The following is a 144,179-nucleotide window of genomic DNA, read 5'->3' as shown; positions in this document are numbered from 1 at the left end:
CCTGTCATAGTAACATTTTTTTTGTTTGTTTTTTTGTTTTGTTTTGTTTTGTTTTGAGGATGATCTAGTGTCTCAGAAATAAATGCAATAAATAATATTATTATAATTTAAGACCATTATCTGCACTGATATAATGATAATATAAAAGCATAATAAGGCAAATACACTTTTTTTTAAAGAGCAATGAACTTTTAGTTCATTTTTAGTTTAGTTTTAGTTATTAGAATTAAAAAAAATTCAACATCCCTTAGAAATAAAAAAAAAATATCTAAAGTAACTGATGTTCCAAACAATGTTGACATACAGAACCATTTATCTTAACGGGACCTTCTTACAATTGACAAAAATTGTAGTCATGTCCATATATTGTGCAATATATGGTAGTTATGTTAACATGGGGCTAACCTGGTTGTGATATGGGCCTTTACATTTTGTTTGAGCAGGGACTGAAAACCTCGCTAGTGAGTGCCTCTCAACCGGCCAGCACCACTCATTATGGCGAGTTGCGTCTTGTGCAGACGTGAGCGGCAAGAGCTTTACCTCTGTGTGTGTGTCTAGTTTCCTTTGTGCTACTAAACTGTCTGCTACTGTAGTCTTCTAGAATACATGCTATGGGTGCTACCAGGTGGCTTGAACTGAAAGTGAACATAGTCACAGTGGCTAAAGGAGGGGGGACATGTCCTCATTTTGCAAACTGTTAACCCTTTATGAAGCATGTTAATAATGTCAAAGGTTATTACTTTGACCTATCTTATTGTGTATATTAAAGGCTACACTGTCTGGATGGACCCAGTGTTGTGTAGTCGAGCTAATATTAGCATGGTGGCAGTTTTAATAGCTGTTGTTTCCAGACCACCTAGTGTTATGTATGGACTGGGATTATGTAAAGCTTGTCTGTTTAAAACATCTGAAAATCTACATGCAACTCATGTGCATCTAATCTCGGCCTGCCACGCCCAGCCATCATTGCTTTTGGCCATGAAATACATAGGTTTTATTGCCTTTGCCTGTGAATATAAATACACACATTGAGCATTATGAACGTTTCATCAGGCATTACTAATGTAGTCTAAGCAGATGGCAGAACACCTACACAACATCAGTCAACTGCTCTTTTGTTCACTCAAATATTTATAGCACAGGTTTCTGAGAGACAGAAAGAGAGAGATTTATTTTTTCGTACCACTGCTAGTCTTATTATGCTAGTACAACTTTTTTTCTAATTAATTTTCAAGTATTAATATATATATATATATATATATATATATATATATATATATATATATATATATATATATATAAGACTTGCTGCAGGCCTGAACAATATGGTAAATGTAAGATAAATGTTTGTACTTCGACTGAAGTAGAAATACAGTACAGAACCATTTTCTTTACTAGACCCAGTGGGGAACCCACAGGACTTTCTAGGCCTTCAGAGAAGTCAGAGAAGTTTTTATGTCTTTTTATGTTTTAAAGTATGTCCAGTATTACAGTACTTTACAGTTTTCTTCTACTGCAAGTAATACAGCTAAGTTCTGGTTGGTAACAAAAGGGGTTGAAACAGAAACCTGTTCAATAAGTTTTTTTTTTCCACAGTTGTATGTAGGTAGATACAGCTAAACAAAATATGATGAAATCCTATTGAGTAGCCACCAACATTTAAGGCATCCACCAATCACGTGATTTCCATTGGGTAGCACCTGAGCAGTTCAATCTGAAAAAAGCCAATCTGGGGACCTGTTAACACCTAACATGAATTTTATATCTGGAAAGTATCTGGATCTACAGCTCCGGAAAAGAATAAAGAGACTACCCTACATTTCATCAGTTTCTCTGGTTTTACTAATTATCGGCAATGTGTTTAGGGAAATTAAAATTTGCGTTGTATTTCATAAACCATGGACAACATTTCCCTTAAATTCCAAATAAAAATGTTGCTATTTAGGGCATTTATTTTCAAAAAACAACTGCTCAAAAACAACTGCTCAAATAATTCAAAGACATTATTATAATAATTATAATTATTCAGTAGTTATTATTCAGATTTACACAACACAGTGCTAATATCTGTCCTTTAAGTGCATTCAAAAATCACTATGGTGAAATAACCTTGGCTGTCAATCACAGCTTTCGTGTCTTGGCAGGATCTCCACTAGTCTTTCACATTGCTGTTGGGTGACTTTATACCATTCATAGTCTACAAATCCAGGTACCTCAGCTTTGTTTGATGAAATGCCTGGAATAAAATGGTTGTCATACAAGTAGAGATGCATTAAAAAAGAGAATTTAGTAGTAAGTTTCTTAATTTTTTCTTTGATCAGATTTTGTCACCACAATGCGTCCCCAATGTGACCAGATGAGACCCGATTTTACTTTCCAGCATTCTCATTAAAACTGTCCTTCTCTGGGAGACTGTGAACAGTTTAGAGTAACAGTGGATGTCCTACAACGCATAGGAACATGGAATCTGATCACAAAAATGCATTCTGTTTACACGTGTATTAAATGTAGTCAAAGATGTCTCTCCAACCACCTCCAAATGTGGTTTGGGTAATCCGAGCTCAATGAGTCTTGGGGGGTGTTTACACCTGGCTTTTCATGCGGACAGGTAAAAGCCAAAGTAATCCAATCACCAAAAACACTTTTAATGCCAGGTGTAAACAGGCTCTAGGACTTCTAGACATTTGACAAATAGCCCTGGCTGTGAATATGAGTACTCACCTGGTGGAAATGGAAAACACTAGTATCCTCTCTGTGACAGGGTTACACTGTGACAGACATGGTAAAATACATGGTAATGTCTAACCCAAGCTTCAGATTAAGCTTTGAATGTTTTATGTTTAATCTCGAACTGCCAAAAAGAGTGCAATGCCTCAAGCTTTATGCTAACATAATACTATACTCCCCTAGACGAGCTTATTAAAATTAGCTTTATCATAACTGCATAGGTTTTTATATCTGTGCCCTGAATTAAAGTTGTAATAGTCACGGTACGTCAATGACCAGACCAGGTTTGTGTGCTTTTATAACCGTGTTATAAATGTAACACATGTCGTTTTGTCAATGCAAGAAAAACTATGGACAAAAGTATAGGGACACCTGCTCATTCAAAATACTTTATCCTGCTTTTGTACAGGGAGGCTTTCTACTAAATTTTGGAGCATTGATCTGAGGATCAGTGAAGTCAGGATGTTGGATGACCACCCCACCTCATCCGCAACACCACAACTCATCCCAAAAGTATTGGATGGAGCACCATCCATCATTCCAGAGAACACAGCTCCACTGCTTCACAGCTCAATGATGGAGGACTTTATACCCATCTAGCCCACGCCTGGCATTAGGCATAGTGCCAACAGGTCCATGTTTTTCTGCTCCAGAGAGTCCTATTCTATTGGTTGTACTTCACTACAGGGACTAGATGACCTGTGTGTGCGTGTGAATTGTGCACAATCATGTCGGCAATGGATGCAGCTTAAAGTAGCTGGATGCATTCATAAGTGTCCACAAATATTTGGACATATAGTGTATTTCGTAACTTTCTGTGATCACTGGAATAGACTCTTAAATATTCAAATATCCAATTGTTTAGAGCTTATGCATGTATAAAGGTGGAGTTCATATGAAGTGTTACCATGTGAAAACAGCCTCAGAAACAAAGTCGTATTGAGTAGTGAGACTTTTTCCAGGAGGTAATGAGTAGAGTAATCTCATTACAGTTTCAGAGAAGCCACTTATAAGTAGCTTGTAATGGATTACATGTTTCATGTAGCTCCCCAAATACTAAAAATAGTCCTTATCGGTCATTCTATGTGCACAGTAAGGAAGTAACTGAACATGAATGCATTATTTGTTATGACCAAAAAATGCATTCTAAGCAGATACAAATACACAGCTTAAAAAGGAGGTACAGTCTACCTCACTACAAACACAGCATATACTCCTCTCACTCCTGAAACCCCATTTCCTTGATTCTGCCTGATCTGTATCCAACAACCTCAGAAAATATTCTAGCAGAGCTGACTAGCACATGGATCCACATGGCTACCAGATCAGAGTCGGCCAACAGCGGTTCACTCCAGTAGTCTGATCTAAACACTGTCTCTCTCAGCTCCAATATCAAACTAGACTTCTATACAAACTCAAAGGGCAAAGGTTAGAAAAGTGGGCCAGATGCTGATTTGACCCCAAGGACCGGCATCCACGACTAAGGAAGTTTTGAACAAGTTGCCTAACCACAGTTGCTCCCTGGGTGCTGAAGTGGCTGAAGTTACTTTCACAGCCCCAATCGCTAGTTTGAGCTTGTGTGTTCCCTGCCTCAGATGGGTTAAGTGACTTTTGCAGCTGTATGCCACAGTGGAGGTGTTATATAAGTAAGGACACTGGTCACTGGTTTAAATATGAATGGGACACCTCAAAACACTTTCAAAATCTTCAGTCTTGAGAAATATGGTGTCTCCCTATTCATAGAGACAGGAGCCTGGTCTTGTGTGACTGGAAATAACTGCCCGGCGGCATTGAAAAGGTGGCCGCCTAGTGAACAGACAAAAGGAATTTTGGCTACAGTTAGACTAGCTGTTGTGCTCAACCTCTGAGGTCGTTAGGCGAACTATCAGGATTTTAAAAAGAAATTCTACCACATTTAATTTGAACTGGGGCTTTGTATAAAGTTGCCTAAAGATGAGCTGTTATTTTGGCAGTACATGCCTAGATTTCTCTTTTTTTTCTCTCTTCCTCTTCAGTCTTTCATTCCCCACAGACCTTTAAAATAACAAAAGAAGAACAGAGCCAGCAGTCACACAGAAGCGCATTATGGCAGTATAGGCTGCCAGTGTTAGATGGAGAGAGAGAGAGTATGTGTGTGTGTGAGTGTTCTGCATAGAATCTGAGTGCTGTGAGCACAATTTATGGAGAGGACAGAACGAGGCTGTGCAAGTTTGAAAGCATGAAATATTGAATTTTAAAGGAAAAAGCAGTTTTTTTTTCTGTGCTGCTTCAGTCGGCCATCAGTGACCCAGGATACTGTAGAGCTGGGGCTCGAGTCCAATAAGATATTTTCTCTTCCCCTCACTATGTGTGTGTGTCTCTGTGTGTGTTTGGCTTTGGTAACAGTGAGCTAATTAATGAGCATATCAGGTCCAGTGCAGCTGCTGTTGCTGTAACTCAGTCATAAATATTTGCTTGTGTTCTGATATACTGTCTCTTAGCGGAAGAACAAAGTGTGTGTAGGTGTGTTTGTGCCTTGTTTGCATGTCTCTGTGTGATAAGAAAACATGAAAATGCTTTGTATGTGTGTGTGTGTGTGTGTGTGTGTATGTGTGTGCATACCTTGTTGTAATTTTTTCCACTATATGGAGACAAAATGCTCCTTCAATGATTGAAAAACATAAATACTCTGTGTTAAATGGTATGTGTGTGTGTGTACGCTTTTGCTTTTCATCTGGATTCTCTTTCTTATGCCCTGCCTCTGGTTGTCATTACTGTCTTTTGAAGGCCCCCCAGGCGAGCGCTTTGTTTGATATTATTTTGCTGTGAGTTGTATATATTCTTTAATTAGCTGTGGAGCCATAGAGGCTCATAGATACTGAGATGTTCTATAGGAGACATCATAGATATTTATAGGCCTGTAAAGTATCTGGGTGTAGATTTTGTTGTAGTGAGGTAAACTGTATCATGTTGTTTGTGGATAATGTGATTATAGTGTGCAGTATATTTGCTTTGCGAAAAATGAAATCTCTAGCACTATCGTCACTGCTGAACCCATGGGAAATTCCCTGGAAAAATTAAGGAATGCTCTGGTATTTTTTTTAACCTAGCAAGATAATTACAGGGCAGTGGTTGCCTGTGTATGTTGTTTATACTGTTGAAACTGTTTAAAATATACTAACATGATGCCACTGACTTCTCACTTTCCGTTATAAAAGTTATGTGGCATATACCCCCTCTGAGGAGAGCGAATGAATGGAGAACCACCTACAAATAGCGAGATACATTTGCCACTGTGTGAGTGATTTCTTTGACCCACAACAAAGACTTCCCAATCCAACCACAAGACAAATAACCACGTCCACTATGATGGAAACCATGTTTTGCAATTTTCTCCATGTTTTCTTCTTTCAGTAATCACTGTCACACACCACAACATGACCTTTCTCCTTCTTATCTACCTGATTTTCTTCCCTATAAACCTTCTCACTCTCTCAGGTCTTCTTCAGCTGGACTATTCACCAGCCTTCCTTCCAACCATATTAGCTTTGCTGATCCTTGTAAATCTAACAGTCTAATTCTCTCTCTATATTCAAATCTGATCTTAACACATATCTGTTTTCTTTGAACCTACAACCTTCCTCAAACCTTTCCCATGTCCCCTGTTACTGCCCATGGTTGTGATATTCCTTCCGGGTGCCTGCTTGTGCTGGTCTGTTTCTGTAGGTGCAGGACCACGATTGGCCACGAGGAGAGCTCTCGATGAAAGAGCCAGAAAAATTCAGGACCTGCATCCTTCGAAGGCCGCGATTGATCAAGACATAGATTTGGTAGGCCAAACCGAAAATGAAACAGTCTATGGCAGATTTCCTGTTTGAGTCACAACACTGCTGTTTCTGCCCCTACTGCTGATCACGAAACAATATTATAATGTTATATATATTCACAAAATAATTATCAAAAAGTACCACAACAACAACACAGTGGCACACAATGAATCTCGGGATATGTTGGCTGTTGAAGGATCCACCCATCGAATCCTTCATCAAGAAAGATGCATACGAAAGAGCCTTTGAAATGGGACAGACTAGTCGCGCTACTGTGACGCAGTCTGCCTTTAAATACAGTCACCAACGGCTGCTGCCCCTGAAGTTGGAAATGCTACCAGAGACATGTTTAGTACTCCTCCCCTTTGGTGACCAACCCAGCACTTCCACTATCGTACCCTGTTAGCTTGCTAGCGCAGTGTTTTCTGTAGTTGCTCCATTGATTTACAATAAATTCATACTGGTTCCTACATCTATACAGTGTCTGATGTTTGGTCTAGCAAAGGGGGTCTGAGCTGGTCTCGTATTTTCTATTATGGCCAGCAGCGCTGCTGTGTTTGATCAGTGAATACTAGCGCAACACACACTAACACACTCGCCACCACCATGTCAGTGTCATTGCAGTGCTGAGAATGATCCCCAACCCAAATAATACCTTCTTTGTGGTGGTGCTGTGGTTTCCTGATCATTGCAGAACAGGGAGAAAGGAGGTTAACAAAGTGTGCAGAGAAACAGATGGAAGACTGTCTGTTATTATTGAACTACAAAGTGCTACCACATATATATTTATGTGTGTGTGTGTGTGTGTGTGTGTGTGTATACTATGAAGATAATTTTGGATCCTTCCCTTGGCACAAAAGGCATGAATACTCCTGGTTGCACACATCCAGTCAGTCACACATAGGGGTTACTTTAGTTTTACTCTGTATGGTCAAGGACCCAGCAATATGATACATATCCCATTAAAGGGGTTACGAATTGGGACATACTGTGATAGTGTATGCAAGATGATTTACAGAGATTTGTGAAGTACATTTTTAAGAAAATTGGCAGTAAAAGGAAACATGGTCAAATGCATAAAATCTGAGTAAATGAAAAGTCTACTTCTTATGCAGTCAGAACATTGGGCTCTGAAGACAGACTACAACACTGCTGTCTAGTGGTTGAAGTTTAAATACGACAAAAACTGAGACACTGTCTGCCAGCAATCTTTACATGCAAAGAATTATTTCAAAATAATACCTAAAACCCTGTCATTAATTGCCTGGGGCTCTAACCGATGAGCCACCACTGCTCCACATCATTAAATCGTTTTTTTTTTTTTTTACTTCTCAACAGTTTAGCATGACCAATTCACAATTACATTCACATTTACATGGCTAGCTTTAAATTTGTCTATTGCTATATGTAACACTACCATTCTCACATACGAATTTCAGCTCAAACTCTAACCTACGGTAACACTGCTTAATATTACAAGATAGCATCTACAGATATACTATAGTGGGCAATCCAAATAAAGCAAGCATTTAGCGTCATTAATCAGCTGCATTTGTTTTATAATGAGCTTTGCCAATGTCTGGTGCTGAATGTGTTGAAAGGCAGAGGCACACATAAACGGTCTCTTACATAAGGTAGACATAAAAAACAACATGAAGGAGAGCTTTAACTTTGAAGTAACCAAATCACAATTACAATGGCAGCCAGACAAGTGTGTCATGTTAAGTTGAACAGTAATTAGCAGTACGTGTCAGCTATTAAAGAGATCTAACAATTAACACTTTGATATGTGAGTTTTCAAAGCAGCATGAGGCAACTAACAGAGTTCCAAAGAGGCTTTTAACAGTAACAGGGCCATACTTTGCTTCCAGTTTTGCTTGCATTCAGTCCTTTTTGGAATAATGCCATTCATTCATGTCCTGAATAATTTGCAGTGGGATTTGCAGAAAAATGTAGAACTGTGCATTCCACCACTTTGATGGTGATGGTGATGGTGGTGTAGGCCCTGAAAAGCATCCTGGGGTTTATGAAACCATGCCACGTTCCTTGGAATAGGATCATTATCATAGAAACAGTGGACCTTATTCACCAAGTGTTTTTAGAAAAAAAATCTATGGGGGGTTTCAAGTGGCTCAGTGGGCTTATGCTTTGCCATCAGTGGCCAGAGTCCCAAAGAGCACAATTGGCCGGGCTCTCTCTTGGTGGGTGATATTGGCTGGCACAGGCATCTGTTAGCTGGTGCGGTGGAGCTGGTGCGGCTGAGCTAGGGATCCAGCGCTTTCTTCCGAGCACATCGACTGCCCGGCCAACGCCTGTATTTCACAAAGGGCTGAAGGCTGACTTTGCATTTATTGGAGGAGACATAAGTCCTTACCCTCCTAGTGTTGGGAGCATAGGGGGAGCTACTAATGGGTGGGTTAAGTGGAAGTACCAAACTGTGAGAAAAACGTAACATTTTGACACACAGCATAGCTGTGAAACATTCTGTGGTTTAAAAACTCATCATGAAGCCGTTGTAGACTTTATGTTAGGACTTTGGTTGGTGAATGAGGCCCAATGTTCTCAGCTGGTCCTTATTAGAAACTTCTAATTGTTGAGCTCTGCTACATTTAAGTGCACCACTTGCTGGACACTTAGTGTTCAGTTGTGCACAAACAGCATGTTATGGGTATAATGATTCCAAATCTATTCAAATTCAAGGCTACATTGAAAAGTATAACATATTTTTGTCTATATACCTATGGTCTCTTCCAAAGGCCTCTTGTTTATCATGCATCACTGTAAAGAAGGCACCTGGGTGCAACTTGTCAGAGTAATGTAGGTAGGCAGAAGTTATGCTCAAATATGCACACACACCCACACACAAACACACTAACTGTGGGACTGGGCCTTTTATATATTAATTGCAAGTTTAAGTGTAGAGCTTGTGAGTTTGGGAATTTGTCTGGGTAGATGGCATCCTCAGCAAGTATTAAAAACCTTTTGCTGGAGCTAAGCAGAAACATTAACATAAGATATTATGTTATACATGTTATATGTTATACATAATATTTGAGTGGTTGATGTGGCGCAACAGATAACACCACTACCTGCCACTGAGCTACCACACCATGTGGGAGACTGGGGTTCGATTCCCGGTCTGGGTGACTATGCTGCGCTGCACCAATAAGAGTCCTTGGGCAAGACTCCTAACACTACATTGGCCCACCTCTGTAATACAAGTAACCTTGTAAGTTGCTCTGGATAAGAGCGTCAGCTAAATGCCATAAATGTAAATATTAATTAACATCTTAACACATCTTAGCACACACTTATGTTTGCAGTATAGAGAATCTTCATAGAAATGCAGTGTCAGTAGGATGAGATGCTCTGAAGCCTAATGTCACCATGAACCAAGCCCCCTGCATCGGGCTGTGGAGGAGTGAAACTGTGTGGAGTTGATGAAGCTCCATCCACTAACTTTGTGATCCAGAACTAATAATCCAACATCAGTATGATCTTACTAATGCTTCTTTTACTGAATGCAGTCAAATCCTCTCAGCAATTTTCTAAACATCTAGTGTGAAGTCTTTCCAGAAGAGTAGAGCTTACTGTTACGGTAGCAAAGAGAGGACAAACTCTCTATTAAAGCCTTTTATTTCAGAGGATATGTTGGTTGGTGTCTAGCAAGTATCTACAAACTTTTAGTCACATGGTGTATTATAAGGTGTTTACATTTTCATGTCTGTGTATGTTCTAGCCTGCAGTAAATGTCAATAGCCTGGCCTTGTTTTAAAATCTCTCCCTCAGTGTATAATAATATCATCATTTAAGAAAGGTAGCTCTGATGCGTCACGTTTTCAGAATTTCTAATATTAAAGACTGCATTGTTTGGTTTGGTGGAGTTAAAGGGAATGATGTTGGACATGTTCTCTTCAGTTCAGTTCTCTAAAGTCTTTTAGTCTGTATCTCTGGCATAATCAGCTGAGTTGCTTGATTATTGGTTGCCCTTATAAATGTGCTTTGGAGCTGAAGTAAATTAAATGGCTTCCCAATCAATTATCTTTTCAGTAGTGTGCCCGAAAGGAATCGCCTAGCGGAGCTTAATGCTTTTCTGTGGCCTGATGAGATCCTGTCAGTGAACCAATCAAAATCAATACAGACAGGCAAAGCCACATTTAACCCTTTATTTACAGCCTTTATTCACTGAATGAATATAGAGTTAGAGGACCTCATTTGAAAACAGTGAAGCATTAGAAGTTCGGCATATTAAGTCAATGCAGCAACTACAGCCAAATGCTGATTTATTGAACTACTCTGAACACTTACATGAATTGACTATATACTAAACGCATGCATAATGGAGAGTGGAGAGTAGGGTAAGATATATGGCCCAAAATCAAAAGCTTGGACACCATGCATAGTCAGTACTTAGCAGCACTCCCATTGGTGAGTAAATGCTTTTGGTAGCCAGCTAAGAGTCTTTGCATTTTTGATTGGGGGATGTTCACCCATTTGTCCTTGCAAAAGACTACTGCTAATTTGAGATTTTTGGGCAATCTTATAAGTATGTCATGTTAAGCTGAACAGTAATTAGCATTATGTGTCATAATTATGTGTGTCCTTTCACAGAAACAGAGTCATACTTTGCTTTCAGTTTTGCTTGCATTCAGTCATTTTTGGAATAATGCCATTCATTTGCAGTGGGATGTTGGAGGAGTCTTTAAGTAACATGCAGAATTGTGCATTCCGCAACCTTGACATTGATGGAGGTGTAGGCCCTGAAAAGCATCCTGGGGCATCCTGGGGTCGTGTAATTGTTTAGAAAAATCATCCTGGAATAGGAACATTATGTTAATTTACTTCCACAGGAACAGTGGACCTCATTCACCAGGTGTTCTTAAGAAGAAATTTCCATTTGGGCCAATAGGCCATCTTGCATGAACTGCTCTTTTAAGGTCTACCCACATATTTTTAAACAATGTTTAGGTCAAGGGATTATGAGGGCCATGGCAAAACCTGCTTGCGCCTCATTAGTCTGTTGTGGATTTTGTTAAGGGTGTGTTAAGGGTAGGTATAGGTTTTTTTTTCTTACAGATGGTGTAATGTTTGATTTCAGAATTTGCTGATGTTTTATTGAATGCATTCTTCCCCCTTCCAATGAAATGTTCCCAATGCCACTGGCTGCAACACAAGCCCAAAGCATTACCAAACCAAGCTCTGTGCGTTTGAAAAGGGTTTCTTTTCATGAAATTGTGCACCAAGCCACAGGAGGTGTTTGCATCAGACTCGTTTAGATGTTACCTTTGAAAACGTCTAAAGCTGAAGTTTGTGGTGAGACTGCAGTAAAGTTTTTCTGCTGATGATTCTTCCATGAAGGTCATGCTTTTGCAGGTTCACTGCACAGTAGATCTCCTTCATCATTTGCATCAATTATTTTACTTTTTTTCTGAATGTTAGACAGCATTGGGGTGTCTATTTATACAGCTTTTAAATTTGCATCACCTGGCCTTTGCTAATGATGACTGTGAACAAGCCATAGCTAACAAGCTAATTAGGGGCTGAGACCTTGGTAAAAGTTATCTGAGAGCTCATCTGTTTGCATTTAGTGCTCCTTTCCATTTTCACTTTAAAATTATACAAAATAAAATACACTAATCTTGCTTAAATTGCTGAAACTCCTATTTTATCTTTAAATGTATGGCTTTTGAAGATCAGTTTATGTTGTACTTAATGAACTATTCAGAGTAACAGAATTTTTGACCAGAGTTCACTATATATATTTAACATATATTCTGAAGACCTAATCTTTGATGTAATGTAAGCCCAATGTATTTAGCACAATGTATTCAATATTCATGTATCACAGTTTTATTAAGTACCCTTCTTAACTCTGCCAACAGGCTAAATATCCCCTTTCATACACATTTCAACACTGTGGGCAAGAGTGCTGTCCTAAAAATAGTTTAACAGTGATGATGAACAATTTACTTTCACTTAAACATGTCCTATGAGGACACAAGGTGCTCAGTCCTGCTCAGTCCTGAGTGGTCCTCAACATTGGTCCTGGAGATCTAGCTTCCTGTGGAGTCAGGTTTCAACACCAGCTCCAGCTAATTAAGTTCTTCAGAAGCCTTTGATCATCTGGATAAGTATGGGGGGCTGGGGAACAGGGTACCATGTTAGTTGTAGGTTAGAAGTAAACTTTGCAGGAAAGCAGATCTCCAGGAGGAAAGCTGGTGATCAGTGGTGTAGAGAGTAAATGCTAACATGTTGTGTTTACATCTGCTCTTTCTTAAGTTCTGGGTTCCTCAGTGTGATTCTAATTGACATCATGTTTCACTCTTGTCTGTTGAGAGTTTGTCTGAAAGCATTTAAAGTCCTCTGGAGCAAAACCTGTTCTCAGACAGGCCCATCTGCAGCTTGTAAGGAAGCAAACAGCCCTGTATGCCACTAATCTGTCAGTGTCACTGGCAGCCACTCTGCTAATTAGCCAAAAAAAAGCCTCTGCTTCAGTTCTAGTTAACCGTATGAGCAAAGAGCTTAGTTGTGGCCCATCCTGCAAATGAAAGCTCATTAGGAGTGATGCTTTTCATTTTTATTAAGATGACACGCATAGCACTGTGGCTAAAAGCAAAGGGCCGCAATCAGATGCATGTTCATTTAGGGTTTAACATAATATTTCTTAGATTGTCTTAATGAGAGCACTACCCCCACCGGTGTCTGTATTGTTTTAGCCCTTGTTTTTAACGTGCTCTTTGTGTTATGCCATTCAAATAATCGAGTCTGAAGGGCATAGCAATGTTTGAGCTTTGTTTAATTCAAGAAGTAAAGGGACTATGAAAACGGACGCCTCAGGAATGGCTTGTGTAGGCTGGGGGTGTACAAATTCCCAGACATCACGGTTTGGTCCACACCACAGTTTGGACCTCACGGTTTGGTGTGAGTTTGGCACAATGGGAAAAGGCAGCAAAAAGAAAACCCAAATGCACAAGACTAAGCTTATTTTCACTGATTGTGAATGAGTGCATGTTACAGTTTATTCCACCTAGAGTTGTCTATGCCCCCCCCCCTGAGGTAGCTACTACAGCTTGTGTTGTGTTAAGCAGTACAATGTAAGCATTAGCATGTTTGGCATGTTTCAGCCTGGTCTTAAGAGGAATTTGTACATATGTGACTGAAAGATAACCTAACCCTAAACTTAACCTTAGTAGAACATGAAATTACGCTTCTGCTGATGTTCCTTTCCATTATTTCCTATTTTAAAAGCAGGCTAGGTTGTGTGTATTTTGCAAAACAGCGCCACCAGTGGACGGGAGCTTCTTGTGAACAAAACATCTTTGTGCAAATGTTAGGAGTTTCTTGGAATGCAGTTTCTGCTGTTTCTGCACACATACTTTGTCCAACAACGCCTACACACCATGCTCATCCAATCCACCATGACTCAGGGTTAGTCAATAGAATCTAAGAGGGCCAAAATGTCAGTGAAATACTTTGTTTTCAGTCAATGAACTCCTTAACACTCAAAGGCTTATTACTCAGTAACTACAAGGACTTCTGTACAAACTGGTAGAGCTATTCAGAAGTTTGTAATAACACTTTCAGCCTGCCAGCGGTCCATAGGCTTTTTAACTAAGGGGTTAACTACAAACAGAACAGTAAGAAATAAAGAATAAATAACCAGCAAGATGGAGACCGTGATTGAAGGGGACATGAGAGATGACTGCAGTGACCATAGTCATGCTCCTAATTCCACTACAACCTCCACAATTTTCCAGATGGAACTTGCGCTACTGAAATTCTGCCTTATGTTTATCAATCTTTGTCCATAGCTTACCACGCCCTGTGCATTCTCTGTATGACTGCGCGCAACAATCCACAACGTCTATACTGTGGTGGTTTGGTATGAATGTACGGACTGCTACACCTTAGTTTGTGGATCTAACCATCAGCGGTAGTAATCAGGCTTTTTTTTCAGAGCATGGAATAAGGCTGGTCATAGACCATGTTTTCTTTTCAACGGAAAGTCTCCGTTCAAAATGGTGTGTAGTCCAGGACTACATCCTTAAAAGCAAAGGTGCTCCAACTGGTTTTGGCTTTGAGTGACGCCATAAAGGAATCACTTTTGGTTTCATACAGAGGCATGTTGCAAAAGAACCAATAGAAGCACAGGTGCTTTTAAGAATGTAGGCTTAATCCCTGTAAAAGGAACCAGCTCACAGTGTCCAGTTGTACATTCCATTATATTTCCAAATGTTTATGGACACTCCTTCTAATAAAAGCTTTAGGTACTTTAAGTTGCACCCATCGCCGACACAGATGTGCAAATGCATGCACACCCCCCCCACACACACACAGCTTGTCTAGTCATTGTAGGGAAGTGTTGCTAATCGAATAGAACTCTCTGGAGCAGATAAACATGAACTTATGGGCACCATGCCAAATGCCTGGAGAGGGCTAGAGGGACATGAAGCCTTTGAGCTGTGGATGACTGGAAAGAATTGTGTTCTCTGGAATGATGGCTTGTGCACCATCCAGAATTTTTGAGTTGGAAGTTGGGGATGAGGTGGGGTGGTGATCATCCAACATCCTGACCTCACTAACGCTCTTGTCACTGAATGCAATCATATCCTCACAGCAATGCCCTTGGTTTCGGAAGAAACAATGAATGAGTGGGTGTCCCAATACTTTTGCCCATATAGTGTATGCCGAATTCCACTACATTTAATATACAACTTGCAGTGATTTGGAACTTGAAACCCTCTCTTTTTGGTCTGTTCCCTTTTTCTACATTCAGACATTCTGCAGGCACGCATCTGGCTTCTGATAATGTTCTTTGAAAGTTATGCAGCAAATTACGGATGACTCATCCAAACATCCCCTCTTCTGTTTGTCGAATCAAATTTGAACAGAGTCATTAGTGTCTCAGTCTCACTGTTTCTGCGCTTGAGGAGGTTTGAAGAAGCCTTGTTTCTCATTTGTGGGCCGAAGTTCCTTTGCACTCTTTGCACTGATGCATAATTTGATCGTTTGTACAACTAGTACAAGTTTCTTCACTCTTTTACAAGCATACATTTCCTGGATGAGGATTTCAGGCTGGCTGTCCAGGGTTATTTTCCAGTGTTATGTGATGCCATGGTATTTTCAACCAGAGAAAATGAAGGAGCGTACTATAGACTTCAACTGAAAGTCATGCTTCTGTTGAATACAGCTTTTAACGGAATACCTGAAGCAGTAGTGAATATGTAATTGCACATAAAAATGAGGTATTTGGAAAGGGGCTTACAGACAACAATGATTGGTGGTAGCATTTCTGCTTTAGATGTGAAAGCAACCAGTTCTTACACAAAAGTATAGACCACTTTTAAAAAGAATCATTATTCAAAAGTTTGGATCAGTGTATTTTAATATAAAATATTGTATATATAATATGAAACCTGCTTTCTTGGGAATGTGTTAAAATAATTCTTAAAAACTTGGTACAGTGCCTTGGTACAGTTAACAGGGTCAATAGTCCTATAAAGTCTCATTAGGCAGTGACATGGTCATGGTTAACAAGAATCCCTAAATGAATAAAAGACACATGTTTTACTACTTACTGTTCAGTAATCCAATGATAGGTGTTGATTTCAAGCAAGAACTATAAACTTTTCTATATTTTAAAATGTACAATTATTATTTTTTGTTAGTTGTAACAAAACCACACTGCAGGGCCAGGAGTTGCAATTATATCTTACACTGAACATTTGTCAGTCAAAGCTAACAGGAATAAGTGTAATCAATAAAGACAGGTGTTGGTTTCCAGTAAGCACTATATAGTATAAACATGGATTTTCTTCTTGATTAGCTAACATTGGATTGCTATAGCTCGCTAAAATATTTTTTTACAGGAGGGTCACTAATTTACATTATATGATGTTTGATGGTGTTCATAACTGAATATTTGTCAATTATTAAATCAATTAAGTGAGTAAATGATTGTTGACTGTGTAGCCATTTTATTTACAATACTAACTGAACTGAGCTAATCTAGCTACATAACCAAATTTACTTGGTTACCTTAGCTGACTTTATATTTGGTAGACTTTAAATCTTCTCTTGATGTATTTTAGGCTACAATGTATTGGATATGGCATTATTGCTCATATGTTTTGTGTTTTGTGTTTTGTGATTTTACACTTACATTTTGTGACTTACATTTGTCAGCTTTTCTTGACAGCGTGAAACAAACATGTCAGAATATCTGCGGTCAGCTATGAAGAACCTTAACCTAAGAGTGAACCTAAGACTCATTATTTAGAAGATGTTTTTAGCAAAACAGGCCAACAACTGATTATACTGTTTTTATTGGGCTAATAAGTGGTTGATTTCGCTATGGTGTGTAAAAATAGTCAAAGAAAATCTTGACCATAAACTTGTGAAATTCTTACCATTTCTACAAGAGTTTCCATCCATAACAAAGCTCCATAACCAAGAAAAGCAGCATGAAAGCTGCATTACAAAGCTTAGTTAGGAGAGATTCTTGGTGGGACTGTCCTATGAAAACTCCTTCTTAGCAGCCTATTGGTCACACAGACAGTCTAACCAATCTGCAGGGTAACATCACTAAAAAGGTCCTGCCTCTTACAATTGTTGTGCGAAACTTTGGTGCTTTTTCATTTTTGCAATAAAATTCATTCTAATTATATATTTTTTTATGCCATTTTCTGCTGCTGTTTATTTATTTTGCCTTGTATTAGAACTGTGGGTAACCAGGTCAGTTGTGTCCTCCAAATCCCCCTGAACATAGACTGCATTTCTGAACTGTATGTGAATTGTTCTTCACTTCGGAAAAGCCTTTTATGACGTAGCGGCTGAGAAATGGCCATGTAATGCAGCGGCACTGTTTTCTCAATTCTTCTTCCGCTACAGTGTAGGTAGTACAATATACTACTCACAAAATATGTACGAAATATCTTTATTCAAATGTTACAGATTTCTGTACATATATGACTTTTTGTCATATATGTACAGATTTTATGAGATTTTAAAAGCTGACACTACAATTATCTTCCATTCCAGAACCATGTAAACTCAAATAGGCATATTTTGTATATAATCTTTTAAAATTAGTTCTATATAGCACTATTATTATGAGTCTTGTTAGGAGCCCTTTTTAGTACTATGCAGAACCCTTTTGGCTTGCATTGTAGTTAATGTTAACTATTCAAATAATGTCACATTTTGTTTATTTTCCAAATTTGTTGATTTAAAAAATAGGTTCTATAAAAAAATATATATCCAAGTTCAAAGCACAAATCGTATTTATTTATTAAATTTGATATGTTGAAAAAGTAAATATGTGTATTTGTTTTCCCGATATGATATATTCAGTAAACAAACATTTATTGTGCATTAATGGTGGATGTGTTTTCTAAGTTGAGGATGTGTAATATATTGTTACTTAGGAAATCAAAAATACTTGTCTTTGGACCAGGGGTGCCCAGACTTCTGCATATAACTGTATAAAACAACACAGGCCTTAGTCCTAAACCAACATCCGAGAGGTTTGATACATAAGGGCTCAGATTTCCTGACTTAGAACAAATCCACAACAAAGCCTTTAAAGATCCTTTTTCACACCTCCAATATAGAAACCCCTTGAACGTTCTACTTAGTCAGGATCTTTTTCTGCACAGTCAAGCTAAACTGGGGTTTAGACCTCTGCTCTGCTGTGTCTTTGTCACAGTCTTCATTGTACGATGCTGACCTGGAGCTTTTGTAAAGAAAGCCTGCCCACACCTCTGGTTAATGCCTCATTAGAGTCCATAGCAGATGGGTGGGAGGAGGGGGTTGCATTCGTCTTAACACTTTTTTTAACTCATACCTCCTACGCCAAACCCTCAGCACTGAAGTGTTGTTAACCGACATCAACGAGAACGGCTTTGTCCGCCATTTTCCCACACCCTGGTCTTCACGGGAGGGGTCAAAGTGCACTGCTAGCTCATTGGCTCATTGTAGAGTGATTATTTTGTCCATGTCTGAATAAGTAAATGCCATTTAGCTATGTATAGAGTGCTTCTTGCCTCCTGCGCACACCCTGTCATTATCTCTACTGAAGACTCTATTTGAAACATGCTCTGTTCTTTACATGAGCAAAATGTACTAACGTGAGAACTGCAGGGAAGTCTAGTCACATTTTACAGGTTAACCATAAGTTTCTTGATATCCAAGTAAATAAATTAACAACAAGGTTAACAATTACAAACTAGGTAATGTCAATTTCATTGTCCCGAAAAAGTAATGGTTTTCTGTATTCTGTATGCTTTACAACATTGCTTCAGTTGGGATGAGGTCTGGACTGTGACAGGGTCACTGCAACACCTTCATTCTTTTCTTTTTCAGCCATTCTGTTGTAGAGTTGCTGGTGTAACTAGGATCATTGTCATGTTGCATGACCCAATTTCAGCCAAGCTTTGGCTGTTGGAAAGATGGCCTCACATTCGACTCTAGAATACTTTGATATAAAGAGGAGTTCATTGTAGACTCAAAACAAGCCTACAAAACAAGCCCAAATCATCATCCCTCCACCACTGTGCTTGACAGTTGGTGTAAGGTGTTTCTGCTGATAAACTGGGTTTAGTTTTAGCCAAATGCGGCACTGTGCATCATGGTCAAACATCTTCCAAACATCTATGTTCCAGAAGTCTTGTGGTCTGTTCAGATGCAGCTTTGCAACTTAAGCCATGCTGCTATGTTTTAGAAAGAAGAGACTCCTGGCAGCCCTTCCAAACAAGCCATATTTGTTAAGCTTTTTTCTAATTGTACTGTCATGAACTTAAACACTGAATTGTTCATCTTCTTTTAAACAATATATATGGAAAAAAGGTGATGTTATTGCATCACCTTTGCAATAACAGTGAAAGTGTTTCCTATAACCATCTATCAGCTTCTCCCAATCTGTCATGCAGAATGAATTACTTTTAAATCACTTCCCACACTCATCTGCATTTAAAGCCATCTTTCTGAAGGCCTAAGAGAGCTCTGTGGATCTGGCCTCAGTAATACCATTTGACTTCAACAATCATGAGCAATTTCCATTTACCTCGGAAGTTGGATGTCGAGCTGGAAATGACTGTGTTCCAGTTAAACAAATAAAGCCAGTTCACAACAAAGCATTATGCTGCATCCAAACATCCATCATGGAAACACGTCCACAGATAGCAGTTAGACAGTGATTTAAACAGAAGCGCTAATACACAATTTTATTATTGTTGATGTACGGTGTGGTGCAATGTACTCTGGGTTGGTTAGGCTCTCCTGTCTTTCAGAGTAGGATATCTGATCTGTGTGTGTGTGTGTGTGTGTGTGTGTGGGGGGGGGGCGGGGTCCAGTTGAAATGTCCTACTTGAAACTCGGCGAACATGCCAGTTCTAATGTCTGTGGTTTAAATAAGACAGGCTCCTCCTAAATTCTCTCTAACAACGGTGTAAGCATCTAATTTTTGCCATTTTAAGCAGTATTAAATATGGGTATGTGCTAACTTTTTGGTCAGAAGACATTTTTTTCAGTTTCATTTGTCTATTTTAAAAAAAAGAAACAAATTCAATTAAACAATTAAAATATGGTGAAAAACAAAGATCAAATGTTTAAATATGTTAATATTTAATATAATGTAAATACAGTGGGGGAAAAAGTATTTCAGGCAGTCAAAAACACAGTCAAAATCACATTGTCTGATTTTTAATTATTTGCAAATAATGGTGGAAAATAAGTATTTGGCCACCTACAAACAAGCAAGATTTCTGGCTGTCACAGACCTGTAACTTCTACTTTAAGAGACGTCTCTGTCCTCCACTCATTACCTGAATTAATTGCACCTGTTTTAACTCGTTAACAGTATAAAAGACACCTGCCCACAACCTCAAACAGTCACACTCCAAACTCCACTATGGTGAAGACCAAAGAGCTGTCGAAGGACACTAGAAACAAAATTGTAGACCTGCACCAGGCTGGGAAGACTGAATCTGCAATAGGCAAGCAGCTTGGTGTGAAGAAATCTACTGTGGGATAATAATCAGAAAATGGGAGACCTACAAGACCACTGCTAATCTCCCCCGATCATGGGCTCCACGCAAGATCTCAGCCCATGGGGTCAAAATGATCACAAGAACGGTGAGCAAAAATCCCAGAACCACACAAGGGGACCTAGTGATGACCTGCAGAAAGCTGGGACCAATGGTACAAAGGCTACCGTCAGTAACACACTACGCCGCCAGGGACTCAGATCTTGCAGTGCCAGACGTGTTCCCCTGCTTAAGCCAGTACATATCTGAGCGCGTCTGAAGTTTGCTGGAGAGCATTTGGATGTTCCGGAAGAGGATTGGGAGAATGTCTTATGGTCAGATGAAACCAAAGTAGAACTGTTTGGTACAAACACAACTCGTTGTGTTTGGAGGAGAGTGAATGCCGAGTTGCATCCAAAGAACACCGTACCAACTGTGAAGCATGGGGGTGGCAACATCATGCTTTGGGGCTGTTTCTCTGGAAAGGGACTAGGACGACTGGTCCGTGTACATGAAAGAATGAATGGGGCCATGTATTGTGAGATTTTGAGTGCAAACCTCCTTCCATCAGCAAGGGCATTGAAGATGAAACGTGGCTGGGTCTTTCAGCATGACAATGATCCCAAGCACACTGCCAGGGCAACAAAGGAGTGGCTTCGTAAGAAGCATTTCAAGGTCCTGAAGTGGCCTAGCCAGTCTCCAGATCTCAACCCCATAGAAAACCTTTGGAGGGAGTTGAAAGTCCGTGTTGCACGCCGACAGCCCCAAAACGTCACTGCTCTAGAGGAGATCTGCATGGAGGAATGGGCCAACATACCAGCAATGGTGTCTGCCAACCTTGTGAAGACTTACAGAAAATGTTTGACCTCTGTCATTGCCAACAAAGGATATATAACAAAGTATTGAGATGAACTTTTGTTATTGACTAAATACTTATTTTCCACCATTATTTGTAAATAATGGGTTAGTAGTTGAGGTCTACCTATGATGTCAATTACAGGCCTCTCTCCTCTTTTTAAGTGGGAGAACTTGCACAATTGGTGACTGACTAAATACTTTTTTTCCCCACTGTAAGTGATTAGCTTATGAGAGGCGTATGAAGTGAATTGAGGTTTTACTGACCAAACAACAAGACTTTAACTAAGCTTAAAATAAAGTGTTACCAAATCCCATCACATTGATGTACATCACACGTGAGACCTGTGGAGGTTTTCTGCCCCGTTCAATAAAGTGCCTGTTTTAGCGATACAAGGTTTTGTTAGGGTGCTATGCAAAAAAAACTTCACTAAATAACCCAAATTTAACACGATCAGCACATAAAAAATTCTATTCCCAGTGCCTAATGCACAACCTTGAGCTCTGTTTTATTTATGATACATATTGCCCACTACATCCATAATACATGCTACATAACATGCTTGCAAAAAGCAATGGAGAAGAAGGCTACAAGAAACCATAATGAAGTTCTTTTTTTTTATATTGAGTTCGAGGGAGGCGCCCTTTGTGTTGTCTTGTTAAACAACAAATGGCATGCTGGGAATCTATTCCTACAGGTTTGGGTTTTTTCACAACAGATGTGCTACATATAAAAGAGAATTCCTGATTGGATTTTACTCCCCTTTTTATGCCTCCAATGGAGCTTTACAGAAGCCATGTAGCATTTTACTGCGCCTATCAGTTAAATGATATTTCCACGGCACACGGCTTGTAGGTGATTATGCGAGTGTGGTGCCCTGGTTTAGTCTTAATATAGTAAAATAAAGGTGTCATTTATTCTGCGCAGCAGAGGCCCTGTTGAGTTTACCACTCCGATGCCTCTGCTGTTGGAGTTACTGCTGTGAAACAGAAGCTGTTCTTTCATTCTCTTGTGCTTTGTCTCTTTATCTCATGCTCTCAGTCTCTTCCTCTGTTATTCTTGTGCTCCTTTCATTTTTGCTTCTCTGTTTCTTTGTGTTTCTTTCCCCCGACTTTCATTTTCACCCCCCCCCCCCACCTGTTTTTATTCCATCAGGGCTTTAATTCAAAAGATGATGTCAGTTATGTAGAGCTATTCTTTGCGACCGTACAGACATGAAAGAAATGTTGAAGGTTGCATGTGTTGTTCTGTACTAACATCCATACAAGCGTGGGTAATTATTCATTCTGTGCCCTTCACTATACATTATGGGTTTCTTAAACTACAGATTTACCAAACAGATTTTCCTGTTTTAAACCCAGGGCTTGATTTGAGGGAGAATCCTAAAATTGACATTAACATTAACCCACCTCCCTGCCCTTAGGAATCATGTCATTATGTGATAACAAGTAAGATATCTACTATTAATGTTGCTATTTAAAGTGTCAATCCTTAATTTTTTGGTCAGAATTAAAAGCAGTAGTATTTCTGAGTGAAGAGGGGACAAACTATTCTAATGAATGGTATAAGTGGGCTGGCACAGCCTATCCTGCTATGTCTAATATATTCATTCTAAAAACAGAGTGGTCTGGTAGGTAGAAAAGTTTCTCTGGGCACGTCACACGTCTTTACGTATAAAGATACGGCACTGTGCGCTGGTTACCTGAACATCCGTCATGCGGCTAATGGCGCTGATCCAAACAGAACGGCTACTGCAAGAGCGACTGGAGATATGAAAATGGCAAATTCTTCATTTGCTCATTCACCCACTGTCAAACTAAAGCAACAGAGTGTTAAAAACAGGATAAACACAGTGACCCAAAAGCATTCGGAAATGATGCTGAGTTGGCTTTTTTCTTGCAGAGCAGGTTGGATAAAATTGGCAGCCAGGCTAGCATTGCTGTGGATTTTGTGTGTACCTGCATTAAAGTGTAGTACAGTACTGTTGAATTACCTGTATAGCAACTTAGCTGCTTAGCTTGCTAACGCTGTTGTTTGAAAAAACAGCTAGTCACTATTTTCAGACCATTTCAAGTACTATCCTGTTTTGAAAAATAAGCCCACGGACACCCTTGAATATTTTAAAACTCCACCACCTTTGAAACCAGCCGTAAAACATTAAATGTGAGCTGATGTCGACACCAATCCAATGTTTTTATGGGTTTTTTTGTTTGTTTTTTTAATCACCAAACTTTCAAATGAGCAATTTATTTAAACCCTACTGTTATGTTCAACTGTACGGAGCAGTTATAATGTCCCCAATACAAACTGACCAGTGTTTAACCATGTCTAACAATTCAAAAGTTAAGCATTAGCTTTAGCTCAATTAATATAAAGAAAATATTTTTTTCGTGTAATTTGTGTAATGTGTAATGTAAGCTTAGTAATTAATAAATTAGAAATTGTCCATTTGCATGGTCATTACACTAACTAAAGCCCAGCAGAAAATATATTTGTATATATATTTGTCAAATTTGCTTTGGGTCGGTTTGACCTGCAACATCTAAAATAAACTCCTTAAAGTAGACAACTTAACTACACAGCTAACAACATGAATTATCCAGGTTTTCCCCCAAAATAAACATAAACATTACCTGCAGTGTAAATGTGTGCAAAAATTGATAAATAAAAATTGAATAAAAGTGATTCTTCCACATTTCTACCACATACTACACATGACTCCTCATTGCAATTTGTTGAATGCAGGCTATAAGTGGCTAATGTTGTTGAGATATGATGTACTTTATTTTGTGCTGTGTTCTGGTACAAGCAACAACCTTTAAAATCTGAAGTACTTTTGTTTTACTCCATATTCTAGCAACTATTTGCTGCCATTTGCTATCACTATTTGCTATCAGTGCTGTGTGTCTCCACCAAATACACCAACTGTTAATTTGATTGTGTGGCATCAACAATGCCAGAACACAACACAAAAGAATTGCTTTCAGTGCACAACATTGTAAACAGTGTGTCCACTCAGCATTTTACCCCGCCTCCATCTAATGACCATCACTCCAAGCCTGTGTTCTATGTTAATTAAACTAAGCACCGGCTAAGGCTAAATCACATGGAGGCAATAGGAATTGACTAAAACTAGATTTATTCACTGTGTGATTTATGAGTTGTGAGAGGTTTTAACTATTAATACCCCTGAAACTAAAAATTGTGTGTGGGTGTCTGTGTGTATGTGTGTGTGCCTTCTAAGTATCAGAACAGGTTCTGTGGACTGATACAGTTAATGCAGAATGTTCTGGCCACAATGAGCAAATGTATGTTTTGGGGGAAAAAAGGGTACAGAACTGCATAAAAAGAACACCTTTCCAACTGTTAAGCAACTGTTAAGGAGGTAGTGTTGCAACAAGTGGTACAGGCAACATTTCAATGGAAGAGGTAAGAATGTGTTCAGTTAATAACCAACAAGGAAGCAAACATCACACTAACTGTAAAAAAAGAAGGCTTAAGATAATGAACCTCAACATACGTCAAAATCAACAAGGGACGCAAGCTGAAGGTTTTGCCATGGCCTTCACCTAAAAAGGCAGAGCATGTAAGGCAGCTGAAGAATCTCATAGAACTAGAAAAAGACTTGCTACCAAGAGCCTTTACTCTTTAAAGGAGTGTTACTAAGTTCCATGCAGGGTGCCCAAACTTTTGCTTCAGGCTCTTTGCCTTTTTGGCATCTTGAATTTGTTAAAGATGTAACAAAAAAATGTCATCTTGCTTAAAATATTATCTCTAATTTAACTCCAGACCTTTTGGATGTCAGGTAATCTTTTTACAAACTTAGCTATTCACAGCAACCGAACTGACGAGGGTTGAGCTGGCCGACAGTGGTTTGCTCTAGTAGCCTGACCTAAATGCGGTCTTTTTAAGCTCCAAAAGCAAACCATATTTCTCAGCAATCAGACTGAAATACATACAGAAGCATCATGGTTTGGGGCTGCTTGTCCTGAACCCCTTCTGAACACTGAGGAAACAATGAGTTCAATGGTGCAGCTAAACATTTTACAGGAAAATGTAAGTGCAAGTCCATGATCTTAAGGTGAAAAGACATTGGTTGATGCAACAAGACAGTGGCTCAAAGCACAAGAGTAGATCAACTAAAGAATGGTTGAAACAGATGATGATTTGTGTTTTGGAATGGCCAGACAGAGTCCTGTCATTAACCCTATTGAGATGCTGTGGCATGACCTGGGCTGTGCACACAAGGCATCCCAGAAATACTGATAAACTGAAAGACATTTGCTGGGAGGAATGGTCCAAAATTCCCTGTCAACATTTAGTGGAGGTGATTGCTGCTGAAGAAGAATCTATAGGCTATTAAAAGCTCACTTACCTTTTCTAGCCTGCACTCTGAATGTTTAGTAAATGTGCTAAATAATAGATAAGACCAGCGCAGCTGTTTGTGTTTTATTTTTTTATTTTTTTTATTTATTATATTATTTTTATTTATTTTTAGTTTACATTTTATTAGTACTCCAAAGGGATCACTTTAGCTGTGAATGTACTGTAAATGTTAAAATAATAATAATAATAAAAAAATAATAATAAATAAATGTGTTGTGTTTTTTTAATTATTAATTATAAGGCAAATAAACAAATAAAACTTGCTAATATTGGTGATTGCTTAGCATCTTCTGCTGAAACACCAGCAATCATAACATTTCTCTATTTGTTTCTTCAGGTTTTGCCTTGAATTTGTTACCCATCTGTTTATTGCTCACATACAAACACAGCCAAAAGATGAGAAAGCAAGTCCTCCAGCCTGTGTTTCAGTCTGCAGAATGGGTCATTTGTCTTCGTACACGGCCTCAGTCTTAGATGAATGAGGTTTGTCTACTGAGTGGATATAAGAGCTGTGTTTTGTCTAATGGGAAAAAAAAGTCATTTGAGTGCTGGTTTCAATGCAGAAAATGATGCTGGATAACATTAGCATTGTTAACATTATGTTGGGTGCTTTGTTCATTTGATATTTTCCTCCAGTAGGTCTGCTACTAGCTATTTGCCTAGTTAACTACGCAAAGCAGAAATGTCTGCTCAGATAGAAAATGATGCACAGTTGACCTCACTCAATACATTAACATAAAGTCTACAAGCAAGAGACACTTCATGACAGTAAATACAGAGAGTTTACCTGGAGATGTAAACCACTGAGAACACTCAAAACAGAAAGACCAGATTGGACTAGAAAAACATCACATAATAATTCAGCCTAAAAATCTAAGTATGAGTTAGTTAGTTTGTTTGGAGATTTTTGAGTGAAGGAGTGAGTCTTGAATAACTAGATGCCAAAGACCATGGTCCCTATTTTAGCGATCTTTTGGCGAGCCATCAAACGCACACTCGCAGCTTGATTTAGGCCATGTCAGTGTGTCTTTGCCACCTTGCACGGCTCGAAACATGCAAATGTCATGTACTAAGTCTCTTAATTATTCATGGGTGGGTGCAATGAACCAGTCATCGTGGAAAACATTAGCACTGTTAACATTGTTTTGTTTGTTTCATATCTTTTTCTTCAGTAGGTCTGTTAGCATGGAATATTGAATATGAATATAAAACAGCCTCACTTTACCATATTAACATAAGGCATGCAATCAAGAGACACTTCATGACACAGAGAGTTTACCTGAAGATGCAAACCATATATACCTTATAATGCTCAAGAACTGAAAGACCAGATTAGACTTTTAGACAAAAAGTTAGTTTAATATGAGATAGTTTTGGCTAGTTTAGTGTGGGAGATGCTGAACTTAGAGTGTCACCAATCTCTTCATAAATAGATGCTAAAGACCATATTTCAACCCACTCAAACATTAAAAATCACATCTGCAGTGAAGTGGTTATGAGAGCTCTGTTGTGTCTAATAAAAAACCTAATTTAAGTGTCGGTTTGGAAGCAAAAAAATGATGCTGTTGGAAAGCATTTGCACTGTTAACACTATTTTGGGTGTTTTGTTTGTTTCATAATCATATCATTATCATTGTCTCCAGCAGGTCTGCTAATTACCTACTGCTGCTACAGTCTGCTTAGATAGAAAACATGAGTTAACCTCACTTAATATATTAACACAAAGTCTAGACTTAATAGACACTTATGACAGTGATAACACTCAAGAGCAGAAAGACCAGATTAGAGTTTTAGAAAAAAAAATTAATAAAAAAATATAATAATAATAATAATAATAATAATAGTAATAATAATAAAAGTTTAGCATAAATTGAGAGTTTGGGTTAGTTTAGTTTGGAAGACGCTAGGCTAACATAGCTAACTGATGCTGATCTCCTCTTCATAAAAAGAAGTTTAAGATCATATTTCAGCCCACTCAAAACACGCCCACATCTGCACTGAAGTTGATATGAGAGTAGTCTACTTAATCAAAATTAAGCATCTGATAATAATAATTATTATTATAAAATGTATTAGAACAAAAATGTTGTGTTACTGTTGTTATGATGTCGTTTTGTTGTTATTGTTGTTGGTGTTGTGTTATTATACTGTTATAGTATGTATTATATTATATTTGTATATTTCTATGTTTCTATATTTGTTTTATAATATATAAAATGCTTCTGAACATTTCTAAATCCATATTTTATTGATTGGCTTGGCTACATTGTAAATGCGGGTCACCCTCAATGTACTCCGAGTTTAAATAAAGGTTGAGTAAAAGAAATAAGTAAAAAGTAGCTTCGCAAAAAAAGGAAGGGTCGGGACCCTGCTGTCACTCACTCCAGATGTGTTTGATCAGTTTAGTATGGGAGATGGTAAATTAATGTAGCTTAGATCTGCACTGAAGTGCATATAAGAGCTGTCTAATGAAATAAGAGTTGTGTCTAATGAAAAAGAAAACTCATTTGAGGGCTGGTTTCAATGCAGAAATGATGCTGATGGATCACATTAGCACCGTTCACATTATTTTGGGTGTTTCGTTCTCCAGTAGGTCGGCCAGCATTGAATATGGATTGTGTTATTGTCTAGTTTAGCTATGAAAAGCAGAAAAGGTCTGCTTAGATAGAAAACATGCGGTGCACAGTTGACCTCACTCTACTGCATTAACATAAAGCAGAAATCTTCCTGAAAAAGAAGAAAGATCTCTACGGACCATGAGAGGAGAGAGGGAGAGAGCGCGCATGAGAGAGCGAGAGAGAGAGAGAGAGAGAGAGAGAGAGAGAGAGAGAGAGAGAGAGAGAAATGTGTGTGTGTGTGTGTGTGTGTGTGTGTGTGTGTGTGTGTGTGTGAGAAAGAGAAGGGGGGTTGGGGGGGAGGGGTGAGTGCAGACAGCTCTCATCGCCTCTGATTTGCTTTGACATGTGAATGACATGGTGAATGGTTGCCATGGTAACAAATGTGTTGAATTTATGCATGTGATTTTTTTTCTTTCTTTTTTCACTCTCAGCCAAAAAAAGGCGAGATGTGACTAATGGTGTGGTGTGTCTAAATATTGTGAAGAGCAGAATGTGTGTGTGTGTGTGTGTGTGTGTGTGTGTGTGTGTGTGTGCGTCTAAGGGTGTGTTGATGTTAAATCTCTCTGCCTTCTTCCTCAGATCAAATGGCCGCTTCGTTTCAGACTGTAACACACTGAAGCGCACTAATGGAGCAGTGTTAGCAGCAGTATTATGAGCATGTTTTGCAGCATTTGCAGATTGTGTTTGGCTTTCTGGAATATTAGGGCTTCAGTGAGGCAGAAGCTCTGCAAAGCTCTGTGGCTGCTTTTTTTATTTTTTCCTTTTCTATTTGTTTTGAAATATTTGAATACAGAAGGGCACGATGAGACATAAACAGCGCCTCCATGGCGCTGAAATATAGCTATATAAATACAATTTGTGCTGATGTGAGTGTGTGTGTGTGTGTATGTGCACATATACACAAGCATACACACAAGCTATACCACACTAAGTCATGGGACATGTGTATGTCTCTACTTCCCATAACACTCACACACACAAAATGTAATTGGCGTGTGTGTGTGTGTGTGTGTGTGTGTGCTATCTTATATTTATAGAGTCTAATATAGGGAATGTAAAAAATGCAGTGTGTGTAGTGTAATCGTGTGCGTTGTACTTTGGAACACAAAATAAATGTGTGTGTTATAGTCTTGTGTCTTGTAAAACACACTCATAAAACAGTGCGTGTGTGTGTGTGTGTGTGTAAAAGTGGGGCTGGGAGGGTAACATTAAAAACCTATTCCTGTAGAGATTACCTAGAAACTGTTCATATTCATGTTCATCTGAATCTGAACCTTTCTCCAGTAAATTTGTGAGTGATCATTTGTTGACGCTCCCTTTCAGGAACCAAGTGCTGCAATTTCTAGACGCTCTCTTTCTCTTTCTTTTCCCTGGTCGCAGTGGGTCCTGAGCCTAACCAGAATCATTGGACACAAGCCAGGAGCCCTCCCAGGACAGGGCAACAGCACATACACCCATTCCCTTGCACACTGACACCAAGGGGACAGTTTAGCATAACCAATTCACTTAGCATGTGTGTTTTTGGCAGAAGAAGAAAAGACCCACACAGATGCACGAAGCACCAACCAAACTCTTTACAGACAGAGTGCAAAGCAAGGTTTGAACTTTCAACCCCAGGCCCCTGGAGCTGTGTGGCACTACCTGCTCTCTGAAAGAAAACTATGTAGTGGTGTAATGTGTAGAGGTTACTTTTCTGAAACTAAAAAATGTCATTTCTAGACACTCTCACTTCTGAAAACGAGTAATGTTATTTGTAGACGCTCCCTTTCAGAAATAAAAACATGTTATTTGTTGATGCTCCCTTTCAGACACTGAGTGGTGTAATGAGTAGACTAGGGTTCCAACGTTGTGATAACTGCCCTAGCAAATCTACTAGAAGAAGTAAAATAATCAGTAGATGCTCCCTTTCTAAAATCAAGTAATAATATATGGCTGTTTCCTTACAGAAAGCGAGTGTAGACGTCACAATTGTAAATAATACAGTTTGTATATATATATATATATATATATATATATATATATATATATATAAAGAAATAATATATATATATATATATATTATTTATTTCTATATATTATTTCTATTATATTATTTGATTGACAGATTTACAAAACATATTGTTCAGTACCAGTATAAAGCACATATACACTGTATGATAACCACCAATTTACACACCAGGGTATACCTCAAACTGGTTGCACCCTAGTATTTCCTTACCTTTCTAAAATCAAGTACAGAAAGACATTGCCTTTCTGAAATCATGTAATCCGTAGACCTGTCCAGGCAAGGCTTTCTACTAAATTTTGGAGCATTGCTGTGAGGATTTGATTAGCATTAGTAAGGTCCGATGTTGGGTAATCACTACCCCACCTCATCCCCATCTCCCCAACTTAGCCTAAAACTCTTGGATGGAGCACCAACCATCATTCCCAAGAACACAGTTCCACTCCTCCACAGCTCAATGCTGGGGGCTTTTTTTACCCCTCTAGCCCACGCCTGGCATTAGGCACCTATGGCACCAATAGGTTCTTGTTTATCTGCTCCAGAGATCTGTGTGAGCAATGGGTGCAACTTCAAGTAGCTGAATGCATTTATTAGAAGGGGTGTCCATAAACATTTGGATATACAGTGTAGGTAGTTATAAAATGCAGTGTGTGTTTTTGTGTGAGTATGTATTTTCAAACCATCCATTAATTCTCTCTCTAATATTCTTTTCATCCGTTATTCTTTGCACTGAACTCTAATCTTCCCGTAACAATGCTGCCATTAAAGATTCCCCCTTATGAGAGAGCTCTACAGTAAAGAGCCAGCTCCCTCATCAAACAGGCCAACGGGATAAAGAAAGCACAACTCTTTTGTCTGCAAAGCCAAAGAACATCACAATCGTCCAAGCCTGTGTGTAACTGCTAGGCAAACTCCCCGTTGCAGCCCGGAACGACGTCGGAATACAGAATAATGACATTCTCTCTCCCTGCAGGGGTCGGCTGCATTAATATCTCATTCATAACGGTCTGTTCACATCTGCTCGGCTCCGATCGCAGAATTTATTGCCAATTTAACCTTTCAGAAAAGCAGATTAAATGGTGGCTCAATGGAGCATCGCCGTAAGACCGCTTTGGGCTCCTCGGTCTCTCTCAAATCCTCCACGTGGAAGCAATTAAGCGATTAAGCTGTGTTTACCGTGCTTTAACCAGCTCTAAAATCATCCGCTACATCTATCCGTCAGTACGCGCTCTCCTGGTAGACTGTAGTTGGGAGCACGTTTTCCATTTGTACTATGGACAGCCTGGCTGTCGACTATTTATGAACAGCATAAATCTGGCTGTGTAATTACAGCGTGTTACCGTATATTTAAGCTTGCACCAGTGTTTAGATTATACAAGGCATGGAGGAGAAAAAAAAGGTGTGTGTGTGTACCATAGAGAGAGAAAGAGAAAGAGAGAGAGAGAGAGAGAGAGAGAGAGAGAGAGAACACCACTGAATGTCCCAAGCCATTAGAACAAGGGATATTTCTGGTTGACTGAGCAATTCATTCTCAACATGTCACATTGAATTTCTTCCATTATAAAGCACTGCAGCCTTCCCCCTCTACAGGCAGATTGCCTGCTCTCTTCTCACACCCTGAAATATTGCCTCTCCCGCCAAACAATCTTTTTTCTTATCTAAAGACTTTCATTCACTCTTCCCAGAGCTCTCTCGCTCTCTCTCTTTCTCTCTTTCTCCCCACCTTCCTCGCCTCTCTCTCTCGGTATTTCTCCGTATGCCCATATGTATATATCTACCTACCTACTCTATATGTCCACTAACATTTATGGACACCCCTTCTAATCAATGCATTCAGCTACTTTCAGTTGCACCCATTGCTGACACACAGCTTATCTAGTCCCAGTAGAGAGGCACTGCCAATAGAGTAGGACTGGATCTGGAGCAGATAAACATGAGCCTTTTGGCACCGTGCCTAATGCCAGATGTGGGCTATAGGGGTATAAAGGCCTCCCAGCATTGAGCCATCATCCAATACTTTTGGGGAGTTGGGGATGAGGTAAGGGTGGTGATCATCCGTAAACCTGACCTCAATGACGTTCTTGTCGCTGAATGCAGTCAAATCCTCACAGCAATGCTCCAAAATCTAGTAGAAAGCCTTCTTCCCTGGGCAGTAGAGATGGTTACTCCAACAAGCTCAGGATAAAGTAGTTTTTAATACACTTGGTTTCGGAAAAAGCGACGAATGTGCAGGTGTCCCATTACTTTTGTCAATATAGTGTATCTGTATAGTTCGGTCAGAAACAGGAGCGTACTGTGACTTATGATGAATAACACAAAATGCCAAAATAGCTAGACATAATCTTAATAGAAATATGAGACGTGATGTCATATCATAATTTTTTTGTTTTGTTTTTTTACACCCCTGTAAACACCAGCTGCCCTTTACGCTATATGAAAATATATATATCAGTAGTTACAGGGTGAAACCCCATTTGATGATACGGTCTGGATTTAGACTGCATCTTGATTGAGACTCTCCTTCTGCATCCTGGAATATTTTTAGAAAGGTTATGGAGTTTGTTCCTATACATGCACCCAGCCACAGCTTCTTTCAGGCACATCTCACAGCGGTGAACCATATATATTTTTCTAGCTCTGTGTTATGTACTGTCCCCCCCCCCTTCCCTCTCTCTCTTTCTTTCTCTCTCCGTGTAATCAGACTGTTGTGACAGCTCAGACTTTAGTAGATTGATGTTGCTCAGATACCAAACGGGAGACAGAGTGGCAATTATGTCAAACGACAGAGAAACACGTGTCCATGTGCTCTCCTCACTGCATCCTTATCACTCTCCATAACCCCAAACACAACCTGCAGCGAGAGAGGGGAGACACAGAGAGGGTAAAGACGAAGAGAGGGAGTCCGATGGACAGAGAGGGAGGTAATACAGTACACTGTATTACAAGAAAAATACAAAAAATGTATTGTAATATACAGTTGGGACCAAAAGTATTTGGACAGTGACCACAAAAAAAATGCCTCGATAGACCACCTTAGTGAATTTGAAATGAAGCAACCAAGATGTGATCGAAGTGCAGACGTCCAGCTTTAGTTCAAGAGGTTTAACAAATGTATTGTGGTAAATATTACAGCCATTTTATACACAGTCCCTCCATTTTCACAGGATCAGAAGTAACTGGACATATATACAATTATTCTTCATTCTTGATTTCAAATCCTTTGCAGTCAGTGACTGCCTCGGGCAGTGGTGGCTCAGCGGTTAGAGCGCCGGGATATCGATAACAGGGTTGTGGGTTCGATTCCCGGTCTCGGCAAGCTGCCGCTGTTGGGTCCTTGAGCAAGGCCCTTTACCCTCTCTGCTCCCCGGGCGCTGGAGTTGGCTGCCCACCGCTCTGGGTGTGTGTGTGTATTCACTGCCCCTAACACATGTGTGTGTGTGAGTGTGTGTTCACTACCAGATGGGTTAAATGCGGAGGACACATTTCGCTGTACAGTCCACACTGTACAGTGACAAATACATGCACCTAAAGTCTGGAAGCAAATGACATTGCCAAATGTGCCAAAAGTCTCTTCCCTTACGTTGCTGCTAGTTTGTGTTTTCTGTGTCTTTCTGCCTTCGGTTTTGTCTTCAGTAAGAGGACATGTCATTTTGTTGCCTTTAGATGCCTTGAGTTGGTAAGTTTTAAGCCTTCTTTGGGTCCATCTATACTGTGTTGGGTCCATCTATACGGTGTGTCAAGCCCTCAAGCATCCCTAAATTAAGTCCTAGCACCCCATGAAAAACATAAAAAAGTATCTAATAACTCAACAACGAAATTTCAGCAGACCTCCCATGCCTCACAAATGATACGTTCCACTTCCTCTCTCCTACCTGCCCCTCGATCCCTGAAGCCATGCAGTCATGCTAGTGCCAGTTACAGTCTGACTGTCTGTGGTGGCTCCAGTAAGTAGTGCAGACGAGGATTTCTTTACTTTATCACTCAGCACCAATCCGTTACAGTCATTAGCAGCAGTCCTCATTTCTGCTGCACTGAATCACAGCGCACTCTTTATGTTGTTATCCTCGTGCTACTTTAGGTAGGAGTAGCTACCTGAACTAGCTGTTGTGCCATTTTTAGGGCTAGGGTTAAGGTTAGGGTTAGGGTTAGGGTTAGGGTTAGGGGCTGGGGCTGGGGCTGGGGTTAGGGTTAGGGTTAGGTTAGGGTTAGGGGCTGGGGCTGGGGCTGGGGTTAGGGTTAGGGTTAGGTTAGGGTTAGGGTTAGGGCTAGGGCTAGGGTTAGGGTTAGGGTTAGGGTTAGGGTTAGGGTTAGGTTAGGGTTAGGGGCTGGGGCTGGGGTTAGGGTTAGGAGCTGGGGTTAGGGTTAGGGTTAGAATTAGGGGCTGGGGTTAGGGTTAGGGGCTGGGGTTAGAGTTAAGGTTAGGTTAGGGTTACAGTTAGGGCTGGGGTTTGGGGTAGGCTTAGGGTTAGAGTTAAGGTTATGTTAGGGTTACAGTTAGGGGCTGGGGTTTGGGGTAGGCTTAGGGTTAGGGTTAGGTTAGGTTAGGGGCTAGGCTTAGGTTTAGAGTTAGGGGCTGGGTTAGGGTTAGGGGTTGGAGTTAGGCTTAGTGTTAGAGTTAGGGGCTGGGGCTAGGGCTAGGGTTAGGGGTTGGGGTTGGGGTTAGGGGCTAGGGGCTAGGGGCTAGTGGCTAGGGTTAGGGGTTAGGGTTAGGGTTAGGGTTAGGGTTAGGGTTAGGGGTTAAGGTCAGGGGTTAGGGGTTAGGGTTAGGGTTAGGGTTAAGGTTAGGGGTTGGGGTTAGGGGCTAGGGTTAGGGGGTGTGTAAGTTGTTGTCCTGAGTTCTGAACTCTGTGTCATTTTTCCTAATACATAACAGATTTAGCTATAGTAAGGAAAAGGATAAAAGATGAGCTAGTCTGTGTGTTGCATTAAATGAATGTGGGTGAAAATTACTGCTAGTTATTTATATCAAACTAGACAACGGAGAATGCAGCTGCTACTGTGTGTACACCCAACAGTTTAATTACCTTCTCATCTGCTGTAAAAGTCTTTAAAATGAAAGTAACACACATGTCCCTTGTACATATAAGTTTGTGCGGCTTGAAATTATTCTTACATTTTATAAATGGTCTTCATAATATCTAATACAGCTTATTAGAATTAGTGTATCTGACTGGAATCTAAATTATTCTAATTCTTCTGGCATGATACACTCGCCCCAACTCTCCTGCCCTGAATTTCACTCATTCTATCCTATCGCTATTGCATTTGGCTGATTCTGAGCTGAAAGTACAGCTCTATACACTTCAGAATTTACCGTGCTACTTCTATCAGCAGTCACATCATCAATAAACACCAGTGACCCAGTTCCATTGGCAACCACACATACACATGCTTCTTCCTGACTTGACTAGATGTTATGAATAGTTGTAATTCTGTGATCATCCACTTTAGTTGTCTTCCAGGCCATTTGAAGTTGCTCAGCTTGCCAGTGCATTAGTGCATTGCTTCTTTTACAAACGTACCAAATTGTTGATTTGGCCACTCCTAAAGTTTCTGCTCTCGCTCTCCTAGACGTTTATCTCCTTAATTTGTAATGAAGTAATGAAGGAACCTGGCAATGAAACTGATTAGCTGTAAATTGACCAATTACATTTGAGGGACTATTCACCAAAATGGCTGTAATGCAACATGTCTGTTAAGCCCTTAAACAGTCTCTGGCTCTCCGATGGGCCAAAAGTGTTATTACAAACTTCCACTACCAAAGAATATCAGTTTGTACAGATGTCCCTGTAGTACAGGGACATTTTAGTATGTAATCAACCTTTCCAAATTAAAGGGTTAAACATCTTAAATGAAAAAAATCTCGTTTGCTTCATCAAATCCACTGAGGTGGCATGCAGAGGCAAATTATACAAATATTTGCTGTCCAAATACTTATGGACTTCACTGAACTGAACTGTATATTCAATATATGATGTTTTAATAGGCCTATCCTAGCAATATCAGTGCAAGCACACGTTTTCACTCATATTGCAAGGACGATTCACATAGAATCCACTAGGCTATCTTCAAACATCCGTGCAGGTCCAGCGTGTACAACTAGACAAGTCTTCACTGCATGTGAAGCACCAGGGCTCTGTAGATGCTAAGAAATAGCTACAGTCAAGCGCTTAGTTACTCTTCGAGCTCAAAACAGGACGGTCAGTTAGACAAGAGAACTCAGAGGGAAAACGAATGGCCGTTTCTGCACAGAGATACAAACGCGGACAGTAGATTTATACCCCTGAGCCGCGAGCTACATTTTCTCCTTTTGTTAAAGTACAAGATCATGCAGTTTGGAGGTAGGCTGCCAGACAGGCTCCATATGTGCGGGCTTGTGGAGAGTCTATTTTCACAGAAAATAATCTACAGGCTGTTATTATTGTAGATGTGGAGCCCCAGCGGCACAGGTTGGCCCCCTGCCAGGGCCTGCAGACTTTGTGATTTGTTCATCTCTGGTAGTTATTATTGGTGGGGACTGCGGCACGAATGTCACTGAGGTTGGAGCGCCCGGACCACTTCTGACGGCCCAACGCTAGCTGCTATGAAATGACTGGTTAGAGAGAAACACTTCGAGGAAAAAAAAGGAAAGAGAGAGAGAGAGAGAGAGAGAGAGAGAGAGAGAGAATGTGATTAACTTGTGTTGGAAATGAGCCAGAGTTCTGGTCTCTCTCTCTTTCTCGCTTTCTCTTTAATGTATGAGAAAAAATGAGGTCTGGAGTGTGGAATTTTTTCTTTCTCTATAAAGAATGTACTCTAAATACAGTAGCAGTCAAGGGTTTTGGACATACTTCACTGGATGCATTTAGGTTTTTTCCATAAACAACATTTCGACATAAAGTAATATTCTTTGACAGACAAATTCACATAAAATACAACCCACCCCACCCCACACACACACTCCAAACATAATCAGCAAGCCAAAACAAGTTCGGCATCTGAAGTTTACCTCCTTAGCTGTGCACTGGAGCTGCAAGGCTAATGAAGCTAACAAGTAACAAAAGCGTATAGACACCAGTTTAGCCATAAACTGGACATAATATACATAATATACTGTAAGTGTACATTAAGTGTATATCTGTAAGTGTACATTAAAATGGACAGTATTCAAAATAACATGAGCTGTGAATGAAACTCTGCCCTATTCACATCTCTATATGTGAAAATTCGCTGGATAGAGCACTGTTATAGACGTAATTCGACAAGGTAGTGGACAATTTCGGACAGGTTTTTATGTGTGTGAGCTCCTTACTGATGTGTGACAGCAGAGAGTGTTGCATTTTAATAATATTACTACTACTGCTACTAATACTACTACTACTACTACTAATGATAATAATAATAATAATAATAATAATAATAATAATACATTTTATTTATAGTCACCTTTCAGAACTCTCAAGGTCACTGTACATAAAAGAATAAAATCGAAGCAAAAAACACAACATAAAATAATAATAATAAAACAGGGGAGCAACTTTAAATTAAAATCAAGGGAGCATAAAGGTTTCAAAATCTACCAACATGAAAAACATCAAAAGCCGCTGATGTTCAGCATCTCAGTAACAGCAAACCAAACCAACATGGCCTACAAATAAATGAAATCTTGAAATCTTAAAAATATAATAAATAAATTAATTAAGCAGGACATTTAAATGATTGTATTTGCATGTGTATATACATTTTATACATTATAATCTATAGCTTTTTGTGGCATAAACACAAACTTTTTTTAATAGGATGTGGACCATTTATTGTAAGATAGGACATTGTGAAAGATGAAAGATAATAAATGAGAATAAACTTGCAAGTAATGTATAGTTATGTATAGTAATGTATAGTAAGTATAGCTAGGCATATATAGACAGGACAAGACACACATATTTACCATTTGTGTTGGACCCAGATGGAATTTGGCCTCTGCCTTTAACCCATCCATGCACACTAGTTAGCACCCATGCCCGGAGTGGTGGGCAGCCATTGCTGCAGTTCCCTGGCAGCAGGGAGGGTGAGAAGCCTTGCTTAAAGGCCCAACAGTTGCAGCTTGTCAAGCCTGGGTATCAAACCCACAACCCTGCCAATCAAATGCCTAGTGCTCTGAGTGCTGAGCCACCCCTGCCCCAACTAGCTTATAAAAACTATGTACTGGTAAACTGCAGAACTGTGGTGGCAAAACATGGAGGAGTCAACCCCCCAAATCCACCTTATTTGGCAATAAACCATCTGGCAACACTGGACACACAAAAAGTCTAAATGTCACAGAAGCTGCACGCAAATGGTCCAACCAAACAACACAATGCATTATGGGTATTGCATGTCTGTTTAGTGTCCATCATTTGTACACCATATATATAAATGGCACCATATATATATCTGTGGACACCCTTTCTAATAAATGCATTCAGTCGCACCCATTGTTGACACAGACGTGCAAATACACACAAACACACACACACACACAGCTTATCTAGTCCCTGTAGAGAAGCACTGCTAATAGAATAGGAGCAGGAGCAGGTAAGCGTGAACCTATTGGCACCATGCCTAATGCCATGCATGTATAAATCTCTCCAGCATTGAGTTGTGGAGCAGTGGCAAGAGCCAAAAATACCAATTCTCACAAAATGCTGCTTCTGATATAATGAGTGGGGCCTAATTTGACCAGGAACATACATGAACTAACTAAATTAGCCTGTTCTGATCGCTGCATAATTCCAGGGGTGTGGCTACATGGGCACCACTTTTTAAATAATCCATGCCACCTCAACTGCCTTAAAACGTTTTTTAAAGAAATAAAGCACAAAAAGGGGTTTCACTATTTTTGTGACTCCAAGAGCTCCTTCTCAGTACTCTGTAAGAGCCTGTTTTTTATGTTCTTCATATAGAACATTAGATATTTGTTAGTTAGACATCAGAAATGCGTTAAACATAATAATAAACCCAACATGGCATGAGAACCATAAAGACTATTTAAAGTGTTTGCTCCCGAAATATTTGTTTCTGCATCATTATTTTAGAATTTGCCCAAATAAGCTCTTTTTAAGCTCATTCATAATTCACAGCGCATCAGCGTAATGATAATGCTAGCTCTGTCCAAGCTCCAAGTAGGCCAGTGTTAGACAAATGTCTTCTAAAAGCATTTGCAGACTATTTTTGGGTTTGGGATTTTCAGCCATGCTACCCAGGAGCATCATTCATTCAGCGGTGGCGTCCCCCATACAAAGCACCGCAGCATATGTGTGTGTGTGTGTGTGTGTGTGTGTGTGTGTGTGTGTGTGTTTTTGTGTGTGTGGCAGCATGGGAGATGTAAAATGATAGCACGTCGCATTAGGGGATGAAATTAACTCCATGCAGCAAATCAAAAACAAACAACATGTCAGTCACGGAAGGGCATGTCTCGGTTTGTTTGTGTGAGAGCATGTGTGTGTGGGGGTGTATGTGTATATAGCTATATGTGTGTGGGTGCCAATGACATGTTTACGTTCAACCAATTATAAACCTGCATATTTCCCATTTTTGTGTTGCCATTGAATACAGATGCAGTTGGGTTTGGGGGTTAGTGCTGTTCTATATCCTGCATTAATAAAAGAGAACAAATAAACAAACAAGCAGTGATTTAATAACTGATAAAGCAAGCAAACAGGCAAGGCCACTTTCGCATGTTTGCATGATTTCATTATTTTAATGCCTTTAAGGCCTTTTTTAAACCATACTATTCACCTGGTAGTCCATACAGTCCATATTTAGCAGCTAAGCTGCCAAAATTGGCTGTTTTCTATTGACTTTTTATGGGATGTCACAAAAACAGCAATTTAGCTCCGCCTATTTCTGTTGAGGTCATTAGGACTGTTTTAGCCTGGTCTGCGTTTTGAATAGGGCAGGATACAAAGCAGCCAATCACAACAGAGGTCATATTGTTTACATTGTTAAGTCTTAGATGAGTTCTGGCTGTCTGTGACAGTCATGAGCGGAGTGAGGAGTTTGACCAGAATTTGGCTGTTTCTCACCAGCTGTACATCACCTATAGAGTGGTGTGGGGAATCAAGGGGCAGTAACTGGGCAAACAATCAGATCAAGATGGTTATTTTTTTATTACTATATCAGCTATTTTGCCAGTTTTAATAAAGTACTGACACCTCATGGCTTTGATTCATGTATTCACTGGATATGACTGATATAAAACAATGCATCTCATTGCATTAAATCTATCTTAGACACCTTAATGTCACATGCTGTATCTTCTGCACCATTTAAATATGAACGGAACATTTCATTATGAAGCTGGAGAGTAACTCCAGCCTTGTGAGTGTTGGTTTACAGTGGCATGACTTTGCATGACACATTCTGAATTAAATGTAAGAAATGTTAGAATAAGGTTACGTGACAAGGCTGGAGTTATTCTCTAGCTTTTTCCTGAAATTTTCTGTTCCACCTTAAATGGTACGAAGGAGAGGGCTTGTGCATGTAACTGTGGTGTCATTTTAAGGAGACTGGACGTCGGTTCCTGTAAAGATAATCCATGCAACAGCAATAAAAAGGCTCCAAGGGACAAATGCAAGAAAATGGGCAATTTGAGGCCTCCAAGGGAGTACGGCAGTGTTATTAACCCAATTCCCATCTAGCATTTTAGGTGTAGATTAAAGTGTTGGCTAAGATCAAGTTTAGGTGTAGATTAAGGTGTAGGTTAAGATTAGGTTTAGGTATAGATTAAGGTGTAGGTTAAGATTAAGTTTAGGTGTAGATTAAGGTGTAGGTTAAGATTAAGAGATACGGCACTGACTGTGAATAGGTGCGGTAGAGTAAGTGGGTTTCAGTGTTGTAAGAAATGGAAAACATTGATGGAAAACTCTTTGCTAAAGAAGTCACTGCACAACTACCGAAACATACAGCAGTGCATGGTCAAATCTATGTTAATATCTATTGCATGTGTTAAATTAAGCATATTAAATGTTTATATACTTCAGATGTTTGTAAGTAAACCTAGAAATCTGGAAAAATTTTTCAAATGCATTGCTTTCAGCTTAGCACTAACATACCACTAGCATCCCACAGAGCCGCTAAGAGAATGAGAATTATTGTAGAGATATTGTATTGGAGAGCTCCAGCACTGACAGTTCGCCACTAATGGTTGTGTAGTCCATGGCAGAAAGCAAATGTGACTTTCTCCTCAGTGTAAGAGCGGCCTAAAGTAAACACACATCTGTTTCAGAGAACTTTATGACACATACGAAGGCAGCAGCCCCACTTCCTCCTTCCTTCTCTTGTGCTGTTCATTCACTCACCCCTTAGTTTACAGTTTCCAGCTCACATGTTCCATTCGCAGTCTTATCTGATGGGATTTCCGCAACTTGGATGGAGCAACAGGATAATAAAGTACACACACACACACACACACACACACACACACACACATACACACACACATACATACAGTCAAGTGTACTTACTCAAACACACTGAATTACAAGTATGCACACATTTCATTAGTGCACAAACATACAACACACATTCAACCACACAGATACACACTTAATTCAAAATACTGGTGGATATAGGTATGGGCATCGCTCCTATTTACAGTCAATGACGTATCTAGAGAAGGCCTAGAACTGGTTTCACCCACTGGGAATTGTATTGATAGTTTCCACCATCACTTTTCCGTTTAGGTTAGTGGTTAATTGGATGCATTAGGCCTTCAGTCCAGTTCTTGAAGGCCTCACCAACTGGAGAGATACACTATATGTCCAAAGGTTTGTGGACACCCCTTATAATGGATGTATTCAGCTACTAAGTGCACCGACTGCTGACACAGATCTTCAAAAACACACACACAAACAGCTTGTATAATCCTTGTACAGAAGTACTGCCAGTGGAATAGGACTCAGCAAATAAACACGAACCTATTGGCACCATGCCTAATGCCAGGTGTGGGCTAGAGGTGTATAAAGCCCCCCCCCAGCATTGAGTTGTGGATCACTAAAATAATGGTGGTGCTCCATCCAATTCTTTTCGGATGAGATGAGGAGTAAGGGATGAGGTGTATATATACATACATATATATATATATATATATATATATATATATATATATATATATATATATATATATATATATCAATAATATAGACCAATACTGTCCACAGTCTGGGCGTTTTTTCTCCTTCCACTTATTTGGTATATACACACACACACACACATATATATATATATATATATATATATATATATATATATATATATATATATATATGTGTGTGTGTGTGTGTGTGTATACTAAATAAGTGGAAGGAGAAAAAACGCCCAGACTGTGAACATTATTGGTTAGCCATTCCACATGTATTAAGATAATGTTGGAGCTTATCTCACTTAGCCTAAGGTGATGGTTTGCATATTTTCAAAGTGGGTTATGTACATTTTTTTTAGTTAATCCTCTAAGTGAAAATTATTTTTTTCCTACTTTCAGAAATAGTAAAAGCTCATTAAGCTCACTAACTCACTAACCTGTCACTGAATGCAATCAAATTCTCACAGCAGTGCTCCAAAATCTAGTAGTAAGCCTTCTCTGGACAGTACAGACAGTTACTCCAACTTTCCCTTCAATAACCTTAATTTCGGAAGACACCACGAATGAGCAGGTGTCGCAGTACTTTTGTCCATATAGTATACTTCACACATGTCAGACATATCAGAAATCCAGAACACACATCAGCACAAACTCAGTTGACACTCATAACAGTCATATATTTATACCCCTATAATACATTCAACATACTGCACGCATGTTGAGGCCTGTTTAACGCACAGCACGAAATCATGTGATCACAGTAATCCTGCAACTGCCATTTACAGTCCCGCTTCAAACCAGCAGACAAAAACAAGGTGAAGACCAGACCAACAAACTGACCAGTAGGAGCGTCTCCACGGGGCCCTGAAAGCAATTAGCAATTCATAAAGCTTGCAGTAGAACTGCAAACAGCCTCATGTGTGTCTCTCTTGCTCTCTCCCCGTGTCTCTTTTCTTATATACACACATTCTCTCTCTTTCCCTCTCTTTCCTACCTACACTACAAGTCCAAATGTTTGTGGACACCCCTTCTAATAAATGCATTCAGCTACTTCAAGCAGCACAAATTGCTGACACAGATGTGCAAATGCATTCTAACACACAGCTCCCTGCAGAGAAGTACTGCCAGTAGAATAGGACCCTCTGGAGCAGATAAACATGAACCCATTGGCATCAGGCCTAATGCCAGGCGTGGGCTAGAAGGGCTTAAAGCTACCCAGCACTGAGCTGTGGAGCAGTGGAACTGGACTGTGTTCTCTGGAATGATGGATGGTGATCCTCCAGCATCCTGACTTCACTAACACTCTTGTCATAGAATGCAATCAAATCCTCACAGCAATGCTTCTCCAAAAATGAATAGAAAGCCTTGCTTGGACAGTAGAGACAGTTACTCCAACAAAAGCATGATCAGCTGCTTTTAATACCCTTGATTTCAGAAGAAACAATGAATGAGCAGGTGTCCCAATACTTTTGTCCATATCGTGGATATTTCCTTTTTAAATGTCTATATTGTCTCTCTCTTCTGTGTTTTTCTGTATTGCACACCTCTCTCTATCTTTCCCTCTTCGTTCTCCCTCTCTGTCTTTCCTATACACAATCTTTTCTCACTCCCTCAATCTCTCTCTCTGCCCCTTCCAGTTGAAAATCAGCGGGCATCCTTTAATGTTTACATCACTTCCACATGACTTTATAGCACATAATCACAGGGATTGCTTAAAGTAAATAAAGCGAAGGACAGTAATTCTGTTGATGTAACAGATCTTTTAACACACTTAAATCAAGTCAGTTCATTGCATCACTGTTCGTTTCTGTTGTGGTGAATCAGTGGAAAACGCATTGGAGCGTTCACTTGGCTCATATTAGGCCTGCAATCGCTTCCTTATTAATGCAGAGAACAGCAGTGGGTTTCTGCGGCGTATGCTAATGGTAGTTTGTGGAGAAAGAAATGCTGTTTACACAGAACAAAAGGCAAGCTCCGAATCTAGGTCATAATCTTGCACTGTATTTGTATACCTCCGAGCGCCATATATTCTAATGCCATTGTCATTCACTGGTCTCTTTTGCATGACCAAACATGTCAAATAGTGGTGAAACAGGTTCCGTATGGAGATAGTCAGTGGATAATTATCGCCTAACAATGTGTAGATCTTGTTCCTAGTCCTTATACACATCCTGCAGATAAGCCACAGCGCGAGAGCTAAGCAGGTTTCCATTGGATTGGCCGTGGCCATTAAAATACACACCCACAGTTTAGTGTGCTGCAGATGTAGAGTGAGCCATGTTTGAAAAGTAGCAGTAGGATATTGGGGGCATCCGAAATAACTTCAAAACATGGTGAGAGCAGAAGATGCATCGCTCTGATCATTCAAAACGAGTGGGTTTGCTTCAACTTTTTGGGCTGTTGGGCTTCAGTTTTTGTTGTTTTTTGGTGGCTGCAAAGGAACAGTTCGTCACCAGCGGATATTGTTTGCTACATCTGAACTGATTCAAGTTTAATGACACGGTCACATGGACAGCCAAATCGCGCTCTTTCTCTTTCTGCCTCTCTCGCTCACTTTCTCAAGCAGGTTCAATGTTTGCAGTCATGTTGTTGATTAGCACAGAGACTGCACTGAGGCATTAAAGTACAAAAGTTGAAACAAAGAATCGATAATAGACAGACAGACAGATAGACAGACAGACAGATAGACAGACAGATAGATAGATAGACTGGTAGAGTGAGAGGGTGAGTGATAAATGGTAGATAGATAGATAGATAGATAGATAGATATACAGACAGACAGACAGACAGATAGATAGATAGATAGATAGATAGATAGATAGATAGATAGATAGATAGATAGAACACCTGTCCTGTGCACAAGCACAAACACCCCTGCTGCTGATTGGCTGGAATAGTGTTGTGTTTCTCTGTCCTTTTTGTGTTTCCCACGATAAAGCCAGGGCTGTGAAGGAACAGCGGATACCGGAGTACGCCAACAGACCAGAGAGCTAGCAAACTGTAATGAAACATACAGTGATTTTACCAAAATGTGTATAGGACTGAAAGTGAGATTTGAAGAGAAGACATGGGGGAAAGGAAAAGAAGAGGAGGAAAACCAAGGAAGGAAGAAAGAAATAAAGGACAATGAGGATGAAAAACAAAAGAAGAAAAAATAGGAATGAAAAGCAAGAAAAAATAAACAAAGGAGGAATTAAAGAAGAAAAGAAAGATGAGGACACAGGAAACAAAAAAAATGAAAGAAAATGAAGAGAAACAAGAAAAAAAGGAAGAAAAATAAATGATAAATGGAAAAAGAATTAATGACAGAAATAACAAGAGAAAGAAAGGAAGGAAGGATGAGAGAGAGGATAAGAGTTAAATTAAGGACCAAACAAAAAAGAAAAAAATGGGAAAGAAAGAAGAATGGAAAGAAGGAAGGAAAAGAAGAGAGCGTGCAATAATGAAATCTGTCAGTGTGTTGAGAATAAGGAACATACTGAGGCATATAATGTAATTACTTACCAAGTTTCACAGGATGTCAATCATGGCGATATCTCTGCATCGTTTAATGGGATACTGAAATATCCTCTTCAGCTCGGAGGCAATGAAGGCTCGCACTAATTAGTATGAATGAGGAGCGTTAAAATGACTAATGCTGTGGAAGACAGGTTTTAATTGAGAATAATATAATGTAGTAGTCTGCAAATTCATCAAAGCTCCACACTAATTACTCTCCAGACTGCTGCTGCCTTTGAGAGCTGTTGCAGAACTAGCTTCTCATAAGTGCGTGTTGTCCCTAGCAGAGGTACGCTAATTACTGATCCGCCGAACAAGGCCCCTAGTCTGCGTTACATATTCGGATATTCAAGATGTAATCTAATAATTACTCTGTTCTTGATTAAAAAATAACATTTAACTGCTTTGTTAGCATGGTTTTGACACACCCTTCACGCAGCTACGGGGCTTTGGTACCACTCTATTCAACAAGCAATGAATTATTCATCGTCTTCCTCATGAAAAACAACTATTCAGAATGCAGAAGTGTGTGGCCACACTTGCAGAAGTGAGCGTGTTTAATAGTAAAGCTGATGCAGTGCAGTTATATGAGTCAGCAGTGGTGCCTCATGTTTTACTAGTGCTACCCAAATACTGAGTGTGTGTTAGGCTCTTTTAGAGGAATGGATGTGTCCAAGTTTATGGTGAAGTTTATACCTGAAGTTGGATGTGTGTGTTTTGATACATAAAACGAAAAGGTAAGTATGCTGCAAATGCAGCTCATAGAAACTAGGCTGAAAACACAGTGTTATTCCTTCAAAGAAACATTTTCACCTGAAAGAAGCATTTCATACACTATTTATATTACTCAGGGTTTATGTAGGCCAGCACTGCATCCCTACGCCTCATCCGTTTGACAGAAGTTGTGATTTTGTATCCATCACTGTTTTCTCGCACTACAATACCCAGAATGCATTATTCAAATGCATCATAAACCATGCATACATTGTCTCCCACAGTGATGACAAGAAATATTAGCTATCTAGCTTCCCTCTGCATTAGCTATCAAGTAGGGAAAACACAACCTCCCCTCCAACCTTCCAAAGCTTCCTCACACCTTCAAGATACATCATCAGAAGGGGGTTTTCCTAGCCATTAAACCCCAAAATATAATGGCTAAAACTATTCTGGCACCACTGTAGGAGCTGACTAGGCATGTTGATTCGACCCTTCCTCTCTAGAGAGGCCGCCCAGATGCTCGTTCAGTCTCTTGTCACTTCGAGACTTGACTACTGCAGCTCTCTTCTGGCTGGTCTCCCTCTGCGCACCATCAGGCCCCTGCAACTCATCCAGAATGCAGCGCCACGGGTCGTCTTCAACGTTCCTAAATTCAGCCATGTCACTCCACTGCTGCGTTCTCTTTACTGGCTTCCTGTAGCTGCTTCCCGCATCAGATTCAGAACCCTGACGCTGGCCTACAAAGCCAAGAACGGACCAGCCCCTCTATACTTGATGGCAATGGTCAAAAGCTGATCCGCACCAAGAGCCCTTCAAGCTTCAAGTACGGCTCGGCTCGACCCACCATCCCTCAAAATCCACGGAAGACAAGCGTCCAGACTTTTTTCTGTCCTGCACCAAAGTGATGGAACGAACTTCCCCTGGGTGTCCGAAAGGCCGAGTCCAATGCTCGCTGTCTTCAAACGCAGACTGAAGACCCACCTCTTCCGAGAATACTTGGGTGAATAGTAGAGTGGGCTCCTTATTGACTTGTGTTTAGTAGAGTCTAAGCTTAAAGGTATCTTTGAATTTTTAGCCTTTTCAAACTAGCTAAGGTTATTCTTGGGTAAATAGCAAAGCACTCTGGATAAGAGCGTCTGCTAAATGCCTTAAATGTAAATGTTGACAGCAGACGTAATGATGGTTGAGTTTTTCATCTTGACCAGAATGCCTCTTTAATGTTTAGCGCGATAGCATTTAGCTACAGCAGAAAACAATGCGAAATGTCCACAAAGATGAACATACAAATTGTGCATGTATGCAGCTTGTGTATAAAAAAGAGGGAGAATAAGAGAGAGAGAGAGAGAGAGAGAGAGAGAGAGAGAGAGAAAGAATGTGTGAGAGAGATTTAATCTTTATTCTCTCACATCATTACTGAATGCTGTAATAAAGGCAATAGCCCCCAAGAGTGCAACATAAAATGCAAAGTGAATGTATCCAAGCTGTGCGTACTGCAGCGGCAGGAGAGAGAGAGAGAGAGAGAGAGAGAGAGAGAGAGCAGAGCAGCAGATTTCCCAGCTGTAATGGTTTTCACTCCACAAAAAAACATCATTATTTGCTTGAAAGATGGTCGACCAGAAGAGAGTAAATTTACTCTTGTTTGATTGGACGGGACCTGGCCGCCCTTTTCTCATTGGCTATTCGCTGCCTAATACGACCTTTCAGACATGTAAACACTGAACCGCTTGCCATCTCTCTCCGAGTCCATAATCACATGAGCTCTCCAAATTTCAGCTCAGCTTCTCCACAGGGGAGCAGAGGATATATCTACAAGCTCTGACTTCATCAAGCACTTGGCAGTATAATCCCTGCGCCATTATGAAATGCCCATTTGCAGTTTATTACACTGTACTGCTTTGGGTTATTAAGGATTATCAGAGTTGTAATTAACATATGTGGGTTTCCAGCACATGTAGTGCAGTGATCAGGCATATTTAGGAACTAGACTTTTCAGTCTTCAGAAAGCCACCGTTCGTTTATTTCATTTCCGTGCATGTAATGCAACATGACACAGAAGCCTCGGCAGCCACAGCTGTGGTTTGAAGTTTACATAGGCCTACACTTATCATGGACATGAATGCCATGGCAATATTGGACTTTTAATGATTTCTTTGAACTGTTCTTTTTATGGGGCAGAATGGGTTTACAGAAACAAGAATTCGCTTGTATTTTTGGGGTTTTCTGAAATTAAAACTCAGAAATTATAAATACAGAGGAAAAATATATGTATGCCCACTTAGATTAGTAATATATACTGCTGAAAGTTCTAAAATGTCTTTTAACTTGCCATGGCCTCTTAACTTCCTGTTAGGGATCATGACTGGCTACAGCTGGTAGCTTCTCTGTTCCCACAAAAAAGGAATCATTTGACAGCACTCATTGGATTGACCAGTGCGTAATACAATGGGAAAGTCAACGGAGCTCAGTGCAGATCGACTTTCATGTCTTTTTATGTTATATATTTTTATTTGACTAATTATGAATTATGTAAAGCTGCTTTGTCACAACAACAGTGGTAAAAAGTGGCATACAAATAAATTTGACTTGACTTGACTTGACATTACCCCACCTTCCCATGTAAAACTAATGCTGTCCAACAAAGGATGATTAAGAAATGTCTTATGGAGTAATTTCGAAACAACTGCAGATTCCAAGATCATCCAAATTTCTACGCTACAAGTGGATCTGGTACATCGCATGAAATGGATGAAAAAATGAAAAAGGAGGCCTACCTTAGAACCTTGAACCATGAGCTAGACAGTTATAACTTCGACACGTTTGGATTATCCAACAGGACAATGACCCCAAAAACATCATAATCATTAAATGTGACTGAGGAATGGATAAAGCAGGCTGTCTGTCATTCTACATTCTGACCTAAACCCTATCAGTTAACCCTAAATATGTATATGTATATACCCTCACTCTACTAATTCTGTCAGGAAGAAAAAAAGCTTGTGGGCGTCTTCCAAAAGTGTCTGGTCAAGGTGCAGCCTGTGAAGAAACAGTTAACCAAATATATTTGTTTCTGTTTTCTAAAAGCCACATTACTCTCAAACAGAAACAAACCCTAGCTAGAGCTGCGCTCGGCCTTGTTTTGGGCCTCTGACAGTGCAGGTGAGCCGAGTTATGAATAATAGGCCTAGGACGGCACCGGTGGCGTTCGCGCATTGGCAGCTGCGGTGTCTCATTTCGAGAGGCCGTGCCGCAATGGAGAGATCACATCCTTAATATGAGGGGCGCATAAATAAAGATTATTAGGTTAATTAATTATTTTGCATTTATTATTCTTTTATACCTCCGCATAATTACTGTGGGCCGCTATAATTGAATTTGAACTCGTGCCAGCCGAGGATAATTTGTTTTCAGGTTACCAAATGGTGACAATGTTGCCCGGCAGAGAGGAAATGACACGTTGTGTGCGTGCGGCATAATTCATCGCTGCTCCAACACTGACACCGAACCCTTGGAGAGGAAATTAATTCAGTTCAACCTCCCTCCCCCCCCCCCCCCCCCCCCCCAAACCCACTACCCCCACCCTTGCTGCACGGCCAAACAACATCACACACAGAAATAAATAACAACAGTGAATCTAAGGCGCTAATTTGTGCTGCGACTGGCAGTGGAGTATTCATAAGCAAACGTATCAAATACAATAACAACATATGGGTTATTTAGTACTGGGGAACAATATCTGCCTCTTATTGTGTTTGTGTTTGCTTGTGTGTGTTAGAGAGAGATTGGGTGTGTATATATGGTTCTGACGTAACTGCACACTTTTAAAAGGTAAGGAAAACACAATAACGATGTTGGTGCAGCATTTAGACCTATGGAATCGTGCCATGCCTTATGATATTGACTCTACGCAGGGGGAGTGCTGGACTGGGACTGCTCACAAAACATGGATTATCACTCATCTCCCAGCATGGCTTCCTACTTTAGGTTGGAATTAATTAGCTCTATATGTCTTTGATCTAGTCCTGTGGGAATAGCCTATAGAACGCTTGAGCGCCGCTACCATACATAGAACAAAGACGAAAGCAAAGCAACACATATCATAACACACTGGATTCCACATGCATTATACATAACCCCCATTCCCTACCATTGCTCTCCAGATCCCTCTTCTTACTGACCAATTAGGAGCCAGAACTTTTGATCTTCTCGCCGAGTGAGGCCTACAAACAGGAAGACTACATAGGGAATATATTAGGCCGAAATTGGGGACGCCGCAAACGGTGTAGATGTAACACGACATGTACAGCCTAAAGGGGTGGATATGTTCACCGGTTATTAGAATGCTATTAGGGATTTGCTCTCATTTGCGAGATTGAATATGATCCAGTGCGATTTAATTAAACCCTGGCACCGGTGCTGCCTGCGCAAAATTAAGGACTAAATCATTAACTCACCCTTGACTGTGCAACCAATGGCAGAGTAGAGTGGTATTGAACACTGAACTGATTGTTTCTACGCCACGTCTTGGAGTCTGTTGTTGTTTGCTGCTGCTGTCTTTTGTTGTTGGCAGCGTTCATTTTCACAATCTTGCTGACTGGCACTGGGAGTCATTCACAGACAAGAGTTCTCAGGAGAGCTCTGCGTTTTGTTGAACTGGACTTTCTTGCAATGCATTTTCATGAAATCGTTTTTTATGGACGGATTGAAAAGTGAAATGCAGACCTGTGATGATGGAGTTCAGAAACTAATGGTGAAGCAAGATCTGTGGACTTTTTTACAGCAAGCGTTAAACACTGAAAGATGTTTGGAGTTAATAAAACAGTACATTTGAGATTACAATCTTGGAAGGTATTCGATATTATTAACTCACACTCCTGAAAAAAAGGTGCTTCAAAGGATTCTTTGAGGGATACCATAGAAGAATATATGTATGAGTGTGCGGAACCTTTTAAATACTTAATAAATCTCCACATCTCTATTAAAATGGTTCTTTGGGGAACCAAAAAGGGTTCTCCCATTTCTCATAGACATAACTAAGATATTACATTAGTAGGCTGGCTTGGGTTCTACACTAAAAAAAAATAAAAAAGTATTGGGACACCTGCTCGTTCATTCTTCCTCAGAAATCAAGGATATTAAAAAAATTCTACTAATTGCATTCAGCAACAAGAGCATTAGTGAGATCAGGATGTTGAATGATCACCACCTCACCCCCAACTCCCTAACTCATCCCAAAATTATTAAATAGGGCAGCAACCATAATTCCTGAGAACACAGCTCCACTGCTCCACAGCTCAATGCTAGGGGTCTTTATACCCCTGTAGCCCAGTCATTAGAAGGGGTGTTCACAAAAATTTTAACAATTCAGTAATGTAGCTTTCCAACATTCAGTAAAAGTAAAAATGTATTAAAAGGCAACACAGCCAACTGCATTTTATTGGAGATAGTTGTGCCCCCCACACCCTCCCCTCCTCTTTGGAATTCAGCTAGACCACTGATAATAGATGAATATACCACCTAATTAAACCCAGAACACTGCGAATTAACTTATCCACGCTCCATGTTATTCCACAGTAACTGCTACAAGCCTGAATGCACTATATATAGAACCATGGCAAAAATCCCTTTCAGCTTCACAAGAAACCGTAGTGCAGTCCGGTTTTGCTAAATTTAGCCTCTTTCAAACGTCACACTGTTAAAAAAGATTGGCGGTAGTCTTTTTGTGTGCAAAATTTTAGGGATTAGCTTTTTTATTTTAGCATGGCTAGCATGCTGAGTGAATCAGAATCAGAATCACACACATAAGGAAGTGGTTTCCGGCTGTTAGTGTCTCTCTAGTGTTAACAACATACAGCTACTCTACATATAATACAGACAATACACAATATACAGAGAACTATATTTTACACAGTAGACATAGACTATATGAGGTCATTTCTATACAGTGTGCTTTACAGTGTTATTCACAGAATAGCAGTATGCAACAATATACAGATTAAATATTGTGGACACGTGTGAAATGAATAATGGTGCAGTAATGCAGTAATTGAAGAACTGATCATATTTTATCAGTAGTATCTATGGCCTGTTGCTGATGAAGGTGATCAGCTGTTGATGGCCTGAGATTAAAAACTGTTCCTATGTCTATGTGTCAGACGGGTTATGACCAGGGTCCGTAATGATTTTCTCTGCCCGTTTTCTGGTTCTTGAGCAGTACAAGTCCTGAATGGAGGGCAGAGAAGCACCGATGATGCCCTCAGTCTCTAATGTCATAGCCTACACCGCTAGCTACAGATGCAGCTACAGTTAAACTGCAGTATATTAGACAATAGTTAATGTAGAGCATGATTCAGTCACAGAGATGCATACTGCAGCTGCACAAAACACAAGCTGTTAAAGTTTGTACACTTTAGAGAAGCTGTATGTAGCACTGAGTTTTCATAAATGCTATGTTTCATCAGCACAGTTGCTTTCTTTAAACGGGCCCTACAATGGAAGAGGGTGTTTATTTTGACATAGTTGAATAATGAGAGTTGAGTACATGAAAGTGACATGCCATGAACCTCAAACACTGTCAACGCCGAAAGAAAATCCAACGTAACCAAAACAAAGCTATAAAACGAGTAAATTCCAAACGTTCCAAATGTTCCCTAAGGGGAACATGAAAGCGAGGCTAAAAAGGCTAGCCGATCAGCTGAAGCACCAGTGGGACAGGACTGACGGAAGAAAGTGTAGCTGTGGGTATCTGTGTGGAGCTTGTAGAGGCCGGAGACATGCAGTGCCATGCGGCATGGAAAATCTGGTGAAGGCGGCTAACTGCATACTGAAACTGACCTGAGCTGTTGTGGCTAGTCAAACTAGGCAGACTGGAAACCACAACAACAATTAAACAATTAAAAAAACACCACATCCGATATATTTAAACAGTATAACTGTTCACACACACATGATAAATGTGTATTTTGTAGTTTGATAGTTGTGGCTACAGTTTCTCAGTAGGCTGAGAGGGATTTTGGCCGGTGTTCTGCAAACGTTGCTATGAAGGAACACATTTTTGGGCCTAGCATTTTGAGGTCAATTGCTTCAGTGCATTACCTTCACGAATCATCATGTTTAACAGTTAGGAATAGCCAGTGTGGACTAAAGGTGTCTGTTGACTTTCTCTAAACATACAATAATCCTTTCCAGATGTCATGACTCATCAACCTAATGCTTTCTTCCACTGCTGCAGCGTCCAAGTTTTCTTCCCATTACACGAATTTATGCAGATTTGCATACAGGCTTTGAAAAAGTGGTTTTCAAATGAGGGTCTTGTCATTAATATTAACTTGATAACAATAAAATGGCACAGTTTTAATTACAACTTTTCACAGGAGATCTGAATTGAGCATTTATTTATTTTTTCTTTAGCAAATACACTGTTTAAGTGCCCGGCTTCTACCCCCGGCTTTAGCATGCAGCCACTGCTCTTCTTTCCTGGGGCGTTTTTTTATGTTTGGCTTATGCTGTCATGATACTTTTTGACACAGCTCCCTTTGACACGTTAATGCATTCTGACGCCTCTGTCGGTGATGCACTATAAAACTGGACAGCATTGGACTGGCAGAATGGAGACGGTTTTTCAAACTGCATCAAACTGTATTAGCATTATGTTGAAATTTCCTGTTTCTATTTAGCATATACAAACATAATAGTTGGCTACAGCAGCAATAAATGGGTGACTTTTAAGCATTTTTTTATAAATCACTGCTCACATTTTAATGAGAAGTGTGAAATTATAACTTGCGTGACATATACAACATGTACATACCTCTATGTTATTGTTTCCTATCACTGTTAGCAGTGTTTATTTGTGTGTTTGTTTGTTTTGCTTTTGTTTATTTTTTCAGCTCCTGACTGCTGCTGCTAGGTAAATAAATATGGATGACAGAATATAAACATAAATATGGATGACAGAAAAATAACACTGCCCGCTGTTGTTACATTTGCCCAGTCACATGTCCTAGTGGATTTATTAAAAGATAATAACCCTTGTGTAGCTTACTACTCATTTCCCTGCCCCTTGTGGTCACATTCTGAAAACATTAGGGGATGATATTAACCTGCTCATATAGGCACAGTTGTTAAATACAGCGGAAGTGGTCACAGCAAAGGTCACTACATTGTTTTATCCAATGCTGATGTTGGTTTTGGTTCAGATCTTAATGTGTCATCACAAAGCAAAGTCCTTATATTCCTACTACAGAGATATGTACATAAACCTACGGGTTTAGGCTTCTTTGGAAAGGCTGAGGAGGAAGTGTCCCATGCAAACAACCTGTCTTGGATTTGCAAAACCAGTTTTGATATTTAAATATATCACATGAGATTAAGATAAAGCATCTCCTGAACAAATCTGCTCCTCGGCAGTAAATACATTCCACGTGGGGAAGAAGTTGCAGTCAGTCGAGGTACATATAAACGAAGTGGCTGTTCCAACTGTGGCATATACAAGTGTCATATTTCCAATCAGTGTAAAAAAAATCAGAAATTGACATGGTTTAAAGTGATTTAAAGTGGTTGCAAATGAAGTGACTATGTTTCATCAGCACAGTTGCTTTCTTTAAACGGGCCCTACAATGGAAGAGGGTGTTTATTTTGACATAGTTGAATAATGAGAGTTAAGTACATGGAAGTGACATGCCGTGAAGCTCAAACACTGTCAACGCCGAAAGAAAATCCAACGTAACCAAAACAAAGCTATAAAACGAGTAAATTCCAAACCCCGCCTGTCGAGGCTAAATGTAACTACTACCTAAGCGGAACATGAAAGCGAGGCTAAAAAGGCTAAAAGCTAATTCTAGCCGATCGGCTGAAGCACCAGTGGGACAGGACTGACGGAAGAAAGTGTAGCTGTGGGTATCTGTGTGGAGCTTGTAGAGGCCGGAGACATGCAGTGCCATGCGGCATGGAAAATCTGGTGAAGGCGGCAGATAGGCTAAATGCTGACCCAGCCAGCTGGCTACAAACTCTTTACCTAGCTAAACGCACACCATGCCGACTAAACAGCAAGAGCACAGAGGACATCGACACCTTACAGTTACAGTGCAAAAAAACAAAGCAATGCTATGCTAAGTTTTGCTATGTTGTGTAGCTACTGTGGGTCGTCACGGTGGCGTAAACCAGCCATTCAGAGCTCATTTCATTTGCATGTTTTATTCTGAGGCAAAATAACAGGGTTGAATTTATGTTGAAAAAGTAAAGAGAACATAAAGTATGATAACAAGGCTTTTGCAGTTTAGTAAGCTTCTTAAAAAAGACCTGATCAGTCTTAAAGCCCCATGAATCCTTCCACTGAATTTTCCTCATGTTTGTGAAATAAGACTGACAGTCTGCATAGTCTGTAGTCCACAGTCACTACTGTCCAATGAAAATCATCTATCCTTATTTTTGTCCATTTCTAGTTTTCTTCGTGGGGTTGAACCCTGTAGCTGCTTCTGGATGAACAGACCAATAGAAATGCTCTAAATTACTTGTAACAAACTCAACTTTACATTAACTTCCAATCAAAGTTAAGCACAGTGTAATGCCACTATTTTGGAGGAAACTGAGCTCCAAAATACCCCTTGTTTTTTGTTGTTGTCTCAAAACAAAAAAACAAAAAAAACAAAACAATGCATTTAGCGACAATTCGGCTGGCAGCGATTCAGCTCCACCTGTTTGTGTTGGTGTTGTTCGGAGCACTGCATATTATAGTAATGTGATATTATTTTTTTTTATTATTTTATAATACATTTGTTTACAGAGCTTGTTTACATAAATCAGTGTAGTAACAAAAACTGTTTAGGCTTAAGGGATCGTCTTGGCAGAAAGTGTAAAAAAAGACCTGTTGTCTTTTTGAAATGAGTGAATTTAAACTGATTAATGAATGCAGCTTGGCCGAAAGTCTCCACTGCGTTATACACCATGAAGGCCTGAGTCTGTTTACAAACGCCCAGCTGCCCGCCATGTTCATCTCTCCACTCCGTTTCTGTTGTCGCCGTGTGGGAGGGGCGTGGCTGGGTGGCACGCCGGGCGTGGCTATCTCGGTCCGGGGGCGTGGTCACTCTCGGCCGCGCGCTTCTCTCGTTCATTCCGCTTTAGGAACAACAGGCTGATGGAGATTGATGTGGCGAGGAGAGTACCGAGAGCCGGCGGTGTGCTAACCTTACGCTAACGTTAAGTTTTCAGCGAGGCGGCTTTTCGCGCTGGAACCGGAGGATAATGGTGACGAATTGTAGCGGGTCGACTCCAAACTCCAACAGCAGGGGTTAACCGTTCATTTGTCCAGAACTAGCTAACCCGGCGGTTGATGAACTACGGGATTCTGTCAGCGCGTGAGTTTGATCTGATGCTCGCCGGGACGCTGCTGAGAACCGGGGGAAACTACCGTTAGTCCCTTTCCCCCCTCAGTTTTGTTTGTTTTTCGGTTACTTTTCCGAGAGTCGGGCGACGACTGAGTGTAGAGGAGCCCACTTCGCCGGTCGCGTGCGTTTTATACCCCTTTGTGTCCGTTTTGGCGGTTGAAGAGACGAAGCGCTCGAGGAGCTACTCGAACATTTAAAAAAAGCCAATCTCCGAACAACGTCTCCGTGTCGACCGGGATTACCGAAACTTTTTCACCCCTTCTTCCTCTCTCTGCTCATTGTATACAGCCCCCCTGTCGCATATTTCTCCCCCTCTCTCTTTCTCTGTATTGCTCTCTCTCTCTCTCTCTCTCTCTCCCTCCCTCTCTCTCTCTCTTGCGCGCGGATTGTAAACCGGGACTCGCGCTTGCTCCCTCGTGCAGCTGCGCGTGGCTGAGGAGCGGGAAACATGGATGTACGCTTTTACCCGTCTGCCGGGGGGAACCACCCGGAGAGCCTGGATTTCTCTCACTGCTTGGGCTACTACGGCTACAACAAGGTGAGCGGCGGTATAATGGCTATATGGCTTTTCAGCCCTTCTACCCCACATCTACACCCTCCACCACCACCACCAACCCCACCATCCCTGGTTGGAACACCCGGCGGGGCAAAGTTTGCTCCGCTGACCGAGCGGTCACACAGAGGCGTTAGCTAGCTAGCGTGCTCCACGAGGGCCGGTCTGAGGGCAGGAGAACATCAATTGTGGGGTAACTAGTCAGTGCATTCACCGCGATGCAGGCTTAGCACCTTAGCATCGTGTCGACCGAGAAGCAGGTGGAGGAGTTGTGGTCACAGATGCACTTGACTCTTTAGCTAGTGCTAGCTTGCTGGAAAGTGTGCACCAGCATCAGTGTGCATGGGGAAAAAGTGATGCATTGAATTTGCACATGAATAAAACACACACCAGCTTCCAGCTTAGCTGATTTTGGTTAAAAAAAAAATGTAGTGCAATAAGTTAATATCTTGTGTGAAAACAAATGTGCACGTTTGAATCATGCCTGTTTAAGTACAAGACCTATAACCATCTGTAATAGCTTTGGCTATTGGCTGTTTCTTCAAATGAGCGTCCCCCTATACTGTCACTGAGGTGGCATGTTTTCAGTACCTCAGTTAAGGGGCAATTGTGCCATATTAGAGTGCAGTTGTGTTTTCCTACACCTGTAATGTAAACAGTTGGACCCTAAGCACCATGCTGTGCTTTTGATGGCACATTCACACTGTTACCTTACTGTACCTTGAGGAACGAAAATGTGTCTTATTCTGACAGTGTTCAAGATACTCTTCAAGTTGTGTCTAAGCACTTCCAGCGCCCACCCCACTTTCTGCAGGACCCCAACCAGGCCTACACTCTCCCAAAGTGGCTTGTAATGTCTAAACTACTGCAACTACTAAAATGTAATCCATCCCATAATGAAAAGTGTCACGTTGCATTAAGGCTATGATGGCTGATTAAGAAGAGATTTACACGCACGTAAACCAGTGGTTATGTGAACCCTCCCCAAACAAAGAGCTGAGAGCTCCTGTTACTGGACAATGAGTGGATTGTGCTGCCCTTGCCACATCGGGGTTGATATGATCGGAATGTTTTTCATTGGAACAGTTGTGTAATTTGGGGGGCCTCAGTGTTGTGAGAGCCCCTCTGGAAATGTTGCCATTGGGCCACTTGAGTAGACTTTTTTTTTCTTTTCAGAAAGATCAGCAAAGCTCCCTAAGCACTTTCACAGGTATCCAGATCTGAGGTTTGTTTTCGGTGTCTAAAAAGTACTTTCTGTCTTTTAAACTCCTTCACAGGCTGTTGTCATCTCGGTCCAGATGAAAGATAAAAGTGTGTGAGGTGATGTGAATGATTTCCTGAATGACTGACACACGAATTGTGCACAGAGACCTAACATTTCCCTTTCTCACTTCATTCAGATAGGCTGGGTGCAGCAACAACAAGCATTTGAGCACTAAATCAAAGGCACTGTGTTGTAACTGCTTGTTCACTGTTAAAAACGGACTCACATTATTGACCGTTTAGGCTGGAGGGATGATGTGCCTACTTGCGAAAAACTGTGTTCATCAACGCAGCTCAATGTTTCTGTGTCCTTCAAGCAGAGCTGCCACATATGTATACTGTAATGATAGCTTAACCTGATACTTTCAGATAATCCTCCTTTTGCAAACTCTACTTCTCTATCTCTGTCTTTGTCCCTACTTCTTTCATAGAGAAGTAGAACACAAAACATGGAAGTGTCCTTTTTTTAGTCATAAAGATTTGTCATGTACCTCAGCCCTACAGAAAATGAATATAACTAACCCTGCTGTGCCATATATCTCTCCCAGTCAGATGCTGTTTATGGTAGGTTTCTGTTAACAGAGTTGCACTAATTTAGAGTTTGTGGCAGGAATTCATGATGAGAACATCTGTTCAGAAGTGTAGATCCTGAAGTTAGTAAATGACGAGTTCTGATGCCTTCATTTAGTACTGGCTGATGCAGTACTTCATCTTTACAGGTATACTGGTATAGATGTCATGCTAGACCACTGATGTTGATGCAATGTTGACAGATACTAAATCTCAGTTTATGACATCAGTAAGTGGCCTTTACTAGGTGCTTTACATTGCTGTTCCAAATACTTATATATATATAATATGACTACATATCACATTACACATTAATGAGAGTAGAGCCACCCCAATAGTCAGTATCATGACATTGTTATAGTACTGCTCAGCCCTACCTGGATTTTTATGTGAAAATCTGGAACAGATCATGTTGATAGGGCAGTGAGCACGCATGCACACATGCCCACAGATCTGCCCTAGAAACATATCTGATCATAAACATGTAACAAAGCATTTCTTTCAGAGGATGCCTCAGTAATGCAATATAGGCCACTTTGTCTTCCTCATTTGTGGGATTAGAAAGTGGGGCATATTGCACTCATTTCTGTTTGTTCCCAAAATAGTGCCTTTTATGATGCCACAGTGATACTCTACTTTTGTCATGCTGTATCACCACCAACAGCCCGAAGTGGTTTGTGACTTAAAACACTTATTGCTCACTCTTATTCAGATGAACGTTTCTTGTACAGAAGTTCTGTCAGAGGAGTTAATCCAGTTTTAATGCCTGCAAAGTCCAAAGCTCTTTGAAACGTCACACACTGCTTTAAATCTACAGCCGTATCAAAACGAGTGGCACGGACCTTAATTAGGCTCCGCAGTCAGGTCTAATGAAGCTGTGGCTGACGGTGGACAGTGGGATAAGAAAAAAGGAAACGATATAAGATGAAAGCAGAAGGAGAAAGGAGGAATACTAAAGGATTGGCTCTCAGGTCTCAGTTAGTAAAATATCCCCAGGCATGGTGAAAAAGGAAATAGGGTTGTCGTAATGTAGTGACACTGGGATTAGAAATCAGAGCTGCAATCACAGTTTACTGGAGGTATAAAAACACCTCTTGTTGGCAATAAGAAACTGTTCTTTCATATTTTTGATATCAGTATGAATTGCCCTGAGGTACAGTATTAGGCCTGTTACTGCTGGTTATGTGGTTTTGGATTTGACAGGCTCTGGCGGGATTTTGGGACACTAGTTAAAGGCCCCGGTCCACAAGGCTGCTGATTGGCCGCTGCTGCGGGCCGGCGCACTGCTCCATGGTCCTGGGGTAATGAGTGCGGTTTGGGCTCAGGCTTTCAGTTTAGACAGAGCACACACATGTGGTAGCAGTCAGGGGAAATTTACAAGAAAAATGGCCCACTTCTGAAAGGCTTAAGCGAACACATGCCTACATTGTTTCGGACGATTCTGTTTTGTTAATGTCATTTTGCTGGAAGTCAAGTGGAATTCTTTAACTCGTACTCTTAAATGCGTGCCATGGGATCTCTGGTTGTTTTCAAGTGCTTCTGAATGTCAGTACACTACACTGGGGCCTTTTGATTTGTTTGGCCTGTGTCTTACAACAATGTCGGATTGACAAAGTCAGAGTTGACATACTAGACCAACAGCACTCGTCCCACAGTCATGTGGATTCCATTAGCAGCACTAGTTATAGTTTTATTGTAGTTTTGACAGGGATGTCAGGTATGCACCCCATTAGAGATCAGTAGATTAAATCATCTGCAGAAATGTTTAATAGAGGGAGTATAACGGCTTAGATAATGTGCTTATTATCATTGTTTTTATTATTGTCTGCATGTTTTAGTTGGTTGTTTGAGGTGGTTTATTAATGGCGCTGCATTATCCTGAGCTTTTAAGTCAGGCTGGCCAAAGTAAACACTTGGTTAAAATGAGATAGCAGCAGTAATAGTTTTGCAAATAATGAGACAGCATTTTTCTTAGCTGAGTTTGGCTGTAGTTTGGTAATTGTCAGCATTTCTCTCTCTTTCTCTCTTCTCTCTCTCTTTCTCTCTTCTCTCTCTCTCTCTCTCTCTCTCTCTCTCTCTCTCTCTCTCTCTCTCATTCGTTCTCCCCCACCTCTATCTTTGATGAAAAGCTTCATTCAGTTATGCAAGAATGGACGTTTCTCTTTGTGCTTCTCTCTCTCCATGGTGACCCCACTGGACTTTGTGTCAGGAAGTGTGTGTGTGTGTGTGTGTGCATGTGTGCGTGTGCGCAAGTGAGGGTTTGTACTAACAGATGGCGAGTGTGTACACACACGGGTGACAAATTGCCCCAGAAACACGGCACGGTGGAACACACACTAATTTCTTCTCCTCTCTGTTCACAAAAAAACATATTGAGCAAATCATAAACACAGCATAAACAAACGGAAGTGACTGAAGTCGGCATTATAGTTAGCGATGAGGATAAGCCTGGGTTTTGTGGCATCTGCTGTATTTAATAATGAAAGGATAATGTGTGGGGATGGTTTTAAAGCTGTTGGTGTGATGATAGTACTGGGCTCTGGGAATAAATTTGAGTACCATATCATTTTTTTTACCAGCCTGAAACCAGATATCTAGAAAGGAAATTTACTGTTTATTTAGTTTTGTAATGACGTACATTACTGTTGACATACATTACTGTTAATTACCGTTAATGGTTAGGTCCTGAATTCTGAGTACAACTTCCATGACTTAACCTAAGCTAAAAACAAGTGTTTTTGGTCAACAGGGATTACTCTTATTCCGTGTATGGAATACTGTACTACTATGGCTGTAATGCTAGTTATCACCCTGCAGTACATGGTGGAGTGGAGTTTATTAAGGTGATATGAAAGAAAGAATTGCTGGAACAAAGGCCTGATTGTGCTGATTGTGCTAGCCTTTGGAAACTGTTATTTTATGCCCCTGTACAAAGAACAAAGGAAAAAAGGAAATGAGGTGACAACCATCAGAGATGGTAAATTACAGAGGTATTTAAACTCATAGACCCTTCTACTCCCCTAAACACACACACACACACCACGCACACACACACACACACACACACACACACACACACACACACACTCACATGCATTGTTACACCAGCACAAAAGCAAACAAAAACACCCATTCAGATGGGATGTGACACACAGACCCACACACACACATATACATTTCCCTGAGGCTACACCACACCATTGTGATGGATCAGGCATGCAGGGGTTAAACTCCTTGCTCTGTTCTGTGTTTGCACTGTTAGAGTGTACACAGCTGCTGTCATTTCGTCATACACTCCACACTGGAAAGTCTATACCTTCTATCTGCCTGAATGTTTTCTCTATACAAGCTTAATGCTAAATGTTACCTCTCCAAATCTAGGCATTATTTTATGACCTTAACCTGAAACAAAAGCTTCTAAAAGACTTCCTTTTGTCATTCTTAAAAAAACATACAGTGGGATCACTTTCTTTTTTAAAACTGGTAACTTGTTTGGGTTGCATTACATTTACAATTAAAATGTGTACATACTGAATGGTTAAGGGCTAAACTTTAGTAGATACTGTGTTGTACTGCAGCCCAAGTGAGGGAATAGCATAGGTTAGCAGTATGCTTAAAATAGTTGGCGTACACGCAACATACACACTGTGCAAACCTCTCCCAATTATAAGTGATGTTTTAATGCATGACTAATATCTCAGAGGCCTTATTCAACACTTAGGAAGAAGCCTGTTAATTAGTTTGGTGGCTTGTAGCAGGCTAGCAAACAAGCTAATGTGGTCAACCACAATTTAGTTCTTCCCGATACATCATTAATTTAACTTGAAAAATGTAAAAGCCCAACAGCTGGTAATTTTTGTTTCACCCCTTAAACTGCAAGGGCACATGTTGGCCCGCACTTCAGTTCCTTACTGTCAAAACTACAAACTTTACATATTAATTTCATGGGCGCCAAATAATTTGTAGCAGTTATAGCGAATAGCAACCTTTAAGACTAATAAACCTGCAATCTCAGGGGTTAAACCAAGTAACATGAAGCTTGTAGCATGTAACAAGTACCTCAAGAGCTGAAGCACTAATAGAATTCATTTTTCACTGCAAATGTGGTAAAGGCAAGATGTAATGGGGCTAGTCGTTTGTTGTGGGCATACTGTGCATGGGTGCAGTGGAGATTTGTAGGAGATTCAGTCAAAATGCTAATGTTTAAGGGCAGCAACAAAAGCATAGAAGCACATGCTCCACACCTGTCCAAACAGTACTTTACATGAACACACCCTGGGCACAGCTCGCTTTGGCCCAGCCTCTTCTTAAAGCTTGATTGATGTAAACTAATCCATAATCCAGGTCGGTTTTATATCTAGAGGAAGTGGATACCTGTTTCAGACGTTCAAATTCCTCGTCTAAATGTTCAGTGTCAGTCCAAAGAATATTTGTGGTGGATTTGTCAAGTGCTGTGCTGCTCCAGAGATCATGGAGGGAAAAAAAGATTGTATTTTTAGCACAAAGTTGAATAGAGAGAGTGAGAACGCCTCACACATCCAGGGACTTGCCATGCAAGATTTATTTTTCTTTTACTCATTTATTCATTTCTTCATTCTTTAGTCTCTGTTGCTTATGAAAGTCATCTGCGTGTGTGTGACATTAGCAGAGAGATAGTGTTTTGAATTGTTTCTTTCTGTTTTCAGTCTGAGTTTTCTGTCAGTTCCTGCACTTCCTTAGCAACACTGCAACAACACTGATAACTGTTGCCATGACGGCTGCCCAGACAAAGTGTCCTTCTATTTGCAGTGAGCGAAAAACGCTGGTCGCCAGAATTATCAAGTGTTGAAAGGAAAACAACCTTGGGCTTCAGCGATCAGGTTTCAAATGACAGCTCTTCAGATGGAGGTTTTGCTGAAGAGGAAGCAGATGTAAAGGTTTTGTTTCATGTTTTTAGACTCCTGCGTGTCCAGCAAAACTTCCAGACATTATTTAATATTGTTTGATTTCATCACTTTGTAATATCAGCAGTAGTGGATCATAAAATAGTAAACTGTTGAAGACATCATTGTCATCGGGATTTGCCAAACGAGAGGACGACATAGTGTTGCATGTAATGTGATGACAGATTGTGAAATATGTGTCAACTTCTCAAATGTGTCATGAACGTCAAATGCGAGACAAAAATTTAAGTGTTTAAAAAGGTTGGCTGAACCTGACTTTCAACATCAGTTTTGCATTTGTACTAGGGGTGGACAGCATGAAAATATATTAGCAGTGTCATAAATGACTTCAAGATACACTTTCCTGAGAACATCATGGAGATTTAGTATTTCTGGAACACTGAGTAACACTGAGCTTTAAAAGTGTTATCAAAGCCTGCACCTGCACCAAATTGAGCAAAGCTATTATGCTCCTTTTATAAATAAACATACAGTTGCGTTCATTCAGGACTGATGATATCCATAAAATGCTCAGAAAAGCGTACTGTCATAGTTGATTATGAAAATGCTAAAATACCCTTGTATTGGCAACTCCTATTGTAAATCCTCTATGAAATTGATTTTTTTTAATTAATTTACCTTTAACAATTATTTTTTTAGAAAATAATTTTAGAGTTTTCTTCTGTGCCCATTTGTAAAAAATAACCCATTTGTGCAGAAATTGATGAAAAAGGCCACCATAATACAAATGAATCCACAGAATTAGTCTTGCAGTGATGGCAGTCTTTTGCTAATGTACTAAAAGTGAGTGCTGGTGACTGTACCACTACTAAGACGAAATGTCAGAAAGATGAACTACACTGAGACAGTCACTGAAGTGACCTTCCAATCTTATCATATTCTCTTCAGAAAGATGAACTGAAATCAAATGAAGTGCTCATCTCTCTTTCTCTCTCTCTCTCTCGCGCACACACGCTCTCTATTGATCCTTGTCCTAGATGAACTTGGACTGTAATGCGATTGTGGTTCCAGGACGAGAGAGTCACTCACTGGTAACAGTTGTAGTCATGTATCCTATAAATACACCCTATAAATATATCCTATAAATCTGAGAGAGCATGTTGTGTGGTTGAGAGATTGCCCTGTTCAGTGGGAACACAAAGATAATACTCTTGTGTCCTGTGCTGCACAATATGGCCAAGGCCACTGCAAGCATATCAGTGCTTGATACAAGAAATGTGGCCATTCTGAAGATGTGAGAATTTCCCCTGGTTGAAAGTATCTGTTTGCCCGATTCCAGCACTCACACATAATCCGCCATGTGATTGATTATCTGTATGGAGTGCTGTTGTGCAGCTGATAAACATAATAATGCTAATCTGTAGCTGACATCTACCATTAGCCAGGTGAAATCAGCTGTTATAGTGTGCATCTTTAACCTCACTGCTTCTGATTATCTTTCCAAACATGAGCCTTTGCGCTGTTCAGATAGAGTCAGCGCCAGCCGTCATGGTCTTGAACGGCACGAATGTAAGAAAACAGGGTTGAATCTGATTGGTTCCACTGTCTTTTTGTGCATGTGTGAAAACACTGACAAGCCTATTGAGTTCTCTTGCTGCTCTGTGATGTTCAGGGAGTCAGCTTGCTCATTCTTTTTCATGTCCCATTAAGCTCCGCTGATTATAGACTGCTGCAGTAGTTAAAATGCTAATGCTAACATCAAACAATTCTAACATCATAAATTTTCCTTTTCTCTGGTGGAGGAATGCCAGTGATGTGCAGTTCACCAGAAGAGGGTGGTAATCATTATCTAAAAACACATCTGTAAAAGCCGGAATGTGTATTAAAGGCAAAATATACAAGGTCTTTGGCACTAAGTGCGAGATCTGTTGTACTACTACTACTTTTAGGGTGGTCTGTGGTCTGGATGTACAGTTGTAGAAGAAACGTACACCCCTAAAAAGGTTTTTAAGGCTTTCATACTAAAGACATTAGTACTATATAGAACCATAACACTTCAAAGAAATATTTGGATGCTTAGGTGGTTCTTTGCATGGTTACAGGGTTTTTCAGACTGCTGGAAAAGCTTTTGTAGATGTTTTTATATATAGCACCAAAAGGGGTTCTTCTGTCCTATGTCATCAAGAATCCCATTTTAGTACTATATAGAACCTTTTTTGCTTAGAGAATGCAATCAGTGATCAGCCATAAACACTTACGAAATGGTTCTACGAAGAATCATCATCCACTGAAAGGTTTTTAGGGAACCAGAAGGGTTCTGCTTTATAAATTGCCCCATAAAAAGATACCTTTATAAAATTATATTTACATAGTAAAACCAATGGGGGGATGACAATAAAGGAATACAAAAATAGCAAAATTTAGTCTATAAAACCATTGCAAAGCTAAAAAACAACAGTCTATAGGTTCCAACTGAGATACACAGTTGCACAGACTGAAACATAAAACATTATGTCCATGTGTTAGAGAGCTTAGAGATAATCGTGTACCATGGCACTGTTTCACTTCCTGATTGTGGGTTTAAGCTACTTGTACTGTGTGTGCTTTGTGGTCTGTAACTTGAGAGAGTTTAGGCCTATTGATTGGCAAATACCAAAGAGAGAGAGAGAGGTATGGTAAGTAAAGCCCAATTTGACTAATGTAGCATAGCTGTGCTCTACAATGGCCATCTTTTTCACTATGCTTTTTTAAATTCCTGCTATTGAATAAATACTGTTTACACAGGGAGCATGTCCGTTGGCCTGAGAAACTGGTGTGTCGCATTACATTATTTTAACATTGGCTGTCAGTATTCCACTTGTTTGCTTGTGTGTGTGATGCATGTTAATATCTCACAGAGAGAAAGAAAGAATAAGGTAGAGAAAAGCAGCATTGATTAGGAGATGCTGAAAAGTGTCATCAGATCGTCCTCTGAGATTGCTTTGAACAAAGATTTGGAAGGCTCTTTTTTAGTCAGGAATTCGTCCTCCTCTGCCTGGCAGCTCACAGAGAACAAGCTCACATTGCACTGATGCCAACAAACAATGTGGAGAAGGTTTAGAGTGTCCTTGTCCTTTTGTTGGGATACGACCCGACATTCAGAACTTGACGCTGTTCCAAAGCACTGCTCAAATCCTCATTGTTTAAGAAAGCCAGCATGGAATGATGATTGGTCACATTGGTCAAAAGATATTCCACTTATGATATATAAAGTGTAGGGCCTCTGTCATTGGTTCACTAGTGAATATCTCAATATGAATGATATGAAAAAGCTTTGTATGCACAAAATCTGGTGTCGGCTTTGTTTACTGTGTCAAGATCTATCTGGAGATGCTACAATAACATCTGTTCAGATATTAAACTGAACTTTAGGCAGATGCTTGGCCTTGTAACTGGTGACATTTGTGAGCTCATTGTAATGCTATATATATATATATATATATATATATATATATATATATATATATATATATATATATATATATAAATATATATATATATATATATATATATATATATATATATTATTTTGGCCCAAAATCTGATTATTCAGTCAAGTGTAACCTGCTATGTCAGTGGCCTTTTATGTCATTTCTGAGATTATAATTGGATTAGTAATTGCACACTAAATTTTATGACCTTAACGCTACGGAAGCAGAACAAAATGAAAACCCTGTTAATAGTGCAGTTCAAGATCCAGCAGAAACATAAACATAATTGGAGACATTTGAGAAAGCAGTATCAAATGTGTTTGCTGATTTTGCTGGCAATGCCAGCTAAATCCTTTCTAAAGTTTGCAGATGTCTCTTTTTGAAAATGTTGAAATAATTAGGCCTATATTTGGTGCTGCGGGGGTCTAATGATTATTTAAAAACAATATTTTTGGTGCTCACCAGGCTGTTCTTTCCAGCTCTGTTCTGTTTTTTTTCTCCAATAGCTTCAACGTCCCTGATTTATTAAAGGAAACACTCTCATTGCCCCAAGAACAGCGCTTTCTCCGAGCTGTTTTCTAAGAGCCAGTCAGTCATTTGTCAGCATACGGCTCAAGAAGTATTTTGTCCCATAAATGTTAGGTCTTGCACACCCACACAGTTCTATTTCAAAGGCTGCCATGAGATACCTATCCATTTCATTCTCTATTCAGTGTTCCTCAAGTTTAACCGCTATTTAAAAAAGCATGCTGTGCAAGGCCATGTGTGCAACTGCTTTATAGGGAATATAAACTAATTATTGCACCATTCTACACATAGTAGAGTCTGCTGAAAACAGCAAAAAACAAACAAAAAAACAAACAAAAAACTTAAATGAGCAGCTACCCACTGATAAAGAATACCAGAACCAAAGATTAAAGAGCTAAATGTACACAAGCTGCACATAATGTGGCTTCTGGCTCAGGAATGGTCCTACACTGATGCATTTGGGCTCATTGGACTAATATATGCTTGGATGCAATGTGCTGGAAATGTGCTAATTTTGTGAGTGAGCTTCAGAAAAAAAAACAAAAAAACAAAAAAACAGTTGCCCCAAAACAACTGACAATGTCTAAGACACTAATGATAAACAGTGAAGTTCCGTTTAATAAAGCTAGCATCAGTGTCAGTACCGATCCAATATATCTGTCTTTCTAGTTAGCTCTCTTAAGTCTCTTCTTATTCTGCTCTTATTTATAGATGCTTCATTTCATCCAGTCTTTGTTTTGACATTCATTTGTAGTGATGGAGAAAGAGATAACCAGAGAACCCTCCGCCTTCATTAATAAAGTGACTGATATTATGGTAAAATCATAGTGATCTGATTATTCCATTGGTCTTTTGTTTGACCGCTCCTTATTGTGCTACATGCAGCCACCATCCTGTGCGGCTCCTGGTTGCCCCTGTATGGACTGACAAAAACAGCAGGTGTTCAAATAGTAGTAGAGCTCAGTGAGCAAAGAGTTCAGAGAGTGGGTGTAAATAAAAGACTCATTTGAATGTGCAAACAGAACAAACCGAGAACGACTGGGGGGAAGTAACATCTTTTTTTTTGTTTTATTTCTCACTCAACAAAAGTAAGACCACTTTCGCATTAATGCTACGGACTCAAGTGTGGATCGACCAAAGACCCTTTTTGACATTCTTTCGCCGCTGCCACTCTGCCATGTTTATCTTTTCTCATCCTGCAATTCTTTGGGATTTCCCAACCAGGAAAGGTCCTCAAGCACAGCTGGGTGCTGTGTTATGGAGATTGGGTAACCATGTGTGTGTTTGCTATTGGCTTAGAAAGGTCATCAGTTACTGATCCTTCATCTAACCCCATCCAGCCTCCCTCCAAAAACGTCATCTACCACTGTTAGGGAGCAGAGTAATGTCCAAATCCCTTCTAATCCAATTCTGCCCAAGGACCAATACCATGGCATTTAAAGTCATCTTCACCCAATAAATAAACTTTAATAGTCTCTACAAAAAGCTAATATAAATTGGAAAAGCACCATCATCCTCTCCCAGGATTTTAATGGGATCTTTTATAGGAGTGCATTAGACTGATAAGAATAAGGACCCTTTGTTTTCCCCGGGAATGCAATTTGCCATCATTTTAAATGAAATGTTAGATATTATGCACTTTCTCTTTCTGTCTTGCTCTCTCTCTCTCTCTGTCTCTCAGAAACATTTTTCTTCCTCTCCTCATTTTTCATCTGTCAGAGCCCTGTCCTTGAGAGGATTTGGTTCATCTCCATGTGTAGATTAGAGCTTCACATCATCATTACAAAGCTCCTATTTATAATGCAGTTGATTCCTTGATGTCTTTCTGCCCTTCAGTTTAGTCCAAATCTGTATTGTCAAATGTCTGCTATGTCCAAACTATGAAAGCGTAATTTAGAAGATACACTTTAGTCTTCACTCTGTTACCCTTTCAGCCCAGGCCTAAACAAAATTTGGCTTGTGTACTCTCTCGACCCAAGGACACTCGCTTTAAAAGCCTGGAAGCTCATCCATTTGGACGTGCTTGACAGATCTAGCCAGAGCAATTAATCATTTGACTGTAGCACGTGCTGAGATGATAGTGAATCAGACACGTGGAGGAAAACAGGGACCTTTCATACACATGTTTGCACTGTCTTCCAGTTCACCAACCATGAAATTGTTTTTGCGTCCATGACTGCATGTTTTCCATTGTAATACAAACCTCCAGCTTCCTACAAAGCCGACAACGCACAGCTTCTTCCCTGTCCAGCTTCTTTCTGTGTTAATGTGGCTAAATAAAAGTGTTCTTGAGGTTGATCTTGTTGTAGCACATTCTGACACATTCTCGGTTTTGCTGTCGAACAGAAAAGAAGGAGAATCCGGTGAGCATTGACTCCATTCTGGGGAAAAAAGGAAAAGATGATTGAAGCAGTGTGAGCCTTTCATAGAAACATATGGTTTCCCTCAGTGCTGATATTTATTTCATGCGCGTATTAAAAGCGGAGAGTGGCCGCTTTGTAGTTGCTTTCCAAAAATTGTACAGTGATTGCTTCATTGCTGATGTGATTTTTATTGGCCTCAGAAGCATCCTTAACAAAAACTCCAGCCCGTCCCTCTGTACTGCAGAGCAACTGAATTTTGCGTTTAGGTTCTAATAAAGTCGTATTAGGGAAGCTGAGCAGCTGGTTCCCATCTGGTGCTTATGGGGAAAGTATTGACATGGGGTGGGGGCCATACATACACACTACCCACCACTCAGGTTAAGGTTTAAGAGTTTTAGAAAGATTGTTTGCTAAATAAAATATAAAATGTGGCGAGAGCAACTTTATTGATTTTGCAGACAGACTCAAGTTTACAAAAAGTAATTTATTTGTGAGAACTTTCTGAATAGCTATGAATGTTGATTTGAAATGGTGCTCTTTTAAACAATGTTGGATTACAAGCACTGACAAAAGTTGTTAAACAAGCACTAACCATTGTGATGAATGGCCACAAGTTTGTGGATAGTGGCTGTTTATCCAGTGTTTTCTATTCACCTACAATATATATAATGGAGCTCCAGCACTCATAAGAACAGTTCCACTTCTCTAGAGCCTAATACTAAGACTTCCATTTATGAAAATACAAGCATTAAGCATTGCAATCAAAGTTGTAATGCATACATAGAGCCAGGCAATATGACTATATTTTATTGTGTTGTGATACATTTTGTTTTTGTGATACGCAGTATGCTTTTCTAAGCATATCAAGGATATTGTTAGTGCTTGAGCAACCCTGATCAGCTGCAATTTTCATTATAAACAGTGTAAAGAAAGATGTTATGTAAAAATCACTATATTCAGTACGTTATCTGAATAGTAGTTTTTAAGAATCTGTCGCTTCCAATGTATTTAGTCTGTGATAAATATTGTGTAGCGTGAAAATGTCTTTAAATATCGTAATATATAGTATTTTTACCATATAGCCCAGCCCTATGCATACAGCATGAGCATATGAATATAATTGGCAGTAGACAGCCCCATAAGATAGTTGTAGACAATGTTAGAAAATGGTTGACTTGGAGAGTATCCTTACACACTTAAACAACAGCAGTCTCTTCATTAAATGACACTTCTACTCACATTGGGATTGTGATAATATCTTGTTAAAAGGCCTAGGACATTTTCTTTTTACAACCTGACCATGAATCAGCCTTGTTCTCTCCATGTAATCAACTTCACTAGGATGGAAAAGGTAACAACTGATATTAAACCAGTACTGTCATTTGGAGAATACTGAAGTGCGGTTACTTTAATGCTAACTTGAAATATGAGCAGGGAACATTGTTTTATAATCACAGTGATTACGTCGTTCACTGGCACACTGCTTGCCCTGTGCATGCTTTTTTAATGAAAATGTAAGTACAAAACTTTCTTAGCATTCTATGGTGACATCCAGTGTTAAACACTTTGGCATGTTTGACTATGCAACTCCTTTACATTCCAGATTGATGAAAAACATCGCTAACCTTTCTCAACCCTCACGCTTCCCCTCCTTCTCCTTACAGCTTCTTTAAATTGCAGAGGTAAATTGAACTCGAGCAAGATCTCTCAAGGGACCCCCAAGAATATTTCCTTTTTTTTTTGTAGTCTTTCTCTCTTTATTTCATGATGTGTGAGAAAGCTGCCGAAAGATTACATCGTATCATCTCGGCATTAACTGGGTTTTGATTAAAGTGTTACAGTACAGTTGTCCAAGGTTAACCAGCCATAATGAAAGAGCGTGAAAATAATGACACGCTGTGTGGTTTTATGAAAGCTTGTGACTGTTCAGCTAAAACTCTCTCTAACCTTTCACCATGGACACCGTTTTCCAGAAGGATTGTAAAGGTCATTGTAAGATACCAAAGAGAGAGTGCGCTTTCTGTTACGATGATCTGTAGTACAGCGCTTTTACGGGAGTGAGACCAAAATAGTTACAAACAGAAAATCTTGTTCACCCATGTTTTCGACAGAAAATCCATTTGTACTTGTTTTGGTCCACTCAGTTCCAGGATTATGGAATTCATAAACAAATAAAGGTGCCAAAAAGGTTATTTGGAAGAGGCGCTTCTGTAAATGAGTGTGAGGGTAAAGACGCTTCTAAAAGTTTATAGAACCTCAACCAGTTAAAGTTTTTTCCTCAAACAGTTCATCCAAGCCAGGAAGCATTAGTTCAGCCTTTGTCCAGTCCAAACCTGGTATGTCCAGGCCATTTCACTGTGCACTCTGACAAGCTCTTGTCTTGAGAAAAGCAGCAAAATGCCCAGTTTGAGTGAAATGAATTTGGAAGCTTTACAGCTCACTTGTTACCTTTAGCAGTCTCAGAGCAGCTCTTTATTTCAATTTATTTCAAAGTCCTGCCAGCGCTCATATAAAAATAAACACACAGTCTCTGGATAGCATGTAATTCAACAGATCTCTAGTGCATGTTCTCCCTTAAAGAATGTTCTGTGTGTGTGTGTTCACTTGTCCACTCCTCCCAGGGTCACCAGATGTAGCAGACCAGCTGCTTTCTTCAACAGTAGCAGAAGGCCTTCGATGCAAAGTCTCTCTCAGTTCAATGCTGTATTGTTTTATAACTGTTCCCCCTTTAACTCACCCCTAATAAACCTCTCATAGGAGAGCATTCATCTTCTCCCACTTTCTTGGCTCACACGTCAAATCGCTGGAGACTAGAAACTTAGAGAAATAGAGAAGAGAAAAAAAACACTGTTTGCACAAGCTTGCTCCAACCCCTCAGTCCACTCCTCAGCTCCACCAGCATTTTGCGAGCAACGTAGTAAAATCTGGAGGAAAAAAAAACGAGGTTACGATTGCAGCTAATGAGGCAGCAGAGGAGACTTAGAGAAAGGAAACACTGACTCTGTTTGACTTCCAGTATCTGTAATTACCCTGGTGATCAGCCATTTTTGCTCTGCCTCACAAAAAAAAGAAAGTGAGGCCTATTCATCTGTGTTCTGTCAAAGGCTGAAGGCAATTAAGTTGCTATCTGCTTTATCTCTGTCCCTTGGCCACTGTAATGGAGGTAGTTAAGATTAAGTAGAAACAGAAAGGGACAGTTTTGGTCTGACGGTGCATTTACTGTACATGAAATAATGCACGAGTAATGTGTTTCCTAATTGGTTCATTGTTAAATTGGTTTATTGTATTTGGAAGAATCTATATAAAACAATAACCATTGTGGTGCCCGCAAATTCCAGCTGTCAACCAGTCTTTGGTTTATTTTGAGGCCTTAATCACAATGACCTGAACAAACAAGTAAAAGTTAGATTCAATAAGAATTATATAGCAATGAGGTCACATATATTTATGTGGTCAAGATAAGCAACCCATTACTACATTATTTCATTATTGAGGGAAAGTAGTGTGAAACATGAGGATCTTGGATTAAATAAGTGAAGATATTGAACATGGCGCTTAGGTGTGCTGTGTATCATAGTATTTTGGCATGTAGGCAAAATGCACTACTTATACTAGAACTTCTATCAAGGACTCCTAATATAGCGAGTTATGTTCTATTAAACATACATAATAATGCTGATGTTCATACTAAGTGTACCTTATTAACAACGTCTAGACAATTTCTTTATCAAAGTCAGCCCACACTGATGGAATACATGCCGTAAACTCTTAAGGATCAGATTTGTAATCGATGTGGCTGCAATGTGCTTTTTTCCTCACTTGTATTTCCAGGCTGGAACGCTACCCCTTTAGGATAGGATCTCTTCACCACTGAACTTGTTTATGTCTTGTAGACATCCCCTGTTTTGCTGTGCCTTTTAAACAGGCCCAGAATATGTCTTAGCTCATGGATATTGCAGTGGGAAAGTGTTTGAGCCTTATTTCATCAGCACTGCTGTGGTACAGAGTTACTGTTTAATCTATGTGACTGCAAATTAGTGAGTAATCTCAGTGCTAAATTAGTGTCTAATCTCGGTAACTCTGTGTTGCCACAGTGTTTAATCTCTGACATTACAGTGGGAAAGTGCTTGTGTCTACTGTGGCTGCTTTTGTAGTGGGATAGAAAGTGTCTAACCTCCACAATTCTGTGGCGGGTGAGAGTGTTTGTGTCTAATGATTGCGAGAGCTGAAGGGCTAGCCGAGCAGGGCTGTGATATTTGGAGTAATTCGCCAGCACGAGCGCTCAACACTTTAAGGGGACGCCGTCGGACGGCCACAAGGTTGAGAGCTAATTAGAGCTTTAAAAGCCTATCAGTAGTGTGTGATTGCTGGCTGTGCTGGTTAAACGGACGTTATTTGGTATGCTTCGAAAGTTTCCCCTCCCTGCGAGGGCTCAATAGACAGCAAATTATTTTGGTTTTAATTGCTTGTAGGTGGAGACATGAAATAACGGGGCATATTTGTGTTCAATCTGCTGCATTTTTATCACAATGTGGAGGAAAACATTGTTAGCGGGAGTTAATTAACAAATATGAGTAATTGCTCTATGCACATACTCATCAGCGGTGTGTTCACAACAGGCGAGCCTGCGAGTGCTAACAACAAAGTGCTACATAAATCAAAGTGCTTTTGCTTTGCCAAAGCAGAACCCTTGGGAGGTACCTTAGTGCTTAATTAGAATCTAGAAGGATCTTGTTTTAAGTGTTGGGTGAGCAAGCTCTTGAATAACAATGACGAATTAGGCCCCAGAACGCCAGCTGTGTGTTTTGGAACATGGCAAGCATTATATGCTATTTCTACACAGTTAATAAAGTGCTATGGGGAGGGCTGCCTGCCAAATACACTCCTGTTCGCGTAGATTTGCTGGGGGTTATTAATGCTGGTATTACTGTTACTGGCAGCCGTTCTGCCAAAATTAGTCCAAAGTGTTCATTTCAAAATTACCCAGATGGGGTTACATGGACAGTATCGATTTTATGAGTGTATTTATGAAAGATGTCTTTTTCACAGCTAAATATATGGAAATGTGTTGTAAAACACCACTCTGCTAGGCTTAATTCATGGACTTGTGTGAAAATGAGATCAGCTTGCTGTTGGCCACACAGTATGGCCGCCTTTCAGCGTTGGTTGGAGTGGTCTTGTTGAAAGACATCCAGCTTGAGGGTCATCAACATGCAAATTGTAGTAACACAGTCAAAGAAAGCGAAGCCTATGCCCACATAATTGGCTGATCATTACCATTTAATGTCCAGCTTGATTTTTTCCCACTCTCTCTGAATTAGTCGTTTGTTGTACCCTTGATTGTTTCACTCTATATGAATTAGTCATTTATTTGTGGTACACTGGCCTGTGGAAGACGTAATGCTGCCCAGATCTTGTTTGTACCGCCACATTGCAGCAGCATATGATCATTAACTCATCTCAACAAAGGAGAAGCATGTCATCGAAGCTATAGAGATCGCAGTGACTGACACTTGTGAGAATAGTAATGCAGATGTGCCACAGACGGGCATATGGACTGTCTGTCTAGCTTGGCACCAGAAACAGCCATCTGGCCCTAATTATCCCTTAAACATGCTTTGTTATACATGACAACTCTGATCTGACAGCATCTCTAGCAGTGTGTGAAACGCAGTGCCTCTGGCTAGTGAACGGAGTGACAGATTAGACTGCATCAGTCACAGGGAGTTTGATTTGAATATCACTGGATGAAATGAAAGACCAGGGGGAAATAAAAGCCTCACTTGATCTTTGGAGCTGTCAATTTTCCGATTTTTAACTGAGTGCGATTTTCATACTGACCCTCATAAAGGGAATGATTACAGAGGCACCTTGTAGACGGATCAGCTTTGAAAGGAAATCTGCTCTTTTGAGGAGAAAAATGAATATCCAAAGGCAAATTTCCTGCGGGCCACCAGATACCTTGGACAGTCGAAGAAATATTCAGTCGGCCGACACATGAAAAACCCATCAAGACACGAGAACCGGAGATTTCTTCATTTTCCCCCTCCCTCCCGTCTCTGTTCATTTCTGAAGATGATTGTTCTAAATTCGGACAGAATGACGCATGTGACCTCACACTCATTCAGAAACACGGCAACGGCTGACAGTCTCCATCAAGCCCAGTTAACAGAACTGATGTCTTTAACAGAGGTAAATGGCAAGTTGAAGTCTACCTCTGTGTTTGTTAATTCCGCTTTTCTGTCTCCCAGCTAAACTGCCTGGTGATGGAATGACAAAAATGTTTGTGTGCTTAGGGTGTTTTCTGCTGCTGGCACACTTTAGATTAGCAGTCTACTATGGGCCTGACTCGGCCTGTTATTGTCAGTAATTGTCTGGGCAATTTGTATCAAGGTTGAGGCCTTGTGTAGACCCAGGCTAACTGTGCTAAGTGTAGCCTACACACCAGGTCCCTGCAGACCTCTTCCATGCGACAGAAAGCTAGAAAAACAGGTCAAACACACTGGCCTAATGAAGACAGATGACTGTGGAGAGCTGTGCTGCTACATGTGTTGGAGAAGATGCTTGGCCAGTGGGGTGTTTTTCTGGAGCCTGTGTATTCCCATTTATTTTAGTGCTGCACATTTTCCCATTTGGCTTTAAGCTGAGGCTGAGGCTCACATGTTTCACTAGTTTCAGTGTAAAACTGTGGCTAAAACTACAGTACATTCTCGCAAAAACATCCCGAAGAAAGGTGATGACTTGTGATTATGTGATTGAGACGTACAATTAGTGCATAAATTCACATTGTCAGTTGAATGATGTGCAAAGTGTGACATGGTATTTTGACAGGACAGAAAAACAACAAAAGTGGCTCTGCATTATGGGTTCTACACACTGATATGTGGTATTTCCTTCATAATTCTTGATCTACCCTATAACCTGCATTAAAGTACATGGTATTTTCCTGTATTCCTGTTAAAGTCATCATTTCATCTGCCATTTGGAAAGATGGAAGAAAGGACTGTTTCATCTTTAAATGTTAAACATTAAATGTTAAAATAGAGGCCTGTTACTTGGAATGGAGATGATTGACGTGCACATTAGTGGTGACTGCATACTTGCCTGATTTTTTTTCCCTCAGGAAACCACCATGTAAAAAGGAACGTTTCCACATTTGCTTGTTGTTTTAGTGTCAGATTCTAAAATAATAAAAAAAAATCCCCATAAAAGTGTTTTTCCTTTCCATAATAACTGCTTTGCTCCTTAAACTGAGTTCCTTCCACCCCGTCACGAAATGAAGTCCCCTAAAAACATGGCACAATTTCAGTAATTCTTTGTTCTGTCATATTTTGCATTTCCTTTAATCTCCCTGCCGTCTCCCTGCATTCGGGAGAGGAATCATTTTCCAGTGCAACTGAACGAATCCTTTAGTGTGCCTTTGTTCACGAGCTCTCTAAAATGTCACCATAATGACGAGAAATGAATGGCGAAGATTAGGCATTGTAATTTCCCCCAACGCTGCTATCATAATCTCACTGTTCTTTTGAAATGGAAAATGTTTAAGATGACAGTTCAGGTGTAAATGTGGGGGGGATAAATGAACAAGGTACTCAGAACAGATTGCTCTTGTCAGCAAGAAGAAACAAACCTTTTGGAGACGTGGAGCTGTCAAGCTGCTCTGCTTTAAAAGCTTATTTTGCTACAAGGTTGTCAGTTAAATGTGAATAGGGAGTAATTGATATACGTTTGATACGGGAACATGATGCCGCTGAATAGCTACACCTGTCTTTCTGCTCATAAATCCTGTGCTCATTAGTTGCTTAACATGTGAAATCGGAAACTAAATGGGTCTCTTTGGTAACAGGTGAATAAGAACCATTGATGATGTGTGTGTACCAGGTTGATACTTTAGCCAGATAGAACAGCAAAAAAAAAAAAGGTCATAAACGTTGCGTCAAACGCAAACCAAACATGCACGTCCTCGCAGTCCCGTAATTTACGCTAATTAGCTTCAGTCACACTGTTAATCTTCCACCGACCTGTTGATCGCTTCGTTTCTCGACACATTTCTGGAGGGCGGCCACAGCAGCATTTTCAGCAAGGCCCTTTTGTCAGGAGCGCCAAGCTACACAGCCACAAATTGGAATGTGGCACAGGCCCGGGAAGGCAGCCAAGATTTAAATTAGACAATAACCTTTGCCCCCTCCCCCCCAGTTTCCTCTCCGCAGCTGTAGGCCGATCCATTTGTTTAATACACTGAAGCCCTGGCAGAATAATGGACTGATATATGATTCAGCTCTTAGCAGTTTGTGTTTCACGGATTTATAGAGACTGAACAACTGGCTGGCGATGTAGCGGCCGTAGTCTTATCGAAAGGGCAATAAATGGGAACAGGGCAGCCGGGAGTGGGCAAACTGTCCTGCAGCGTTGTTTTCGTAAGTGCGGCAAACGCGCGGCAGAGGCTTGTGTGCAGCGGAAAGAAAATGGAAAATAGTGTTGGCTAACATCAAGGAGAAACAGGGTTTTTACTGTTGAATGGGCATATCAAAGTAGCAGTGCATAAAATGGCTTTCAGAAGAGAGCCTCCAAAAATGCACAAACTACACGCGTAATGCTTTTTGAGGATGAGCGATTCCTGTTTGAAAATGGTCTCTTTTGAAGTGTTTTGAAGGCCGCTGTTCTGACACAGCTATATTCACTCACATTTATGCGTGAGCTTGCTTGTGCACATGTGTGAGCACATTTCTAATAGATGTGAGCTTGCTTCTGGGTGCCTGTGTTGGCAGGCTGATATGTGTAAACTTGTCTGTCATCGCTCTTGGAACAAAAACACATATAATTTGAAAATGCCAACTGTCCTTTACAAAGTGCAGTGTGTGTCAAGATTTCAGGACGAATAGACCAATAGAAATGCTCCAGAGAGACTTGGAATAACATGTTTACAAGGTTGTTCCAACAGCGATTGTATGCCTGTGTATATTACGCTTAACCACGTGAAATGCCAGTTGATACCTCTTAAGAAGAAAGCCAGAGCCAGTGACTTAAATACAGAACCTATATAAGAATAGACACTTCACAAGACTTATTAAGCTTTTATAGTTACTGCCATCTATAGGCAGTGAGCTGGCACTTCATCTACATTGACAGAGGTAAATATCGAACCAGACGTTTAAAGTATTATTGCAAGTTTGTGAAAACAGCACTGCTGTAGAATCAGCAGTGTGTTTGCAGGGTCTACCTCTAAACCCCTTTATGGCTATGGGCCAATAGCTCTACACTCCAAGTTCAGGGATAGAGAAGAGTTTGAGCTCTCTATAAGAATAAGCAGAAGAAAGCTGGACTGCGTTGAGTTGTGACTGCTGTGGGAGAGGGAGAGCAGAAGGAGGTAATGGGGGGGGTTCTCATTAATTGGAGGTGTTTAGACATGACAAAATGGCCTCGCTGCTAGGAACAGGTCTATTACACCACGGTAACAGATGCCGGGCCAGTGGGTGGCAGCTGATGTCATCAAACTCATTTCGGTTCGGCACTTCTGCCAGCTTCTTGGTCACACAATTTTGCTTCACCAGAATGTACTGCGAGGCTTAAGGCTTTCTGCTGAGTTGGATGGAGTTTTAGATTGTGTATGCTCATTTGTGGCTCTCAGATTTCTTGTTTCCTTAGATTTTGCTGATTGGAAGTCTCCTGAAATCTCAGAGGTTTAAACTGCAGCTTTGTTTGTCCCTACAGACATCTGCAGTACTTTGATGTCAGAATCAGATTCAGAATCACTTTGATGTGACAGCGAATGGGGGTTGGCTTCAAAATTTTGCTCGCTTCAGAGACGTACCTGAGAAGCACAGTAGGAATGCTTAACCAAACCTTGACTTCCACAGAACCCATTTCTGTTCAACCCTGTCTCAATGTAAAAATCAGCTACAGGTGTGTGGGTGAATCACTAAATAATAAATAAAGGTGTATAGCTGCACGACTGTTGTAATCCATATGAAACGAAGAGAATTACAGCTTAGGTTGATAGATAGAAATCAGCCTGAAGTGGGCTATAGCACTAATGAATGCATACTCTCATTCCCATTTCCATGGGTGTGCAGGAGGTTTAGGGACAACATAAGCAATTATTGGCAGATGAAGATGGAAAGTAATTTGTCTTAAAATATTAAAATCAGTCAGAAACAATAAGTAATGCGATGTGAGCCATGTGTAAGGTGAGACAAGTTCCCATACATAATGTTTGCTGGTAGGGCTGCACGACATTGGGATAAAGTGACATTGTGATATTTTGATATTCAGCTATATTTATATTGCAAAAACAAAGATTATTACTCACATTTCTCCAGAAGTTAGTGATCAGACACACTAATTACAGGCTCTGTAATGAAATCTGCTGTTGATTAATGTTATTTAATATCCACAATATCCACAATATGCTCACTTATCATGAGAACAAAATGTATAATTTTGATAAATATCAACATATTGCCCAGACCTAGTTAACATTAACATATTGGCAATTAATACATGCTACAAAAAAATGTAACTAACTGTTAAACTAACTGTTCTGCACATTTTGTAGTTTTGGCATTTTGTATTTGTATTTGGTCTGGAGGTCTTTCACTTACAGGACTTTGTAATCATATATGTTGTTGCTAATTTTTTTGGCGAACCATGGCTTTCTATAATACAGTCAGCCAACTTCTTGCTTATTAGATTTAGCTGCCAGGGGATGGCTGTTTGAATGGGATGATTTCAGACTGTAAAGCAGAAATTCACCTCCGTCTGATTAAACAAGCAGAACACATGCAACACAGGCAACAAAAAAAAGGCAGGCACAGTTTTCATTACCTGAACAGGAATGGCTACCTTTTTTATTACCTGGAGTCAGTTTCATGTCACGCCTATGCCAGGAGTTGGACAAAAGACCAGATCCAATTTCACTGCAGACTCTCCAGTTACCTAAGCTCACTTAAGCAAATGTGTCGCACACCTGATGCCTAAATTAGTTTCGAAAAGAGCTATGTGTAACTCAGGAGGCTTACAGCTGAGGGCGAGAGGTTAAAACCAATGAAGTTGCTTTTGAGAAGTTTACTCTGGTCCACCATCAAGCTATTATGCCACCATGTTACCACAGTCACTGCAAGGCCCTTAAGTGCTGCTATCACATGTACTTCAATCTGCCTTAAGTACTGAACACAGATATAGAGCATGTACTGTAATAGGTATCTAGTGACTCATGATAAAAAAATCGAAGAGAACTGAGCGACTTTTAATTGGCCTGTCAAGGGTTAAAGTGGCCCCTTTGTGAATAGAAACAGCTCAGACGAAATGCACAATGCAGAGAGAGAGAGAGAGAGAGAGAGCGAGAGCGAGAGCGAGAGAGAGAGAGAGAGAGAGAGGGGATTGGAACAGCCTTTGAATGAAACTGTCAACTGCTGAATCCAGGTTTATGATAACATCAGCTTTTTGCTTGTCACAGTCTCTCTCTCTCTCTCTCTCTCTCTCTCTCTATCTATTTATCAATCAATCTATCTGTTTGCCTCTTTCTATTTTTCTATCTTTCTACTTATGTCTTTTCTGGGTAATATTTAGTTTTTTATCTGTAAGGTTGGTTTTAAAAGAAAGAGAGAGATGTTAAAGGAGAGAGCCTGGCTCTAATGTGCAGTCTCTCTCAGACAGGCTGTAGTCTCTTGCTGGGTTTAAGGCTGGTGTGTAATGATTTGAGCTCTAAACTGAGTTTTAGCAATCGATTCCTCTTGCGGATCAAAACAACCTAGCTTTAGCTCTCCGCGTGGCCCTGCTGGACCAAAGAGCAAGCTTACAAATGTACTTCTGTGATAGTGTGCATGTGTGTGAGTGTGTGTTTATGTTTGCGTGTGTCTGTGTGAGTGTGTGTGTGTCTGTGTGTGTGTGTGTGTGTGTGTGTGTGTGTGCACTCTTTGGGAGACTGCCTGCTGCTTTTGAATAGCCCCTGTGATCTGTTATGGCCAGCTGCACATGCTCTGTGCTGTATTGGTTTGTAAATGAGAGTACATTTAGTGTAGAGAAACCTCAGAAATCAAAGACAACCCCCACTGAGCCTCTCCTTACCCACAATGCATCTGTGCGTACCTCCGCCTCTCCACGCCGACCAATGAGAGGCCTCGAGCTGGCAGGCTGCCAAATCTTAAAGAAGATAATAAAACAAATGGTTGAGTGAGTGAGCGTGCCAGGCAGTGAGTGAGTGAATGAACGAGTGAATATGTGAGTGTGTGAATGAGTTACCGGGCAGTAAGCAAGTGTGTTACAGCTGTAACCTTTATTTCTTAAAGAATGATTAGAAAATGAACCACCACTAGACCACTGGTATAGATTTAAGCCTTTAGCACTGTCCTGTAATCTGAAACTGGTGATTTAGCTGCATCAGTTGTGCAACAGTATAATCGATTGTAATAAAATTTGTATTAATATACTAATATAAGCTAGTTAAAAGCTGTTAAGTCATTTATTAGCAAAAAAAGACATTTTTGTTGTATAAACATTCAGTTTGTATGTTTCTCACTGCCGTTGTACTTTAACTAACTGAATGTAAAACGGTATTACCAGTACCACTCTCAGTACCAGTCTCTTCTGAGGGTCTCAGAGGGTCACATTTCCCTTAAACCATCACTTAGTTATAAAGCTTATAAAGTTAGAGTATAGATTTTGCTATGTCATGCCTTTGCACACTGTATATCCTGTTTATGTGGTTATTTTTTACTAGATCATAATTAAAATGATTGAGAAATAAATATTATATTTTCCTGTGCTAATTGAATCTTGCCTGAGTTACCTGAAAGTATTGTAGCACCAACATGGCTCTTAAATGGTAGATTGAGCATCACACTGACTCACACTGGTTTACTCTGGTAGTAAGAATATAAAAGATTAAGATATTAACACTAGTAGTATATCATCACAACAAAATGGAGCAAAACCTTCACCACTTTCAGTGGAAGTCAAAGCAAAAATCTTATATACAGTCATTTTAAGATTTTTGGACTTAATATCTAAATTTCTATTAATCAAAACATTTTCTAACACTTCTAGTAAAGTTACCCCAGGTATATTTGTTTCCAGTGTATTTGTGAAGAGACGCAAATAGTTGAATTGTAAAGGATTGAAATTTGAGTTCTCTCAGTCCTAAAGAAGCACCATCAAAATGAGTCCTACACCCTCACTGACCAGAGTTCAGCTCTGTCCCAGCTTAAAGTGAACAAGTTTCAGATTCATTGCATTTCAGTGCATTTCAGTGCAGTCTATTACACAAACATAAAAGCCATATCGCTTCTGTGATTTCCCCTTAGTCGGCCTGTAGTCATGCGCAACGCTCCTTTTCCATGCTCACCGATGGAATCACTGCAAGGGCGAGGGCAAAAAGGGTGCAATATTATCCATACCTGGGGGGTGCAAATAATTTGGCACGCTATAATAGACACCAAGCAGTTTATTTCCCTGTGGACACATGCGCATAAAAATATGCCTGCGCTAAGGTTATGAAAGCTTGTTCAGCCAAGGCATAAACAAGAAAATCAGATTGCTAGGGAACACAAAGCTGGACAATAACAGACACCCAAAAATATTATAGCCACTAATGCGGTCCTTATTATTCCTGTGCATGCTTACTGGTTTGTATCACAAGCTGTACTTTTTCGGCTCTGCAGGAGTGTCGTCAATATGGTCTAATCTTTAGAAGTCTGTGTCTAGAATTTAATGACATAAGGAGATGTAGTTACTTTGGACTTACATTATGTTGAAGACCACATATTGATTATTTAGTTGCAGTCAATATGGGTGGGATATACATAGTAGGCAGCAAGTGAACAGTCAGTTATTAATGTTGATGCTTTGGAAACAGGAAGAGTAGGAATAATCTGATTAAGAATCTGAGCGACTCTGACAAGGGCAACACTGTGATGGCTAGAAGAGTGGGTCAGAGCGTCCCAAAAACGGAAGGTCCCGTGGCATATTCCCAGTAGTGACAGGATTATGGGCACCGGTAGTTCATTGATGCAACCTTCAGAGGTCTTATAAAGTCTATGTTTGAAAAGCACAGGGCTAACCTAGACAGTTTTAGGCAAGTGGTTTTAATGTTATGGCTGACCAGTGTATCTGTGCAGCCATCTCAGAGGATGTGATTGGTTTGCTTGTTAGTTAGTTTAGGGGCGTGTCCTTACACTCGTTACTCTGCACTAACGAGCCACTCTCCATGCCCTTCTCGTCCAGTTAATTACAGAGGCCTCATTGTCTGATCTGACCCACTTCACTCTTTTTTTCTCTGTCATTCTCTCTCTCTGTCCCTCTCTCATCCCCCCTTATGGCTAATCTGCTTTGGCGTCCGGCTCAGTGTCACCCTGCTGTGAGCGCACTAGCATTTACACACTCTGTAAAAGTGTGAGAATAACACACTCTCCAGTCTGCTGACTTGTACCTCCTTACCCTCTGTTTCCCTCTTTGCACTTCTGCTAGTCGTCCTAGCTTTTTATATGTTCTCCTCGTCCCTTTTATCTCCTACTCTCTTCTGTAATAGTCAAGTGTAGTGGCATGGAGCCCGTCAGAAAATCGAACAGAATCACTTCTTGCTTTGAGCCAAGATATTCCCAAGAAAAGATGCCTCTTGTACTTGTTGTAATTGACATCCAAAAAACTGTTTGAACAACACTTAATGGATGTTTGTGAGGGCTATTAAAACAGCGGTCTCTCTGGTTAGGCCGATTCGGGGCGCAGTGGCTGATTTTGTATGCAGCAGTTAATATTCATGAGGTTTATGAAGTGCATGTGTGGGGAGTGGGGGGGTTGTGGGGGAGTGTGGGATGGGGTGAAGCTGAGGGATCCAAACACAGCATGTAATAACATCATAAATTGGGCTTAAATGTGTTTAAATATGTTCCTATGTACATGTGTGTGTATATATATATATATATATATATATATATATATATATATATATATATATATATATATATACTGTATGGACAAAAGTATTAGGACACCTGCTCTTGCTTTTGTTGGAGTAACTGTCTCTACTGTCTGGGGAAGGCTTTCTACTACATTGCTGTGAGGATTTGATCACAAGTTAGTTAGTTAGTGAGGTCAGGATGCAGGATGATCGCCACCCCACCCCATCCCCAACTCTATCCTAATAGTATTGGATGGAGCACCATCATTCCAGAGAACACAGTTCCACTGCTCTACAGCTCAGTGCTGGGGGGCTTTGTACCCCTCTACCTCACGTCTGGCATTAGGCATGGTGCCAATGGGTTCATATTTATCTGCTCCAGAGAGTCCTATTCTATTGGTAGTACTTCTCTACAGGGACTACGAGTAGATGAATGCATTAATTAGTAGGGGTGTCCACAAACATTTGGACATAAAGTGTATGTTTAAGAACCTGTATGTAATGAATAGCTATCTTAACCTCAGTAACTTTGTCCTGTAGGTTAGCCACTGTTGCTCTGTAGTTTTCCCACATTTGTCCTGAAAATATACAAAAACGAATACATACACACACGTGTACGCACATACACTCACACACAAGCACACACTACTTGCTGTGTTTGTGCTGCAGCTGCACTCCCATTAATGATGAAATGAGGCATGCACTTCCCACAATGCACTGTGTGAGCTCTCTCTCTCTCTCTCTCTCTCCATTGTGCATTTTTTGCTCTTCAATCTCACTTGCCCCTCCTGGGACTGCACACACACACATTCTCTTTCTCTCTCCCTTTCACACACACACACACACACACACACACACATTCAATCTCTCTTACTCTCTCACACACACACTATCTCTCCTCCCATCTCTGCATTGCTCTGGCTGCTTGGACAGGGACATGTCTGGACTTCCGCTTGGAAGTCTTAGAGAAGAGCCAGAACACTTCACTGATAACAGAACAGAGAGAGAGAGCGGGAGAGAGAGAGCGAGAGAGAGAGAGAGATGCAATAAGTGATTCAGTGAAAGAATGATGAAGAGGGTCATTCATTCTCTTTTCTGTTTTGGACAGATGTTCAGCTGATTGTTGAGGGTGATTCTGTGTGTGTGTGTGTGTGTGTGTGTGTGTGTGTGTGTGTGTGTGTATTTCATCCTTTTTCCACAGTGCTGTGTTAGGTGAGAGCTCGGCCTGATCAGCCAAAGCCACCTGCTCTACCAGATGCTCTGAAGCACGTGTGTGCACTCACTTGTGTGTTTTTCTACAGATTGCTGTAGCATTTTGACATTAACATTTAAGCTCACACACACACGCACACACACATATACACACACACACACTTGCTCTCTCCCTCTCGCTCTCTCTCCAGGGCATAGACTAATTAATGGATACCATTCGCAGTTGATTAGCTACAGTTCCTTCGGTAATTACATTCGCATACTAACCACTCAGAAGAAAAGGGGCCTATAACAAAGCAGCAGGAAAAAAATAAATGAATGCTCTTCTGTTTTCCCTCTGATCTTAATTTGTTTCTGCTATTGTTTGTCCTCCACAAAAAAGAAAGCACATGTCCCGATTCTACTGCTGCCTGTGCGTACACAGGAGTGAGTTTATATTAAACACATGAAGACATGCTGAGGAAACTCTGAATAGTGCCTAGAAGCTCATGTGTAGATGTTTTGTGTGTGTGTGTGTGTGTGTCTTGGCTGGGTCCCTGAGGGGCCCACTGTTCTGGCCCCTCCAGCTGCTGCCCCTTAATTCTTTATGATGCTGTTGCATTGTTCTTACCTGTCAGTGTGTGATGGCCTCTGTACTGGTATAAAAAGGAGAAGAAGATTTCCTAACAAGTGTAGATGAACACGGGCAATAAATCTTAACACTTCGCCCTCATGAGATTAATTATCACACCTGGCACTCGCAAGCCATTTCGACATGCTGCATTTATGTCAGGTAATTTGATCAAGTGTAAATGTTTTTACAATGCTTTGTTCCACCTCTAGTGTGTAGTTTTCTTCTCTTTTTTGGGACGCGTTAACATTGTTTGTGAGAGACACAATAAGCAGTCAGAGTAAATGGAGTGCTTTAACCAATAAAAGCTTACAAATAAAAATCCTACCACTAGCTCAGGTTGTGCTGCGTTCGAACTAAACAAGGGCGGCAATCACTGCGTTCTTAGTAAGTGATAAACAAGTCATTAAATTCTACATGGTTTGTTGCACTTGCCCTCTAACACTTTGGCTACAAGGGCTGTGACAACTGATTAAAGAACTGTTGCAAAATTGCCCTTTCATTGTGCTACGAAAAATCTCTGTATTTCTTGGGATATGCAGAATTATATATATATATATATATATATATATATATATATATATATATATATATATATATAGAGAGAGAGAGAGAGAGAGAGTTGAGGATGCATTTATCAAACTCCAGTATAATCTGAATCACTGATGGTCGGTGTACTGGGCAAGCCCACCACACTACATCAGTATGAGCACATGGTGCCAGACTCTTATTGCTACATTTACTTACCTGTGTAACATGATTCAGAAATAAGTTGCTCTGAATAAGAACATCAGCACAGGCAGATTTATAAATGGTAGTACAGTAGTAGATACTGGCATCAAACCACAATTCCCACGTCAGTACATCCTTACAGTTTTCCCTATACTTCAAATGTAGTCGATAAGGTGTGTTTAGTCTTTTGTTTTGCACTGGAGCTACAAGCTAATGTAGCTAATGTAGCTAACAAGCAGTGAAAGTCTCTAGTACCCAGTAGCTTGCAGCAACCATGCAAAAACTGAAGAGGCACAATTCTCTTCTTATTTTTCTCCACTGCTAAACCTCAGTCTAGCACACCCAGTGCGTTTTTCACTAGCAAGTTCACAGTGCCAGGTTTGCATCGTCTCCCTGGGTTACTGAACATTAATAACATGCCTGTGCATTTCAGCTCCCTTCTTTTGTGATGCAAACCAGGCTGTGTTTCCTGAATACAGACCAGTACTGAAGAGTGGATTAGATCAACCCCTCACACCTCCCTCTGCATACGAGAGGGGAGAACTGTGTGTATGTATGTGTGTATGTGTGTGTGTGTGTGTAAGAGAGTGAGAGAGAGACTTTATACTAATAATGCATGGAAAGCCTCATAACATTTACAGAAGGCTTGTTGTTTTCTGCTGTGCTGCTATTTTACTGGTCAACAAAGCCTGCTGTACATCTCTAAGGGGAGAAATCACTGTTTAACTTGGAGTGTGAATGATGTAAAATGACTGTCTAACACTCTTTACTCTTGTGTTTCCGTTGCAGTTCGGGAACAACAACAACTACATGAACATGGCTGATGCAAACGGCTCTCTGCTTGCAGGAGGAGATGTAAGTAGCTCACTGCTGCACCACCAACACTGAGAAAGAGCTCATTATCTGGCACTGTAGAAAGCTGTGTTAAGCATTGGCAGGTCAAGCTTTGTTAACTCCAAAACAAGAACAGTATTTGCAATCCTCTTCAGATGTAATATTGTTTTGTCTCATTAGCCGACGATTATTTTTAATGATAATTGCCATCTTTACATAGTGTACAGCTTCCAGAGAATCTTTCCTTTGGGCTGTTTTGGCAGACTGAACACTCAAAGCCCCGTGGCAGTGTTTTAGGGTTGAATTTACAGTACGGTTTTGTATTCACTAAGTGGTTCTTCCCACTTGTACAGTAGTTATGACAAAAACTCTCAGTGGCTGTCCAGCCTCTGTCCCAGCCTCTGCAGTGAACTTTGCCTCTCCAAAAGAGCAAGACAGTTTACATTTTACAGTGTCATCTTTGCCCAAATACTTTGAACAGTCAAGGTTGTGTTTAGTAGTTAATGGGGCATTTTTTATTGACTGTTGCCTCCAAAAAATGCCCTTTGAGCTGTTTCTCTCATTCGTCTATGCAAAGCTTTTTAAATTACTTAACTTAAAAATTACATTGGTACTTTGCAAACTACAATACTGTACTCCTTCATCATACTTATTGTGTTGGAATGCAGTGTTTTGTTTTGTCCAAACGTAAGCCTGTATTAATTTAGCAAAAAGTTGATCGCTGGCATTGTCCGTCCACAGAATATCGCTTCTGCAGTATAGTGGAACAGGTGGTCAGATTTTGGTGGTTTGTTCCCCTACCCCTCTTGCTCAGTGTTTTTATAAGACTTCAAGACTCTTTCACCTTGGCCACTTGTTTGAGGGTTCTTTAGCCTTTGCACCAATTCTTATAGAACACTTACTCTTTGGGAGAGTAGCAGTGGTGCTGAATGTCTTTCATTTCTCTGATATCTGTCCGAAAATGAACTGACAGAGGCCTAACCCTTTTCAGGCTTATGATCTTGTGAGCTTATCTCTAGTATGATCTTGAAGTCTTGAAAAACACTAAGCAAGAGTGGTAGGGGAACAAACCACTGATCTCCAAAAAAATAAAAAAAATCTGACCACCTGGATGTTCCACTATGAGCTTATGAGCTTATGAACTTTTTCGTTTGAGCCTCATATCTGCTCATATTGCACTTGAAGTCCACTGGGCTGTAATGCACTTGAACAGAACTCTGCTGTGAGAAGCAGCAACTGTATATAAGGCAGGTCAAACCGATGCTTTTTTTAGAAGCAACTGATATCGGTATGACTCCACTATCATTGTACATGTCTATTACACCAGTAATATATATATATATATATATATATATACAAATATCTAGAGACTGCCACAAGCTGAAAGGTGTGACGCATTATTATTCTCACTCCCAGAACTGTAAAAAGCCCTGAGAACATAGTATTGAAAGCGACAGCTCTCATTTGCCACCAACTCAAACCTGCACCGGACAGAAAGCAGACACACGGGACTTGCTTTCTAAACCAGTGATATGACTGTTGATCCTGCATTAGTCTTGGCTGATGTGACACAGGCTTTATTTGAGAGAGGGCTCTGTGCCGTGAGTGCAGGTAAGACGGAATCTAAACTAGATGTACGGACAGTCTGAGGTGGAGTAAACAACAGATGGTTGATATGTTCAGGCTGCAGGCTCCTAACTGATTCAGGTGATGTTGTGGAAGCTTAAGATGCAAAAAAACTGTTTATATATTCATGTAGAGGCATAAAGGGAATAGGGAAGAGATGCAGACAGGCTTGCATAGAAATATCTTTTCATCTGCAAAAACAGAAAGGGATATAATCTCTCCTTATATTCTCCCAGTGTCTCTGATTTTTCAGATCTACACTCAGAGAGTTTAATACAGAAGAAAAGAAAAATAAAATAAAATCTTCCTAGACTTTCACAACCGTCTCTCTTTTTTTCTCCAGTCTTTTTTTCCCTCTCTTCTCGCCCTGCCTCCCTCTCTCACTCAGACTGTCACAGAGAGGCTGCCAATGTAACTGAAATACATGTATCATAAATTCTGCCCCTCCGTGACTCTGGCTTGCTTCAGTAACACTATGTGATTGCACTGTGAGATGAGAGACTGCACTGGTTTTATAGCTTTGAGCTTGAGTAACTGTTTCTCATGTATAACACAATCTCTGCTCTCTCTAACACACTGAAACACACTCCATACTACAGTCCCCTAGCCTCTTCCATCAGGTTCTCGCTGCGTTTCTGTCGCATTGGAATTGGAGGACACCTCCATCATCCAAGAACAATACCGCTTCAACCCAGATTGTGTTTGTGTGTGAAGTGGCAGACTTGGATCTAAATTAGAAAAAAAGATGAAGCCAAGAATATTGAACAGTATTGTCCATATTGGCATATTAAAGGAAGGCTACAAATATAAAAATATACATTATTTTCTCTAGTTTTGCACTGGAGCTACGAAGCTGGTGCAGTATATGTACACTCAAACTGCACATATGCTAATCATCTTAAGTTTTTAAGTCATCTCAAATTGACTTGATTATATTGTTTCTGGCAGTGCCACACTGCTAAGAACCAAACATGTTTGGGCTGATATAGTACGTTTGGAGAGATTGTGTAAACATGATTTTTTTGCCAAACTGTTCCTTTAAACTGTGGACGGGTTGGCTGTTAGAAGAGCATTTTCCATGCCAAGCTGTCTTGCGATGCTCGTAGCTGGGGAAAGCCCAGCTGTGAGGCCCCTGTAGCAGCAGCGGGGGCCGCTAGCCTAGTAGTTCTATCTTCATTTCCATTTTATCAAAAGGAACAACTGTTCCCCCCTCCGCGCTGCAGATGTCACACTGCTGCAGGACAACCAGTGTGGAATTAAAAGAAGCAGAAGTGCTGAAATATATTTAAGCGGGTGTGCGCATTGTTTCCCGTAACCTGACCTGAAGAGACGTTAAGAAGACTTGGCTCTTCTGTGTGGTGTAATTGGACAGTGTGATGGGTTTTTGGTGTGCCCAAAAGCTTCGTTAATCTACTTAAAGTGTCAACAGAGAGAAAGCGAGAGAGACTTGGAGGTGGGGCGTTCCTGCTGGATCCAGCATTAGCCAACTAAATTGTTCTTCTCGTACAGAAATAAACAGCCCACATGCATGTCACAGTCATAGACTTTGCATGCACACTGCTGCTATTTGCCTATATCGCTCTCCTTTTGTTTCAGGAGATGACGGTGATAATGAGAAGCGGGTGACGTCTGTGCTGTAGAAAACGGCTCTCCTAGTCATAATATGCCATTTAAAATTAGCTTCAAATTGGTTTACGGTTTCAGCTCAGGGGTTGGGGCCACAATCTAGACACAGATAAGTGGCGTCGTTAGGAATGTGAACTCAATGTACACATTTCAGTTTCTGTAAGGCTTTTGGAAATTGAGTCAGAGTTTGTATACATTCCTTAAGTATATGTGCACATATACGTATAATACACATTACAGATGGCACCGATCTGATACAAATACATACATATCAGAGTACTACTTGGAAACAGTGCTGAATCAGAGGTCATAGAGAAAGAATAAACCTGTAGGTTTTTTACTAACATAATACAGCACCATATTTACTGAAATATACAGCACCATATAACGTGAAGTAGATCATGTGATAACAACCACACGTACTGTAACGTAGGAACAAGATTATGCAATTACAGTTTTATGAAAATTTGTGTTTGTAATGTTGTTGGCTGGAGATGGACTGATCGACGTTTTTGGGGCGATGCCATTTACCCATTGCCTTTGTGTGAGTTCGATTGATCGAGGGCGGGGCAGGATGCTACATATATACAAATAATTGATCATTATTAGGCTCAATCATTACTCAAGGTTTTGGCATCATAATGCCAAGTGTGGTGTCATACCATCACTAATATCGTTTTGCAATTGAAGGATAATAATACCCTGCTCTTACGGTTGCGTACACGTTAAGGACTGCTGTTTCTTCCGTATTGACACTAACACAGTTCCATTTGGTCCCATTTGGCAGTATCCTCTATCACCCCCAATCAAATTACCCACATGAAACAGCTCATAAATATGTTGAGATGGATTTCATGTAGACCAGATTTGCAAGACTCTTACCACCATGTTGTCATTCGAGGAGCACAGAGCTCTCTGCTTTCCTGACATTGGGCGCTCGGTTCCATCGATCCAGTCAGAGACTGTATGCTGTAATTGCAACACACAGCCTTTCTGACAAGTGCTGGTTATTGCTCTTCTCAATTAGATTACCAGGTTTATGGTTTATGGAGAGACTCTGGATATTGCTTTGCGATCTCTGCATTTCTGAGCCCCAGTACATTGATTGCATGGATGGATGAACCTACCTGATTAGATTTCGTTTTGTACCTTCAATTTTAGACACTGTGCTATTTCAGTGTAATTATAAAGTACATGCATTAAATACATGCTTACAATAATGATGTACACGTACATGCCTGTATTCTCACTGTCAGACTTTAATCACGTTCTAATCATAATAGATTGTCTCTTCTTTGTGCAAACACAGATGTATAAATCCATTTGAAGGTGGTTGATACGCCATTTGTGTAATATTACAATACCAATTTTTCATTTAATGCGTTAATATATAAAAATATTAAATTTTTGACCTCTGATAAGTCTGAATGGACAGAAAGAACCAGTGGTGGCACATTTACAGTACAAATAATTTTCACACTGCAATTAAAGCCAATTAACCAGACGTGTGTCTCTTGTTAGAATGAAACAAGAAGATGTTGAGTATTAACTGTCCAGTAAACCTGCTGGTGAAACCCACTCCGTAGTGACTAAACAGAGAATGGCTATAAGGTTGCTAGGTGGTTGCTATGGTATCCAAGGTGATTATTGTGGTTAAGTGGTTGCTGTGGTTACAATGGTGCCTCAGGTAGTTGCTCAGGTGTTACTAAGTGGTTGCTTTTGCTAGTGATAAACCTTTGCACCCCATTTATTCTGAAGGGAAAACTGGAAATCTGAATCCCACAAACATACTGGAGTTGGAACGCTGTCCATATCTCAGTAACTGAGGACGAGTATTGATGAGTTAAAGGCAGGTGTGTATTGTGTTGTGCTATACCGCTATTCTTCAGACCCCTCCTCCCTTACAGTACAGTTCAGTACAGTTCAGTCTGCTGATCTGATCTGCATTCAAAACATGTTGAGCAGAAGTTCTGCTGCTTTACTGTCAGACAGACCGTTAGAGCAAAGACTGAGATCAAATCAAATCTAGCTCAAAGCAAGGTCACTTACAGAGACGGAGAGAGTGACCCAGCACAGTGATCTTATTTATTTCTACACATACACACACACACACTTATACACACACACACACACACAGCTGTAATGTACAGTAAGAAGTGAGTTCCAGAAAACAATCCCAGTCTGGCACCTCTTCCCAGCACAACACACTGACACACTGGTACTGACAGCTGACAACTCCCAACACCAGACATGCCCCCACTGCACGTCTCAATTCACATTTATACACAAACACACACACACACACACACACACACACACACACACACACACACACAAACCCACACTGTCTCCTGCAGCAGATGTTAATTTGGATCATCGTTAGCAATGGGACAATGGGAACAACCACAGTCATTGTAGATAACAGTCTCTCTTCTCTCTTTCTTTTCCTCTCTGTTTCCCGCTCTCTCTTTCGCTCTCTCTCTCTCTGAGACCTTTTTACCCACCCACCCCCAGCCTGTGCTTTGTTATTCCTAAAGGTCATGGCCATGTTTGTGTTTTCACTCCGCAACAACAACAAAAAAAATAACACGAAAGAGACGCAACGTGTGGTCTTTGGAAGTTGCATCAGACGCTTTGCTTAGCTTTGTGTTTTAGAGATATTTAGGTCAGGGGGCACTGCTCTCTCTCTCTCTCTTTCTCTCTCTCTCTCTCTCTCTCCCTCTCTCTCTCCCTCTCTTATTGTTATTGTAAAAACATGCTGGCAGTGCAGGTCTTATTCACAGAGAAAGGTCATGGGGCAAAGTAAAAGAATACCCCCATTTCCACTCTCTCTCTCTCTCTCTTCATCTTTTTTCTCATTTCCTTTGTCCCCTTCTCTCCTCCTTTTTCCCCTTCTGCCCCATTTTCCAGTATGACAATCTCCTTTCTTTCTCGCTCTCTCCCCCTCACTCTCTCTCTGTCCCTTTTGCCCTTTCTGATTTCTTTCTTTCTGTCTTTTTGGACTCTCCAATCCAGTCCTCTGATCACTTGCATGTCTTCACACTCCTCCTCTCCTGACTTTTGACATGCGTTTGTAAGACAGCCGTCTGTAGCGGCCCTGTTTTGATTAGAACACATGGAGGGAGTAATGAGCCCACCGCCGCTACGGCTGCAAGCCGAGTTGTGTGGATCTCTAAACAGTTCTGGCTGGAGGCGATGTTAATATGTTCTACATGCTGTAAGCCTCGGGCCTCAGCGCTGATGAATGCAGAGCTACTTCTGCACATGCTCTCAGCTGCAGGACCAGCAGTGAAAGTTAAACACTGGACTGAGGCCAAAGAAAAAGGGGAGGGAAAGAGAGAGGCAGAGACAGAATGAGAGAGAGAGAGAGAATATGGGTGGAGCATTTGAAATACTTGGTGCTGGAAGTCATCAGCGCTTGTCAAAGCATGGATAAATTAGTTTTAAGTGTTTGTGTAAATGTGTGTATTTTCTTCAGTACATGTATGCGTGCATATATATATGTGTGTGTGTGTGTGTGTGTGTGTGTGTGTGTGTGTGTGTGTGTGTGTGTGAGAGAGTGTGTGTGTGTGTGTGTGAGTGTGTGCCCTACAGCAAGCAAGAGAATCATTTATACTCTTTAATCAACAACTGTCAGCATAGTCCTGCCCTGTTAACCCTATAAGGTCCATATCTGCATAAGTGCTACAGATTTTAGTAAGGTCACATCTCATATCCATTAGTACTGAATAGTTTTTAAGGCTTTTTTACTTGTTTCTTGGCTGTTACAAGACAAAAAACTCCAAACAATCCAAACAATATGATGGCAGTAATAATGGTAATTGCATCTGCAGTGGAGCTAATAATCTAACAGTACTAATCAGTAGAGTTTTTGATGCTGATGAGGACCACTTGCCCTTTACAGAAGAGCATTTCTTTCTCAGTACATGATGTGTATGTATATTTTCTTTGTTTCTGACGCTAGCAAACATTACAAGTTACTGTCCTAATGTTACAGTAGGAAACATCTACCTACCGTCAGCTAGTGTAGTAAACATCTACCTACCATCAGCTAGAGTAATAAACATCTACCTACCATCAGCTAGAGTAGTAAACATCTACCTAACATCAGCTAGTGTAGGAAACATTTACCTAACATCAGCTAGGGTAGGAAACATTTACCTAACATTAGCTAGTGTTGGAAACATCTACCTAACATCAGCTAGTGTAGGAAACATTTACCTAACATTAGCTAGTGTAGGAAAAATTTACCTAACATCAGCTAGTGTAGGAAACATCTACCTACCATCAGCTAGTGTTGGAAACATCTACCTACCGTCAGCTAGAGTAGTAAACATCTACCTAACATCAGCTAGTGTAGGAAACATTTACCTAACATCAGCTAGTGTAGGAAACATCTACCTAACATCAGCTAGTGTAGGAAACATTTACCTAACATCAGCTAGAGTAGTAAACATTTACCTAACATCAGCTAGTGTAGGAAACATTTACCTAACATTAGCTAGAGTAGTAAACATTTACCTAACATCAGCTAGAGTAGTAAACATCTACCTAACATCAGCTAGAGTAGTAAACATCTACCTAACATCAGCTAGAGTAGTAAACATTTACCTAACATTAGCTAGAGTAGTAAACATCTACCTAACATCAGCTAGAGTAGTAAACATTTACCTAACATCAGCTAGATTAGTAAACATTTACCTAACATCAGCTAGAGTAGTAAACATCTACCTAACATCAGCTAGAGTAGTAAACATTTACCTAACATCAGCTAGAGTAGTAAACATTTACCTAACATTAGCTAGTGTAGGAAACATCTACGTACCATCAGCTAGAGTAGTAAACATCTACCTAACATTAGCTAGAGTAGTAAACATTTACCTAACATCAGCTAGAGTAGTAAACATTTACCTAACATCAGCTAGTGTAGGAAACATTTACCTAACATTAGCTAGAGTAGTAAACATTTACCTAACATCAGCTAGAGTAGTAAACATTTACCTAACATCAGCTAGAGTAGTAAACCTAACATCAGCTAGAGTAGTAAACATTTACCTAACATCAGCTAGTGTAGGAAACATTTACCTAACATTAGCTAGAGTAGTAAACCTAACATCAGCTAGAGTAGTAAACATTTACCTAACATCAACTAGTGTAGGAAACATTTACCTAACATTAGCTAGTGTAGGAAACATTTACCTAACTTCAGCTAGAGTAGTAAACCTAACATCAGCTAGAGTAGTAAACATTTACCTAACATCAACTAGTGTAGGAAACATTTACCTAACATTAGCTAGTGTAGGAAACATTTACCTAACATTAGCTAGTGTAGGAAACATTTATCTACCATCAGCTAGTGTAGGAAACATTTACCTAACATTAGCTAGTGTAGGAAACATTTACCTAACATTAGCTAGAGTAGTAAACCTAACATCAGCTAGAGTAGTAAACATTTACCTAACATCAACTAGTGTAGGAAACATTTACCTACCATCAGCTAGAGTAGTAAACATCTACCTAACATCAGCTAGTGTAGGAAACATCTACCTAACATTAGCTAGTGTAGGAAACATCTACGTACCATCAGCTAGAGTAGTAAACATCTACCTAACATTAGCTAGAGTAGTAAACATTTACCTAACATCAGCTAGAGTAGTAAACATTTACCTAACATCAGCTAGTGTAGGAAACATTTACCTAACATTAGCTAGAGTAGTAAACCTAACATCAGCTAGAGTAGTAAACATTTACCTAACATCAACTAGTGTAGGAAACATTTACCTAACATTAGCTAGTGTAGGAAACATTTACCTAACTTCAGCTAGAGTAGTAAACCTAACATCAGCTAGAGTAGTAAACATTTACCTAACATCAACTAGTGTAGGAAACATTTACCTAACATTAGCTAGTGTAGGAAACATTTACCTAACATTAGCTAGTGTAGGAAACATTTATCTACCATCAGCTAGTGTAGGAAACATTTACCTAACATTAGCTAGTGTAGGAAACATTTACCTAACATTAGCTAGAGTAGTAAACCTAACATCAGCTAGAGTAGTAAACATTTACCTAACATCAACTAGTGTAGGAAACATTTACCTACCATCAGCTAGAGTAGTAAACATCTACCTAACATCAGCTAGTGTAGGAAACATTTACCTAACATCAGCTAGTGTAGGAAACATCTACCTAACATCAGCTAGTGTAGGAAACATTTACCTAACATCAGCTAGAGTAGTAAACATTTACCTAACATCAGCTAGTGTAGGAAACATTTACCTAACATTAGCTAGAGTAGTAAACATTTACCTAACATCAGCTAGAGTAGTAAACATTTACCTAACATTAGCTAGAGTAGTAAACATCTACCTAACATCAGCTAGAGTAGTAAACATTTACCTAACATCAGCTAGATTAGTAAACATTTACCTAACATCAGCTAGAGTAGTAAACATCTACCTAACATCAGCTAGAGTAGTAAACATTTACCTAACATCAGCTAGAGTAGTAAACATTTACCTAACATTAGCTAGTGTAGGAAACATCTACGTACCATCAGCTAGAGTAGTAAACATCTACCTAACGTTAGCTAGAGTAGTAAACATCTACCTAACATCAGCTAGAGTAGTAAACATTTACCTAACATCAGCTAGTGTAGGAAACATTTACCTAACATTAGCTAGAGTAGTAAACATTTACCTAACATCAGCTAGAGTAGTAAACATTTACCTAACATCAGCTAGAGTAGTAAACCTAACATCAGCTAGAGTAGTAAACATTTACCTAACATCAGCTAGAGTAGTAAACATTTACCTAACATTAGCTAGAGTAGTAAACCTAACATCAGCTAGAGTAGTAAACATTTACCTAACATCAACTAGTGTAGGAAACATTTACCTAACATTAGCTAGTGTAGGAAACATTTACCTAACATTAGCTAGTGTAGGAAACATTTACCTAACATTAGCTAGTGTAGGAAACATTTACCTAACATTAGCTAGTGTAGGAAACATTTACCTAACATTAGCTAGTGTAGGAAACATCTATCTGACATTAGCTGGAAGTTGGAAACAGCGGTTTTACGTTTGCCTTCTCAATAACAGCCTTAACAACACATCTTTGACGGTGTGCTCAAGCACTTAGGTTTCTGAGTAGAGGAGTATTAATAAATATACATACTTGCTTGTAAATCTGAGCAAAACCATCATCAAACAGTCCTGTAAAACATAAACTCGTCCATGATGAACCCTAATGATACTGGATAGGTACTGGACAGTGTGCGAATGATGGCACCTCAGTCATTTTTGCTTTTCTTTCAATCGCATTTTAAAGTTTATAAAGTATGAAGCGCAGTGAAAATAAGACTCTGAAGTTTGGTCATCAGCTAAATAAGAAAAGCAGTTTCATACTGAAATATAGTAATATTACTTTTTTTTGCATTTATTGACAAATAATTAATAACAATTGTATAGCTAAAAAGGGCATATTCAGTGGAACACAGATACACCTAGAAAGAGAGAGAGAATGAGTGGAGAAAGTGCGAAAGAGATACATTGTAAGAACATCTTGATCACGCCGAGCCGCAAGCAGGTGAGAAATTCCATCTCCAAGAAGGCAAACTAAGTAAATTAAGCGTGACGGTGGAGTTTAATTCTCAGGCTGCAGGATTAGGCAGCTTTGATGAGCAGATTTACAGCCGCTAGTGTGAGGAACAAAGCGAAACACTTCTGACCAGCCAAAATCATCTGTGAAAATGTGTTCTAAAGCCTGAGTCTCTCTCTTTCTCTCTCTCTCTCGCTCTCTCTCGCTCTCTGCTTTTTTCTCTCTTTTCATCCCAGCATCCCTCTAACCTCAGATTAACCAGTTTCTATCATAGCTGCCTGCTAGCATGATGGCAGCATGATATTACAGGGCTTGATGTCTCTTTTCTCTCCTGCACTCTCTTTCAGTGGACCACACGAGTGAAATAGTTGCAGTTTTGATTTCTTTTGTGAGAATTAAATTGCTCAGCTTAGTACTCAAACACCCCCCCCCCCCCCCCCAGCCATCCAGAAGACGTTTTGTGTGTCAGATTTGTTGGCATGGAGTCGAAACCCCAGATAATCTCTCTGTAATTTACACAGTGCTAATATTACAGCAGTTGGAGCATATACTTTTTAAAGGAGAAGAAATTGGAACTCCATGGGAAGCCTAATATAGAACCCAAAATAGCTGCACACTCTCCACATTGTCAGACTATTAACCCTCCTAGGCTCCCCATGGAGAACACCTTCACACACTCCTTATGTTTTGTGCATTTATTTTTCACTCATAGCTGGTTTTGTTGTGAACTACATGATATGTTATGACTGTAAAGGGAAAAAAATCCCTTTACATTTTTCCATTTCGTCCATTTTGTTGCCATGAAAATATATGGAAAAAATGCAAATGCAAATTGAGTGTGAAACAAATGCAGCTGTAACTATGTAACAACTTATCTATATAACATGCGTAAATATGTAGCAAAACATGAAGTAATAACTCTAGGTATGTAGGGGTTGGTTTTGTGCTGTGCAAGATATTCTGTCAAATATCATGTCATATTTACCTGTGTGATATTTACAGTTTTCATGCCTCTCTCACACAGACGTTTCACACTCCCAATCTCGGCGATGAGGAGTTTGAGATCCCTCCCATCACCCCTCCTCCAGAGACAGAGTCCGGGCTGGGTCTTCAGGAGGGGGGCTCACCCTTCCCCGGGCTGCCTGAACACGCTAACACACAGCGGGGTCCCTTCACTCCTCAATTCCCCCCTCAGAGCCTGGACCTGCCCTCCATAACCATCTCCAGAAACCTGATGGAACAGGAGGGAGTGGGCATCAACAATGGACTCCCTGTGGTGAGCATTCGATCATCACTGTATTTACCAATATCCTCTGGCCTGGAAAAAAAACCTCCAGCCACATTGGAAGGGGGGGGAGGGCATGTCCACACACCTTTGTTGCTCTTAGCCAATTAAATTTGCACAGATGTTGTTTTTAAACAATCAAGCATCTTCTGCATGCTGAAGTTAGCAAGACCATTAAGATAGACTTAAATATAAATAAAATATGACTTATATTCCTGTTAAAAGGAATTTAAAATGAAAATATGAATGACATGGTATGCAGTAATAAAACTTTTCCAATCTCCTTTCCATAGATGTTTCTCAAAATTCTCAGGGAACTAAATTTAGAGATTAGCTTAAGCTAAACTTCCAGACTTCATCCCCAATGCAAAGCATGCCAGTTCAGTCCCTGTCCAAAGATGTTTGAATTCTTTGACTTGAGCCTTTGCCTTCAGGGCTTTGGATGCTTACTCTTGGCTATTTGGAAAGAACCTTTAACCAATATTGTGTGTACACCCTGTGTGGGGATAAAGACACCATTCATAAAGGTCAAATCTATATATGAATATATTGCTTTCACCTCTCACTGTTATGAAAAGTGACATGGAACAGAACATTGGCGCAGGCGTTCCCTTCGCTCCATAACTGTAATGTTTTATGATTGAGCTGTTATGATGGTTAATTCAAGAAAAAAAGAGGAGTGGCTCCTAAATGCCACCGCAATATGAATGCATCGAGGAGTGAGAGAGGGAAATGTCATGGCTAGACTAGTTATATTAAACGCTGCTATTACAGAAATGAAATCTCTGTCGCCGAAATATGAATATATAAGAAAGCATGAGAAAGGTCATGAGCCCTGAGATGATGTGTGCATTCTGTTTTTTTTTTTTTTTCTCGTTTTCTTTCCCATTTTTTTCGCTTTCTCTCGCCTTTAGTGGTTTCCTGAAAATTGCAATTGCATTTGACACTGAATATTAGTGGCAGAATCACAAAAAGCCATTTCTCTAAACAAAGCATAATCTTTATGTACAACTCCTCCTCCCCCCATTTTGTAAAACTGCAGAGATGTTAGATATTTATCTGCATTGCCAAGTGTGCAAGCACCATCAAATTTTACAGCTTTTCTTTCCTCGCTTGTCCCCTGCTGCCGGCATGTAAAATAATTGCTGCTTTTAAAATATCTGCGCTGCGTAAGTGACCGCCGGAAGGCTTTTTTGGCAAAAAAGAATTTTCATTTCATGGTCAGTTAGGCTCGTCTACATCTGGAGGAAGAACGGAACCTTGACACAATTATGGGTCGGCCCGTTCTCACGGCACTGCGGAGGGATTAGGTCTGATTCTCAAACATTTATTCCTCTTTAGACGCGTCACCAGGCTGGACTGCTGATTGTGTCGGGACTCTATTAAAGTGTGTTTGGGAGAATACAGGCCCTTTGCTCTTTGCCTGGTGGCTTTGTCTGTCTCTCTCATTCTCTCTTTCTTCCTGTCGTGTCAGTCATTTTCCCTCTGAAAGACTCACAGCTTTAATGAAATCTGATTCCTATCAGTCCCTCGTATTAGGTCACTAAGTGCTTGAAAAGTTACACTGTGTAAAGCAAATATGCAACAATTTTATGCCAACAAATGATCACTGTGCTTTAATCAATGCACACTTGATCTGAAATCGTGTCAGACCGAGTTGTTAAAAAATCTCAGTCAGATTTGCCTATGTGTTCTATGCCACTGCTTGCTTTAACACAGTCTTAGGCACCCAACGGAATTATTTAGAGCCATTTGTCTAGATTATAAGTGTGGTTGCTTGTATTAAACACCAGATGGCATTATAAATGAAACATAAATACAGTAAAAAGTGGATCATATTCGGTCATCATTTTTGTGTGTGTGTGTGTGTGTATATATATATATATATATAGTTTATTAATATTCATAGATATATATCTAATGCAGCTGCATTACTTCAACTTAGAAGTGTGTAAACAACTAACACCAATCAACAATTTACACAAGCTCGTCCATTTCATTCACCGTCTCCTTCTCCTGTGCCCCAACCCTTGTCTTACTATTTTTAGATGATGCAACAACATGATATGGCATATAATCATCATTTTTTCTATATTTTGTTGAAGTGTTTTGTGAACATAAAACAACCAGAACATGAAACAAATTGTGGGTTGAGTGCAACTTAGGTATTGGATGTTACAAATTGCAAGTAGTACTGGACTTTCATGAAGAAAATTAGGTTTAGAAGTGGTTACACAAACACAATGATATACATACAATTTCTTTTGTGTTTTTCTGAGAAAATGCTTAAATTATGCTGCATAGTTTTTTAAATGATTTGTAAAAATATACAAAAATACATTGCATAGCTTAAAAAAGGCAGTAGTCGAATGTTATTTTCATACTTTTGTCCATTTTAGGGAAATAAAATGTATAAAAGTAGTTTTCTCTAAACTTTATGTTAACAATGTCTTAGTAATGTACAAAGGCAAGGTGGCACACACACTCATTCCGCATACTTGCTGAGTATTATCCTCATAACCTAACATTATCTCCAAATCAAAGATAGTCTGCAAGAGTACCCAAGCTTACAACTCATTGCGCTATCCCTCTCCTTAACAAGATGACACATTATTACATCTGTGTAGCTTAAAGGCTTTTGAGTCCTTTCATATGACCAAGAGCACAATCTGTGCCATGCGACAAGCTCCTTCTAACAGATACAAATGAACCAGTACAAGCTCCATTTGTCCATGATTATGCTAACCATACTGCTTTATGAAGCTAGAAGTGTATTTTCAGACTACATACACATCCAGATTAAAGTGAAAGAAGATCATTGATATCCTCCAACAAGCCTGAATCGAGACGAGGGAAGAAATTAGTCTGTGTTCCTCACACACTTCTCAATTTCCTGTGCCAATCGTCCACTCTGACTGACCCCACAATCTGCAGACTAGGGCCAGCACAGTCAGCTTGCACATTGCATGGCTATAATTGGGGGGAAACTTGTGTAATGTAACCCTGCGTCGCTATCGTATCATCCTCAACTTCGTAACTGCATTTTTTTTGCACACTTTGAAAACACCAGCTGCCATTTACAGTTCAGGAAAAGTTGTTTTTTTCCGTTGTCCTTTGAGACATTAGAGTTTAATACAACAGCAACAACCCAGCCTAAAGAGAGGGCAGACACCGGGTTCATTCGCCAATGCTGGGTTCATTCGGCACGGGACCCCTCTCTACAAGTCCCGGCTCAGAGAAACACACTCATCTGCTGCCAGGGCGGCTAGCAGGGCCCCGAACATGAAGTCATTATTTATTTAATCGACTTTCCCCTAACAAGCTCCCCGCGTCTCCCTTCGCTCTCGTTTCAGTCTCGCTGTTGTCTCACAGCATGGGAGCACTCTGATTTTCAGAGCTGCCCGAAACCGACGGGGCGGGACAGCGTCCAAGAGTTGTTCCACTGATTCGCAGAGCAGAGCTCTTCCTTTCACAAAACCTGTAGCTGCGGTAATATAGGTTAATGTGTGGCTGTAATAAATATACTGTTTATCTCGGTAGTAAGTACTCGATTGCTTGGAGTAACCATTTTCAAAGCTCTCCTTAAAGCAGGCCAGCATTTGCTTATCCAGTATGTGGTTAAGCAGTTGGAAGAAATTCATGGCGTTCCCAGAGAGGTGTATCACAAAACTCTTTGTGACTTTAGCTATTTTAACGATATTTGAAAATAGTCACTGTCATGAAAAAAAAAAAAAAACTTTAAACATAAACCTTAACATTCAAGGGAATCGATGTAAAAAGATTTTATTCCAAATTCCATTTTTGGAGGAGTTTTATTGGTCCGTTCATAAAGCTGTCAAAAACAAAAACTGTTAACTAGCTAGTTAGCCAGTTAACAGTTAAAAAAAAGAAACGCTTCGAATCCCGGGTCATGCTGCTTGATGGCCCTTACTCCCCACATCTCCACACACCTAGTGTGATGTTGGTCAGCACAGGCGTCTGTTGTAATAAAGCTTTCCTCCGAGCACGCTGGCTGCCTAGCGATGCTGCATCAGCAGTTCTAAAGGCTTCAGTGTCTGGCTGTCTGAGAAGACATGTGCTAGCTCCTAGGAATGTCTTCTACTGATAGGGGGAGTTTGCATGAACAGGGATTGGGTAGAAAATGTGAAGTTAGTGGAGTGGAGAAGTATTTTTCTTAACAGCAAAGGTTATTACAGTATATTATTTTCTCTCGCCTCCTTTAAGAAATGTACAGTCAGAAATACCTGTTTTTCAGTGACAAATACGCTAGTAGAGCTGAAGTTCTATCTTAAAACGGAGCCACAGTTACGTTCTGGCACTTGTAACTCCTTCACAGTTTTAGCCGTGAAAATCGGAAAATGCTGTGATTTCCATTTTTAGCGAGTAAAGATGGTGTAAGACATAACAGAAGTGTATTTTGAGCAAGCGTCCTTAAAACACATGAACAAACAGGCAGGTTTGGGGACACTCTGTATGCTATGGGAAAACAAATCAGCAGATAGAATTGATAAACAGGTGGATTTAAAGCTGACTATCAGTCACATGTGGGACTGCACTAACCAGGAAACAGCCACGGCAAGTCTCACTATTGGGACTGTACTTGCGTAGGGGTTCATGAGAACCACACTAGATCTGATCTCTGCATTTACATTTAGTTGCTTGAGATGTGTGTGGTTCATTTGCCTGACAGTATTGATATGACTATTTAAATGTGCATGTTTCAGAGCACAGCTATGTCCACATTAAAGACATTACAATGCATTAAATATAAAGATCACTTATTCACACAAATGTGAAGCATGGAAGTTGTGAGTCATTACTACCCACTGTGTTGTTGTTGTGTTTTTTTTTACAAACCTGTTGTTTTTCTCTCCCAAGTATATAAACGTGGTTATTATTACAAAGTCAGTCCTTTTGCTGCTCTTTCCTTATTACCAAGCTTGTGCTCTGAAAGCACAACAGGGTCATAACTGTCTGATTGCATAAGCAGATGATTAAACACGTCTGCTTGCATCAAATTCACGATTTGCATCTTATTTACTTCAGATTAAAAACACAAAGGCCGTACATCATCCCCCATACAGATGCACTGTTTACGTTAATACCGCATTGCTTAGCAACGGTAGTATTTGATTGCCCTGAAGAGTTTGTTCCTCTTTTTTTTCTGGGAATAAAGAGCTGTTCGTTTGTCAGTAGTCGTTGTATTCCTGCAAACGCTGGAGGGTATTTGGGTGTTGCCAGGTGTTTGTCAGATGAAATGCAGAGCGGTTTAAAATGTAATTCTTCACAAAGTGGCAGAACCCTTTCTGCTGGGTCTGAGAACGAAATGGAAAAGACGAGCAGTCTTGCAGAAAGCAGTGATGAACAGTATTCATCTCCCGCACTGTGTTCACCTCTCTCTCTCTCTCTCTCTCTCTCTTTTTCTTTTTCTTTTTCTTTATCTCTCTCCCTCTTCATCTGTTAATCCATCTCTCTGTTGCTCTCTTGTGCATTTCTCTCTTCTTCTTCTTTTTTCTTTATTATTTCTTTCCACGTTCATCTCTCTCTCCCCATTATCTCTCTCTCTCTCTCTCTCTTTCCATCCCTCTTTATTCTCTCTATTTATGTCTTTTGCATATTTCATGTCTTCTCTCTCTCTCACTGTCATTTTTTCTTCATCTGTCCCGGTATTTCATTTTTCCAACTGTTCATCTTGTTTCCTCCTCAGCCCCTTCCTTTTTATCTCTCTCTCACTCTCTGTCACTTACCTCTATTTTTCTTTCTGTGTCCTTGTGCTGTTCTTTCTTTTCTTCTTTCCTATCTCTCTCTCTCTCACTCAGTCTTCCACTGTTCATCTAGTCTTTCTCTCTATTTTACTTCTCTCTCTCTCTCTCTCTCTCTCTCTCTCTCTCTCCCCCTCTGTTATCTCCCTTCCAACCTGAGTAGTTCTGACATGGGTTGTACATCAATTTCTTAAAGTGGATTTTTTTTTCTCCTGCCCTCACCTCCATGTTTCTTTTTTCCCCTTACCCATACATTCCCCCACCTCCCCTCCTCTCTCTCTCTCCCCCCCTTCTTCTTTTCTATCCGACCGCCATTGTGACATATTGGGCCGGTCATAAATGAAAGATATTGATGCAGGCATGCAATACCTGTAATGAAGTCTCAGCCTGACCTTCTGCGTGATTGATTCTGTAATTTGGTTTTCTCAGCCAGTGCTTGAAATGAAATGAAATCATGTTGAACAAGTTTTAAATACCCACAGCGCAGAGACGGCGGAGGGAGGGGCCAGCCAGGTGCCATTGTAATGGGGGGGGGGGTGCAAATTTGTTTTTTGGGTTTGAAAGCTGTGTGAAATAGGTGAAGGGATGTACTGTTTGTGTGTGGAGAGGAAGAGAGAGAAGGAAAAAGAGAGTAGGGAGAAAAAAGAGGAGAGAGGAGAAGAGAGAGAGAGGGTGCTGTGTAAAGCAGTGAGCAAAGCAATTTATCTTTGCCACCATAGAAAAATTCCATTTTATTTCCTAGTTTGGTTGAAGGAGGGACGGTACTATTGCAGGTACGCATAAACGGTTGGCAAAATAAAGCCCGGCCGTGTTGGTTTTAAACGGCAGTGCGGGAGTGAATCTGTGCAGAGACCTGATAAACTATCTTTAAGTGAGCTGACCTTTTCACGCTGGCCAAAGTTACTGGCAGAATCATCCTTATAATTACCATATAGATGATTTCAACCCCCACTCTCTTTCACTCCCTCCCCCCTCCACCAATGGAACATTTCCAAGAGCACAGTGAGGCTGATTGAATGGAAATTGAACTTGTTAACATTCTTTTCAGCGTGGAACAGCTCATACCAAGCTGCTTTTAATAAATTCGCCACCACCTCCCACCCCCCCCCTCCCTGTTTCTGTGGGCAGTATCTTTTAAGAGCAGACCCAGGGCTCTCGGCCCATGACATGGCTCTTTAAAATTTCACTCCCTTTCCTTTTGGAGAGAGAGAGAAAGAAGGAACTATTGGCGTTTTTTCAAACGCAGCTGTTGTGTTCGCAAGTGCAAGTGTCAAAGACCGGTCCGTGTTATTGTCGGCAGTGTAACTGCCTCTCTGGCGGTGGCTGGGGCGCTTTGATGAAAGAGGTCTGGATACCGTTTGAAGTAGAAGCAAATAGTCATCGATCAAAGGTGACAGTGTTTGACATGAATGTTGTTAAGTACTGCGCGATGTCTGATTCCTTTAGGCAGTCTCCTTTTAGACTGTAGTGTCTTGGCAGTAGATCGCAAGTGCAACAGTATCTCAAGCCAGTTACTGTAGTTACTGTATCACCTGGACCACAAACATGGTTTTAGGATACAATATTAGGATATGTGCGTTTTCATTTCCATCTTTTCATACATTTGCAGGTCAACCTTCTCTTAAGATGAATTGGTTTAGTGAAAAATCTACTTTGCACAGCTACCCTACATGTAGGTTGGTAGCCATGTTTACTGTCTGACTGTCATTTCTGTAGTATAGCGCTGCAGCTACCAGGCTAACATTGCTAAGAAACACTAGACAACAATGGTCACCCCACACACTTTTTTCAAAACTTCACTGTGTCTAAATTAGTGTGCTGTAAACCACATTGACAAATCCACCTTAATGAAGATATGGATGTAGTTTGAGCAGGTTGAGAGAAGTGCATGTGCATGTACTGACAGAAAAGATGTAGTGTTTTTTTCTTTTTTTTTCCCGTTCCCATTCTCTTAACCCTTAGTCAGCCAGGGGTTTAGTTAATCCAGGTCAAAGTTATCACTGACCTGTTACATGATAGCATGTTGTTCTGTCATCTCAGTGGTTCACAAAGTTTAACACTATTTTCTCTCTTTAGACATTAAACCTCTTGGCGCGTTCCCCCCTGTAGCTCCACACACATCCACATCATATTGTTATGATGCCTATGACATTTAGCATTGTAAAATCAATCCCTCATAATATCATAATATTAAACACATTACACATTGTGAATGTTGATTAACTGCCCACAGATTCTTGGATTGCATTGAAGACATTTACAGCCTTGAATCATTCTCCACACTCTGTCAGAGCTTGTGTTTAGGTTTTTCTTTTCTCTAATGAGGACTTTACTAAGATACATTTACACATATTTTTACTCTTAAGTATGGGAAACCATACTTAATTCATTTCATAAGCCCTGGCGAGCTTATGAAATGAATTCAGATTAAAAGATTTTTTGACGTACCCTCAGTACCACTGAGCGTACAAATGGGAATATATATATATATATATATATATATATATATATATATATATATATATATATATATATATGTAAAACACAATCTAATATTTGTGGGATTGTGGGTTGTTGTTGATTGACATGCCTCTTCTCACCAGATCCCACGCATCAGCTCATTTAGGCAGCTGTTATATGAATAGTTAAATTATAGAGAAGCTAGAAAAAACTGACCAGAGAACTAGAGACCTCTGGATCAGCCATCAGCAGCTTTCTATATGTGATCAGCTGCACCTCTTGAAAACATCATTTGAATAAAGAGGAGTCAATCAAGATTTTCAGAATTTTCCACGGTAGAAGTGGGGAGATGGGCTGTCTGATTACTCGGGTTACATGTAGACACACACACATACACAGACACACACACCACAACACAGGAGGGAGCACAGGACACATCTGGCCTTTTTGTTCTCTAGATAAGAAGTTATTTACAGATTTATGAAGACTATCAAAAGCATCTCAGCACATACAAGCTGCAGCTACAGACAATATTTCAATCAAAATGCAAATGGCAGCAGTGCAGTGGGGACATGAATATACAGATTGGTTATTGACTCTCTTCTCACCAGTCAGTCTGCTCTGACACAAGAAGCCTTGTACCACTCAACCAATACTATTAGTTAATTAGTGAAAGTAGGTATTAGCCAACCCTCGGCAGACACTGTAGTGGTTTTGTTAGTGGACCACCTTTGTTTATTGGTATATTATAATATGCTATTTTAAAATTGTAATTATGTTATGAATGGGTTTTTGTTGGTGGTGGTGGTGGTGGTGGTTTTTGCTTTATTTACTGTCCAACAAAAGAAATGGTTTAGAAAAATATCGCATAGCCTTTTAAAGATAACAGAATATTCTAAACAAGAAGGCCTGTCAGGCTCTGCAGTGGGGCAGCCAATCATTGGTCTTATCATCGGGAGATCACCAGTTTGATCCACAGCTGTGAGTAACAGAGAGCACAATTGGCCTCTCAGCGTGATGCAAGCAGTTGCAGGCATCTGTTAGCTGATGTAACAGAACTGGTAGTTAGTGATCTCCTCCAAGCATCTTCAGTTTTCCAATGACGTTGCATTAGCAGTTTAAAAAGATGCAGCAGCTTGGGCTTGCTTCTGCTCTCCCAGCACTGGTCATACACTCTTAAAACTAAGGTGCTTTATTATTATTATTATTATTATTATTATATCTAATGGTTATTTGAGTGATGCCATACAACTGCTTACCATGTTTGAAATAGGGATGTGTAAAGAACCTTTAAATTGGTGAAAGGTGAAGTGAAGATGAACTCTTCCAACACATTTTAGTCACTAACTGTAACTTGTTACATGTTAGGTTTATTTTCCTGCACTTCTGCATTCTTGGGATTATGTCCAATATTTTGAAGATGGCCTATCTTAAAAGCCTCAGTGTAATTATTTAGATTATTTCACACGATATGATCAGAAGCCTGCTGTTAACAAGCCCTAACTCTGACCCAGTGAGCTTCAAACGCTTCAGTGATGCGCCCTGCTTTTTTTTTTTTTTTAACTTACTTCCATATGGCGCTTTCCCACTGTACAGCCTGAAGAGAAATCATTCCTTTTACTCAGTGTTTGGTTGCTGTTAGGTGAGTGTCACCGCTGGGACAGTGCTGAAGAGTTATTACACAGATGGTCGGAGCTAATGAACACGGCATGCATCTCTCTCTCTCTCTTGTGTGCACGCGTGCGCATGCTCGCTCTCTCTCTCTCTCTCTCTCTCTCTCTCTCTCTCTCTCTCTGTTGCTCGATCTCTCACGCATGCTCCCTTCTCTGCAGTCTGTTCTCCTACTCTCTCTGTTTGAAATGTTCTAAAGCTGAGACTTTATTACTCCATAATGAACGTGCTCCAACACCGTCTCAACCATCGCACCACACTGCTTTTTAAAAAGCACATTCTGCTCTGGGTTTCCTTTAAAATATAAAGCAGGTCTTGCGTTTGCCGTGTAGATAGCCTACCGATAGGGAGTCGATTTGGCACAAGGGCGAGCGGAGGGAATAAAAGATGGCGAATCCAATCTGCGTGTGTGAAAAGGTGTTAGAACATTGTTCTGGAGGACAGGGTTCCATGCAATAAGGCCAGGTGCAAGACTTTATGATGTGTTGACACGAGAGGAGATTGAGTGGGAGTCTCTGCATAGCAAATGGAGAGAGAGTGAGTGAGTGAGTGAGTGTGTGTGTATGTGATAGAGCGAGTAAAAGTATAAAGGAGTGGAGAAATAAAGAGACAGAATGATAATATAAAAGAATATCACCTTGCTGTCCTCAGAGGCTGTTTTGTTTGGTTTTGTGCCAGTACTTTTTCGCTCTTTAATCATGTTGCAGTATGAGACTGGCAGCTGCTGTAATTTCCCACTCACTTCAATCAATGCAAAACACTTTATATCCCCCAGAACTGGCTGCTCCCATATACACACTCTATCAGTGCGCACACACTCACAAAATGCTGCCATAGCTGGAATATCATTCAAAGGATATAAAAAAAGAGGATGGCATGGTATTATATTCAGAGAAAGAGAGAACCAGAAAGAGAGAGAGAGAGAGAGAGAAGGGGGGCCAGCGACACGTTTCAAATCTCATCCGAGCCGGGTGATTTATAGACTTGATTATACAGAAATATTTTCCCCTCTCTTTGGCAGTCAAAGTGTGATATATGAAACCTGCCAGCCGATAGATTTTCATCGCCAAACATGTGCCGCCGTATCATTTTGTGCCTACATCACCAGCTCCAGTAGAAGCCAGTAACCTTCAGGAAGTCTGACTGCACTGAAATGTATGGGATTTTTATTTGGTCACTGGCGAAATGCACAGAGACTTACTGGGGTAGTTATTCTACTTAATGTGATTTTGTGGCTTTGCAATCTCAGTGGCTTCCCAGAAGACCAGTTACATTCCTTTGGCAGGGGCAATATCTCACTGGTTCTTTTTGGCATGTGGTTATTATACCGCAGTGACAAAAGGCATGTGTTCTGCTTGTATTAATAAAGATTGCACATGTCCTGTTTGTCTCTTTAGGGTGCAATTGAAGATATATATATATATATATATATATACATGTGTGTGTGTGTATATATATATATATATATATATATATATATATATATATATAGCACAGTATTATCTTTAATAACTTCTCTTCTTCTGTGACTGAGTCACAGTATTGTGCTTTAAGCAGTTGATTTTCCTACTTGTTTGATATTTTTTTATTGTCTCTCTTAAAGCTTCTGTCAGAATGACTTTAGAGTTTAGTGCATCATGCAAAGTTGTGGAAAGAACCGCATTTTGGATTAATTTGTTCAGTCCAGGAAATTCAGGATTATCTGGGTTTTCATGGTGGACAAGTTTTATTGATGTATATAGATTGCGTGGACATGGACCAGGTGGTTTACTTGTAATTTAGCTCCAAGGAATATACCCTGACTGGGGCTTTAAAATCAGCAAGCCTTACAGCCATTACAAGCAGTGATCAGTGAATGTAGCAGGCAATCAATAATCAGTTTGCTCGCTGTGTGTGTGTGTTTCAGGGTATCGGACAGTCAATGCGCCAGTATCCTCCCAACCCCACCATGGTAATGCGTTCAATCATCAACATGAACAGCCCCAACGCTATGATGTCACGCAACCAGCTGACCACTATTAACCAGTCTCAGCTAAATGCTCAGCTGGGCCTCAACATGACTGGACCAAACATTGCCCACACCTCCCCTTCCCCACCTGCAAGCAAGTCGGCCACGCCCTCTCCCTCCAGCTCCATAAATGAAGATGATCAGGAGGATGGAAGTAAGGTGAGTGACCTTAAACAAGTGGAAGCAAGTATGGAAATACTTCTTCTTTCACCCATCTTTTTGTGTTTCCTTCTTTCCTCTGTTCAGCAACTTGAAGTGACTAAGTTATGCCTGTCTGTGATTCTTTTTCTGAACTTCGTTCTCTGGCAAAAATAGCAGATTAAGCAGCTTTCTGAAAGTCAGTCTCTTACTCTGTCTTTCTCCTTCACAGATTGGCGAAAAGCGTCCGGCCCCAGATGCTGGTAAGAAGCCAAAGACGCCTAAGAAGAAGAAGAAGAAAGACCCGAATGAGCCTCAGAAGCCTGTCTCAGCCTACGCGCTGTTCTTCAGAGACACTCAAGCAGCCATCAAAGGCCAGAACCCCAACGCTACATTCGGGGAGGTCTCCAAGATTGTGGCCTCCATGTGGGATGGCCTAGGAGAGGAGCAGAAACAGGTACCTTAAATAGCTTCCATGAACCTGACTGTGATTTGCATTATTTTTTACTCAACCAAGGCCTGTAGGTGCCAGTCTTAGTGCAGAGATGTCTGTGGTTCACAGCACTGAAGAGAAAGTGGGAGCATGGAACGGAGCCATATCTATTAAAACCACATGTACTATTTATAACTTTTTTATAACTATTTATCTCTGCTCATAATGGTATTTCATGAAGGACATACTCTTTACACCTCACACCTTGCTGGTTCTTTCGTCACTACAGGTTTACAAAAGCAAAACAGAGGCGGCCAAGAAGGAGTACCTGAAAGCCCTCGCTGCTTACCGCGCCAGTCTGGTGTCAAAGGTGAGATTCGCTTCCCCCATCTCATCTCTCTCTCCACAGTAGAGGTGCAATGATAGCAGGTCGTAAAACCAGCTAATGAGCATGCCTCATTAATTCCCAGGATCTGCCTGCTAGCCTGTAGCATTTGCATATCTGATACTGCCTGCTAAATTATTTGCCTATATTTGCATATTTGATCATCTTACACATGGTGACATCTCACCGCTGAGCCGTGCGTTCTTTTTTTCCGGAGAACTTTATGAAACAGATGAGAGATTAAATTGAAAGCATTAAAGCTGGTATGACAAAGAAGGCTGCAATTGAATTAAGCCTCAACCGCGTAGTTAGCTTAAAAAGTGTGTTTAGATTTCTTTTCTTATACAGAATACATTCCTGTGTTTTAAATGACGTACTATGCATTATATCCTTACAATAAACACTGATCATCCATAACATTAATACCACTGACAGTTGAAGTGAAAAACACTGATTATCCTAATTTACAGTGGCTTCTGTCAAGGGATGGAATGGAAAAACATTACATGGTGAAGCATAAGGATCTGAGACACTGAGTTAAATTGTGATGTCTAGATGACTGACCGGGTCTTTAAAACATCATCAAAACATCTTTTAGGGTATTCCCAGTATGCAGTGGATAGTAACTACCAAATGTGTTTCAAGAAAGATCACCAGTGAATTGGCGACAATGTTATGAGCACCTAAGGCTCATTGGTGTGATCAAAGGAGGCCCCACCTCACAACTCACAGGGCTTAAAGGATCTGCTGCTAACCTCTTTAAGGTGTCCTCTGCCAGATACCACAGGACACCTTCAGAGGTCTTGTGGAGTCCTTGCCTCAAATTCTCAGACCTATTGTGGCAGCACAAGGGGGTCCTACTCAATATTAGGAGGGTGGTATTAATGTCATGGCTGATCACTGTACACTGTACAGTGTACATTACTTCACGGAAGTACTTCACTACTGAGTGCTTGGATCTTTGTAGGGTACTGTGAGCAAACTCTGTTTTTTGCTAGGATGGTGAAATGAGATATGTTGGGGAAAAATACAAACTTTCTATATCTCACTTTCTCTCTCCCTCCCTCTCTTTCTCTCTTCTTAGGCTGCGGCAGAGTCCGCCGAGGCTCAAACCATCCGTTCGGTACAGCAGACTCTGGCCTCCACCAGCCTGTCCCCGGCCCTGGTCCTGCCCTCCCCGCTGTCCTCACCTCTCTCACAGCACCCCTCCATGTCGGCCGCAGCCCAGGCGCTCCAGCAGCAGGCGCTTCCCCGGGCCATCGCCCCGAAGCCCCTACAGATGCGGGTAGGCAACAGCCATATCGTCACCTCCATCACAGTGGCCCACCAGAACATGGGTTCCGGTGTCCCTTCACAGATGCTGGGCCAGATGGGACCGGGCGCGCCGCAGCCAGCCGTGCCGTCCCAGATGAGCCCGCCCATGCAGCCTCCGCCGCACGCCGCAGCCATGCAGCAGCAACAGCAGCAAATGCAGCAGCACTTGCAGCACCATCAGATGCAGCAGCAGCAAATGCATCACCAGCAGATTCAGCAGCAGATGCAGCACCAGCATTTCCAGCACCATCTGCAGCAGCAACTGCAGCAGCATCACATGCAGCAGCAACAACAGCAGCAAATGCAACAGCAGCAGCAGCAACAACAACAGCAGCAGCAGATGCAGATGCAACACATGCAGCAAATGCAGCAGATGCATCAGATGCATCAGCAGCAGCACCAGTCGCAGTGTTCGCCCGTGCAGCATTCGCCCGGAGCCGCCCACTCAGCATCGCTTGGAAGCCCGCCACCACCGGCCCCCCAGCCTCACCCCTCCCAGATTCAGGCCCATGCCCAAGTCCTCTCGCAAGTCAGCATCTACTAAACCCCATCCACCCCCCGAATCCTAGAGTCTCGGCTCAGAGAGGAGAGAGGAAGATGTTTGTTTAAAAAAAAAAGCACTGTTTCAAAGTTGCTTTTTTTTTCCAAAGTTGCACTTAAGAAGTGTGTGAGAAATACGAATGTTTTACAAAAGAACTGTCCTTTGTTATAGATGGATACCCCCCGACATGTGTAAAATAGAAAAAGAAATGGACGAAAGGTCTTGCCTGGACTTCTGTCTATAAAATAGGCAGAGCTATGGTGAGGAACGGAGTGCCTGGTTGTTTTTTGTTTTTTGATCTCAATCATCGAGGTTTAAGACACTGTTTGACGACATAATCAATGCCAGAAGTGACATTCGTATCGGCCACAGCGACAATTTTTTGCGTTTCTTTATTTAACAGCAAAGCTTTATTTACAGGGTCACCACTGGTTAACGTCCTACTGAGGATCAGTAGGATCAGTGATCAGTGAGGACATTGTAGAATTGATTTTCATCGTTTTGTTTTGGACAGTTTTTGTAATTCAGAGGAATGGATGGATTCAAAACGGGAATTGTAAACTGCAAAGGGAGGCCACTCACTTTCTGGCCAGTTTGTCGATATACCTTAACCTTCTCCCGCTTCATTTCCTGCGATTACGTTTCTGTAGATGACCCTTAACAAACATTATCAGCTCCTCCAGAGAGAACAGAAACAAAGGGAACTTTCATTTTGCTCTGAACCGAGAAACATAACTCACTCTCCAACCTGCTGTACATGAGCTGAGAGGAGAGGGAACTTCTCCTTTAACGAACTTCTCCTCAAGAAACTCGTTGGCTCAAACGTGTATAAATAGCACTCCTCTCCCCCCAAAAAAGGAAAAAAAACCTTCTATGTATTTGTATTTACCTCAAAACTTTAATGAATTTAAATTATGTTTCTGTTCTGTTTTGTTTTTCATTTTGTGTAATAAAAGTGCATATTTTAAGGATATTTTAAGGAGAAATTGCAAAATTCAAGGATTCAGGCCAATGGTTTAATGAGTAATGTATTTTTACACGATTCCTTGACACCACAGACTTATGTAAAGAGAGAGACGAAGTCACCAGGGACATTTTACAGTGTCGAAGCTCACATGGGAAAAAAAAGAAGGAAGTATTTTCTGCCAGCTGTATAAAAATAATGATAATGAAAAAAAGTTGGGAAAAAAAAGACAAAAAAAAAAAAAAGCAAAGGTGTACATTTTTCATATCGCCTGTTGTAAAGTTTTAATACGTGAGGCTTTAATTCAGAAGTCGGTAAGCTGACCTGTGGATTGCTCCATCGCATAGTGCATCTCTGCTCTTTTCTACTTTTTTATGAGTTAGCAGCGATTCATTTGTTTGTATTTTTGCTTACAGATCAAAATTCATCTGCTTTTAAAACCTGTCCATAGAATAAAACACGTTTCAGTAGACTCAACCGGCTTTCGAACCCTTACTGGGACAGTTGATTTCAAACGGCTTTGTTGTTTTGCCACCGAAGAAGAAATAAACAGACAAAAATAATAACGTGAAGAAAAGAGACATTCCATCATTAATATGATACTAGCCATACTTTTGTATGAAGTATTACACTTCTGTGTGTCTCGATGTTTGCAATTAAAAATAACAATCACAAATATTTATTTCAGAAGAACCGATTCATTTCTAAGATTATATTAGCCATACTTTTGTATGAAATATTTCCTCGATGTCTCCTTGTTAGTTATTAAAGATTTAAAAAAAAAAATAAAGACATCCCTAATTCAAGGATTCAGTTCATTTCAGTGTTGAGTTAATTAAACATGTATGGGATGAGGGACAGTGGTTTTGGGAACTCATTTTACATTACTTTTACATTAGGGGTTGCAGGTAATACTATATTAAGGGTCGCAAATGAATGATTCCTTAATTAAAGCTCCATTATTGGTGTATTAATTTGCAGTTTGTTCAGTTTTGCTTGTTACTCACTAACTGAAGACTTAGTAATTAGAATCGTACCTGAGAACACTGCTTATTTATTTGTTACCTGTGTACTAACTTCTGAATGAGAGCTGACGAGTACTTACACTATATGGACAAAAGTATTGGGACACCTGCTTATTAATTGTTTTTTCTAAAAATCAAGGATATAAAATCGAGGAATAGAGTTCATCCTGCTTTTGTTAGACTGTCTCTACTGTCCAGGGATGCAGGGATTGCTGTGATCATGTGATTGCATTTAGCTACAAGAGCACTAGTGAGGTCAGGATGTTGGATGGTCCCCAGCCCACCTCACACCCAAAAGTATTGGATGGACCACCAATCATCATGCCATGCCGGTTCATGTTTTTTCTGCTTCAGACAGTCCTATTCAATTGGCAGTACTTGGTCTCTACATGGTCTTGGCAAGCTATATGTGTGCATTTGCACATCTGTGTCAGCAATGGGTGCTACTTAACAAAGCTGAATGCATTTATTAGAAGGGGTTTCCCTACTTCTATATTGAGAAAATAACAAAATAGCTCAGTTGAGCATACCTAATTATTCATTGCAAAGGGAGGACCTAATCAGTTACTAAGTAATAACAAATGCTTAATAAACAGTTAACTAATGGCTAATTAATAAATTACTTTATTGCGACCCTTAATGTTAAGTTACCTGGTCGTAAATAACTATTCATTTTATTATTAATAAGCTAATTATTACCAATTATTGATATGCTAGTTAGCAACACCGTACCAACCACCTGACATACCACAACGACACCACCTGAAATAGCAGAGCAACCACAACAGCATAGCAAAAAAATCATAACCTTAGTGAGCATGTAGCAACAGCCTAGCAACTCAGTGGGAACAAGATTACTAATGACTAATTAAGGGCTTAATCATGTAAACATTAAAATATTTCATTTCATTAAAAATGAATGCATCAATAATGGATAATCAATGACTTATTAACTATTCATAATTGCTTAGCGTGAAGTGTTACCTATACAACCAGTGGAATCAATGCTTACTGACCATTACTGGGAAATCACAAAAAGAAATGTCCTTCTAAGTGCTCTATGAGCTTCAGACAGGATAGTGTGTGTGTGTGTGTGTGTGTGTGTGTATGTGTGTGTGGCATGCAGGTGAAACTGGACATGTTTACAGCATGTTACCATCACTTGTCTCAATAGCAGTGACATTCTCACTGACCCTTTTCTTGGATATAGCTTCTCTTTCGTCCACAGTCTCAGCCCCCCACTCGATGGCTACATTTCTAAGATGGCCCCAGGGGTTTCTCTCTCTCTCTCTCTCTCTCTCTCTCTCTCTCCATAACCACCCCCTTCCTCTGTTCCTGCTTGTTAAACTGGGGGAGGGGAGGACCTGCAAGCTCTAATTATCATAAACACACAATAACAATGTGCATTCTCCTTTTACGCCCTCTTCTTCTATGCCTCGCTGAAATGTTGCTACCCAGAACCTCCTTCCAAGCAGAGGAGGAGGAGAAAAGCTGCTTATTAGCAATGTGCTTAGATGATCTTAGAATCTTATTGATTTGGACAGACATGCTAAAAAAAAAAAAAAAAGGTAGGATACAGTGCACTGCATTTGTAAATCAGGGCTGAGTATCTACAAATTCTGTGGCCGTCCTTTAATCAGCATTAATGAGCCTATTATGGTTGTTTCAAAGTCTAGAGTGGTGATTGGCTGGTGAGGGTGTTTCCATCATCAACATAAAGTAAATTTAATACCATAATACTGACAAGGTTACTTGTATTACAGAGGTGGGCCGATGTTTTAAGGACTTTCATTGGTGTGGTGCAGCAAAATCACCCAAACTAAAATATATATAAAATACAAATATACAAAATGTACAGAATGTATAGAAGTGGCTTGTGCAGTACTAAGGCTGAGTCTCCGGTGCAGAATAGGAAGGATATGATGCCATAGTGCAAGGATAATAGACAAAACACACAGCAGGGTGCGTAGACAAGTACAAGTACAAAGACAATAAATACAATTATATACAAGTCAGTGCATTTACAAATGTGTGCATGAAAGCTGGGTAATTAAGATCCAGAGATGCTAAGTCACTACACTAACAGTAAATGGAATAAATATGCAGAGCAGTGATGGATGTGCTGTGTGTGTAAAGAAGAGTAAATCAGGGAGGTCAGGAGTGTATGCTGAGGGAGACCAGTCTGGTGTCGTAAACTAGGAGTACAGTGCAGGAATAAGTGTAGGAGCTGGTGTTCAGCTGGTGGAGAGAACAGCACACAGCTTATATACAGAGAGGGAGTTCAGTTAAAGCGCAGAGTGCATACAGGCCCTGAGCTGGTGGAGCTCAGTGCGAATATACACTTTTCAGATTTAAAAAAAAAATGACAATTTCTTTAAAATGAAGCCAAAAAAAGTATTTACCATAGATATTACTGTAGATTTTTATTAGATAGATACTGCTATAGATGTTTTTGTAGGGGAGTGAGGATAGTTAGAAATTCCGAATTCAGATAGATACAGAATACAGTGCAGTGATGTCTCGCTTCGACAAAGTAGCAACAACAAATGTAAACTTATTAAAAACATAAAAAATATATATATTTTCATACTTGAAAATGATGAGGTTTCAGCCTATAGTCTTCACAGGATTACTAAACAATTGCAAAATGATAAATTTTCCAATGCAGCATAAATTAGGACAAAAGTATTGGGACACTTTCTCATTTATTCCTTCTTTTTAAATCAAGGGTATTCAAAAGTTAATGACTTTATCCTGCGTTGGTTGGAGTAGCTGCCTCTACTGTCCGGAAAAAAAGGCTTTCTACTAGATTTTGGAGGAGCATTGCTGTGAGGATTTGATTGCATTCAGCGACAAGAGCATTAGTAAGGTCAGGATTTGGGATGATCACCACCCCACCCCACCTCATCCCCAACACCCTAACACATCCCAAAAGTACTGGAAGGAGCACCATCCATCATTCCCGAGAACACAGTTCCACTGCCCCACAGCTCTATTAAAGCTGGGGGGTGGAAGGGGGGGGGGGCTTTAATAGGCATGGTGCCAATAGGTTCATGCTTATTTGCTCCAGAGAGTCCTATTCTATATGCAGCACCTCTCTACAGGGACTAGACAAACTGTGTGTGTGTGTGCATTTGCACATCTGTGTCAGCAATATGGTTTGGTCATACAGTGTTAATGATGTATTAATGTTATGGCTGATGTCTGATAACAGCTGGTGTGTAAATATAAAAGCAGCATCATTCAGGAATTGGTGGCAAATCCTCTAAGAGTCTGCATGAAAAATCGGATATCGGCCCAGAATTCCCAGTGATCAGTGCATCCTGATGGGCTGTCTGCTTCCCGCTTAATAGAATCCTCAGAATGGCGTTCCGTCCTTAATTAGCCTGTATATAAATGCATGCCCAGATTGAGGGAGAGAGGACGCTCGTGGTTGGCTCTCAACCCTATTGCCTCGCAGTGGAGGAGAAGAAGAAACGACTGAAGAAGCCCGATTTCTCGCTCCGTGATTAATTGCAGCATCTGTCCTGTCAGAGGGAGGGGGGTAATAGAGGAGGGGGGTGGGGGAGGGCTGCGAGAAAACTGCAAATAAGCGCTGGCAACAGTCTTAAAGCGCCTGAGAAGAAATGAAAATTAAAAACAGCAAGCGCCGCACGTGACCCGAATTGCAATGACGAGGATCGCGAGCGTGAGCGAGGGGGTGGGGGTAGACTAAGGGGCGGTCACGTGGCGCCGTGTCCATGGCGACCGAACACATCCTTTAAAACAGGCCGTAATGAGGAGAGCAGGGCTGCCAGTTATTATTCAGTTCTATCTGGTGGAGTGAAGCATCAATAATGCATGCAGCGCCTTGTTATTCTATAACCCCGTTATCCGTGCGGTCACGCTGTGGACAAATATCTCACAGCGAGGGCTGCAGCTCGGAGAGCCCTCACTAAATAAAAAAAGAAGAAAGGGAAAAGGGCTGCACTGATTCCTGAAACACTGATCACATGTCGGTTCGCACTTAGGTGATTATGGATTGATTCATCTCCAGGCTTTTCCAGGCCTGGGTCTGCAGAATGAGGCTGGCATGGGGGGGGGGGGAGACGGCAAAGTGGCTTAAAATAAATGTGTGCAATAAGCTAAACCCACAGCAAATCATCATCTCGTATTCAGCGTATGAATATTGTATGTTACTTCAATTTAGAGGAAGCCCCCCCTCTTTTTATTCACTAGTCTACAAGATGTCAAGACTGCAGGAGGGCAGTAACTACATTTACTCGGATACATGAACTCGAACCTTAATTCTTTGTCATGATTTTAGCCAAGTCATCAACTACTCATTTTTTTCCAGATCATATTATTTGTATTGTTATTATTATGGTTATTATTTATTTTTATTAATAATAATAATAATAATAATAATAATAATAATAATCTTCTGTAAGGTCTACCATCTTCAATGATACTTCAGTGATGCTCAGGGAACTGTGAGGGCCATTCCGAAAGCTTCAGGTTGTGTTTTGTCAGGTACACTGTATGTCCAAATGTTTGTGGACAAATGAATGCATTGCACTATTTTAAGTAACACCCATTGCTGACACAGATGTGCAAATGCACACACACACACACACACACACAAACAGCTTTTGTAGTCCCTGTAGAGAAATATTGTCAAAAGACTAGGGCTGTGGAGCAGCGGCACTGTGTTCTTTGGGATGGTGCTTGGTGCTCCATCCAATACTTTTAGGATGAGTTGGGGATTTCAGGATGAGGTGGGTTGGTGATCATCCAACATCCTGACCTCACTGATGCTTTTGGTGGTGAAAAGATGATACACTTTAATCTACACCTAAACCTAACCTTAACCTACACTTTAATCTACACCTAAACCTAACCATAACCTACACTTTAATCTACACCTAAACCTAACCTTAACCTACACTTTAATCTACACCTAAATCTAACCGTAACCTACACTTTAATCTACACCTAAATCTAACCGTAACCTACACTTTAATCTACACCTAAATCTAACCGTAACCTACACTTTAATCTACACCTAAACCTAATCTTAACCTACACTTTAATCTACACCTAAATCTAACCGTAACCTACACTTTAATCTACACCTAAATCTAACCTTAACCTACACTTTAATCTACACCTAAACCTAACCTTAACCTACACTTTAATCTACACCTAAATCTAACCTTAACCTACACTTTAATCTACACGTAAACCTAACCTTAACCTACACCTTAATCTACACCTAAACCTAACCTTAACCTACACTTTAATCTACACCTAAACCTAACCTTAACCTACACTTTAATCTACTCCTAAACCTAATCTTAACCTCCACCTTAATCTACTACTAAATCTAACCATAACCTACACCTTAATCTGCACCTAAATCTAACTTTACCCTACACCTTAATCTACACCTAAATCTAACTTTAGCCTACACCTTAATCTACACCTAAACTTAATCTTAACCTACACCTTAATCTACTCCTAAATCTAACCTTACCCTACACTTTAATCTACACCTAAATCTAACTTTACCCTACACCTTAATCTACACCTAAATCTAACCTTACCCTACACTTTAATCTACACCTAAATCTAACTTTACCCTACACATTAATCTACACCCAAACTCAATCTTAACCTACACCTTAATCTACTCCTAAATCTAATCTTAACCTATACCTTAATCTACTACTAAATCTAACCATAACCTACACCTTAATCTGCACCTAAATCTAACCATAACCTACACCTTAATCTGCACCTAAATCTAACTTTACCCTACACCTTAATCTACACCTAAATCTAACCATAACCTACACCTTAATCTACACCTAAATCTAACCATAACCTACACCTTAATCTACACCTAAATCTAACTTTACCCTACACCTTAATCTATACCTAAACTTAATCTTAACCTACACCTCAATCTACTCCTAAATCTAATCTTAACCTATACCTTAAACTACACCTAAACTTAATTCTAAAATACAATTTAATCTACTCTTAAACCTAATCTTAACCTACACATTAATCTACACCTTAATCTGCACCTAAATCTAATTTTAATCTACATCTCATCCTGAAGCCTTAATCCAGCCTTAAACCCAGTAGTGTAATGAGGAACCCTCACCATTTCTCCACAGATGTCGGTCTATATATTTCTTTTTTAAAAGCTCTAAAAAAGTTCATAAACATCGCGCTGTCAGTGGACGAGTGGAACAATGACCAAATACTGGAACTGGACCAATCATCGACCTCTGCAGACGTCTCTGTGCAGGTCGTGAGGTGGGTCTGTTAATACTGGAGTGTGGGTTTAGGCTGCTCACATGTTAATTTAAAGGGTGAAGAATTTAGCAGAGCAGGTGTGAGTTACTGTTCAGCTGCCTAACCCTTCATTAAAGCAATCATATCAGGTCTATGTATAGAAACTAGTTCATGCTGTAACATGATCTGACCTTCTGTTTTTAATGAAACAGCCTACTTTACTGTAAATGCAGTGCTTTCCAGTACCAGTCTCTCTCTCTCTCTCTCTCTCTCTCTCTCTCTCTCTCTCTCTGCATATGTTTTTGGGGGGTTTGTTTGTGCATGCTCCTTTGTGAGAATCTGCATGTGTGTTTGTGTGTGTATGTTCTGTGCCTGTGTGTGAATAGCTGTGCAGTTGTCTGTTTGTGTGCAAGCACACTATTGTTTGTTTGTTTGGTGTGGGTGGGTGGGTGGATAGAGTGTGTATATATTTACATTTAAACCACTGATCACACGAACCAGATGCCGTTTGTATCCAGCTTTTAGACACTTTTAATGATGGATTGGTATCTCATTTTCTTTTGCTGACACTCTGCTGCCCAGTGCTCTGACCCTTGTGGCCTGTGGCCACTCAAGATCACCACTTGGAGAGTAGAGTGGAGGTGGGAGGGGTTCTTCATTCTTTTGATAGAATATATTTTAAATGTAAAATATATCCATATGTATACATATATATAATAAAAAGTATAGGATTTATTTGTGTGTATATATATATATATATATATATATATATATATATGTTTATAAATAAAAATTATATGAGAATTTAAAGATAAAATATTAAGAATTAAGAGTAAGAAATTAAAAGAAAAAAATATAAAATAAGAATGAAAAGAAAACTAAGAATAAATATAAAAATAAAAAGTACAAATTTAAAGTAAAAAAGTAAAAAAAAAAAAAAAGGATTAAGAAAAAAATCATATGGGAAAAATCTGGGAGTTCTGAGTAAAGTATTTTAAGCTTCCTATGTATGTATGTATGCATTTATTTATTTAATTCCACTTTCTTTTTTACATAATAGTGTCAAACATGATGTAAAATGCACCATTCTTTGAATTTATTTTCTGTTGTGATGATAGAAACCCCAAAACTTCAACTCGTTTAAAGACACTTTACACAAAATAATTACTCACAATTGCTAGGAATATGCTGCGTAATACTTGGGACATATAGTTTTGCAATAAGCTTTTGGCCAAAAAAGTATTTTTAAACTACTTCTACAGGTGCAGTGGTACATGCTGGGTGTTGTAAGGTACTATAGTACCCCAAAACTATCAACATTACATACAAGTCTCAGAAGACGTGTGTAAGTTCACTGCCAGTTTTGAACAGTAAAAAAAGTGCCGATATTGAAATAAGCACATCACCACCCCTGGTTCCTATCCACTGTAATCACATCTGCATTGGCCCATTTCCCTCAAATAAACCACTCTACATCAGACCACCCTGTATGACTTTGTTTACATCTTGATTACTAAATTACACCAAATTTGCAACAGCTGCTTGAAAAAAAGACTGGAACTCACCTTTAAATGTTGGCTTTAAAATGTTTGTGTACCTACTAAAAAGTTTCCCTTTCAGAGACAGAAAGTGTATTCAACAGGACAAAACTGCTACTATTATCAATACAAAGGTTAGTAGAGATTCTTCAGCTCTACTTTTACTTCACCCTCCTATCTCCCCACCCCCGTTCAGCTCTGAAGGGCAAGCATGAACTTTGACATGACTTGAGACACCTGGTCCCGGGCAGACTAAGCTTAACCCGTGAGCACAATGGCCCAGCTTTGTTTAGGAACCTGTGGAACCCGAGACCTGATGGCAGCCATAGTTTGGAAGATGCTGACCTTGCAGTCTGCTGGACTGAGGTTTGTTCAGGCACCGTTGACCTTTTTGCTGCAGTGGTGAACTTTTGTTTGTTGGAGCGCTCAGGCTTTATGTGAGCTCGTCTTGCCTGGCCCTGGAGTTACCTCTGCACAAAGAACTTGACTTTCGAGACCAAAGGTTGGAGCAGAAGGCCCACCACCGTGCCCCCAGCAAGATGTGGGAGGAGCTAAGCACACTATTACTAAGTTGGGCTTTCATAACTGAAGTGTTAACTTTTATTACAAACTGTTTTAGAAGTTTCTTCAGTGTGAGCAACCTTACGCAGAGCTGTTCCCTACAGATTGTTTGGAAAGCTGAACCTTGTGATCAGGTATTGTTAAAGCTAGCTTAGGCCTTGTGCCAATAGAGAGGCTGTGGTTGTTAGCTCATTTGATAATAATGATAATGATAATTAACTAGCTATCTAGTGATTGTTAACTGGGCAATTCCACAATTAGGCTACTGATTATACATTTACAAAAACACCAATCAGCCATAACAGGTGAAGTAAAAAACACTGATTATTTTCATCTACAGTGGCATCTGTCCAGGAGTGGCACCTATTAGGCAGTAAGTGAACAGTCGGTTCTTGAAGGTGATGTGTTAAAAGCAGTAAAAATGTTCAAGCGTATGGATGTGAGCCACTTTGACAAGGTTCAGATTGTGATGGTTAGAAGGTCAGAGCATCTCCAATACATCAGGCAGGTTATATGGGGTGTTCATGCAGTGGATAGTACCTACTAAAAGTGCTCCAAGAAAGGACAACTGGTGAACTGGTGACAGGGTCATGGGTACCTAAGGCTAATTGATGCGATCCATGGAGGCCCCACCTCCCTACTTACAGCACTTTAAGGAGGTCTTGTGGAGTCCATGCTTTGAATGGTCACAGGAGGGCCCTACTCGAAATTAGGCAGGTGGTACTAAAGGTTATGGCTGCTCATTACACTTTTGACATGAGCAAAGGGTCCCTTACAGAAACCTTTTTGGATTAAGCAGGCTTACATGAAACTTGTGGAATGGCCTTCTCAAAGTCTTGACCTCAACCCTATTGAAAAGATGTGGAGTTAATTGAAGTCTATTAACTCTGGCAGGAAGGTATCCAACCAGAATTCTACAAGAAGCCTGCTAAAAGCTATCAAACAGTTCTGGTCAAAATAGTACTATAGTGGAGCATAGTAGAGGATGGAATTGTTCAACCATTTCTGCTGGAGTTTTCATCTAGCAATGCCTCTTTCCGAAGCTCCATAACGGGAATAAGCAGCATGCCTGTAGCTGTAGCTCAATTCTTTGAGTACATGGCAGACAGTGGCTGAATCCCAATTGCATACTACTCACTAATAGTAAAAGGTATACACTATAATCTTGTATTTGGCAAAACACTACCACCAGGAGACGGAAGCTGTAGTGTGAACAGTATATGTACGAATATCTGCAACACAGCACCACAAATGGACGGGAGCTGTAGTGTGAATAGTATAATATGTACGAATAGCTGCAAAACAGCGCCACCAGTGGACAGAAGCTGTAGTATTCATAACACAATATGTATGAATATCTGCAACACAGCACCACTAGTGGACAGAAGCTGTAGTGTTAATAATACAATATGTATAAATATCTGCAAAACAGAGCAATTAGTGGACAGAAGTTGTAGTTTGAATAGTATTGTATGTACAAATATCTGCAAAACAGCACCACCAGTGGACGGAAGCTGTAGTATGAATAGTATGGTATGTACGAATATCTGCAAAACAGCACCACCAGTGGACAGGAGCTAAAGTGTGACTAATACAGTCTGTACAAACATCTGCAAAACAGAGCAATCCGTGGACGGGAGCTGTAGTTCGAATAGTATGGTATGTACGAATATCTGCAAAACAGCACCACCAGTGGACAGGAGCTAAAGTGTGACTAATACAGTCTGTACAAACATCTGCAAAACAGAGCAATCCGTGGACGGGAGCTGTAGTTCGAATAGTATTGTATGCACGAATAGCTGCAAAACAGCGCAATTAGTGGGTCAAAGTTGTAGTTTGAACAGTATTGTATGCACGAATAGCTGCAAAACAGCGCCACCACAGGACAGGAGCTGTAGTGTGAACAGTACGATATATACAAATATCTGCAAAACATTTACAACATTTAGCTGATGCTCTTATCCAGAGAGACTTACAAGGTTATTCATATTACAGAAGTTGGCCAACGTAGTGTTAGGAGTCTTGCCCAAGGACTCTTATTGGTGTACCACATGGTGTGGTAGCTAACTGGTTGGAAGTGGTGTTATCTGTTGCACCACACCAACCAAAACAGCGCCACCGTTAGGCAGGAGCTTGTGTGAATAGTATACTATGTACGAAAATCTGCAAAACAGCGCCACCAGTGGACGGAAGCTGTAGTGTGACTAGTACAATATGTACGAATATCTGCAAAACAGCATCATATAGCACAAGAGAAGCTCCATTTGTGAATCATAAAATATGTATGAAATGCCTTTGGCCAAATGTTGTGTGAATGTCTTGGGGTACACTTGGGGTAGAAATTTTATGTTATCCAGAGAAAAAATAATAAAAAAATAATAAAAAAGTGCCACTTATTTCCACGGTGAGTGTATGTAAACTTCTGACCACAACTGTACAGACCGTTGCCTATTAGAAACAGCATCCTACATCCAGAAACTGTAATAGCAATAATGGACATAATGGACACAACTACTTACACAGTTTCTGTTGCTTTCTCACTTTTATCAATATCATCTTTTTATAGCAACATCTAAATGGGAGCTATTAAAGGTCACTTCTTGGCCACGCTATGCACAAACGTTTCTTACAAGTGATGTTCTGGAAGTATAGCAATCCAAGCAATGTTTTTTCTGCGTTTCTGTCACACCGTATCTCTCTGCCATCAAATTTCTTTTTATTTAATTTCTCCTCTCAATCGCTTCATGAACCCCTATGGTCTTAATATCAAGGCGATGATTTTAGTTTAGTTTAGTTTCAAATCAGCAATGCAGAACTAAATTCCCTCCCTGCTGCAGATAAAATGGGCTTCTGGCTCCCTCCGTTCCGATAGCGGGAGCAGAACTGGCCCAAATTGAAGTTTAAATTCCAAGAAAATGGTTTTCTCTGCCGTGGAATACTTATGCGCTTTTATTAATGTCAAGTGAGATTATTCTGTGAAGCTAAATTTCATGCTCCCTCTGCTTTGATGAATAGGCTGCTTCGGCACCCCTCCCAAAATAAGAACCCTTCAACTTCATTTCACTCAAAATCACTTGCATATACTGAAACTTAGCGTCTAACATTTCAAATGTGTGTCTGGACTCTAATGATGTTTGGTCTTTGTGTTTAATTCCTGAAAATACTCATTACTGAGCCACCAGCTTACAGCATCATTCGTAATGGGAATGTTTGACTTTGGTTAATTACAGCATGTCTATCCCTCTCACTGCATCTCTGTATGTTGTTTGGGAGGTATATTTCAGTTAAAAGTTTGGACACACCCACTCATAGATCTTTTGTCCTTTTTTTTTTTTGTCTCATGTTTCTGCTGGAATTTGTTCAGCTAGCTCGTCCAGCAATTTGTGAGATACTGCCACTGTCCTGAGTCCAGACAGAATTTCACATTGTTCCCCCCATAGGGATAAGATACAAATACACTACCCAACCAGTATACACCCAATTAACCACATGCGGTACCACAGCACCCTTAACAACTACCTGAGACACCATAGCAACCACCTGAACTATTCTAGAAAATTCATATCACACCCTTATGTTTCACCCTGCTGACCACAAAAAGCCAAAGCAACTACCTTACATACTGTAGCAACCACCAGGAAACACCCTGGCAACATCATAGCAACACCTTAGCAAATGTGTGAAATGACATAGCAATCGTACTGGGAACCACCAAGAAACACCTGTGCACCCACTTAGCAACAACCACATTTTAGCATCTTCCTGTAATACCCTAGCAACCACCTAGGACCACCTTAGCAACTACCTGAAATACCCTAGGGGCCATCATTAAAACCAACCTGGTATACAACTGCAACCACCATAACACCCCACTTAGCAACACCATGGCAACCACCTGGAACACCTTAGCAACCACCTGAACTATTCTAGCAACTGCATAGCAATAACCCGGCTACGCCTTAGGATACCCTGGTGCTACCAATAGCTTAGGAAAAACAGTTTCACTCTGCTGACCACATAGCAACAGCCTAGCAACTGTGTAAGTGAAAAACACTTAAGCCGTGCAACCATGCTTTGCTAGTTTCTATTTTTTTTTTTTACTGATAACTGATTTATAGTCTACAGTTTTTAAGATGCAGACAGCGTTCCAACTCCAGATTGTTCGGTCTGATTGTGTGATTTGGTCTTGTATATGAATATATTTATATTTTTATCAAATGGATGTTTTTTTTCTCTTAAATGTGTCCATATACCTTTAACCAAAAATTCAAACTTCTCTACTGGTTACAAACATTAATTTTGGCACCCCCCCTACTCATAACAATAAAGAGTGGAATCTTCAGGAAGGAACCCCACATGTTGGCCCAAGGATTTTGGCACATCACATTTTAGCCAAAAGTTTGTGGACAGAGCAAACATTTAAATTCAATCATTTTGACAAAAGTATTAGCATATTAGCAACCACTGTGACAACAACCTAGCAACACCCTAGCAACCACCTAGTAACACCTTAGCAACCAACAGCTATACCATAGCAATGGCCTTGTAACACCTTAACAACCACCTAGCAACACTTTAGCAACCAACAGCTTAACCATAGCGACACCTTACCAAACCCCCAGATTATTTTAGGAACAGTATAGAAACCAACTGGGGGACCACAGCAACCAATTAGCGACCACCTAGCAATATCATAGCAAACACCTGGCATACTATAGTGACCATCTCACAACACCATAGCAACCAACTAGCAAGACGACCTGGAAACGACCTGGGCATGGAAATGACCTGAAACTATGTAGCGACAGCCAAGTAACTACTTGGAAGTGGAAACCACTTTAGCTTTAGTTTCCATCAAGAAATGCACTTTTCTAGTTATTTTACATATATTTCTAAATGAGAAACTATCATAATGATATTAAACAATTCATACAGAGTTCATTCATACCCAGTAACCAGAAAAGCAATCAAAACTACCTATAAGATTTTTCATTCCTCAAAGAAGCCACTCTCTGTTTTTATGCATAGCTGAATACATTCTTGGTATTCTCTAAAGCAGCTTCATGAGATCTCAAAGACCTCAAAGAAGCCTAGGGGGCATAAGATGATATTCTATCATAATAATTGAGGCGACTTTAGTCATGGAATACGGTTACATTTAGAAATGTGAGTGTAAAGGTAAAAGATCAATTAAAATGAAAATGAAAACAGCCTTTCCAGCACACTGTAAATACACCTCACTGTGAATCATAATCATTAACATATCTCAAAATTCTTTTCATGTTTGAATGAATGTATGAACTCATCTCATGCTTGAAACATACTTTTTCATGAGTCATCCATTAGAGACTGTGGACAGCACACTTCACAGTGCATTCACTCGACCCTGTTACCTGAACAGAATCAACCCAATGACATACACATCTGGATATTTCCTAAAGCCACGCGTTGAATAGGATCTTGCATCATGTGAAAATGTTTGTGGACACGCCTTCTAATAAATGCATTCAACTACTTTAAGATGCACCTATTGCTGACACAGATGTGCAAATGCACACACACACAGCTTGTCTAGTCCCTGTAGAGAAGTACTGCCACTAGAATAGGACTCTCTGGAGCAGATACACATGAACCTATTGGCTCCATGCCTAATCCCAGGTGTGGGCTAGATGGATATAAAGCCTTTCAGCATTGAGCTGTGGAGCAGTGGAGCTGTGTTCTCTGGAATGATGGTAAGTGCTTCATCTAATACTTTTGGGATGAGTTGTGGAGTTGGGATGAGGTGGATTTGTGATCATCCAATATCCTCACATCAGTGCTCCAGAATCTAGAATTCTTCCCTGGACAGTAGAGACAGTAAGGGTAAGTAAGGGTCCAGCAAAAGCAGGTGTACCCTTGATTTCAGAGAAAAACAATGAATAAGCAGCAGGTGTCCCAATACTTTTGTCTTTGGGGGGGAAATTGAACGTCAGCAGATTTAGTGTTAGCTAAATCTTTTCCGTTTTCTTCATTTTTGGACCGTGACTCTCACTGCATGTTTGCGTTTACTGTGATGGCACGGATCCGAAGTGGCTCTGAAGACAAGCCACAAGGTGAACCAACACAAACACCAGCTCTGTATACACATTCCTCCCTCCTTTGCTGGGGCCGCTTTCCCTGTCGTCAATCTCCAAAAGGTCACTGGCCAAACATATTCAGTCCGAAATCACTCAGAAGGGCAAAAATAAGTCTCTCTCTCTCTTGCTTTTTTTTTTTTTTTTTTTTTTTTTTTTGCTGCCTCTGGAGCTGTAGTAAGCTAGCATGCTTCGTCCAGCGGTTTGCTGCATCCGCAGAAATTTTCTGAAGATATTTTGTTGAACATCCTGTGTTTCTTATTTTATTTTATTTATTGAATATTTTTTTAAAGGCAGTTTGGCCAATTTTCTTTGAGCTGGCTGGCGTAGGTCGCTTGGAATGGGCCTGCATGTAGTTAGCATTTTTTGGTTCTGGTGTCATGGCTGTGTTTATTTAGTGCTGTGGCGAGGTCTCGTTTTTCTACTGGTCTCTCTTTCTTTCTTTCCTTTTTTTTCTTCTCCTTTTCCTTTTTGGAAATTGCTCCGCAAGCTGTTGGTGATTGAAGAACACTTGCTTTGTTGTGACAGGTCAATGAAGCCAGTGGCTGACAGATGTCTCAGGGAGAGAGAGAGACAGAGAAAGAGAGAGAGAGAGAGAGAGAGAGAGAGAGAGAGAGAGAGAGGGAGCGGTTTGGGCCGTGTCAGGTTTAGTTGTAGAATATAAAAATTCGCCTTGTTTCTTCATCCCGGTGTCACTTTCCAACACCCCTCTCAGCACCACCACCTTCACCACCACCACCACCACCACCTCCTCCTCCTCCGTCAGTGTTTTATGGGCTTTGTGCTCCTCTGAGCAAAGCGACTCTCTTCAAAATTACTTTTTATTGCGACTTACTTACCCTGTTAATGCAAGCTATTACCAAGCTCACAACGTTACCATAGCGACCGGGCTGATAAAGTGCACTGGCGGAGTGCGGTGATAGATTGCATGTGCATGCTGTGTCATATCTAATTAACTCAAACAGACTGTACAGAGCATTATTCCAGCGCTGCAAGGAGAATCAATAAACATGGAGCCCACCCCCTCCCACCCATCCAAAAAAAACCCTCCCCCTTCCTCTCACTCTTCCTCGCACTCTTTTTTTACCAGTCTCACACAATCACACCATCCACTCCTCTCTCTTCCTCTCCTTTTCTTTCCCTCTCACATGATCTCTCCTCTCTCTTTTTTCCTTATTGCCATCTGTCTCTCTCTCTCTCTTACATCTACCCCTCTCTCTCTCTCTGCTCTACCATCTTTTTTTTTTCTCTAGCCTTTCTCTCTTTTCTCTCACTATTTCCTTTATTTACCCCCCCCCCTCTCTCTCTCTCTTCGCTGTACATCACTCCCTTTCTCACTAGCTTTCTTCACCTCTCTCTCTCCCTCCCCTTTTCTCTTTTAGGTTACCTCTCTCTCTCTCTTTGCTCTACTGTCTACTGTCTTTCTAGCTTTCCTCTTTTGTATTTCTTCCTTTTCTCCATCTTTTGTGTAGCCCTCTCTCTCTCTCTCTCTCTCTCTCTCTCTCTCTCTCTCTCTCTCTGCTATTTTCTTCTTTTCTCTCTCTCTCTTTTTCTATCCCCTTCTTTTCTCTCTCACTTTTCTCTATTCTCTCTCTTCCATTCCAATCTTTTCTCTCTCCCTCTTTCATTAACATCTCTCTCTCTCCCTCTCTCTCTCCCTCTCCCTCTCTCTCTCTCTCTCTCTCTCTCTCTCTCTTTATCTCATTCTTTCTTTTCTCTAGCTCTCTTTCTTAATCTTTGCTTTTCTCACCTCCATCTGACCCCTGTTCTTTTGTCTCTCTCTCTCTCCCTGTCTACTCAACCTCAATCTCTCCCTTCCTGTTCTTGCTTTTTTCTTTTCTTTTCTTGCTTGTTCTCTCTCTCTCTCTCTCTCTCTCTCTCTCTCTCTCTCTCTCTCCAACATTTTTTTGTCTTCCAGCCTCTTGTGTGCTACCTCATTCTCTCTCTTTGCTGGACCTTATTCTTGTCCTCTTCTCTCTGTCTCTTGTTTGCTCTCTGTCTGTGTGTCTGTCTGTCTGTCTGTCTCTCCCTGTTATTTTCTTATGTACTTCTTCTCTTCTGTCTTCACTTTTTCTCTGGTCTTCACTTTTCCTCTTCCCATTTAATTTCTGTCTCTCTCTATTTTTACTTTTTTCTGTCTCTCTCTCTCTCTCTTTCTCTCTCTCTCTCTCTCTCTCTCTCTCTCTCTCTCTCTCTCTCTCTCTCTCCCTCACTCTTGCTCTTCTTTTTTTCTCAGCTTTTATTCTTTCTGTAGTCTTCCCCTCCCTCTTTCTCCCATTTGAGACTCTTTTTCTTTTGTCTCTCTCTTTCTCTCATTCTCACTTTCTCTACGAGTCTCTCTGTCCCTCATCCTTACGTATCACTTTGTACACTGCCTGTATTCTTCTCTTTTACACTCTCACTTTTCTCCATCTCTCTTATTATCCCTCTCTCCCTTCCTTCACTGTCTGCTTCTCTTTTCTCTTCCTCTCTCTTCCTGTGTTCTGTCTCTCCCCCTTTCTCACTCTTTTCTTGCTTTTTACTCTTCCTGCCTTTCTCTCTTTCTCTATTCTCTTTCTCTATCTCTGCCTCACTCTCATGTTCATCAATGGCCTTTTCCCTCTTTCTATCCATATCTCTTTCCTCTTCTTTTCTCTTCCTCTCTATTTTCTATTTTTCATTTTTCTGTGACGTTGCATCTCTCTCACTCTCTCTCTTATTCTCCCTCTGTGTCTATCTGTTTCTCTCCCTTTCTTTTGTCTAACTCTCTCTCTCTCTCTCTCTCTTTCTCCATGACAGTAGACAGATCATAACTGTGTCTCCACTGTTCCTCTGCAGAGGCAGGTGCTCTATAGACTCCATTCAGGATCGGGGGGCTATTCAGCTCGCTCTTCTTCCACTGGTTCATTCATTCACGCTCAGCAAAGCACCATCTGCTCCTGTTTAGCCCTGAGCACCCACAGCTGACCAAGGCAAGAAGAAGAAGTAGAAAAAAACAGCACCCCAACAGCTGTTCCCAAACAAAATGCAAACAAAAGAGGGCAGAGGGAGGTGAGACGCAAGACTCAGGGCAAGGAGTGAAAACCCTGCGAGCGAGAGGGAAACTGTACACTTTCATGAAGACACAAGGGGAACGCTCCATTCAGCAGGAAGGGGAAATGGTTAATGTATGACAGTGTAAATCCGTTAGTGTGTCAGAGCGAACTTGGTGAACTCCAGGAGGTTGGTAAATTGCGGAGTGTGACAATGAAACATAAAAGTCAAACAACGGTCAGCCTTTAAACCCGTTAATGCCCATATCTGATCCAATTTCCTTTGATCCATGAGCTGATTTGAATATTTTTAAATCAAGCCTATCAACTAAATGGCTAAAACGATAACCTAATATCAACACAATTAATGATATTACAGGCAACCTTTTGTCACAAGGGCCTATGTTTTGGTTTTTACCAAAAAAAACAGAAATCCAATTTTGATTTAAAATAAAAATGAGAATTTGATGTAAACATAAACATCAAATGACCGTTATATCATAAAAATGAAATCATATCAAATCAAATGTTTCATATACATGGTCATACATGCATTATTGACTGTCTGGAAATATAAAATGATAAAAGATAAAATATAAAGTTTAAAGCAGCAAAATATATGTCATAATAAGACAAATAAATACATATATATATGTGCCTTTAAAATAGACAGATGTAAATGACCTCTGTTCTGACTAGATGCCCTGTATTGTTCTTAATAAAAAAAAAAAAGACACTCAAGGCAAGAATGTCAATGTAAATGGGTGGAGATGTATTGTTGTTTTGTTTCATCAGAAAAACTGTTTTTTTTATAACAATATTAATATGTATTAAACATCTCTGTGACAAGAGTTTGTAAACCTCACAAAGTATGAGTTCATTTTAAAGGGGAAATTGAAGTCAAGTGTTTTAAAATGGGGTGGGGGGGCAATCAGGTGGCATCCCAGATGTTTTAAGAACACAAATTTGGATCTTCATTTTTCAAATCTGGTCTTCACCACACAGGTTTAGGGACAGTTTACTGCCCTGATCACTGGAGATCCCTGAGTACCTAAAGAAAAGGGTTATTGAAGCTCACCAGGCAGAAGATTTACCTACTAATGAAACCTCAGCACAATCTCAATCTTTCCTAAGCAGTGACTGTCCAGCAAAAATGACTCCAAGAGCAGAGTGAATGATATTAACCCCAGGGTAACATCTAAGTTCAGGAGTTCATGAACATTGACATTACTCAAACACAGAACAAGAATAGTGTGCATGGAAAAAGAACACTGCTTGCCTGTGTGAAGCTTGCTCAAGACCACATGAATAAGCCAGAAGACCAAAATAGAGTTTTTGGTCAAAATGAAAAGCACTGCATTTTGTGAAAGCAAAAACATTGCATTCCAACACAAGAGCCTCATCCCAACCTGGGAAGCACTGGAGTGGCAGTATCATGGCTTGGGGCTGCTTTGCTGCCTCAGGTTTAGGATGGCTTGCCATTAGTATTGGACCTGTGAATTCTGAATTGGCCCAGCAAATTCTTCAGGAAAATGTCAGGCTATCTGTCCGTGAACGAAAGCTTAACTGTAAGTGAGTCGTGCAGCAACACAACAACCCTAAGCACAGCAAAGCTGGAGGAATTCAGTCAAAGTCAAAGTCCAGACCAATAGAAATGTTATGGAAGGGCCTAAAAAGTGCAGTTTATGGAAGGAAACATCACTTAACCCCACATTTAGAAGCAACTTACATTTTTATGCTGTTAAAATATTCTTATTGGTGTAATATGGTGTTCTAGTCAAGCCAGGGAATCAAAGCCCAATCTACCATGGGAAAGGTGGGGTAGTTACACACTTCACCACACCAACCAGATAAATACACTTTACAATTGTGGTGGTGATCACAAAAGTATCTCAGAAAACACAACACATTAAAGCTTGAGGTCTAAAACAGCAAAAGGCAGACAGCATGAATATATGCTCCAAAGCAGCCCAGGCTGGTAGAGATGGTGTAATGCTGTGGGGAATGATTTTTTAGCAGACTGTTAATACCAGTCCATCAACACTTCTTACAGCTACTTCCATGGTGCACCATGTCACAACGCAAAAGTCCTCTCAAACTGGTTTTGTGAACATGACAATAAGTCCAGTGGTCCTCCCAGTCACCAGATCTGAATCCAATAGAACACTTTTGGGATGTGGCAGAATGAGAGATTTGCAGCCTGATAAATCTGCAGGAACTGCATAATGCAATCACGTGAACACAGACCAGAATCCCAAAGAAATGTTTTTAGCCCCTTCTGGAATCCAGGCCATGAAGAATTGAGGCTAGATTAAAACTAACTAGCCTCACTATACTAATACCCAGTGTTCCTATTCCTAGTGCTCAGTGAAAGCATTATCCCTATAGGGCCAGTATAGTAGTAAGCACTATGCTGAACTTACTGCACTAATGGAAGCATTTCTAAAAGGAGGTGCACTAATTCTTGTACACTATTTATGTAGTGTGTGTGGTTGGTGTGGCTAAACAGATAACACCAGTGAACTGTCACCACGTGGGAGGCTGGGGTTCGATTCCCGGTCTGGGTGACTATGCTGCGCTACACCAATAAGAGTCCTTAGGCAAGACTCCTAACACTAGGTTGGCCCTCCTTTGTAATACAATTAACCTTCTAAGTCACCCTGGATAAGAGCGTCAGCTAAATGTTGTGTGTGTGTGTTAGTTAGTCTTTGTGCTTGTTGTAAGCACAAATGCAGCTGAGGGATATTTGTATATATATAAAAAAAGATGCTTATGTATAGGATTTTTTTGATGTATGTTACTGAAAATATTTTGTCATTATTTATTAAATATTACAGATAGTTTTTGTTAAACTATGCCAAAAAAACCTCTGGATTCTAATTGTCTACATATGTGGATTTATGGAAACAAACAAACAAACAAGTAATATGCCTGGGATTTGAAGGGTTGCAAGCTGTTCTCTATAGATATAGACCTGTAGCTAATTGTCCTGAAGGCAACACTTTGTTAAATGTATGCTGGATCAATCTAAACATCATCAGGGAGTCTGTAATCATGTGTGGAATCAGTGCTGATAAGTTAATATATATATATATATATATATATATATATATATATATATATATATATTAAGTGATATTTTAAAAATAAAATTTTTCAGATGCGAGTTAGGCTCTCGATGCATTAACCAAATTTGGAGCAATTATCCATGATGATTCTTTGCCCAGTGGGAAACGCAATTTCTGATTATGTGCACAGTCAGCAGCAAACATCACTACAAATTTTTCATCCCACAATTGCTGTTCATTTGTCTGCATTTTGCGGTGAGCCCACTGAGAAATGCTTCATAGCGAATAAAACAGTAGGAAGCTTCTTACGATTTGATGTCTTGCTCAATTTGATTCATTACAGCAAATTAATTTGGCTGAGGTTGGAGCTGTATTCAACAGGATGGTACTGCTTCTGGTAAGTGGGTAAGTGGTCAGGATAGAGGACAGGGAAAGGAGTGAGGAACAGGGAACAGGCCTTGACCTTCGCCAACTGTTTCTGAAAAGCTCTCTGTGATGTACAGTGTGATTCACAGCCAGGAAAGCTTGTAGAAAGTTGTCTGTAATGGATAGAATGGCGATTTTCTGCCAGGCGGTTCGTGCCCTGGACGAGTACCTGTGTCCCTGTTCTAATGCAAAACAATAGCTGTGAAAGAAGAGGGGTTCTCTGTGCGGGGCTGTTGACTTCTTATCCACCAAACATATGTCACCGTTCATCATTTAGCCAAATTGCTTGCTGTGTTTAGTGACAAACTGTTTAACTGTGTTTAATGAAGTGCTACACAGCACTAAGACAAAGTTTAATGTTGTAAAAGGGTCTCAAGGCTAGCAGCTTTTGGCTAACAATTAGCTAAGTGGCTAATTGCTGTTTGCACTCAACACAGCCATTCATTTATTTCATTCACACAGATGGAGGCTTTAATTCTACTGGTTTGTCAAATCCGCCTGCTTAATCTTCCCAAAACATACAGTGCATTCCTAAAACACAGCCAGGACACAGTAATCACTGCTGTCAGGCAATTAAAGCAAAGTCAAGCAATTATAGCAACCGTAGTTTAGACACAATGTTTTTGTACACATGCAGAAATTTAGAATATTTAGAATTTGTGTTATTATATACACAATAATTTACAGCATAACAGTACATATCTGGACCAGACACTTCTTTTTTTAGATGTTTTAGATATTTTTAAAAATGTTTTTGAGTTTTTATATTTTATATTTGATACACATTAATTAACAGTGGACTAGTGGTGGTTAGAGTGGCCAAAACATAGACCTAGAAGTAGACATATACACACACAGATGAAAACAACATAAAATACCTCCTAACACACTCATAACGAACAGCATAATAAGAATGAATGCATTCCTGCTTTTTACTGGATACATTCAAAAAATCCCTGTAATTCCTAAATAATTTAATTCCAAATAACTTTAAAGCATTTCCATTGGACCATTCATCTGTGCTCTCTGTCACTCTCTCTTTCTCTCTCTGATACCACCTTTTCCTTTACGATCACAGTTCCAGATTTTCTGGTATTTCCGATACTAAATAATGATTCCAACTCTAACTTCAGTACTCAATAGATGGCAAAAATCCAGATATTTAGATGTTTTCCACTTTTTATAGGTTGTATTTTTATATTTTATCTCAAATAAGATCTAATAAGCATGAAAGAACAGCATTTACTGGTTGAGTAACTGCACATTTGAAAACACGTGCCAATAAATGTCTATTTATGTCTAAATGTCTAATCTAATGTCTATTTAATGGTAATAACTATTTATGACTGGCTTTTACTAGTTGTTTAAATGTTTGGTTTCATAAAAATGTAGGACATCAGTATCAGTGCTCTTTATCAGTGCTCTTTATATATATATATATATATATATATATATATATATATATATAACTTTTAATGGAAATGTAAAATAGAGTTTATTCCAATTAATTTAGAACTATTGGTCTATTCATCCATAATTATTCACACAGGGCAATAAAGAGCACCAATACTGATGTCCTACATTTTTTTAATGCAACCAAACATTTAAACAACTAGTAAAAGTCATGAGCAGCCCTTTTGAAAAAGAAGCACACTACCTAACAGTATACAAAAAACATGCAACCTACATGTTCTTATTTCATGTGTTTCATGAAAGCAGATCTACAGCTTTAATACTTTCCTAAATTTTATTTTTATATTTCAAAAAGTTAATACACACAATTAAGATATGTATACAAAGGTATGTCAGCCTAAAGCAGCTTTGTTTAGTTTATACACAAGAGGTTTTATACACATGAAGATATTTGAAGATATAATTTGTGTTATTATCTACACAATGAATTATTTACTATTTGTAAATATCTAGACCAGACACATTTATGTTTAGATATTTTATCCAATATTTAAATGTTTTTGAGTTGTTATATTTGCTAAAATATGCAGTTTAATTGTTCATGTACTAATACACTTATACAAAAACATTTTCCTTTTAAAGCAGCTTTGTGTGAGAATTGGTCAAATGCACATTAAGCCCGAAGCAGCAACGTCACTATCCTCACTATTTGCAGTCACTATCCTCTATTCTTTTCTCTATCCTCCAGTCTTTTTTTTTTTTTTTTTACAGTGGCACCTATAAGTGTTTTTGAAGCTGGTATTTGAATGTAAAAATGCTGCATAATGCTGCTTTAAGTTTATCATTTAAAAACAATGTTAGTGCTAACATAGTATTAGAATCCCATAGATTGGGTAGCAGAAATTAGCATTGTTGTAGAGGTGTTTCCTCATGTTTTGCCATTTATGGGTCAAACTAAGGGCCATATTCTAATAGTCATGGTTTGTCACTCATCTTTTTAAAGCCAACTTATGTCACACTAGGCTAGTACAAAATCTGAAGTCCATGGATGTTATGTCAGTCAGCACTCTCTGGGAAGTGGACCACTTAAAATGTAGACTGAGGTAAAGCATATTTGTTACTTTGCAAATGTACTTGACTATTAAACCAGCTTTAACAGTTTCTTTAGAAAGTTACTAGTAAACACAATAAACTAAATGTATCATGTCACTACCCAGCTTTGCAATGTATGGTTGATTCTAAACTTTGTAGTGTATGTGTGAGTAAGAGAGAGAGAGAGAGAGAGAGAAAGAGAGAGAAACAGAGAGAGCAGTGACCAGGTTTTTGTTCTGCACTGATTCTGCAGCCATTTCAACATTTTATCACTTTCCCATCAGCTTAGCACATGAGTGAGTGCTCCTGCAGAGTGTTCCATTGAGTTCAGTGACTGATTGATCTCGAACTGAATAAAGTGTGACCTGCGTCACTGTCAGTCTAACAGCAGTAGGTAGCACATGCTCATCGAAAGCTCCCATTTGCCACTAGCCAAGTTGTAAATTGCAAGTTCAAAGTATTCATTTGCCTTGAAGCTGTCATTTTCACTTTACCCAGGAATTACTCAGTAATCCACCATCGCTTTTCACTGTTTCAGAATTATGCAGTGCTATAATAAGGGGAATAATACGGGGAATGTGACACGACCCCAGTAACAGCATCACATTATATTTCATACCATATTTATACTGTCATGTCACACTCGTTAACACAGTTAGCAGAATTATTTCCAACCTTTTGACTTCCCACCTGGAACACTGCCATGTCTCAGTGTTGATTTCTGCTCCAAATATGGTTAATACATTTCAAAGTGTCTGTATGTTCTAACCAATTAACCATTTAAACAACTTCAAATTGACTTGCAACTTTTACATTATGAGCTACACTGTCAACAAAACATCAGCATCGACTACATAATTAATTTTTCAGTCTGGTCTCAGATTCGTAAATCTGTAACTAAAAGATTATATAACATTTGTATGAAATAGAGATCCACCCTCACACATAGGCACACATTTGCTGATGCAGCCCAGACACACAGACACACAGATCAAACGATCTTAACCAAAAATTTTACAAAGCAACTGGAGAAATGTTTTTATTCAAACTTACACCTCAACATAACCTCAACATAACCTAACCTACACCACAACCTAAATCTAAACTCAACCTAAGCTAAACATAACCTAACCTACACCTCAACCTAACCTCAGCCTAACCTAAACATAACCTAACCTACACCACAACCTAAACCTAAACTCAACCTAAGCTAAACATAACCTAACCTACACCTCAACCTAAACCTAACCTCAACCTAAGCTAAACACAACTAACCTACACCTCAGCCTAACCTCAACATAACCTAAACATAACCAAGCACACACCTCAACCTAACCCAAACATAACATAACCTAAACATAACCTAACCTACACCTCAACCTAACCTAAACATAACCTAACCTACACCACAACCTAAACATAACCTAACCTACACCACAACCTAAACATAACCTCAACCAAATCTAAACATAACCTAACCTACACCTCAACCTAACCCTAACCTCAACCTAATCTTAACATAACCTAACCTACACCTCACCCTAACCTAAACATAACCTAACCCTAACCTCAACCTAATCTAAACAGAACCTAACCTAAACATAACCTAACCTACACCACAACCTAAACCTAACCTCAACCTAATCTAAACATAACCTAACCTACACCTCAACCTAAACCTAACCTCAACCTAATCTAAACATAACCTAACCTACACCTCGCCCTAACCTAAACATAACCTAACCCTAACCTCAACCTAATCTAAACAGAACCTAACCTACACCACAACCTAAACCTAACCTCAACCTAATCTAAACATAACCTAACCTACACCTCAACCTAACCCTAACCTCAACCTAATCTAAACATAACCTAACCTACACCTCACCCTAACCTAAACATAACCTTACCTACACCACAACCTAAACCTAACCTCAGCCTCACCTAAACATAACCTAACCTACACCACAACCTAACCCTAACCTCAGCCTAACCTAAACATAACCTAACCCTAACCTCAACCTAATCTAAACATAACCTAACCTACACCTCAACCTAACCTAAACATAACCTAACCTACACCTCAACCTAGCCCTAACCTCAACCTAATCTAAACATAACCTAACCTACAACTCAACTTTAACCTAACCTCAACCTAATCTAAACATAACCTAACCTACACCTCAACCTAACCCTAACCTCAACCTAATCTAAACATAACCTAACCTACAACTCAACTTTAACCTAACCTCAACCTAACCTAAACCTATTTCTAACATTAACCTAATCTAAACTTAACCTATCCTACACCTAACCTAAACTTTGACTAACCTAAACCTCAACTTAAGCCTAACCTACACCTTAACCTAAACCTAAACCTAAACCCACTGTACCTAAACTTAATCCTAACTCTAATTTAGCATGTTCTTAACCTAATTCAAACCTCATTTTAAACCTAGCCTGCTACACCTAAACCTAATTCTAGCCTAAACCTCAACCTAAACCTAACCTAAACTTAACCTGCTACACCTAAACTTAATTCTAACCTAAACCTCAACCTAAGCTTAATCCACACCTTAACCTAAACCTAAACCTAACTCACTGTCCCTAAAATTAATCCTAACTTTAACCTAACCTTAACCTTTCCTTAACTTAACCTACTACTAATTAACCTACACTTAAATTACGACACTACACTAGTGAGTGGAAATTAATGAGTGCCTATGCTATAGCCCCATTTACAGAGCACAGATGGCAAACAACGTGTTAGACTTGGTGTGAAGGTTCCACAATGTTAAAAAA

The 144,179-nt window shown here is 40.1% G+C and overlaps 1 protein-coding gene across 1 annotated transcript; it reads left to right on the top strand.

Annotated features, from left to right (window-relative positions):
• Nucleotides 1–56,824: 56,824 nt before the first annotated feature.
• On the top strand, nt 56,825–116,798 carry tox3 (TOX high mobility group box family member 3). Its single transcript, XM_072671224.1, has 7 exons — nt 56,825–57,657; nt 88,986–89,051; nt 100,909–101,160; nt 112,969–113,229; nt 113,441–113,665; nt 113,931–114,011; nt 115,111–116,798. The coding sequence occupies exons 1-7, from the start codon at nt 57,568–57,570 to the stop codon at nt 115,882–115,884; spliced, it is 1,749 nt and encodes a 582-aa protein (XP_072527325.1). The 5' UTR covers nt 56,825–57,567; the 3' UTR covers nt 115,885–116,798.
• Nucleotides 116,799–144,179: the final 27,381 nt, after the last annotated feature.

This window comes from Salminus brasiliensis, chromosome 25 (assembly GCF_030463535.1).
Source record: "Salminus brasiliensis chromosome 25, fSalBra1.hap2, whole genome shotgun sequence".
NCBI classification, from domain to species: Eukaryota; Metazoa; Chordata; class Actinopteri; order Characiformes; family Bryconidae; genus Salminus; species Salminus brasiliensis.
The sequence above is the reverse complement of the archived record's forward strand: the minus strand, read 5'-3'. Positions and strand labels throughout refer to the sequence as shown.

Coding starts and splice junctions, on each gene's coding strand:
- tox3 (XM_072671224.1), top strand. CDS start 57,568: ATGGATGTACGCTTTTACCCGTCTGCCGGGGGGAACCACCCGGAGAGC. Junction 89,052..100,908: donor CTCTGCTTGCAGGAGGAGAT/GTAAGTAGCTCA, acceptor TCTCTCACACAG/ACGTTTCACACTCCCAATCT. Junction 101,161..112,968: donor TCAACAATGGACTCCCTGTG/GTGAGCATTCGA, acceptor TGTGTGTTTCAG/GGTATCGGACAGTCAATGCG.